The sequence below is a fragment of the Dama dama genome, chromosome 16 (genome assembly GCF_033118175.1).
Source record: "Dama dama isolate Ldn47 chromosome 16, ASM3311817v1, whole genome shotgun sequence".
NCBI lineage: Eukaryota > Metazoa > Chordata > Mammalia > Artiodactyla > Cervidae > Dama > Dama dama.
The window spans coordinates 23,701,297-23,845,475 of NC_083696.1; the positions used below are offsets into that span (position 1 = coordinate 23,701,297).

At 37.4% G+C, this 144,179-nt stretch overlaps 1 pseudogene; it reads left to right on the forward strand.

The window, feature by feature from the left end:
* The first annotated feature begins 95,130 nt into the window (after nt 1-95,130).
* LOC133071418 (large ribosomal subunit protein uL22-like) lies at nt 95,131-95,756 on the forward strand (annotated as a pseudogene).
* The last annotated feature ends 48,423 nt before the right edge of the window (nt 95,757-144,179 follow it).

The window sequence follows — 144,179 nt, forward strand, 5'->3', positions numbered from 1 at the left end:
CCTGAAGGCAAATAGATATCTGCCTCGAAAGACAAGGAAAAAGAGTAGTAGAACCTGTTAAGAAGTTGTAAAAATACAGGTAGCAGATATTGGTAACACACTAAGGTATTTACAGGGAATATCAGACTGGATGTATGTTTGAGATGAGGTCAGTATGATGTTCTGACATGTTTGGTGTATATACGAGAAAAAGAGAAGTGTCAGTGATGACTCTGGATTATAGATGAGAGAACTTCAAGATGTACTCACTCTGGAAGCAAGTACTTGGGAAATCCAAAGTTCACAACAGAGACAGAAAAGAAGACAGCAGAGGAATATGAAGTTTCTGGCTCCTAGGTCCAGAGTATACATCAAACCAACACATCTGTCAGCCAGATAAATATAAAACCATATGCTAAGAGTTCTTTTAACTAACTTCCTATTATCTAGTACAACATGTCCAGTTTTCAACAAGAACTTAGGTCAAACTAAAAGGCGTGGGAAAAAGAAAACAGTCTGAAGAGATAAAGTAATCATCAGAACTAGACCCGGATGGGACACAGATGTTGGAATTACCAGATGAGGAATTTAAAATAACTATGTTTAATATAATAAAGAATGGAAAAGTAGGCAACCAGATGGATAATGTAAGCAGAGAGAAGTGATGAGTCTACTAATGAGACTAGACATTCTGAGAAAATAGCATTAAAAAAACAACACTCAACAACAAAAATAGAGCAATACAAATGGAGAATCCCTTTGATGAGCTCATCAGTAGACTCAGCGCGACTGAAGAAAGACTCAATAAGCTTGAAAATAGATCTGAGCTGAAATTTGAAGATAAAAATAATTTAAAAAACAATACATCTAAACACTGTGAAAAATTTTCTAAGGTATAATTTCAATACCAGAAGCAGAAGTTAAGAATAAAGCAGATGAAATATTTGAAGTAACAATAGACAAGAACTTCCCAAAATAAATGACACATCACAGCACAGACTCCTGAAACTCAGAGGTCACTAAACAAAGAATAAACATGTAACATACATACCTAGGTACATCCTATTCAAAATACACAAAAATATGGAGAGATCAAGTCTTAAAGAAAATCATAGGGGAAAGAAGAAAGCTTTACTTGTTGAGAAAGAAGAAAAATAATTACATCAGACACCATACAAATAAGAAGAGTGTTGGAGTGAAATATTTAAAATCTTAAAAAGTCACCAAACTATAATTTATAGTTTCGACCAAAAAAATTATATTCTCTGAAAGTGAAAGAGAAATAATTTCTGAGACATAGAAAAACTTAGAAATTTCATTCAGCACAACTTCCTTGTAAGAAATGTTAAAAGATTTGGTTCAGAAAAATATAGCTCAGACATAGCTCAGAAACTCAGATCTGCATGAAGAGTTCAGTGAATGAATAAATAAAGATAAGATAGTATCTTTCATATTTCTTATTGATTAACTGACCTAAAACATAGTTGTTTGGTTAAAGTAGCAATGTATTAGGTGGATCCCAGGGATAAGTGAAGAGAAAGGCACAGTGACGTAGATGGCTGGAAAGAGGAAGGAGTTGGTAATACTGTTATCAGATACCACATTCATGTGAAGCATTATAGTGCTATTTGAAGGTTGACTTACATTCTTTGAGCTTCCATGGTGGCTCAGACAGTAAAGAGTCTGCCTGCAATGCAGGAGACTTGAATTAAATCCCTGGATTAGGAAGATCCCCTGGAAAAGGGAATGGATACTCACTTCAGTATTCTCATCTGGAGAATTCCATAGACAGAGGAGCCTGGCAGCTACAGTCCTTGAGGTTGCAAAGAGTCTGACATGACTGATCAACTAACACTTTCATACTTTTTTAACATGTTTTAAAAATGAATATTTTATATACTCGAAGACAAAGTCACTAAAATTTATTTTATAAAATATATAACTGATACACTTGGAAAATTAAATGGAGATATTTAAAATATTTATTAAAATCAGCAAAGGTAGAAAAAAGGGTGAAACAAAGAACAATGCAATGAGTAGAAAACAATTACAAGCATGATGTACATAAATCCAAGCATATCAATAATGATTTTAACTGTGAATGGTCTAAATACACCCTCACAACATAGAAATTGTCCTGAATGAACTTGAAAATCACACACGCACTCACAAATGCACACATACACAGGCCCAACTATAGACTGTTTGCAGAAATCAACTTAAAAATACAGATTCAAGCTGAAATGAACGATATGGACAAAGATAACAATAGTAAAAAATGGATTAGCTATATTAATTAAGATTAAGCAAACTTAAGAACAAGAAAGATTATCAGAGATCAACTCTCAAAAAAAAAAAAAAAAAACATTCAAATCCTCACCTTGTATGAATCTCGTGGGAGAATGCCAAAATGCGTGATGCAAAAGCAGATAGAATTTAAAGGAGAAACTGACAAATCCACTACAAGAGTTGAAAATATAAAGGCCTTCTGTTAGTAACTGACAGATAAATTTGACAGGTTAGTAAGGGTATAGATTACTTGAACAATACTTCACTAACTTCTAATTGACCAAATGCTCTATCCACCAACTGCTGGACACACATTCTTCTCAAGCTCATTTGGACCATTCATCATGGTGGACCATATTTTATCCATAAAACACACCTCAACAAATTTTAAATAATAGAAGTCATTCATATAAAGTATCTTCTCAGAGCACAGTGAAATTAAATTAGAAAGGAAAAACTGAAAGATAACCAGAAATTTTCCAAATAAGTGGAAATTAAAAACTTACTTCTATAATAAAACATGGATCCAAGAAGTCTCCAGATAATTTTTAAATGTTTGTGTGTGAGTGTGTTAGTTGCTCAGTAGTGTCCAATACTTTGCAATTGCATGGACAGTAGTTCACCAGGCTCCTCTGTCCACGGAATTCTCTAGGCAAGAATACTGGAATGGGTTTCCATTCCCTTCTCTAGGGGATCTTCCCAATCCAGGAATAAAACCTGGCTCTCCTGTATTGGAAATGGCAACCCACTCCAGTGTTCTTGCCTGGAGAATCCCAGGGATGGGGTCGCAGAGTCGGGCACGACTGAAGTGACTTAGCAGCAGCAGCAGCTCCCATATTGGAGGCAGATTCTTATCTAGAGCTCAATAAAAATAAATTTTGTGAAAACATGTGGAATGCTGTGAAGGCAGGATTCAGAAAGAAATTACGTTTTAAATGTATATTTTAGGAAGAAGAAAGTTCTGAAATCTTGAGGACAAAGGGCAATCTAAGCATAAAGGAAGCAGAAGAAAATAAATTTGAAAAGTTGGTTAGATATCAATGATTAGAAATAAGAAAACAATAAAGACAAATTGATGAGATTTGTTTCCTTAAAAAGATTATTGAATTTATAAACCTCTAGTGAGATTTTCTCAGTAGTCATGTATGGATATGAGAGTTGGACCATAAAGAAGGCTAAGTGCTGAAGAATTGATGCTTTTGAACTGTGGTGTTGTAGAAGAGGCTTGAGAGTCCCTTGGACTGCAAGGAGATCAAACCTGTCGATCCTAAAGGAAATCAATCCTGAATATTCTTTGGAAGGACTGATGCTGAAGCTGAAGCTCTAGTACTTTGGCCACCTGATGTGAAGAGCTGACTCATTGGAAAAGACCCTGATTCTTGGAAAGATTGAAGGCAGGAGGAGAAGGGGACAACAGAAAATGAGATGGTTGGATGGCATCACTGACTCAATAGATATAAGTCAGAGAAAGCTCTGGGAGATGGTGAAGGACTGGGAAACCTGGCATGCTGCAGTCCATGAGGTCGCAAAAAGTCGGATGCAACTGAGCAACTGAATAACAAGTGAAGCTAAGCAAGAAAAAAATGGGAGAACACCCAAATTACTGATATTAGAAATCAAAAAGATCATCATTACTGAGCACAAGGATATTATAAGAGTATTTGACAATATTTAATAACAGATAAAATTTGAAGGCAAACTGTGTCAATGGTATGCAATACAAAATTTAAAACATATGTATCAATAATTTGATTTTAAACATTCTAATAAATGATTTCATTTATTTTTTACTTTCTATGTAGTTTCTTATACATATCTTTTCCAAAAATATGGAATTATCCAGTAAGTCAGAAAGAGAAAACAAATATCATCTATTAATGCATTTATTTGGAATCTAGAAAAATGGTACTGATGAGACTATTTGCCTGGCAGGAATAGAGGTGCATACATAGAGAATGAACTTGTGGACACAGGGAGGGAAGGAGTGGGAGGACGAACTGAGAAAGTAGCATGGGCATATATACACTATTATGTGTAAAATGAACAGCCACTGGGAAGCTGCCCTATTACAGGAGCTCAGCCTGGTGCTCTGTGATGACCTCGAGGGGTGGAATGGGGATGGGTGGGAGGGAGGTTCAAGAATAATGGGAATATATGCATGCATATGGCTGATTCACGATGCTGTATGGCAGAAACTAATACAACATTATAAAGCAATTATATTTCCATAAAAACTTTCCAATACCTGATCATTTTTTTAATGCTGTCTTCATTATGTGAAAATAATGTATGTCTCTTTTTTCCCCCACATCATCTCCAGGACAAAAAGCCAACATTCCTTGAAAACGTAAGAATTTCTTACGTTCTCACTCTCCCAGCTTTTTTAATTCAGTCCCACTGAGAAAAATTTAGTTGGATCACTCTACTTTAGAATACAATTGAATAGTTTTCAGGTAAAAAGACAAAAGAATCCAGTGTGAAGTGAGAGGATATATGTGCCAAGGCCAGAAAATTTTGGACCTCAACATCTGATGGACGTCATTGGAAGAGAATATGTGTAGCAGCTAGGAAAGGCTGAACTTTGCATCACTAAGGAAGTTAAGCATAACTCCCTGTATTCCATCCTGGAACAGAAAGATGGAATCTTGCTTATCTCACCTTTATTTAAATATACCCTGTGGGCTTGGATGATGTCAGTGACCAAAATGCACACTCAATAGCAGACTCTGCTTCAAGTGTACTGACCTGTGGAAATGTCTCTTTCTTGGGACTCCACAAAGATTATCGATGTTGAACATGTTGACTTTGGGTTAGGGAGGACTCAGTCACGTTGCACATGACTGTCAGCAAAAGCAATGAGCTTTTTTTTTTTTTCTTGCATTTCATGCTGAGGTAAAGGAGGGGATCACAGATGTGTATTTTGTAAATTTGTAAATATTATCAATGTGAATACACATTACTGAGTGATTTATATAGAATTTATATCCCAGAGTAGTTGAAGCAGGCAAGATGGGATATTTGAGGTTGTTCTGATGTTTAGTCTAAGTTGAGGGTCTAGGTATTTAAGCCAGATAGGTTCAGTTTCAAATTCTCTGTAAATTTTTTCTGATTTTAAATAATTTCTGTGAGTTTCAGTTTCCATACTGCCACAAATACATGATAAAGTGTGCAATGTTGGTTCCAAATGTCACATGGAAAAGCATAGAGCACTAAATATAGAGTAAACAAGTTATCTTAAAATAAAAATAACAAAACAGGCTTCCCTGGTGGCTCAGTCTGCAATGCAGGAGACCCGGGTTCAATCCCTGGGTTGGCATACATAGTTATCAAATATCTGAAAGGGAAGAGTTTTTATTGTGTCTTTGCTTTTTCTTTATGCTTTTCAGGCAAACAATGTAGAGGAGAGTTTCCAACCGTTTCAGTGTGGATCACTAATGATTTGGAGGCTCTCATCTAAAGTGTGAACTTCTATCATCACTGTCACAGATGACATGAATTTTAACTTTAAAAGGAAATGGCGTGTAACTTTTCTGATATTTTAAGATTTCTCTGGGGGTGGATATATGTGAAGTGAAATGGAAGAAGAAACTGTGTTAAAGGATGAAGGAAGGAATTGTGAAATCACACTTCAAATTACTGAGATTTCTCATAGAATGTGGAATTCAGCTGTGAATAGAACAGAGTGGCTGGGTTCTAAAGTGGGGAAAAGTTTCTAACTTGGAAAAAGTTGAGTTGGAGTGTAGTTATAACTTCACTAAAAACTTTTTAAAATGAAATTATTCATCAAAAACTTATTTATTATTTATGAACTTTGTGCCAGACACTGTTCCAGATGGGATACTAACATGATCAAACTCCTTGGGGACATGGCATTTCAGATGGTTAAAAAGACCACAGGCCGGTAAACAATTACATAAGTGCTAAGAGTTAATAAGAGAGGAAAGAAAAAAAAAAAAAAAAACCCTGTGCTGCAATAAAGGTTAATATAGAGTTATCTTATAATATTTGCAAAGTTCCCCTATTCAGAAGTGACTTGGAGACTGAGATCAAGAGCAAGATTAGAAAGTGAGAAGAAGTTGGAAGACAAGTAAAGAGCACTGGGAAGGATGTTTTGGGAAGAGGAACAAAAACCAGGAAAGGTGCTGAAGTGGCAGATAGATTGACCTATTCGAGAAAGTTAAGAAGGCTGGCATTGGTTGGGTGGAAAAAGTTGGAAGAAACAGTCATTCAGATTCATCTGATTGGCTCCTTCATGGAGCGAGGGTGGGCGATGGGGGAAGGGAGTAAGCTTCAGATCCAGTGAATAGAGGTAGGGATATTGGCAGCAGTCCTTCCCCTCAAGGTGGTGAACCTCAAAGACAAACTTTTCTATTGCAGGACTGTCTACTCTTCCAGAACTGAGGTCTCCTGTTAATGCTAATCATCTTGTCTTTTTTCTTTCTGTTAGGTTTTGCAAGCTCCACAGGACCAGTATTCTAGAGGAAGGAGAATATGAACTATTGTCTAGAAATGCACTGAACAAAGTGGAAAGACAACCTCATATTATTTTATCTGAGTTTGCATGTTATTTCCATCATCGTTCTGTAACTTTTACCATACTATAGGAACCTGGGCAGAGCCTGCACATGCCACTCTGCATAGCTGGATGTGGTTCCTGAACTTGAGACTGTCAGCAGAGCAAGGAATTATAAGCAGGAAAAATCTACCTATAGGTCCACAGGTAGGAATAGGAGAATTTCTGAACAAGAACACCTATAGTTGTTTATGCCAACATTCCAGTAGGTTTTGGCAGCTGTTTCCACCATTGAATGTAACCCCATTCTTCCTTTTTTCTTTCTTTTCTTCTTATTCTCTTCTATCTCCTGAGAAAATGTCTTCAGATACTCCCTCCTCCTGGAATCTTTCTTTCTTTCTTTCTTTTTTAAATTTAAACTTTCTTTCATTTAAAGGAAATTCTTTAACAAACGAATGGATAGTTTCTGGACACAGAGAATATTTATAATAATATTCAGTCTCATATTCATCTACTAAAATACATAACAAATAAAAGTTTGAGTTTTCCGGTTCGAATTAGAAACAAAACAATGCTACTCTTCTTCACCATTAGTCTCTAATGCTGTTCTGGAATTTTGAGCCGATGCAATAGAACCTGACATAGAAATAAGAACTATTAGAACACTAGTGCCAAAAATAACAGCAATATTTTCAGACTCCAGTTCAGTTCAGTTCAGTTCAGTCGCTCAGTCGTGTCCGACTCTACTTAGCATCTTCCAAACGTAAAACTGCGTTTGTTTAAAGTCTATTGGAAAGGACAAGCAGGTCACATAGATAGGTGATTTTGGAAAAAGCAGAAAATATGAGAAAACAGCAGAGGTATCCATGAATGATGGCTGAAAACTCTGGTTGTCTGACTGAGCCTTCTCCTGGAATCTTTCTGTGTCCACTTCGTTCAGCTGTGACTGATACCTCTTCTAACCTCCTCAGTGATATGTCTGATTTTGGACTTGGTACAGATCACTCACTGGATTTAGAAGGAAAAGTTATTTTTGTGTGAATATATGTTACTCTCAGCTCCTTGAGACCAGAAACTAGCTTCTACCATTGAGTTTTTATCTCCTAAGCTTTATAGATAAGGCTTGATATAAAACATATTTTCTGGTGAAATGAGTTGGGGTTTAAGAAATGTAATGAAAGAAAACTAAAGAAATGTTGGTATCCAACATCCAGTATCCAACACCAATATTCATTGGTATCTACACCAGTGCTAACTAGTTATGCATCCTTGGTCCAATGACTCACTCCAGGAGAAAATGGAATCTGGAGATTATACTGGTATCTCAAGTTCAAGGTCTCATAAACCTACCCTGACCAAAGAAGTACAGTCTTCCCATTAATTTTGAAGTAAACAGTTGACTCTGTCTCATTTCTGATTTGTTCTATCCAGAACCTAGGACAAGGCCCAGCCAGAAGCTAAAACTGCCTACCTGGTTTACCACCAGTCATTCTGGTTCTTACCAGTTCCTTGCACTTGCAAGATGAACCTTGTTTCTCTTCTTTTTCTTATTAACAGTAGGCCAAATAGCTATTTCCGCCCAAAGGATCACCAACCTTACCAAAATGGAACCAGACAACTCCTGTTGATATGTTCTAACCATCATATTAGATTCCTCGGATAACAATGTCAACATTTTGAAGTCTTCCCTGATATCAAGGCTCAGACTTGACCTTCTTATTTCCATCTTAGTGATGTATCAGCATTTATCCTTCATGGGGAATTTCTCATATATGAGCCTATACTAGTTTTGATGATCAAAAGATACTTAATATTGTGGCTCTTCTAAGTTTAGTATAAGAAGCTGGGTCATATAGAAAATCTGGGAAGCGATGAAAATAAGATACAACCTCTAGGTTCAGTAGTTGTGCTTTCAACCCAAAATTTGTTCTGCTAGCTTGCTGCACATCAAAGTCAATCTACTAACACCAGCTCGAAGGTGAAGAAAATTACAGAGTTTATTGCAGGGTGCCAAACAAGGAGAATGACCAGATCATACTTAAAAGTCTTGAACTCCCCAGTGGCTTTTAGGGATGTGTTTTTAAAGACAAAGTGAAGGAGAAGGTTGTGGGGAACCTAATCAGCAAATGTACAATTTCTGATTAGTCAGTGGTGAGATAACCAAGTGAGGTCAAAGGGTCAGTCTTACCAGTCTTCAGGTTCCAGGCAGTCTGGTGGATACATACTCATGATAGCTATTCTCTGTCTTGTTGGGGTCTGGTTTCCACACAACAGCTGAACAATGTGCATTGGACTGTCTTTGCCTTTGAGACAGAACTGGGAGCCTTTGGGACTGATTTATTAAGTTATGGTTATGTCCCTGCCTGGTTGACCTATCTTTGTTTCTGCATTCCTCTATTTTTCTAATCATGAACTTCTGGGGCTTGTGTCAACTCATTGTTGGTCTAGGAGGCCACAGTTATTGCCACAGTCTTTTTCTTAATCATCAGTAAGCAGAGGTTATGGGGATTTTTTCATTAGTAAGGTCTCTACATAAGTCTACTCAGTTTCTATTATTTGAAACAACCAGATGTTATCAAAAAAGATAAAACTATTTTATTAAATGACAGATCTGAGAAAATCCCAACCCTATATAAAATAATAAAACTGTATATAAAAATAATTTAAGAAATATCACAAATTATTTTAAGAAAATTTGCTAGTTTATAAGTTATATATAAAACAACATTATTATGGTGGGGACTCATTAAATTACTCATGGTACCTACAAAATCCAGAGGCCGATTCACCAAATGCCTTGATTTTCTCATTTATAATCTTTTTCTCTATGCCACTTTAATCATTCGCTTTCTTAGGAATATCACAAAGACTTACCATCACCATTATCTAAGTCACCTCAAAAATATCAATTTTAGGCACTCACTTTTTTGAGCTCCATCACTTAGATTTCCTGAATTTCAGCAAACTCCAGAAGATAGTGAAGGACAGGGAAGCCTGGTGTACTGCAGTCCATGGGGTCGCAGAGTCAGATATGACTTAGCAACTGAACAATAACAACAACCTATATTTCTGTTTCACCCTTTATAATATTCCTACTTCAGCAACTTTCAAAAGCACATCGACTTCCAATACATTGAAGTTTCTAGTATTTAACTGTTCATCTCTGCATAGTGGCCTCATTGTCTATTTTGCTATTCATTCTTTTAATACATCCTTAAATCCCATGATCCTCCCAACCTCTATTAAACTTCCTTGGCATAATTTCAAGTTTAATTAAATCCAATTAATTAGACTCTTTAGTCTATACTCAAGTAAGTTTAATATGAAAGGAGAAAAACACACAACTGTGCCGACCAAATCCACAATCTATGACCAAACCTTAAGAAAACTTGGTGCTGTCCAGCAAAAATACTATTATTTCTCTAAACATTATTATTTTTCTTTCCTACTCCCATATACAACTATTTCGTCCTTGCTCAAATCACCAATATCTGCTCTTTTCTCATTTTCTGATTTGTGTACTCTTTACTTATTTCACTGAGAAATTAGTAGCTTTCAAAGAAGAACAATTACTCTTTTCCAACAAACCTAACATTTCCTCTCCGTTTATACATATATATGTTCTCTTCACTAGAGACAATAGATAAAATTGTCTCTACTGCTGAGGCCAACTCCATCACCACAGTGATTCTCTTACATTCTCAAGGAGCTTGCTCTTGTGTTGTCTCCACAATCTCCTGCATTATACAATTTTCAGTTTCCTCAAGATTTCAACTTCACTGCAATAAAATCTTCAGAATATCTTCTATCTTTGAAAAACTTTTTCTTTGACTTCCATATCTCTTTCTTGCCACCACTCTTTTATTCTACTTCTATCTTTAATAAAACTTCTCAAAGATGTTTTCTGTTTTCCTATTTTCACACTGAAAGTGAAAGTCACTCATTTGTGTCCGCCTCTTTGTGACCCCATGGACTATAAAGTCCATGGAATTCTCCAGGCCAGAATACTGGAGTGAGTAGCCTTTCCCTTCTCCAGGGAATCTTCCCAGCCCAGGGGTCGAACCCAGGTCTCTTACATTGCAGGCGGATTCTTTACCAGCTGAGCCACAAAGGAAACCCAAGACTACTGAAGTGGGTTACCTATCTCTTTTCTAGTGGATCTTCATGACCCAGGAATCAAACCAGGGTCTCCTGCATTGCAGGCAGGTTCTTTACCAGCTGAGCTACCAGGGATTATCTGTACTCATTTCCCCCTGGAATTCACTCCAGTAAGTGGTTTGTCTCACCACTTTATGGAAAGCAATCTTAAGATGATGACTCATGTGTTGTCATACACATTGGCCAATTAATAAATGTCCCATTATATAAGATACATGAGCAATGAAAGCATGAAAAGAGTTGATTACATCTTTCTTCCAGACCTATTTTTTGCTCTTGCCTTCTGAAGTAGCAGAGTTTTCTGGGTTTCGTCTTCTTTCGTGCTGCACGTTCATTTTCCTGCATCTGCTATCTGATTGTTGGAAGGTGCCAGGGGTCAGTTCTTTGTCTTCTCTTTGCTGTTGGCATATATCCCTTGGGTGATTTGATCTAATTTCATACCTTTATAAATCAGCAATGCTCTAATGACTACCAAATTTTATCACTAGCTTGACTACTTCTCTGAGCCTTAGGCTCATTTTCCAAGTAACTATTCAACAGCTCCTTTTAGACATTTCATTGGTTTCATCCACATAGACCCTCTACACTACAAATCCCCTCTTCCTAACTCTTGGTTAATGCTATCATTTTCATTTGGATGTCCAGTCTCATACCTCCTTAATCCAACAGCAAGTCTTACTTGCTCCATTTTCAAAATGTATCTCGAATAAATTATTCACCAACTTCACTGTTCTCAATCTACTCCTACAATCCACATTTTCTCTCATTTGGGTTATGAAAATAGCCTCCAAAATGGACTCTTTTTCACATTTTGCCTCACTCTATATTCTAGAAAATGTGACATTTTAGAAATGCAAATAAGACAATTCACTTCCTCCCTTCAAAATCTGGCAGTTTTTTTTTCCATTACAATGAAGAAAATTATTCACAAGTAATTTACTCTAAGTAATTTACTCCAGTTTATTATCTATTTTGCTTCATCTCTTATCCCTCATCCCTCTTCTCACCACTTGTTCTGTACCACCTGCCCTGGTCTTTTTGATATTCTTCAAGTGTCTAAGAATAACCCCACTCTGGTACCTTTGCAACTGCACTACTTTCTTGCATATCTTCCTTTAACTTCACTCACTTCTATCAGGTTTTTTGCTTAAATGTGACCCCTTTAAAAAAAAAACTCATATCTCCTCATCCTCTAATCATCATGACGCATTTGTACAACAAAGTGTACATCACATTAAAATGATGTACATCTATTTGTAATTTGCTAATTTGGGAGTTCATTTTCCTACTAGAACAGGAGCCTCATGAAAGCAGGTACTATAATTTTCATTGTTACCAGCCTTATTCCTGCCCCAGGCTGGATACAGAAATGAAACAAAACGCTTCCCCCAGGGATTCTAGGATTCTTCTTCAATCACTCTGAGGGTTTATGAATGCTTTTGCTATTTCACCACCCCTACTTTCAATGATATCTAGAGTCTGATTGTGTAACCCTTCTTAAGGACACAGTTACTATACTCACTCTCCTAACCCTTCAAGTATCCTTCATACAACTTCTATTTATGGAAGTCGAACGAATCCTTTTGGGATTCCTATTTTCTCTTCTTGTGTGGTGGGACTGTCTCTCATGCCACATGCTCCATTCTTGTCTTATAATAAAATTTTGGCTCTGTATTTCAAGCAAGCTTTCTTTCAAGTCTATATTTCTGTTTGTGAATATCTTTCTCCAAACAAACCAGAAGGCTGTGAGGGTGCTATCAACTGCAAAATTAAAAGACAATTATGATCAGCATTTTCATTGTTTGATATTTTCTACAGTGTACTTCATATCCAGTTAGGAATTTACAGTCATAGAAATCAGAGGATTAGAAAACATTGAGCACATTTTTTTACTACAAAAGAAAAATCAAAGCATATATTGTGTCCATTTATAGTCTCAATAGTCATATAATATAAAAAGATACATATATATATGAATAATAATAACAGATAAATATAAATTACATAATAAAAATTAAACTGTCATAAAATTGAGAGACTGGGACCTCTTAGCAGATACTGAGAAAGATGTATTTAAGCTGAACCTCATAGGGAAGACTTAGTTTAAAATATGAAAAGGTAAGGAGAGGAAACCAAATTATTAAAGAATTTAACATCAGTGAATACATAAATGAATATACTGTGTTCAGTCACTAAGTCACATCTGACTCTGAGACTCCATTGACTGCAGCATGCCAGGATTCCCTGTCCTTCACTATCTCCTGAAGTTTGCTCAAACTCATGTCCATTGTGTCGATGATATCATTCAACCATCTCATCCTTGATCCACCCTTTCTCCTCCTGGCTCAATCTTTCCCAGCATCAGGGTCTTTTTCAATGAATATGCTCTTTGCATCAGGTGGCCAAAGTACTGGAGCTTCAGCTTCAGCTTCAGTCCTTCCAATCAATATTCAGTGTTTATTTTCTTTAGGATTGACTAGTTTGATCTTTTTGCTGTCCAAAGGACTCTCAAGAGTCTTCTACAGCACCACAACTCAAAAGCATCAATTCTTTGACGTCAAGCCTTCTTTATGGTCCAACTTTCACATCCATACATGACTACTGGTAAAACCATAACTCTAAATACATGGACCTTTGTTTGATAAGTGATGTCTCTGCTTTTAAATACACTGTCTAGGTTTGTCATAGCTTACCTTCCAAGGAGCAAGCACCTTTTAATTTCATAGCTACAGGCACATTTCACAGTGATTTTGGAGCCCAAGAAAATAAAATCTGTCACTGTTTCCACTTTTTCCACATCTATTTGCCATGAAGAAATGGAATAAGATGCCATGTTCTTAGTTTTTTGAAGTTTCAAGCCAGTTTTTTTTTTTTTTTTGCTTTCTGACCCTCAACAAAAGACTCTTTAGTTCCTCTTCACTCTCTGCCATTAGAGTGATATTATCTGCATATCTGAGGCTGTTGATATTTCTCCCAGCAATCTTGATTCCAGCTTGTGATTCATCCAGTCTGGTATTTTACATGATGTGTTCTGCATGTAACTTAAATAGAGTGACAATATACAGCCTTGCCATATTCTTTTCTCAATTTTTGAACCAGCCCATTGTTCCATGTCTGGTTCTGACTGTTGCTTCTTGACCTGTATACAGGTTTCTCAGGAGACTGGTAAGGTGGACTGGCATTCCCATCTCCTAAGAATTTTCCGCAGTTTGTTGTAATCCATGTGGTCAAATGAATATACATGTAAAATCATTTATTTATTCTTTTAAAAATAAATATTTAGGATAGTTAGGTAAAATAAACAATGTCTTGCCTAGTTAAATTTAAGTTAAAAAACAGGGATTTTTTTAGTATACATATGTACCATGTATTGCATGAAATATACTTTTAAACATTTAACATTGAAATCAAAGTTAACTGAGCATCCTGTATTTTCATTTGTTACATTTGATAACCCTGATTTTATTGACTATGCCCTGCATATGTTCTAGGTGTTGTGGACATGAATTTGAATCAAAGACAAGCACATGTTCTTGATTTGCCTGTTGTTTGTTAGAAGGTATACATATAACTCTGTTGAAGGTTGAATATGCTGAGGGGAATGGGACCAGTGAAAGAGAAAATTTGTTAAATGTAAGTCATTGGAATGTAACATAATTTTTGTAAGCCTATTTGGTATTTTTTAACATGCCAGAAGTCAAAAAGTAATGAAAATGACCCCATTCTGCCTAATATCTGTAAAATAGCAGTATTGGTTTTAGACGAGAAAAGCAAGGCTTAGAGAGGTTACCCTAAGATTGAACTTATTCCATGACACCACTCTGGCCTTCTTGACCCAGAAAGGCTTAAGTATCAAGGCTCAGTGTTGCCATAAATCTCTATCCTTGAGGTTCTGAAATGTTTTCCTGTACCATCTCTCCTCTCTCAGTTCACCGTGGGCCACAACATGGAAACATCTGTGAGTTCTTTTCCTCCACGTTTCCTCTCCAGTAGCCTTTCCCTGAAGGAGGTCAAGAGCATCTCTGTGGCTGGCACTGGCTGCTCACATACAGACCTAGGATAACATCACTAGGGTAGGATCTCCATTGAGTAAAGTGAAAGTGAAGTCGGTCAGTCGTGTCTGACTCTATTGTGACCCCATGGACTGTAGCCTACCAGACTCCTCAGTCCATGGAATTTTCCAGGCAAGAGTACTGGAGTGGGTTGCCATTTCCTTCTCCACGGGCTCTTCCCAACACAGGGATTGAACCCGGGTCACCCGCATTGCAGGCAAACATTTTACCATCTGAGCCTCTATGGTCTCTTATTTTGTTTGTCTTTGGGTGCAGTTGATTTCAGGCTTCTTCCCTAGGAGTGGCTCCTACGTGAATCTATAGATCAAGATCTCAACTGCAGCTCAAGCTGAGAGAAAGAAGTTAGACTCCCTGACTGTTCTTCAGGAAGAACCATTTATTTGTAAAATGTCAGGATCAAGGCTGAAGCTTCTGTCTCCTGGAGATAAGCTGCATTCCCATCATATACCTCAGGCCACTTTCAGGGACAAGCCATGGTTAGGATGAGGTGGCACCAGTTAAGGTGTCTCTTACCCCCATTTCTGGGGCCTTCTGAAAATTAATCTACTTGCTGTGGATTGAGTCATATCTCCCCAAAATTCATGTGTGGAATCCCTAATCCCGAAAGTGATGATATTTAGAGACAGAGTCTTTGGGCAATAATTAGGGTTAGATGAGGTCATGAGATTGGAGCTCCCATGAAAAGGGATTAGTGTCCTTATAAGAAGAGAAAGAAAGACCTGTTTTCCTGTACCATCTCTTCTCTCTATGTGAGCACACATCAATAAGTGGCTGACTATAAGCCAGAAAGTGAGCTCTCCCCAGAACCTTTCCATGCTGGCTCTTTGATCTTGGACTTCCAGCCTCCAGAATGTGAGAAAATAAAAATTTCTGTTTTGGGGGATGCCTGATAAACTATTACAGTAGCCAGAGCTGAGTAAGACACTACTATAAAGGCATGACATAAGTCCAATCCTGATAGTGAGGAATGTGAGGGAGCAAGATCAGTATATGACTGTGATTTAGGATCCAGAAGCCTATTCAATTGCACTGTACTTGTGTGGGAAGATGGTGATTGCAGCCATGAAATTAAAAGACACTTACTCCTTGGAAAGAAAGTTATGACCAACCTAGACAGCATATTAAAAAGCAGAGACATTACTTTGTCAACAAAGGTCCGTCTAGTCAAAGCTATGGTTTTTCCAGTAGTCATGTATGGATGTGAGAGTTGGACTGTAAAGAAAGCTGAATGCAGAAGAATTGATGCTTTTGAACTGTGGTGTTGGAGAAGACTCTCGCAAGTCCCTTGGACTACAAAGAGATCCAACCAGTCTATCCTAAAGGAGATCAGTCCTGGGTGTTCATTGGGAGGACTGATGCTGAAGCTGAAACGTCAATATTTTGGCCACCTGATGCAAAGAGCTGACTCATTGGAAAAGACCCTGATGTTGGGAAAGAGTGAAGGCAGGAGGAGAAGGGGACGACAGAGGATGAGATGGTTGGATGGCATCACCAACTCAGTGGACATGATTTTGGGTAAACTCTGGGAGTTAGTGATGGACAGGGAAGCCTAGCCTGTTGCAGTTCATGGGGTCACGAAGAGTTGGACACAACTGAGCGACTGAACCAAACTGAACTGTGTGGGAAGAGAGTGTCAAGACAAGGGGTGCAAAGAAACAGGAGGGTTAAAAAGCAAGCACTAAATGAAACTAACTCCAAACCTTTCCCCACGAACCTGGTCCACTTATTACCAAGGTCAGTGTAGGTCTCAAAGAAGCACAACTGAAAGTAACCTCTAAGTCAACCTGTTGATATTTGTATTTTGCAGATAGCACCTGTGGAAGTGTTCATTTGGTCTGGTTGACAATTGAAATCCTCAATAGAAGGAATGAGATCTTTCTGGTTTTGAAATGTCAGCTTCTGACAGATGCTTTAATATGAGTCTGTCCTGGGAAATGGAACCACTCTGAATGCTGACAATTCAGGTGTCAAGTCTCCAAGACTGAGGATGGTGCTCAGAATGTGGCTCTTCCTCCAAGGTGAATGGTGACCTCAGGATACTCTAACTTTCCCCTGATGGCTCCCTGTCTGTTTCATTATCTTTCTTCTTCAAATGGCAATAGGATCCTTAATAAATCTAGAGCCTCTCTTCATCTCAAAAAATTTAATGAAGCCAAATGTAAAATTCTATGTCTTATCTGTTTTTGGTTAACCATTTTTTAAAATATTTTACAAATTTTACCCTTGTCCCCACTTTCTCCTGCAGAAGTCCTATTACATTTAGGGGATTGGGTGGTAAAGACCATCTTCCTTCCTTAACTATCACTTTCTCTCTCAACTGACATTTGTTAGAAGACAACAAAGTAAGTGATTTTTCTCCTTCACCACTGCCATTCATTATCTCACCAATTGTCAAGCAAGCTGACAGGGTGGTTGATAACTCCCCTAGAAGCATAAAAACCAAGAGATGAAATTGAAAAAAAAAAGTGTCTTTTAAGAAACAAACAATAATTTTCTTGCAGAAAAATATCTTACAAATTATCAGCAGACTAGAATCAGAAAATACTAGGGCTGGAGATGAGTTCAGAAGTCATCTAATCTATCTCTTTGATGTCATGATTGGGGAAATTGACAAAACAATTGGAGAGGGAGAAGAGAAGGAGAGTGAGAGGATGATTATGTTGGAGTCTGTAATTGAAGCTATATGCTTCCATGCCACAATTTGTTTAAAATTCTAAAACATTCAATGCAAATAGAAAACTGCATAAAACATGAATAAACACCTCAATAAATTATCACTAATATGCATGTGAAACCACAGCTTCAGATGGAGAAATTAAGCACTGATGACATTTCAGAAGTACTCCCTCTTGCCCCATCTCTATCACTACTAAAACTCTCTGAAGGTAACCAACTTATCATTTATGATATTTACATCCACACTTTAAAATGAATAACTTTACCATTCATGCATCCCTAAATATTGTATTTTGGTTTCTCATTTTCAAGCACTTTGTAATGGTAACATAGAATATGTACACTTTTTTCTGTCTATGCTCATTCAGTATTTGTATTCATCTGTGTTGTGAGGCTAGCTGTGGTTTTTTGGTTTTCATTGCCTAATAAAATTTCATCCTATGAATATTCTGCAGTTTATGGCCTAACTTTTCTGTTGATAGATAATTAAGTTGTTTTGAGATTTTGCCCATAATGAATGATACTTGTGTATTGTTTAGCTATGACTTGATGCACGTGCTAAATCATACCATATGCATATATTTAGGATATTACTGTGAACAGATTTTACTGCAAAACAGACCAATGCCTACAGGGAGCAAATGTCACCTCCTAGTCTGGTCATTAGAGAAATCAAAATAAGGAGAACTTTAAAAGATACGAGAAAGTTATATAAATATTTCAGAAGCTGGAAAAAAATTAAAGTTGTGTGGAGTATCAGGAAATAAGATAAAGAATCTGAATTTTTAAATTTAACTAAAAGACTGGAAAGAAAAGAAGTTATTTCTTCCAAGTGCATCTAAGTAAAATTTTGGGGGCCAGGTTGCCCCTCATAGACAATGGCAATTATTCATAAATTATTTTACTTGCTGAAATATAGTCATATTAACCTTTCATAATACTGTTTAGTTCAATCTCTATAACTAATCAAACTTCATTAATTTCATTTATTATGAAATGTCAGGACATGGTCATATGACCAAGGAAAAAGAAATGTTATAGACACTGAGACAAGCGTTTTATAATTAAAGTTTCAAATTAGTATGAAATATAATTTTCATCTGTTCTTTGTTTGAAACACTTTAAATAGGCAACTATTGAGATTTTGGATCATCTTTACTACCATTATTTTGAACTATTTTTCTGGCAGTTTGACTATTGCCTCTTAATTTATTTGGTCTTGTGGGTTTTCACTTTGTTCCTTTATTTGCAAAATGCTTCTCTGTCTTAATTTTGTCTAACTTACTGTGTTTAAGGTCTCCTTTCCCCAGGCTACATGTTGTAGTTCTTGCTATTGGGCTCTGTCCTTGGTGAGTGATGTTGGTCCAGTGGCTTGAGCAAGCCTTGTGCTGGGAGGGATTTGTGTCCGCATTCTGGTGGGAGGTAAGTTTTTCCCCTCTGATGGCGATGGTCCACGTGTGGTGATGTGTTTTGGGGTGTCTGTGGGCAACCTATGTCTGCTGATGATTTGGTTTGTGCTCTTATCTTGCTTGCTTGCTCGAGGCATCTGGTGCTAGGTGTTGCAGCCAGTTGGCAGGTGCCAGGTCTTGTATTCAGTGGAGGACTTCATGTGAATACTCCCTGAGATCAAGAGTTCTTTGGTAGTCAGTGTCCTGGACTCAGCCCTTCCACCCTAGAGTCTCAGACCTGACTTCTAGCTGGAGAACTAAGATCCCATAACCTGTTTGTTGTGGCAACAAAGGGGATTAAAACAGACAAACAAAAATAAAATAGAAAACAGACAAAAAAAAAAAAGAAAAACAACAACCAAAAAACCAAGAAGCATAAAATGAATCGCATACAAATGGTAAAAGCAAAATAAGGCAAATAGAAACAAAAACAAAGGAACATACATACACAGTCCCCCCCCACACACTCACACACACGAAGGAGACCAAAACAAAGAAAAAAAAAACAAAGTACAAGAGACTGACTCAGCAAAGGAAACAAAAATGATATTAACTGATTAATAACAAAACTAAAACAAAATAAGACCAAAGCAGAGTGTCAACGTAGGAATTAAGGAAAGAAAACAAAACAAACACACAAGCATGGTGAAAAAAAAAAAAAGACTCTAAAAACAAAGTTAAATAGAAGTATATATATATAAATATATATATATAAGATCTATATACTAAGGCAAAACTACAAGTAGAGAACAACAAAAAAATCTGCAGAACTGCAGAAAGTCAAAGTAGAAGTAGAAATATATAAAGGAAATTTAAAAATATATGATTAAAAGTTTCCAAAAGCTTAAATAGAGATAATGATAAAATGAACAATGGAGAAAAAGATGAAGAGAAAAAAATCCAGAACCAACTACAGAATGAATTAAAACATAAGAATAATAAATGTTTTTCTCAGGTCTCAGCTGTCAGTATTCTTAGCTCTGCTATGAGCCACAGCCTACCTCTACCTCCCTAGGAGACCCTTCAGTCCTGGGAAGGGCTGGTCTCTGGACCTGCTGTAGGGACAGCTCAGATTCTAGTCTGGCCCTACCCCTGCATATGCTTGCCTACAAAGCCCACACCTGCCAGAGCCAGAGCATTTTCTTTTGTGGAAACACTCATTGTCCTTTTATATATTCCACAGACAGAGTCTACCTAGTTGATTATGTGGTTTTAACCTGCAGCTTGTACAGCTGATGGAAAGGTTTTTGATCTTCTTTCTTAGTCACTCTGCCCCTGGAACTCAACTGTGGTTTTATTCCCACCTCTGCAAGTGGATTATCCACAGGAGTTAGCTTCTGAGGCTTCCCTGGAGGACTTGGGTCTGCTCCAGTGAGGACCAGGCATGGAGGTGGCACGGCTACTTGGATCATAGGGATCCAGGTGGAGCCAGATGCACAGGGAAGCCAGTGTCCATGGGCACAGGAGATATGGGTCTATTAGGATTCTTTTTAAATAGGCAATTATCTAGGTGAGAAAAAGAGTTAAATGAATTTGGCAGTTCGAGAAATTTGAGCACTCGTGGTTGCTTTGAATCCAGAGGATTAACTGAAGGCATGCTGAAATTGTGGCAGAAAATAAAACTATGCAACAGTGGTTCTTAAACCACTGGCAAGTAACAAGTAAAACAAAGCAGCATTTTGCATTCAGTGGTTAAATTTCTTCCATGGTTTCTGGACAAATTGAGAACGAGCGTCAGTCTGCAAAATCAAAAGAAAATAATTCAGTGCCTCATCAATGTGTATATAACACACACATTCTCTGCAAAAGAAAAGAAAAAAAGGAAAAAAAAGATAACAAGTTGCTACATTGAAGCACAGAAATTGATGGTGTGTCAACCTAGAATACCTGGAGAAGGAAATGGCAACCCATTCCAATATTCTTGCCTGGGAAGTCCCATGGATAGAGGTACCTGGTGAGCTAAAGTCCATGGGGTTGCAAAAGAGTCAGACGTGATTTAGCTACTTAACAACACAACAGCCCAGAATAGTGGAAAGGCTAAGGGCTTTAGAGGCAATATTACCCTATGTTAAAATACCCTGTGACCTGGGCAAGTTACTTAATCTTCACAATTTCTGATTTTCCTTTTCGTTCAATGGATTAAAATGTCTTCCTGGCATGGTAGTCGTGAGTAGTAGGAGTAGGAGTATTAATGGAGTATTACTATATTCCCAGGCCCCTTGCAGAAGCTCAGTCACTACCATTTTCTTTGCATTCATTCAGCATTCGGTTCAGTTCAGTTGCTCACTCGTGTCCAACTCTTTGCAACCCTATGGACTGCAGCACACCAGGCCTCCCTGTCATCACCAGCTCTCAGAGTTTACCCAAACTCATGTCCATTGAGTCGGTGATATCATCCAACTATCTCATCCTCTGTCATCCCCTTCTTCTCCAGTCTTCAATCTTTCCCAGCATCAAGGTTTTTGCAAATGAGTCAACTCTTCAGTGGCCGAAGTCAGGTGGCCAAAGTATTGGAGTCTCAACATCAGTCCTTGCAATGAACACTCAGGACTTATCTCCTTTAGGATGGACTGGTTCGATCTCCTTGAAGTCCAAGGAGACTATTTTTTGGAGCTCCAAAATCACTGCAGATGGTGACTGCAGTCGTGAAATTAAAAGACACTTACTCCTTGGCAGCGAAGTTATGATCAACCTAGACAGCATATTAAAAATCAGAGACATTAACTTGCCAATAAACGTCCATCTAGTCAAGGCTATGGTTTTTCCAGTAGTCATATATGGATGTTAGAGTTGGACTATAAAGAAAGCAAGTAATTACTGAACACCTCACATTTGCTAAACCATAGTCAAAGCTATGGTTTTTCCAGTAGTCATGTATTGATGTGAGAGTTGGACCATAAAGAAGGCTGAACACTGAAGAATTGATGCTTTTGAACTGTGGTGTTAGAGAAGACTCTTCAAAGTCCCTTGGACTTCAAAAAGATCAAACCAGTCAATCCTAAAGTAAATCAACCCTGAATATTCATTGAAAGAACTGATGCTGAAGCTGAAACTCCAATATTTTGGCCACCTGATGCAGAGAGCCAACTCATTAGAAAAGACCCTGATGTTGGGGAAGATTGAGGGCAGGAGGAGAAGGGGGTGATAGAGGATGAGATGGCTGGATGGCATCACAACTCAGTGGATATGAGTTTGAGCAAAATCTGTGAAAGACAGGAAAGCCAGGTGTGCTGCAGTCCATGGAGTCAAAAAGAGTTGGACACCACTTAGCGCCTGAACAACAACAGTAATGTTTGCCAAGGACAGTTCCTGGTGCAGAGGATAAAGTAGCTAGGAAAAGAAAAACAGAGACCTCCTTCAAGGAGCTGACAGTATAGTGCTTGTAAAGGGAAAGGAAAAAGGAAAAAAAAATATCAAATAGCTATGACACATGCCATTTGGATCTCCTATCAAGATATTACCTGCTGTCCTGTTGTTCAGGTGTTAGGATGCAGTTAGTTGCAACATTTGAGCTCAGGACACACCTCCCAGCAGCCCCTAGCTGGTGACTCAGTATGGCCGGTGTTCTTGGGCCTGGCTGTTCCTGTGTGATGTGGGGTTCTTTGCATTCAAGTTCACCATCGATCTGGCCAAGATTTTTCTCGGTCACACCACATACCTATAGCTGTGTAGTCTGAATCTTTTCCTACCCAGCCATCTTTCCTTCTTTCACAAGGGTCAGAGTAGAATGATGGCTGGAAGACTCCCCTACATCTACTCCCCTACTTTTAATTTGTCACAGGTGTTCCCCATCTTCTTCTTCGTCTCAGATCTGCTTTCTGGAGGATGCCACCAACACAGGTGGTGTGTTTGAAATGTGTAGAAAAGCACCCCAGTGGGACCATACAGAGGGAGTTCTGTGCAGTTTGTGAGATATTTTCTGTGCCCCCTGAAAGACTCCTGCCCAACCCATACCTAAGCCACATTTTGCTCTATCTTTGTGGGGAAGAGGTTATTCAATGCTGATACTAAAAATACACAAATAAGTACTCAGTTGAAGAAAAAGTTGTCCCAACCACATTACATTGTTATGTAAGTTTCAAAACCAAGAGAGTGAGATTAATTCACAAATCCTAGCCCCCCTTCTTCTACACCATAATGTCAGGTTGAAAGACGAAAGGAAATTATCACAGCTCTCTTGACATCTGCTGCGTGGAGTGAAATGGAGACTCATAACTGCTGCAGGCTCTGCTGTCATGAAATCGCTTCTTTTTATTTAGAAAATCCCATTGGTGATGAATGCAATTCTGCTTTCCTGGCAGCTGCAGTGGAACTCCGCAAGCAGCTCATGTCATCAGTTAATTCTTTGAAGGCTTTTCCTCTGACTGGCTGAAGGCCAACTGATAAACCAAACACTGATAGGGCTGACTGGTGTGTAGAAGCTGAGTCTCTGGGTTATGCACAAACCAATTAGCCACCTAAAATAATAGTACAATATATTTTAACAAGAGTCTGATGGATTTTGCAGCAATTTACTCTGAAATGTTCTCAAGTTATTTAAATGTCATTGAAGTGAAGCCCATTTTTGCCCTGGCTTTTTTTTTTTTTTTTCCCCGCTTTGGTCACAAAATCTGTATATCAGCCTTTCTCCTTGGGTTTACGGCATGCACCACTCCCTTCATGACTCTGGGAATTCATATTGAATAGTGTTGCTTGTGCTCATTCTTGCACTTGCTTTTCCAGCTATGAATGTGCTTCCCCTGACATCTCCCTTTGTAGCTCAATGGGTACAAATTGATGTTTGTGATGAGAGTCTACACATTCCTTCACTCAAGCAGGATGTATTGAAAAAAAAAAAAAAGTCTGTATTTGAATCTGTGCTAGGGTTATAAAAATGGCACCAATTGCTTCCAGAGAGGGTTTAAGTTTACCTTCCTAGAATGGGAGATACTTAACAAATAATATCAATAATGCAATCTTTTTTTTCTGAAATAGTATACAGATGAAAAAGTATGTCAGCCCCAAGGACAAAGTGACTTTTGCTTGGAGGAATTTGAAAAGGGAAGATCTAGGGGAATATGGGTTGCCTGCTATCTCCACCAACCTTCTTCATGTCTCCTTCCCATGAACATATTCAGCACCTCCCCCAACTTTACAACAAATAGCTGCCATTAAGATAGAAGTTCTGGAGCTGCTCCAACTTGAAACTTGTCAGAATATGCCAGGTGGTCAAGCAAGGTATTGCATGGTGCAAGGACAGCACATGCAATGATTCTGCTGTCTAGTTGCTAGGAGGGCTAGTAGTGCTTAGTTGCTTAGTAGTATCCAACTCTTGGTGACTCTTTGGACTGTATCCCACCAGGCTCTTCTGTCCATGGGATTTTTTTCAGGCAAGAATACTGGAGTGGGTTATAATTTCCTTCTCCATGGGGTCTTCATGACCCAGGGATTAAGCCCATGTCTCCAGCATTAGCAGGCAGATTCTTTACCCCTGAGCCACCAGGGAAGCCCATGTGTACATATATGTATATACTAAGGTTTGAGTCACTGAAACTGTGTATAAGGAAGCAAAAGGTAAATTACAAATCATTACATTTTCACTAAGATTTGAGTAAGATAATGTTGATAATTGAAAGTGTAGTCAGAAAAATAGCTGGTGAAGTGCCATTATTCTGTGCATTATATGCTGAGCAAAGGAGTCCCATCCTATGTGTACTATTTTGGAAAACTCATGTCACATTGCCAAAGTTTCTTTGATCTGTTATGGGAACTAAAATGACCATTGATATAAACTGATGACAATTTGCCATTCACTAAAAATGGCTATTGCCAGAACATACTCTGAAAAGGAATTGAAAGTGTTTATCCTCTTCACTGTCAATTAGCCAAAAGAATTTCCTTTGTTGGCTTGCCAAGATGTATAAAACTCTAAGTATAGAAAGTCAGTTCTTTATGGCTTTATCTTATTTCTATAAACATTCATTCAGTGTCTTTAGCAGAGCTAACAGATGGTAATTAACTAATGACTTAGTGGATAAATTGATGACTGACCCCTGAAAGAAAATGGCTAAACCTTGGGGTCAGGAAGTACCATGAAAGAACAAAATGGAGATATTGGGAACACTTTGTGATTTGGCCAATGGCCAGATACAATTGCTCTCATTCATCTTGGGAATTATACTTTTGCACTGAAAATGTTCTTTGCAATTTTGTTATTTAATAGTAATTTACGTCATTATCCTTAAGCCGTAACAGAGTGAAATTGCAATAAATACAAAGATATAAACTATAATGCAAGTCCTATCCTTGACAAGAAGAAAATGAAAACATGCTATCTCTCAATATTAGTACCTTCTTTGTGACCTCTGAAGCTTTAGTCATTCATTTTACAAAAGATGGAAGGCTGCCAGATTCAGAAACAGCATGTATGAGTCTGGGCACCATTGCAGAAAACTGAGTCAGTAGCTAGTTTCAGTAAGAAAATATTTACTACAGGAAAATGAATAGCTTAAATATTTATTGGGAGAGCTCGAAGGACAGATTTCAGATGAGAAGTTCTCAATCCTGTCTCTGCATGGGAATCAACTGAAAAGATTTTGAAAATATCCATATCCTAAATTCATTCCCTGAGATGATAATGATTGTCTGGGGTACAGGTAGTGGAACTTGACAGCCCCTTTAGGTGATTGTTATCTGTGACTAAGTTGAGACTGCTCCAAGTTGAGTGGTCATTGTGCCAAGAACCATACTACAGAATCAAGCCACTAAGGGAACTGCTGCTGCTTCTACAACCAGGAAACTTCAGGCTCTGTTATCTCACTGCTATCATCATGATGAGTTCCATGCAGTTCTAAACTTCTGACATTACAGCTGGTGCCAGCATGCTCTTCAGCAGCAGAACAGATTTATTGTGCCTTACCTGCAAAAGTAAACGATACTAGAACTCAATTATTGTTAAAACAGTTAACACACACACACACAAATCAGATGACTCCATGATCAAATTTATAGAAGAAAGAGAAAAACTTGCAGAAATGTGGCTTAATTTTCCCCTCTCAGACCTGGAAGGAATGCATTTTATTGACTAAAACAAAGTTATATGCACTATTCTAGCTGCAAAGAAGCCTAGAATATGCAATTTTTGCTCTCCATTCTTTGCAACACCAGAAGAATCAATAGAAAAAGAGTGACATAGAGGTCAAGGACCAATCTATTTTATCCAAACACAGCATATGCAAGAGAATCAATATTTATATTAGACATTTTAATTTAAAAATTATTATTTATTTAGTCCTGCTACCGCTAACTTGCTTCAGTCATGTCTGATTCTTTGGAACCCTATGGACAGTAGCTCACCAGGCCCCACAGACCATGGGATTTCCCTGGCAAGAATACTGGAGTGGGTTGCCATTTCCTTCTCCAATTTACTTATATGAATAATCAATATTAATTTAACACTTGACAAATAGGTTTATTTTAGTACATTAGGAAGTAGAATTGTTCAGAAGTATCTGCTTTCCACTCCAACATTAGTTTGTTGTTGTCACTACCGTCTTCATAACAAGAAAATATGTTAAACAAGCAACTGGATCAACTGGAAAAGAGAGGGCAAACTGATGTGTGAAAACATAGAGATAAGTGAATACAGAGTATCATAGCTTACTAGGACCAGAAGCTGCCACTGGAAATAGGATCTGGTAGGAACAATTAAATGGTAACTGAAAAATTATAGGAGGCTAAATGTGAGCTAAATTGGAAGCTAACAATTCCTGAAAACCTAGTCATAGGGAGCCCCACGCTTACATAAGCTTGGCCAGATCTCATGGTAAAGGTCGTAGAAAAAACTCCTGTGCTTCAGGAAGGGGAAGTAGAAGTAGTTATTTTAAAATGTGACCAGAGCATTTTGTTCTCCATGGCATGAACTTGTTTTTGGTAGAAAATAATTTTGGAGAACTTTGCTTGACACAGCAGAAGGACAACCAGCTGTCTCAAGACCTTTCCTGACTTCCTATCTCACATAACAGAGACAAATATTGCAGCTAAGAAAAACTTCTGAAGGTCACAGCCCAGGAACTCAAGCCCATTAATAAATAGATTTCAACATAAAGATTATGCCATTCTTTTTCTCCTCCCTGATATCTTAACAACATATCAACAGAACTCCAATAACATAATACAACTGAGAGAACTGCAGGACACAGACTCTACTTAAGACAGAAACCTAAAGACAATAAGTAGATAACATTAATAATACTAGAGGAAATAGAAGCCTCTCACATTTATAGCTGTAGCAAACATTAAACACAGCTTAACTCTTATCTAGATAAAAATAAAATGAAAGTGAAAGCAAAAGTCTTAATTGCTCACTCAGTTCAGTCACTCAGTCATGGCCGACTCTTTGTGATCCCATGGAATGCAGCACGCCAGGCTTCCCTGTCCATCACCAACTCCCAGAGCTTGCTCAAACTCATGTCTATTGAGTCAGTGATGCCATCCAACCATCTCATCCTCTCTCGTCTCCTTCTCCTCCTGCCTTTAAAGTTTCTCAACATCAGGGTCTCTTCAAATGAGTCAGTTCTTCACATCAGATGGCAAATTATTGGAGTTTCAGCTTCAGCATCAGTCCTTCCAATAAATATTCAGGACTGATTTCCTTTAGGATGGACTGGTTGGATCTCCTTGCTTTCTAAGGGACTCTCTAGAGTCTTCTCCAACACCACAGCTCAAAAGCATCAATTCTTCGGTGCTCAGCTTTCTTTATAGTCCAACTCTCACATCCATACATGACTACTGTTAAAACCATAGCTTTGACTAGATGGACCTTTTTTGACAAAGTAATGTCTCTGTTTTAATATACTGTCTAGGTTGGTCATAGCTTTTCTTCCAAGGGGCAAGAATCTTTTAATTTCATGGCTGTAGTCACCATCTGCAGTGATTTTGGAAACCCAAAAAATAAAGTCTCACTGTTTCCATTGTTTCCCCATCTATTTGCCATGAAGTGATGGGACTGGATGTCATGATCTTAGTTTTCAGAATGTTGAGTTTTAAGCCAACATTTTCACTCTCCTTTTTCACTTTCATCAAGAGGCCCTTTAGTTCTTCTTCAGTTTCTGCCATAAGGGTGGTGTTATCTGCATATCTGAGGTTATTATTATATTTCTCCTGGCAATCTTGATTCTAGCTTGTGCTTCATCCAGTCCAGCATTTCTCATGATGTACTCTGTATACAAGTTAAATAAGCAGGGTGACCATATACAGCCTTGACATACTCCTTTCCTGATTTGGAACCAGTCTGTTGTTCCATGTCCAGTTCTAACTGTTGCTTCTTGACCTGCATACAGATTTCTCAGCAGGCAGGTCAGGTGGTCTGATATTCCCATCTCTTGAAGCATTTTCCACAGTTTGTTGTGGTCCACACAGTCAATGGCTTTGGCATAGTCAATAGTGCAAAAGTAGATGTTTTTCTGGAACTCTCTTGCTTTTTCAATGATCCAGCGGATGTTGGCAATTTGATCTCTGTTTCCTCTGCCTTTTCTAAATCCAGCTTGAACATATGGAAGTTCATATACTGTTGAAACCTTGCTTGAAGAATTTTGAGCATTACATTACTAGTGTGTGAGATGAGTGCCATTATGTGGTAGTTTGAGCATTCTTTGGCATTGCCTTAATGCCTTTCTTTGGGATTGGAATGAAAACTGACCTCTTGCAGTTCTGTGGCCACTACTGAATAGTATGGCCACTTAATTGCTCAATAGTGTCCAACTTTTTGCCACCACACGACTGTAACTTGCCAGGATTCTCAGTCCATGGAATTTTCCAGGCAAGAATATTGGAGTGGGTTGTCATTCCCCTCTCCAAACTTTACACTAAAGGGCCTGTTTCCCTCAGCCTCTATTACTGGATACATCATTTACAATGCTCAAGAAAAATCACAAGGCATGAGAAAAGGCAAGAACAAAAGGGTGTAAAGATCAATACCAAACTCAAACATGGCAGAGATTTTGGAATTATGAGAACAGAAATACAAAATAGCTGATTAATATGGGCTTCCATGCGGCTCAGACAGTAAAGAATGGAAAAACTCAGCAGTGGCCACAGGACTGGAAAAAACACTAAGCCTTCTTTGTTAGAACTGTTGGGATATATCATGCCAAACAACAAGTTGGGTGGGGAAACAGCCTTACCCATTAACAGAAAGCCTGCCTAAAGACCTCTTGAGCCCACAGTTGCCTCTAGACATGCCCCAAGACAGAGCCTTGCCCACCAGAGGACCAAGACCTGGCTCTACCCACCAGTGGGCAGGCACCAAAGCAGGAAAACTATTGCAAGACTGCAAAGTCAACACACTCAAGGCAGACACTATCCTTGGATCAACTGGTTACTGGCCCTTGAGTGACAAGTAGGAACTGCACTTCTGGGATGCATAAGACATCTATACAGAGGACAACTTCTCCAAGTTGAGAAATATAACTAATCTATTACACACATAAAAATACACATAACAATTGAAATAAAATGAGACAACAGAGAAACACATTGCAGACAAAGAACAAGATAAAACCCTAGAAGAACTAAGTGATGTTTAGATAGGCAATCTACTCAAGGAGCTTAAAAGTTTAGCATAATGCTTATAAAGATGATCAAAGAAATTGGGATGAGAATGATTGCAAAGAGCAAGAAACTAGAAGTTTTAACAAAGAACTAGAAAAGATAAAGAACAACCAAACAGAATTGAAGAATACAATAACAGAAATGTTTTCACTGAAATGACAAATACACTAGAAGTTACCAGTATTAGACTAAATGAGACAAAAGGACAGATAAATGATCTGGAAGACAGAGTAGTGATGCTGCCAAAGATAGAAAGAAAAGGAAAAAAAAGAACGAAAATAAATGAGAACAGTTTAAGAGATGTGTGGAACAACAGGAAGAACACTAATATTTGCATTATAAAGATTCCAAAAGGAGAAGAGAAAGGGGAAAGGACCTGAGAAAATATTTGAAGAGATAATAGATGAAAAATTTCCTTAACCAGGGAAAGGAAACAGTTACCCAAATCCAGAAAGTACAGAGTTCTACATAAGATTAACCCATAGAGGAACACACCAAAGCACACTGTAATTAAAATGATAAAAATTAAAGATAAACAGAATATTAAAAGCAGCAAGTGTTAGTCACTCAGTCATGTCTTTGCGACCCCGTGGACTGTAGCCCATCAGGCTCCTCTGTCCATGAGATTTTCCAGGCAAGAATATGGCAGTGAATTGCCTTTTCCTTCTCCAGGGGATCTTCCCAACCCAGGAATCAGGCCCAGGTCTCCTGCATTGCAAGCAGATTCTTTATTCTCTGAGTTACCGGGGAAGCCCCTAAAAGCAGCAAAGGAAAAGCAACAAATAATATACAAGGAACTCCCATAATGCTGCCAGCTGATTATTCTGCATAAACTCTGTAGACTAGAAGAGAGTGGAACAATAAACTTACAGTGATGAAAGGGAAAAACCTACAACCAAGAATATTCTACACAGTAGGGCTCTTGTTCAGATTTGGTAGAGAAATCAAAGCTTTGCAGATAAGCAAGAGCTAAAAGACTCCACCACCATCAATAACCAGCTTTACAAGAAATTCTAAAGGAACTTCTCTAGAAGAAAAAGAAAAGGCCACAACTAGAAACAAGAAAAGTGCAAAATGAAAAACCTCACTGGTAAAGACAAACATACAACAAAGGTAGGAATCATTCATGAACAAAACACATAGGGAAATTAAAAGACAAATTATAAAAATCATTTGTACCCACAATAAGCACTTAAAGGGTACACAAAATACCTAGATGTAAAATCTAACATCAAAACCAGTAACCATGAAGGGATGAGAGTACAAATGCATGTATCTAAAATGCTTTTGAAGTTTAAGAGATCAGCAACTTAAAACAAGCACATATATCTATAGGATCTTATACAAAAACCTCATGGTAACTGCAAATCAAAAATCTATAATAGATAAACACTCAAAAAAGAAAACAGAATCCAAACTTAACACTAAAGATAGTCAACAAATCACAAGAAAACAAAAGAAGAAAGTGGAAATAACATCTATAAAAATGAATTCAAAACAATTAAAATGGAAAAATGATCATACATACTGATAATTATCTTAAATGTAAACATATTGAATGATCCAACCAAAGGATGCAGATTGGCTGAATGGATACAAAACTAGGTCCATATATTATTTGCTACCTATAAGAGAATCGCTTCAGATATAGAGACACATACACACTGAAAGTGAGGGGATGGAAAAGAGTATTTGACAGACACGGAAATCTAAAGAAAGCCAGAATTACAGAGTTACAATACTTACATCAGATAAAATAGACTTTAAAATAAAGACTGTTACAATAAACAAAGAAGGACACTTTATAATGATCAAAGGATAAATACAAGAAGATAAAATAATTTTAAATATATATGCACCCAACATAGAAGCACCTCAATGTACAAGGCAAATGTTAACAGACATAAAAGGAGAAATTGATAGTAACAAAATAATAATAACACCCTATTTACATCAATGGAAAAAAATCATCCAGAGAGAAGGTCAAGAAGGAAACACAGGCCTTAAATAACACATTCGATCAGATGGGCTTAACTGATATTTATAAAGCATTCCATCTGAAAGCAGCAGAATACACATTCTTTTCAAGTGTACATGGAACATTCACCAGGATAGATTACATTCTGGGCCATAATATAAGTCTTGGTAATTTTGGAAATGCTTTGCAAATGCATGGAAATCATATCTAGCATCTTTCTGACCACAGTTCTATGAGGCTACAAGTCAGCTACAAGGAAAAAAAAACTGCAAAAACACAAATATAAGAAGGCTAAATAATATGCTGATAAGTCACCAGTGGGTCATTGAAGAAATCAAAGAGGAAATTTTAAAAAAATACCTAGAGACAAATGAAAACCACACAGTGATCCAGTCTATGGGACACAGAAAAAGCAGTTCTAAGAACGAAGTTTATAGCAATACAGTCTTACCCCAGAAAACAAGAAAAATCTCAAATAAACAACCTAACCTAATCTTATACTTAAAACAACCAGAGAAAGAACAAGCAAAACATAGATAAACAAAATGTAAACATAACTGATAAACCTTTAGCCGATAAACATAATTGATAAACCTTTAACGAGATTCATACTGGCACATTAAACAGACATAGATAAATGCAACAGGATAGAAAGCCCAGAAATAAACCAATGCACTTGTTATGATTAAGTCTATTGATATAACAAAGGAGGAAGGAATATACAATGGAGAAAAGACAGTCTCTTCAAGAAATGATGCTGGAAAAATTGGGCAGCTGCATGTAAAAGAATGAAATTGGAACATTCTCTAACACTATATAAAGAATAAACTCAAATGGATTAAAGACTTAAATGCAAGTCTGGATACTATAAAAACTCCTAGAGGAAAGGCAAAATGCTCTTTCACATAAATCATAGCAATATTTTTTTTGATCTCTGTCAGAGTAATGGAAAGAAAAACAAAAAATAAACAAATAAAAAAATAAACAAAACTAAACTTAAAATGACCACAGAGGAAACTATAAACAAAACTAGAAGATAACTTATGAACTAGGAAAAAATATTTCCAAACAATGCAACCAACAGGACTTTATTTCTAAAATATACGACAGCTCACTCAGCTTAATATCAAAATACCAACAACCACACCATTAAAAAAAAAAAAGGGCAGAAGACCTAAATAGACATTTCTCTAAAGAAGACATACAGATGACCAAGAAGCGTAAGAAGAGATGCTCAGCATTGCTAATTATTAGAGAAATGCAAATCAAAACTATAATGAAGCATCACCTCATACCAGTCAAAATAGCTGCATTAAAATGTCTACAAATAAGAAATACAGGAGAGAATATGGAAGAAAGGTAACCTTCCTACAGTGTTGGTAGGAATATAAATTGGTACAGTCACTATGAAGAACAGAAAGGAGGGTCCTTATAAACTAAAAATAGAGTTGCCGTATGATCCTGCACTCCCAGTCCTGGGCAATATCCAGAGAAAACTCTAATTCAAAAAGTTACACGTACCCCAAAGTTCATTATACCATTACTTCAGTAGCCATGGTATAGAAACAACGTAAGTGTCCATCAACAGATGAGTGGATAAAGAATATACATAATGGAATATTACTCAATCATAAAAAATAATGAGATAATGACATTTGCAGCAACACAGATGGGCCTGCTGCTGCTGCTAAGTTGCTTCAGTCGTATCTGACTCTGTGCCACCCCATAGATGGCAGCCCACCAGGCTCCTCCATCCCTGGGATTCTCCAGGCAAGAACACTGGAGTGGGTTGCCATTTCCTTCTCCAATGCACGAAAGTGAAAGTGAAGTCGTTCCGTCGACTCCGACTCTTAGCAACCCCATGGACTGCAGCCTACCAGGCTCCTCCATCCATGGGACTCTCCAGGCAAGAGTACTGGAGTGGGGTGCCATTGCCTAGAGACCTAGAGACTATCATATTCAGTGAAGTAAGTCAGAGAGAGAAAGAAAAATATCATATGATATCACTTATATGTGGAATCTAAAATATGACACAAATAAACTTATTTATAAAGCATAAATAGACTCACAAACATAAAAAAAAGCTTATGGTTAATTAAGGGAATAGTACAGAGAGGTGGCCAGCAGAGATAAATTAGGATTTCGGAATTAACATATACATACTATCATATATAAATTAGATAAACAACAAGAACCTACTTACAGCACTGTATCTTATATAGAGCTAGCAGAGGAAATAATGATGAGTAAAGACTGCTGCAGTAATTACAGAAGTAATAATACTATAATAATCACTTCATGGAAAATAGATGGGGAAACAATGGAAACAGTGAGACTTTAGTTTTGGGGGCTCCAAAAAATTTCAGATGGTGACTGAAGCCATGAAATCAAAAGATTCTTTCTCCTTGGAAGGAAACCTATGACCAACCTAGAGAGCATATTAAAAAGCAGAGATGTTACTTTGCCAACAAGGGTCCCTCTAGTCAAAGCTATGGTTTTTCCAGTAATCAGGTATGGATATGAGAGTTGGACTATAAATAAAGCTGAGCATCAAAGAATTGATGCATTTGAGCCGTGGTATTGGAGAAGACTTGAGAGTCCCTTGGACTGCAAGGAGATCCAATAAGTCCATCCTAAAGGAAATTAGTCTTGAATGTTCATTGGAAGGACTGATGCTGAAGCTGAAACTCCAATACTTTGGCCACCTGCTGCGAAGAACCAACCCACTGGAGAAGACCCTGATGTTGGGAAAGATTGAAGGTGGAGGGAGAAGGGGACGAGAGAGGATGAGATGGTTGGATGGCATCACCTACTCAATGGACATGAGTTTGAGTAAGATCCGGGAGTTGGTGATGGACAGGGAAGCCTGGCGTGCTACAGTCCATGGGGTCACAAAGAGTTGGAAACAACTGAGCGACTCAACTGACTGAGGCAGTTCTCGTGAAGATATGCTATGAGTATAACACACATCCCATCCTATTACATAAAGTTTTGTATTGTTTACATGTTAAGTGACAATATTGAAATATATTAGGCAAAATAGAATTGAAAAATCATTTTCATCTCTTTTGTTTTGTTTTTTACTTTTTTACTCTATCTAGTAGAATGCTTAAAATTATCTGGCTTGCATTATATTTTGTTTGAACATCGAGAGTTCAGAATGTACTTTTCTGTGTGCTGAGACAAATAAATTACCTGCACTTTGATATTTTATATTCTAAACAAAGGAAACAGACCAAAACAAAGAAAAATGTATAAGCAAGATATTTTTTAACTGTTATGTTTTATAATTAGAGCAAAATTATGTGATGTGAAGGAAAGGAGATGTTGGTGGTTCTTCGGTAGAAAGATTAAGACAAGAAGACTTCACTGAGATGGTACCTTTTTGAATTGTGATAGGAATGGTGATGATCCATCATGCTCTCCAGCACCCAAATATTGATGAAATCTATGAGTAAAACAGACTCGAAGTTTGCATGTCTCTGCCAAATGGCCTTAGGGAATTCCCCATGACTTCTGAGGTCAGGTTGAAGAGTAGCTGGCAGTGCCATGGGGCAAATAGCTCCCACTTTAGGACCAGCATGAGGCAGGTTTTACATATGACACTCTTGGTATGAAATGCTGTTGGGCCTTCTGATGTTACTATTGCTGAATTACACAGAAAGTTGTTCAAGATGACTTCCTCAGTCCCTTGGTGACCTCAGGTCTCAAACACTCAGTCTCTGCTAGATGAATTATCTAGGGACTGTTTCTCAAAGGAAAAATAGTCATAACTGAATAGGTTTTGCTTAAAAGTTGGAAGGCCTCCCCTGACTTGCATCTTTAGAGTAAGTGTCCTATTGTCTGCTATTATTTTCCTGAAGGTCCCACTTGGACCAATGACAGGGTAGCAAAGCAATGCACCTATGCAGTTTCTTGCTTAGGGAAACACTCAAATCCATCATTTCAGGTCAGAGTATAACACACAAGTTACGCTGCCTGTAAAATCCAAGGAGGCTTCCTTGGCATTAGGAGTGAAGGACCACAAGGACTCTTACCTTTACAAAGGATGTCCTTATAAGCCCTAGATCAGTGATCCCCATCCCCTGGGGCCATGTACTGGTACCCATTCAGGAATCAGGCTGCATAGCAGGAGGTGAGCAGTAGGCAAAGCGGACAAGTGAGCAAAGCTTCATCTGTATTAACAGCCACTCCCCATCACTTGTATTACTGCGTGGGCTCCACCTCTTGTCAGACCAGCGGTGGCATTAGATTTTCATAGGAGTGAGAACCCTACTGTGAACTGTGAACTATGGGTGCAAGGGATCTAGGTTGTGCACTCCTTATGGGAATCTAATGCTTGATGCTCTGAGGAAGAGCTGAACTGGTGATGCTAGTGCTGGGGAGTGGCTGCAAATAAAATTATCATTAGCACAATAAATGTAATGCACTTGAATCATGCAGAAAACATTCCCCATCCCCCTGCCCAAGTTTCAGTCCTTGGAAAAACTGTGTTCCACAAAACCATTCTCTGGTACCAAAAAGATTGGAGACCATGGCCCTAGACCATAGTATTTCAGTTAACTTTACTAACTCTTTTCATGGAATTTGCTTCCTCCCTCTTAGAAACCTAGGACTATTCTACACCCCAGATCCTATTAGTGAAGCATCAACATGATAAACTGGAAAGAAGATGTAGTCAAGGTCACACATGGCTTAACTGTTGACAAATAAGTCATGTGGCTATCGATACATAAGATTATGTGTGAAAATCAAGCTGCTGTCCTAGCTCAGTGAAAGTTCTCTGGTTTTGACGTTTTGGGGCATTTCCGTGGGAAAGAAAATAGTTCTACCAGATTGAGAGATCTATGCCCAGGACCAGAGGCTTTGGAATAAGTAGCTAGAGTAAATGGAGTTGTTTCCTTTCAGAAGCAGTCAGGCTAGGGGTTAGAAGCACAAGTCCTGACTACCTGAGTTCTCTTGCACAGTTTTGTTCAGGCTTACTCCATATATGAAGTTTTTGATGCTTGTATAAATGATCTCTTTACATTAAATTTTATTTTCTAGTATTGTATGGCTAATATAACCAGTTTCCTTGACAATTTTACTTATTAACAATTTTGCTTGTTAATTTAAATAAACTATAGATTATTTTGCATTTTTGACATAGACTAATCATATACAGAATAATAACAATTCTATTTCTTTCTTTTCAATTTATATATAATTTTTCACCATCTTATTGTGCTGACTGAAATCTTCATGACAGGGTTGAATAAAATTGAAGATAGCAGGCATTCTTATCTTGTTTCTGATCTCAGAGAGAAAGTTTTAAACCTCTGATTTTATTATGGTTGCTTGAATTTTTCTGTTTGTAGATCTCCTTTATCAGATTTAGAAAGTTTCCTTCTATTTCTAGTTTGATAAGAGTACCTATCACTAGTACTTAATCACTGCTGCTGCTGCTGCTAAGTCGCTTCATTCATGTCCGACTCTGTGCGACCCCATAGACAGCAGCCCACCAGGCTCCCCCATCCCTGGGATTCTCCAGGCAAGATCACTGGAGTGGGTTGCCATTTCCTTCTCCAACGCATGAAAGTGAAAAGTGAGAGTGAAGTCACTCAGTCATGTCCGACTCTTCGCGACTCCATGGACTGCAGCCCACCAGGCTCCTCCGTCCATGGGATTTCCCAGGCAAGAGTACTGGATTGGGCTGCCATTGCCTTCTCCCACTTATCACTAGTGCATGCCAATTTTTGTTACTTTTTTTCTGTGTATATTGAGATGGTCCCTTATTCTATCAATGTGACGGCCCTCATTAGCACGTACTGCAGTCTTATATTTAAAGCATATGTTTCATAACCTGTAGTTAATTAGGTATATTTTTATCCAGTTTGACAATCTCTGAGTTTTAACTGAAGTATTCCATTTTCACTTAATGGATTATCCTCTTTAGAGCTAATGAAATTAGTGATATTTTCAGGTTAAATCTACCATCTACCTGCCTGTTTTCTATTCTCCATGTTAGAGGAAATTGAAAATTGATTTCAAGTCAAATTAGAAGGTATAAAAACTAGTTACAAGAGAGAAAGTTTAATGAATAAAATAATATCAACACACTTTCTTCAATTTCCTGAAATTTAAGATAGTCATAATAAAGAATATTAAAAATTCTTCTATAAACATTCATCTACCACAGGTTGTCCACCTACCACCATCGTGTGAGGAAGCGCCAAAAATTTAGCTTTCCAAACTTTTTCCAAAGTTTTCCTATCATCACTTCTCCAAGCTACTGTCTCAATTTGATATATGTAAATATGTGTGTATATAAAAACATATTCAGTCTGCATGTGTGTGTGTGCACACATGTGCATGTGCACATGTTCTTTTATGTACTTATCTTCTTGGAAAATACCATATCTTTACTGACAAAAAAGCATTTTATGCTATGAGGTTCCAAACATTACTGGGTATTAGAATCGAAAGAGGATCGCTTAAAAAAAAAAAAAAAAAGACAGCTTCTAGATTCAATTTATTTTAATTTCAGATTCTAGATTTTATTTTAGAATGACTTTGGTTCTTGGTGGTTCTGAGGTTCACTCTACTTTGAAAAATAATGCCTTAAAGGATTCTGAAATAAATTTAAATGTTAATAGTAACAGAAAAGCACACTATGTGTGACTCATGTCACTTAAATCTCAGTCAAAGGTTGTTTTTTGTTTTAACCAGAAGAGCTAGAAACTGATTCCAAAAGAGATATACATTTTCCCAAAATTCACTTTTATACAAATATAGAACTACTATATGCATAGTGTAGGTATGGTTAAAGAGATTTAGATCTAAAAAAAAAGGGAACTCCTTTGGTGCCATTAGAATTTCACCCATAGCTTACATTGTCATAAAGTAGACATCATAAACAGTTCTCAGACTGCTTGTGTGGGAGGCCATGAGGATGATGTTTATTTTCCATGTGGGATAAAGGGCAGCCCCCACTCACCTACCACAGAAAAACAAAACAAAACAAACAAACAAACAGAAATCAAACAAAATCTTGATTTAGAAAAACAGAGCAACCGAGACCTTTCCCAGGATACTCAGGATCTTGTGGCAATCCCGAAGATGTGCTCCCTCCTTTTCTAGTTTCCTTGTATCCTCCTTTTCCTCTATGAAAAAAAGAAAATAATTTGGTTATTGCTGTGGGAAGATTTTCAAGTATTGCTTTTTAAAGAGCAATTAAAAGTGAATTGTGGGCAGTATTTGAAAAGAGTGCTTCATTTCTACAGCTATTGAGATAAAAGTTAAATTAAGCCTACAAAAGTTCTCTCAAAAGCTATTTTGGATGAGTGCTATGCAAATTGCAGTCACAAGGGACCCTGCATAAACTCAACATTGAACTCTATTGTTCAGCAACTGTGTTGAACTCATTTTAAAGCTATTCGTGACATTTCGATAATAACAAATCCGAAAAGAATTTCATGACAAAATGCCAATCAGAACAGGTCAGAAACCAGAGGAACTGTAAAAAAAAAAAAAAAAAAAAGTCAAGTTCACATGGCAAGTTGGCGCTTGCAACAAACTGTTGGCAGGTGCAACAAATAAGGATCAAAAATGTTCTATCCAGCCAAATATACAATGGAAAAAGACAACCTCTTTAACAAGTGGTGCTGGGAAAACTGGTCAACCACTTGTAAAAGAATGAAACTAGAACACTTTCTAACACCATACACAAAAATAAACTCAAAATGGATTAAAGATCTAAATGTAAGACCAGAAACTATAAAACTCCTAGAGGAGAACATAGGCAAAACACTCTCCGACATAAATCACAGCAAGATCCTCTATGACCCACCTCCCAGAATATTGGAAATAAAAGCAAAAATAAACAAATGGGACCTAATGAAACTTAAAAGCTTTTGCACAACAAAGGAAACTATAAGCAAGGTGTTTACTTCATCTTCCAAATTCAGATTGTTATTCAGCTCTCTGCTCCAGGAGGCTACCCCAGTGGGCTCCTCTATCTATGTAGCTCCCATTGGATTTTTCCAGTGGGAAGTTCCAGCAGGAAGTCAGAGCGCGGGCAGACAGAAGTCAGATAGTCACAAGGTAAGGCCAAGCTGGAAGGACTGAGTTCCTTCCCTGGGCATTACTGCTCTTCCTAAGCATGCATCTCAGTTTTTATTGGCCAGACCTCCCAGTCTTGTTACCTCTAAGGTTGGTAATAATACTTATGTTGTGCTATCCCTGTGGCATCTCTACAAACTTCCTGTATATTATCAGTCCTTTAAAAAAAAATTCTCTTCAATTTATCCTAGTTTGGAATCTGACTGTTTTTTATCAAGAGAGATAAATAGTTAAGTATAGACATTAATTACAGGAAATAAAAAGAATGGAAACTGAGTGGAAAATAATTTACAAGCATATAAAGAGAAGAAAAAGATACTTTGAGTCCCCCTTATTTTCCTTTATTATAGTGAAAACTCTACCTTCTTCAAACTCATATTTATAATTAAGTTCAAGTAAGGTTTTTCTGTTTGTTTGTTTGCTTTTTTATGAAAGCCATTTATGCAGACAGCAGCAGTTCATGCTTAGCTGACCAAAAGGACACTGAACAAATGACAGATCTTTTACCTCCTCATTCTCAAGCACTTGACAGTTTTAGGTAACTATTTATCTATTTATTGATTGTTCATCATTCAAAAGATACAGAAATATATTTTTATCCTAAAAGATTCCAGTGATCTCAGATTATTTAAAATAAAACTTAAAAGAGTTCATATATCCTGCAAATCTCATATCCTTTTTTCTACCCCCTATTCTCTAAAAACAATGTTGGCTATTGAATATGTGGTTTTTTATTTTTTACTACTTTTGCACAAATTAAAAGAAACACTTTAAATAAAAAATGATAGTATGGTATGTATTGTTGTTGCTCCGTCACTCAGTTGTGTCTGACTCTTTGTGACCCCAAGGACTGCAGCATGCCAGGCTTCCCTGCCCTTCACTATCTTGCAGAGTTTGCTTAAACTTTAGCCCATTGAGTCAATGATGTCATCCAATCATCTCATCCTCTGTCGCCCCTTTCTCCTCCTGATCTCAATTGTTCCCAGCATCAGGGTCTTTTTAAATTAATTAATTCTTCCTATTAGAGTTTCATCTTCAGCATCTGTCCTTCCAGTGAATATTCAGGACTGAATTCTTCTAGGATTGACTGGTTTGATCTCCTTGCAGTCCAAGGGACTCTCAACTCTTCTCCAACACCACAGCTCAAACGCATTCATACTTCAGCATTCAGCGTTCTTTATGGTTCAACTTTCACATCCATACATGACTAATGGAAAAACCATAGCTTTGAACATACAGACCTTTGTCAGCAAAGCGATGTCTCTGCTTTTTAAGATACTGTCTAGGCTTGTCATAGCTTTTCTTCCAAGAAACAAGTGTCTTTTAATGTCATGGCTGCAATTACCATCCACAGTGATTTTGGAGCCCAATAAAATGAAGTCTGTCACTGTTTCCATTTTTTTCCCCATCTATTTGCTATGAAGTGATGGGACCAGATGTCATGATCTTAGTTTTTTGAATGTTGAATTTTAAGCCAGCTTTTCACTCAAATATATATGGTAAGTATATATTTGTATAAAACTGACTTTTCATTTAATCACTGTATTTCAGAGATTGCTCCTAATCAGTAAATATACAGAGATTTTTACTGTATTCTTTTGAGGAACATATATTAAGTATATAAGAATGTATAGAAGGATACAAGCAGTATAGAAGGATGCCATTTAATTTAGTTGGTACTGACATATTTTATTGGTTTTACATTTTTCCTCAATTCAGCTGTGAAAATTTTCATATATAATTTTTTCATAAAATAGTTTTGCTGAAATTAATTCACATAACACGTGTTCATCTATTTTTAGTATATTTACAGAGTTGTGTGACTATCACTACAACTGATTTTAAAACATTTTTACCATCCACAAAATAAACATAATAACCTAAGCAGTCATTCCTTAGCTTCAAGCCCATAAGATGTAGGTAACCTTAATTTACTTTCTATTTCTATCAATGTGTCTATTCTCTACATTTAAAGTAAGTGGAATCAAATAATATGTAGCTTGCTTTCCTTTTCATTGTTTACTTCACATAATGTTTTCAAGTTTCATCCATATTATAGCATGTATCAGTACCTCCTTTTTATTGCTAAATAATATTTTGATATATGAATATACTGCATTTTAAAAATCCATCCTTTGATGGAATTTTGGGTTGTTTCAACTTTTCTACTATGAATAATAATACTATGAACATATATGTATAAGTTTTCAAATCTTGCATATAAACCTAGGAAAGGAATTGTTAAGTCATATATTAACTCTATATTAACTTTTTGAAGAAGTGCTAAACTGTTTTCCAAAATGATTGTGCTATTTTAGATTCCCATCAAAATTAGTCATTTTCTTTTAAAAATAGCCATCCTATTGGGTATAAAGTGTATTTAATTGTGACTTTGATTTGTATTTTCCTGATGACTAATGCTGTAGAGCATCTTTTCACAGACAATTTGACCATTCGTATATTTTATCTGGGAAAATATTTGTTTAGATTCTTTGCCCATTTTTAATTGGGTCATACATTCTTGTATCACTGAACTATTTATAAACACTAGAAATAAAACACTCATCTGATGTATGATTTTCAAATATATTTTTCCCATTTTCTAGTTTTTTTTCACTTGCTTGATGGTATTCTTTAAACATTAAATTTTTAAGAATTTTGATAAAGATAAGTTAAATTTTTAATAATTTTGTAAAGTCCACTTTATATTTTCTTGCTTGTGTTTCTAGCATTATATTTCAGAATGCTCTGTCTAACCTAAGGTCACAAAGATTTAGACTTATACTTTTCCTGTAAGTTTTATAGTTTTAGGTCTATAATTTGAGTTATTTTGAAAGTTCAAATATAATTTTGTTTCTTCTAAACAGATTCTTTAAAAGAGAGTTGCTCATCCAAAGGTCACGTGGATTTTTTTTTTTTTTTTAAATTAAACCGCAGACCGAGCAGCCGGACCCGGGCGCGGTCACTCCAGGGCCGGGTGATGTGGGGCCGCAAGTTGCCGGAGGAAACTTGCCAGCGAGCCCGAGTAGCGCGCAGACGGGACCGTCGGCAGGCCTCACCTGGAGACCCGCGGCGGCGTCCACTGGATTCACACACGCCCGCCACCACCGCCCAGCCACGTGGATTTTTTTTAAACTTTGAAATACAAATAAACTTCCAATGCAGTTTGCTAATTTATCCTCACAAAAAGTAACCATGAGAGTAAAATGCCTGGCTAAGACCAATAGTAGAAGTGTTCTACTTTAAATTTTCTGTTTTTGTCTTTTTTTTGCCAATGTGAGAAAGTTTACCTCATTTTAATTTGACTCTTGCTAATTACAGATGAGCAAGATATTTCCAACTGCTTCTAAGACATTTAATTTTAGTCTTCTAAAAATTGTCTACTAATTTTTTACCATTCTTTTCTACCAGAAAATTAGTATTTTGTTTCATCTATAGCTTCTTTTTAACATTTTATCAATGTAAGATCTCTGATTGTTAAGACTAAACTATAAGATAAATAAGGAAAAAATAAAACATATTCATCAAAAATTTAAAGTATAAGTACAGAAAGAATTAAGAGAGTTTCATGAGGTTAAAACTAACTAAATAAATAAAAGGATTCAGACTGACATCAGAATTCTCAACAGCAATATGGCATACAAAGAGAAAATACATGGCCATTAAAAATATCCTTGAGAGAAGTATTTCAGGAAGAAGATAAACACATTATTGAAGACATAATGAAATATGAATAATGTAATATAGAATAAGGATACATAAATAACCTAGGGAATAAAATTCCATCCCTTTAAAGTGGACTCTACCTTGGAGTGGCATAGAAAAAGCTATTGAATTTAAAAGGAAAAACTAATTCACAATTATAACCTGATTTTCCTATTTTGGTAAAGTTATTTTATATATTATTAAAAGTAGTAGCATTTATATACATAATAATAGTGATTTCTACACTGATAGGTATTTACAATCAAACAAGCTTTTGTATGACACAGGAATATCTAAGAGATATTAGAGGTTTAGTTCCAGACCACCACAATAGACCAAATATCACAATAAAATGATTCACATAAATTTTTTGGTCTCCTAGGTTATACAAAAGTTTTATTTACACTATAATCTATTAAGTGTGTAATATCATTATGTCTAAAAAGCAATATATGTGCCTTAATTAAAAAACATTTTGCTACAAAAAAATGCTAGCCATCATCTGAGCCTTTGGTGAATTATAATCTCTTTGTTGGTGGAGGATCTTGCCTTGAAAAGGTTTAAAATATTGCAAAAATTATTAAGATGTGGCACATGAACATGAAGTGAGCTAATGCTATTGAAAAAACTGCACTGATAGGCTTGCTCAACACAAAGTTGTCACAAAATTTCAATTTGTAAAAAATGCAATATCCGCAAAACACGATGAAATGAGTTGTAATAAAATGAGGCATGCCTGTATTCTAAAATGACAAAGTCATCCTGAACTCTAAGATACATCTATAGCAATCCAGAATGAAAATTTTGGAATATAGCAATAGAGTAGTTCGGTGGTAACAAGAGAGAGAAAAAAAGTATGGGCATACAAAACTAATCACTTAATTAAGGGTAAAAATATAGATACTAATACACATTTGAGGTCATTAGAAAAATAATAACCCATTGAGAAAGTTAGAAATAATTATGAGAAAAATAAAAATAGAATTACTATTTTTCATAAATGTAGACAAATAAATATAACCAGTATAAAATGGAAAAAAAAAAATCTTAGCAGAATTTATAAAATAAGAAAAAATTTCCAGTTGGGTAATCTATAATAAACACAAAGCAATAAAGACCTTTACTAAATAAAAGTGTAGTCTGACATCAGCAAGATGGTGGAATAGGAAGTCCCAGGCCCTCATTCCCCCATGGAGATAGAAACTTAAAAACAATACCTGGACTCACATTTATTTGTGAGAACTTCAGATAAAAGGTGACAGCTTCCCAGGCAAGCAAGCAAAAGTCAATAAGAGTCACATGGAAATAAGTAAGAAACTTTGCTGCATTTTTCTGCATTAGTCTCTCCTCTACTAAGCCACTGTGGCAAATTGGGAAAACACTCCCAACTCCTGGCTTTTAATTGGGAGGAAAAGAGAAGAGTAGAATGTGCAGCAATGTTTTGGACTTTGGGGACCTATGAAGGGACTGGTTTCTGTATCCCTTGACTGTGTTAAGGGAAGAGAGGTATAATTTGTACACGAGGTTGGGGGCGTTGAGAACAAAGGTTAGTTCCAAGCTTGTTAAAGCACCAGAGGAACTGCAGTACCGCAGGTAGGCACCAGGTGGAGCAAGAGATAATGGGACACTAAAAGGAAAAAAACAAAACAAAACACATTTTTAACTGCAATTTACATGCACTAACCAAGAAAGGATACCTCCTTGGAAAAGGCAAGAGAGGGTCTGGTAATCTCTAGCCATGATTATTCGTGAAGGCATTTCTTTGGATGAATCCAGCCTGTAAGGACAGAGAGAGGTAGTTTTTTGTTTTTTTGTTTTTTAAAGATTCAACAAAAGATCACAAGACATACAAAGAAACAACTTTATATTTTCATGAAACAAATAAAGGACATTAAAGAAATGGAGATCTACTAATTACTTGACAAAGAATTCAAAATATCTGTCTTAAAGATCAGTGAGCTAAAAGAGAACACAGATAAATAAATAAACTCAGGAAAAAGACGCATGAACAAAATGAGAATATCAGTGAGATAGAAACTATGAAAAAGAACTAAACAAAAAAGTATGAACTAAAAAATACAATAACTGAATTGAAAAATTCACTAGGGATTCAAAAGACTTCAAGCAGAAGAAAGAATCAGCAAACTTGAAGACAAATCACTTTAAATAGCCAAATGGAAGAGAAAAAAATGGATTAAAAAGTGAGATAGCCTAAAAAAAAGTGAGATAGCCTAAAGAATTTATGAAATACTATTATGTAGATCAGTTGTGCATTATAGGAGTCCCAAAGGGAGAAGAATGAGAGAAAAGGGCATAGAGCCAGATCGTAGAAATAATGTCCACAATCTCAATAACCTCAGATATACAGATGAAATCACCCTAATGGTAGAAAGTGAAGAGGAACTATGGAGCCTGTTGATGAAAGTGAAAGAGTAAAATGAAAAAGGTGGCTTAAAATTCAACATTCAAAAAACTAAGATCATGGCATCCCATCCCATCACTTCATGGCAAATAGATAGGGAAAAAGTGGAAACAGTGACAGACTTTGTCTTCTTGGGCTCCAAAATCACTGCAGATGGTGACTGTAATTCTCATAAGGACACTAATCCCATTCATAAGGGATCCTGGCTTATCACCTCATCTATTCCTTATTACCTTTCAAAGGCATCATCTCCTAATACCATCATAATGAGAGGTGGGTTTTCAACATATGAATTTGGGGGTGGAGACACACATTTTTGATCCATAACATTTTTACCTTGCTCCCCCAATTTATGTCCATCTCACATGCAAAATACATTCACCAAAACAACTCCCCAAAACCTTAACTCATTCTAGCATCAACCCTAGACTCTAAAATTAAATGTTCCATGGAAATAACACCTAAATCAAGTGTGGGTGAGGCACAAGATACTTGAGGAAAAATTCCATTTCAGTTGTGAACTTGTGTAACCAAACATTATTTTTTTAAATACAATGATAGGATCAGCATAAGATAGACATTCCCTTTCAAAAATGGAGGAATAGGAAAGGAGGAAAGAGTGATGGGTCCCAAGCATATACAAAATGTAGCAAAGCAAACTTTATGAGATTTAAAGCTCAAGGATAATCCTGTGGGCTTTATACTCTATCCTACAGGCCCACTGGAGTGTTAGTCCCATCTTTCAGATACAGAAAGATATGACCTTCTGGACTCACCGAGGTGGCAACCCATCCCTGTAGTCTATGCTGTGGCTTTCTGCCGTGGCTTCTCCCATGCTGTGTCTCTCTGTGGTATCTGTCCATGCCATCACGGACTTCTTCTGGATTAAGAGTGCACTCCCAGGTCCCTGCATGGCTCTCTACTGGGCTTCGATCCATGCCTCTAATATTAAGGGGGAGTCAAATCTGCCCCAAGCCTACACACACACTGATCCTGTGGTAGGTCTGGCAACCTGATGATTTCTGAATTGCCACCAAGTGTCCTTTCCCCCTAGCCTTAAAGAATACTATAGGTTCACAGCTTACTTCTAGGGTTCAGCCCTGTAGAGTCTAGGAAGTCCAATAGTTTCCATTCATTTCATCCCATTTTCCTTAGTTACAATTGGTTAAACTGAGAATTTTCCAAATCTTTTAGTTTTGCTTCCTTTTTGCTTAAAATTTTCATTTTAAAACCATCTCTCGGGGGAGGAGCCAAGATGGCGGAGGAGTAGGACGGGGAGACCACTTTCTCTCCTACAAATTCATCAAAAGAGTAACTGAACGCAAAGCAAACTTCACAAAACAACTTCTGATCGCTAGCTGAGGTCATCAGGCGCCCAGAGAAGCAGCCCATTGTCTTCGAGGGGAGGTAGGACAAAATATAAAGGATAAGGAGTGAGACAAAAGAGCTAAGGACGGAGGTCCGTCCTGGGAAGGGAGTCTTAGGCGGCATTGCTTGGGGTAGGGTCCGGGCCTGAGTGCCCTGAGGACAATCGGAGGGAGCTTCTGTGAGTTGCCAACTTGAACTGTGGGAGACCAAAAGAGAGAGAGTAAGTTGACCGGCCCGAGCGCACTGCCGGCCGTTCGCAGAACAAAGAGACCGAGAAAATCCAGAGAAGAGCTCGCAGGCTGCAGACTGGCCCAGCCCCGCCGGAGGCGGGAGGCAGCAGGGAGGGGAAGGTCGCGGCGAGACACAGGGCGCAGGCACCCGACCGGCGCGGGCGGGGACTGGGGCTGGGGACGCGGAGGGCAGAGGCGCGCGCACCCGACTGGCGCCATAGGAAACTGAAACTGGGTCCGCGGAAGGGAGTGGGCGCGCCACACCTGGGGAGAGTGCGCCCACCAAGCCCCTGGCTGCCTGGACCGCTCTGACGGGGAAGGCACAGAGAGCAGGCGCAGCTTTTCGTTCCGCGCTTTTGTGGAACACCCGAGGGCTGGAACCTCGCGCAGGGCGGGGCGCGCTCCATATAGAACAGCCGGAAGCCTGAGCGGCGCAGACGGAGAAAGCAGCGTCAGCCCCTCCCGGCAGCGCCAGCCCGTCCCCGCGGCGCAAGCCCGTCCCCGCGGAGCGACGGAACTAGCTACCTGAATAAGAGTCCACTTCCGCCCGCCTGTGTCAGGGCGGAAATGAGGCTCTGAAGAGACCGGCAAACAGAAGCCAAATAAACAAAGGGAACCGCTTCAGAAGGGACTGGTGCAACAGATTGAAATCCCTCTAGAAAACACTGACTACACCGGAAGGGGCCTGTAGATATCGAGAAGTGTAAGCTGGAACGAGGAAACTGAGCCGAACCCACACTGACTGCAACAGCTCCAGAGAAACTCCTAGATATAATTTTACTTTTTTCTCTTTTTTTTTCTTTTTTTTTCCTTTTTTTATTTTTTCTTTTTAATTTTTTCTCTTTTATTTTCCTTTAAAATCCCCTATTACCCCCCCATTACTCCTTAACTTTCATTTCCATAGATTTTTACGATTTTTTTAATTAGGGGAAAAAAATTTTTTTTTCTTTCTTTTTTTTTCCTTTCCTTTTTCTCTTCTATTTTCTATTTTTCTTTTTCTCTTATTTCTTTTAAGGTCCTCTAGTACTCCTCTACTACTCCTTAATTTTCATTTTCAATACACTATAACCTTACAAAAAATAAAAGAAGAGAAGCCCTATTTTTAAACCGAAGATTATTCTCTCCCAATCTTGACTCTCTGTTTTCTACCTCAGAACACCTCTATTTCCTCCTTTCCCCTTCTCTTCCCAATCCAATTCTGTGAATCTTTGTAGGTGACTGGGCTATGGAGAACACTCTGGGAACAGACAGCTGCGTAGATTTGACTCTCTCCTTTTGAGTCCCCCTTTTTTTCTCCTCCTGCTCATCTCTATCTCCCTCCTCCCTCTCCTCTTCTTCATGTAACTCTGTGAACCTCTCTGGGTGTCCCTAACGGGGGAGAATCTTTTCGCCATTAACCTAGAAGTTTTCTTATCAGTGCTGTATAGTTGGAGAAGTCCTGAGACTACAGGAAGAATAAAACTGAAATCCAGAGACAGGAGACTTAAGCCCAAAACCTGAGAACACCAGAAAACTCCTGACTACATGGAACTTTAAGTAGTAAGTGACTGTCCAAAAGCCTCCATACCTACACTGAAACCAACCACCACCCAAGAGCCAATAAGTTTTAGAGCAAGACATACCACGCAAATTCTCCAGCAACGCAGGAACATAGCCCTGAACATCAACATACAGGCTGCCCAAGGTCACACCTAACACATAGACCCATCTAAAAACTCATTACTGGGCACTCCATTGCTCTCCAAAGAGAAGAAATCAAGTTCCACGCACCAGAACACTGACGCAAGCTTCCCTAACCAGGAAACCTTGACAAGCCAATCGTCTAACCCCACCCACTGGGTAAATCCTCCACAGTAAAAAGGAACTGCAGACCTCCAGAACACAGAAAGCCCACTCCAGACACAGCAATCTAAACAAGATGAAAAGGCAAAGAAATACCCAACAGGTAAAGGAACATGAAAAATGCCCACCAAGTCAAACAAAAGAGGAGGAGATAGGGAATCTACCTGAAAAAGAATTTAGAATAATGATAATAAAAATGATCCAAAATCTTGAAAACAAAATGGAGTTACAGATAAATAGCCTGGAAACAAAGATTGAAAAGATTCAAGAAATGTTTAATAAAGACCTAGAAGAAATTAAAAAAAGTGAATTAAAAGTGAATAATGCAATGAAGAGATCAAAAACACTTTGGAGGGAACCAAGAGTAGAATAACAGAGGCAGAAGATAGGATAAGTGAGGTAGAAGATAAAATGGTGGAAATAAATGAAGCAGAGAGGAAAAAAGAAAAAAGGATCAAAAGAAATGAGGACAACCTCAGGGACCTCTGGGACAATGTGAAATGCCCCAACATTTGAATCATAGGAGTTCCAGAAGAAGAAGACAAAAAGAAAGGCCATGAGAAAATACTCGAGGAGATAATAGCTGAAAACTTCCCTAAAATGGGGAAGGAAATAGCCATCCAAGTCCAAGAAACCCAGAGAGTCCCAAACAGGATAAACCCAAGGCGAAACACCCCAAGACACATATTAATCAAATTAACAAAGATCAAACACAAAGAACAAATATTAAAAGCAGCAAGGGAAAAACAACAAATAACACACAAAGGGATTCCCATAAGGATAACAGCTGATCTATCAATAGAAACCCTCCAGGCCAGAAGGGAATGGCAGGACGTACTGAAAGTAATGAAAGAGAATAACCTACAACCTAGATTACTGTATCCAGCAAGGATCTCATTCAGATATGAAGGAGAATTCAAAAGCTTTACAGATAAGCAAAAGCTGAGAGAATTCAGCACCACCAAACCAGCTCTTCAACAAATGCTAAAGGATCTTCTCTAGACAGGAAATGCAGAAAGGTTGTATAAACGTGAACCCAAAACAACAAAGTAAATGGCAACGGGACCACACCTATCAATAATTACCCTAAATGTAAATGGGTTGAATGCCCCAACCAAAAGACAAAGATTGGCTGAATGGATACAAAAACAAGACCCCTATATATGCTGTCTACAAGAGACCCACCTCAAAACAAGAGACACATACAGACTAAAAGTGAAGGGCTGGAAAAAAATATTTCATGCAAATGGAGACCAAAAGAAAGCAGGAGTCGCAATACTCATATCAGATAAAATAGACTTTCAAATAAAGGATTTGAAAAGAGACAAAGAAGGACACTACATAATGATCAAAGGATCAATCCAAGAAGAAGATATAACAATTATAAATATATATGCACCCAACATAGGAGCACCGCAATATGTATGGCAAACACTAATGAGTATGAAAGAGGAAATTAATAGTAATACAATAATAGTGGGAGACTTTAATACCCCACTCACAACTATGGATAGATCAACTAAACAGAAAATTAACAAGGAAACACAAACCTTAAATGACACAATGGACCAGCTAGACCTAATTGATATCTATAGGACATTTCACCCCAAAACAATCAACTTCACCTTTTTCTCAAGTGCACATGGAACCTTCTCCAGAATAGATCACATCCTGGGCCATAAATCTGGTCTTGGAAAATTCAAAAAAATTGAAATCATTCCAGTCATCTTTTCTGACCATAGTGCAGTAAGATTAGATCTCAATTACAGGAAAAAAATTGTTAAAAATTCAAACATATGGAGGCTAAATAACACGCTTCTGAATAACCAACAAATCATAGAAGAAATCAAAAAAGAAATCAAAATATGTATAGAAATGAATGAAAATGAAAACACAACAACCCAAAACCTATGGGACACTGTAAAAGCAGTGCCAAGGGGAAGGTTCATAGCATTACAGGCTTACATCAAGAAACAAGAAAAAAACCAAATAAATAACCTAACTCTACACCTAAAGCAATTAGAGAAGGAAGAAATGAAGAACCCTAGGGTTAGCAGAAGGAAAGAAATCTTAAAAATCAGGGCAGAAATAAATGCAAAAGAAACTAAAGAGACCATAGCAAAAATCAACAAAGCTAAAAGCTGGTTTTTTGAAAGAATAAACAAAATTGACAAACCATTAGCAAGACTCATTAAGAAACAAAGAGAGAAGAACCAAATTAACAAAATTAGAAATGAAAATGGAGAGATCACAACAGACAACACTGAAATACAAAGGATCATAAGAGACTAATACCAGCAGCTCTATGCCAATAAAATGGACAACTTGGATGAAATGGACAAATTCTTAGAAAAGTATAACTTTCCAAAACTGAATCAGGAAGAAATAGAAGATCTTAACAGACCCATCACAAGTAAGGAAATCAAAACTGTAATCAAAAATCTTCCAGCAAACAAAAGCCCAGGACCAGATGGCTTCACAGCTGAATTCTACCAAAAATTTAGAGAAGAGCTAACACCTATCTTACTCAAACTCTTCCAGAAAATTGCAGATGAAGGTAAGCTTCCAAACTCATTCTATGAGGCCCCCATCACCCTAATTCCAAAACCAGACAAAGATGCCACAAAAAAAGAAAACTACAGGCCAATATCACTGATGAACATAGATGCAAAAATCCTTAACAAAATTCTAGCAAACAGACTCCAACAACATATTAAAAAAATCATACACCATGACCAAGTGGGCTTTATCCCAGGAATGCAAGGATTCTTTAATATCCGCAAATCAATCAATGTAATACACCATATTAACAAATTGAAAGATAAAAACCATATGATTATCTCAATAGATGCAGAGAAAGCCTTTGACAAAATTCAACACTCATTTATGATTAAAACTCTCCAAAAAGCAGGAATAGAAGGAACATACCTCAACATAATAAAAGCTATATATGACAAACCCACAGCAAGCATCACCCTCAATGGTGAAAAATAGAAAGCATTTCCCCTGAAATCAGGAACAAGACAAGGGTGCCCACTCTCACCACTACTATTCAACATAGTGTTGGAAGTTTTGGCCACAGCAATCAGAGCAGAAAAAGAAGTAAAAGGAATCCACATAGGAAAAGAAGAAGTGAAACTCTCACTGTTTGCAGATGACATGATCCTCTACATAGAAAACCCTAAAGACTCTACCAGAAAATTACTAGAGCTAATCAATGAATATAGTAAAGTTGCAGGATATAAAATTAACACACAGAAATCCCTTGCATTCCTATATACTAACAATGAAAAAACAGAAAGAGAAATTAAGGAAACAATACCATTCACCATTGCAACAAAAAGAATAAAATACTTAGGAGTATATCTACCTAAAGAAACAAAAGACCTATACATAGAAAACTATAAAACACTGATGAAAGAAATCAAAGAGGACACAAACAGATGGAGAAACATACCGTGTTCATGGATTGGAAGAATCAATATTGTCAAAATGGCTATTCTACCCAAAGCAATCTATAGATTCAGTGCAATCCCTATCAAGCTACCAACGGTATTTTTCACAGAACTAGACCAAAGAATTTCACAATTTGTATGGAAATACAAAAAACCTCGAATAGCCAAAGTAATCTTGAGAAAGAAGAATGGAACTGGAGGAATCAACCTGCCTGACTTCAGACTCTACTACAAAGCCACAGTCATCAAGACAGTATGGTACTGGCACAAAGACAGAAATATAGATCAATGGAACAGAATAGAAAGCCCAGAGATAAATCCACCAACCTATGGACACCTTATCTTTGACAAAGGAGGCAAGGATATACAATGGAAAAAAGACAACCTCTTTAACAAGTGGTGCTGGGAAAACTGGTCAACCACTTGTAAAAGAATGAAACTAGAACACTTTCTAACACCATACACAAAAATAAACTCAAAATGGATTAAAGATCTAAATGTAAGACCAGAAACTATAAAACTCCTAGAGGAGAACATAGGCAAAACACTCTCCGACATAAATCACAGCAAGATCCTCTATGACCCACCTCCCAGAATATTGGAAATAAAAGCAAAACTAAACAAATGGGACCTAATGAAACTTAAAAGCTTTTGCACTACAAAGGAAACTATAAGTAAGGTGGAAAGACAGCCCTCAGATTGGGAGAAAATAATAGCAAGTGAAGAAACAGACAAAGGATTAATCTCAAAAATATACAAGCAACTCCTGCAGCTCAATTCCAGAAAAATAAATGACCCAATCAAAAAATGGGCCAAAGAACTAAACAGACATTTCTCCAAAGAAGACATACAGATGGCTAACAAACACATGAAAAGATGCTCAACATCACTCATTATTAGAGAAATGCAAATCAAAACCACAATGAGGTACCATTACACGCCAGTCAGGATGGCTGCTATCCAAAAGTCTACAAGCAATAAATGCTGGAGAGGGTGTGGAGAAAAGGGAACCCTCTTACACTGTTGGTGGGAATGCAAACTAGTACAGCCGCTATGGAGAACAGTGTGGAGATTTCTTAAAAAACTGGAAATAGAACTGCCATATGACCCAGCAATCCCACTCCTGGGCATACACACTGAGGAAACCAGATCTGAAAGAGACACGTGCACCCCAATGTTCATCGCAGCACTGTTTATAATAGCTAGGACATGGAAGCAACCTAGATGCCCATCAGCAGATGAATGGATAAAGAAGCTGTGGTACATATACACCATGGAATATTACTCAGCCATTAAAAAGAATTCATTTGAACCAGTTCTAATGAGATGGATGAAACTGGAGCCCCTTATACAGAGTGAAGTAAGCCAGAAAGATAAAGAACATTACAGCATACTAACACATATATATGGAATTTAGAAAGATGGTAACGATAACCCTATATGCAAAACAGAAAAAGAGACACAGAAATACAAAACAGACTTTTGAACTCTGTGGGAGAATGTGAGGGTGGGATATTTCAAAAGAACAGCATGTATACTATCTATAGTGAAACAGATCACCAGCCCAGGTGGGATGCATGAGACAAGTGCTCAGGCCTGGTGCACTGGGAAGACCCAGAGGAATGGGGTGGAGAGGGAGGTGGGAGGGGGGATCGGGATGGGGAATACGTGTAAATCTATGGCTGATTCATATCAATGTATGACAAAACCCACTGAAATGTTGTGAAGTAATTAGCCTCCAACTAATAAGAAAAAAGAAAAAAAAAAAAAAAAGAAAGCAAAGTAAAAGGAACTCCTAAAGACATAATAAAAGGGAGCCCCTGAGCTGACACCTGATTGCTATAGCATGTCTCAGGAACAATCAATCCAAACTGGAGTACTGATTAATAAAGGAAGTAATAAATGCAAAAAAAAAAAAAAAAAAATCTCTCTTCTCTTTTATTTTACTATAAGGAGGCAAGCTATACCTTCAACAAACTGCTTGGAAATTTCCTTAGCTAAATATTCATTTTGTTGCTCATAAGTTCTACTTTTCACAAAACACTAAAATATAATTAGACCAAGTTTTGCCATTTTGTGACAAGGGTCACCTTTTCTCCATTCTCCAGTAACATATTTTTATTTCCATCTGAGACCTCATCATGATAACTTTCACTACCATATTTTTTACCCACATGATTACTTATTTATTCACTAAGAAGACTGAAGACTTCTCTACAGCTATTCATTTTTCCAGCTTCCCTGTTTGTTGTTGCTCAGTTTTGTTTGATTCTTTGTGACACCATGGGCTGCAGCATGCCAGCCTTCCCTGTCCTTCACCATCTCCTGGAGCTTGCTCATGTCCATTGAATTGATGATGCCATCCAACAATCTCATCCTCTGTTGTTCCCTTCTCCTCCTGCCTTCAATCTTTCCCAGCATCAGGGTCTTTTCCAATGAGTTGGCTTTTTGCATCAGGTGACCAAAATATTGGAGCTTCAGCTTCAGCATCAGTTCTTCCAATGAATATTCAAGATTGACGTCCTTTCTGGTTGACTGGTTTGATCTCCTTGCAGGCCAAGGGACTCTCAAGAGTCTTCAACACCACCATTCAAAAGCATCAATTCTTTGGCACTCAGCTTTCTTTATAGTCCAATTCTCACATCCATACATAACCACTGGAAAAACCATAACCTTGACTACACGGACCTTTGTTGACAAAGCAATGTCTCTGCTTTTTAATATGCTGTCTAGGTTGGTCATAACTTTCCTTCCAAGGAGTAAGCATTTTTTAATTTCATGGCTGCAGTCACCATCTACAGTGATTTTGGAGCCCAAAAACATAAAGTCAGCCACTGTTTCCCCATCTATTTGCCATGAAGTGATGGGACCAGATGCCATGATGCTAGTTTTCTGAATGTTGGGCTTTAAGCCAACTTTTTCACTCTCTTCTTTCACTTTCATCAAGAGACTCTTTAGTTCTTCTTCACTTTCTGCCATAAAGGTAGTGTCATCTGCATATCTGAGGCTACTGATATTTCTCCCAGCAATCTTGATCCCAGCTTGTGCTTCCTCCAGCCCAGCATTTCTCATGATGTACTCTGCATATAAGTTAAATAAGTGGGATGACAATATACAGCCTTGACATACTCCTTTTCCTATTTGGAACCAGTCTGCTGTTCCATGTCCAGGTATAACTGTTGCTTCCTTACCTGCATACAGGTTTCTCAAGAAGCAGGTCAGGTGGTCTGCTATTCTCATCTCTTTCTGAATTTTCCATAGTTTATTGTGATCCACAAAGTCAAAGGCTTTGGCAGTCAATAAAGCAGAAATAAATGTTTTTCTGGAACTCTCTTGCTTTTTCAATGATCCAACAGATGTTGGCAATTTGATCTCTAGTTCCTCTGCCTTTTCTAAAACCAGCCTGAACATCTGGAAGTTCATGGTTCATGTATTGCTGAAGCCAGACTTGGAAACTTTTGAGCATTACGTTACTAGTGTGTGAGATGAGTGCAATTGTGTGGTAGTTTGAGCATTCTTTGGTATTGCCTTTCTTTGGGATTGGAATGAAAAAACTGACCTTTTCCAGTCCTGTGGCCACTGCTATGTTTTCTGAATTTGCTGATGTATTAAGTGCAGCACTTTCATAGCATCATCTTTCAGGATTTGAAATAGCTCAACTGGAATGCCATCACCTCCACTAGCTTTGTTCATAGTGATGCTTCCTAAGGCCCACTAGATTTCACATTCCAGGATGTCTGGCTCTAGGTGAGTGATCACACCATCGTGATTATCTGGGTCATAAAGATCTTTTTTGTACAGTTCTTCTGTGTATTCTTGCCACCTCTTCTTAATATCTTCTATTTCTGTTAGGTCCCTAACATTTCTGTACTTTATTGAGCCCATTTTCACATTAAATATTCCCTTGATATCTCTAAATTTCTTTAAGAGATCTCTAGTCTTTCCCATTCTATTGTTTTCCTCTATTTCTTTGCATTGATCACTGAGGAAGGATTTCTTATCTCTCCTTGCTATTCTTTGGAACTCTGCATTCAAACCCTAACCATTATCCTGTCCCAAACCTACATTCACATATTTGGGTATTTGTTACAGAAGCATCCCTATTTCTCAGAACCAATTTCTGCATTAATGTGTTCAGGCTGCTATTTTAGCAATACCATTAACTGGATGGCTTATAAAAAACAGAAATTTATTATTTAGATTCCTGGAGACAGCATCCTTTCTCAAAGCCTTTCAAAAATTTGAAAAGGAGGAAAGATTTCCAAGCTCATTTAGGAGACCAGCATTATTTCAACACAAAAGCCAGACAAAGACACAACAGGAAGAAATGAACACATCACTAAAGAAAAAAAATCATCAACAAACAGTAGTAAATCAAATTCAAAAGCACATCAAAAGAATTATACATAATAATCAATTGAAATTTATTCTTGAAAATGAAAAGGTCGTTCAACATAAGAAAATTAGTCAATAAACTTTGTCATATCAACAGAATAAAGAACAAAAAACACATGATTATCTCTTGATGCATAAAAGATACTTGATAACATCCTTGTATGATAAAAACACTTAATAAGCTAAGAAAAGAAGGCAACTACTTTAACAAAATAAAGATTATACATGAAAAAATATTACAGCTGACATCGTACTTTATGATAATAGGCTGAAAAATCCTTTTCTCCAACATCAGAAAAAAGGCCAGGATGTCAGCTCTTACCACTTCTCCCCTACATGCCACTGAAAGTTCAGGCAATCAGTTAGAAAAAAGTGATATCCAAACTAACAAGAAATAATCAGTTTATCTCTGTTTACATATGACATTATTTTTTTATGTATGAAACCCAAAGATACACACACACACAAACTGTTAGAACTAATAAATTAATTCAGCAAATTTGCAGGATACAAAGTCATTATGCCCCATTATTTCCCCCAAATCAGTTACATTTCTATACATTAACAATCCAAAAGTAGAATTAAAAAAGCAATTCCATTTACAATATTATCTAAAGAATAAAATACTTAGGAAAAAACCTAACCAAGGAAGTGAAAGAATTGTACTTTGAAAACTATAAATCATTGCTGAAAGAACCTGAAGAAGACACTGATGAGTCTTTTTGTAGGAAAAGAATGGAGATGCAGATGTAGAGAATGGAGGTGTGGACACAGCGGGGGAAGGAGAGAGTAGGACGAATGGAGAAAGTAGCACTGACAGATATAATCTGTCATGTGTAAAATAGATAGCTAGTGGGAAGCCAAAGAAAGGCAATGCCAAAGAATGTTCCAACTACTGCACAGTTGCACTCATCACACATACTAGCAAAGTAATCCTCAAAATTCTCCAAGCCAGGCTTCAACAGTACCTGAACTCTGAACTTCCAGGTGTTCAAGCTGGATTTAGAAAAGACAGAGGAAACAGAGATCAAATTGCCAACATCCCCTGGATCATCAAAAAAAGAAAGAGAGTTCCAGAAAAACATCTACTTTTGCTTTATTGACTATGCCAAAACCTTTGACTGTGTGGACCACAACAAACTGTGGAAAATTCTGAAAGAGATGGGAATAGCAGACCAGTTGACCTGCCTCCTGACAAATCTGTATGAGAGAGAAAATGTGCTATATACATATGATGGAATATTTTTCAGCCCTAAAAATGAAGGAATTCCTGTCACATTTTGCCACATGGGTGAATTTGAGGACATTATGTTAAGTGAAATGAACAAGTCATATTGCATACTTTCATGTATATAATATATCTAAAATAGCCAAATTTATAGAAACACAAAATAAAGTGATGGTTGCCAGGAGTTTTGGAGGAAAATATAAGGGGAGTTGTTGTCAGTGGGCATAGAGTATAAGATGAAAAACATGTGTTAGAAATTTGTTATATAACAGTGTAAATATACTTAGAACCACTGAACTGTGCCTTAAAGATAGTTAAGATTATAAATTTTATCTTATGTGTTTTTCACTACAATTTGAAAAATGAGTCACAAACCTGAAAAAAAAGGAGTATTCACTAATTCTGCTCCATTGTTAGCTGAAAGGAAAACACTTGACATTTGAGATATTTTTTTTTTTCTTTTTTGGAAGAGATGTGGTATTCAAAATTCAAAAACAAAAACACAAACGTCCTTTGTGGAATTATATAAAAGGTGTGTTCTCTTATGTTTTATATGGTAGAAGTGAAGAGGGTGAATATGTTTTCAGTTTTAATGTTCTGTTGTTAGAAGAATATAAGAAATCAAACCTTATCATCAGTACTTAAAGGTCATCTTATTTGACTTCTAAAGCAATTGAAAAATATCTACAAAATTTTGATAACTATGCAATTTCTATTGAAATCACTTCATTGTAGCTAATTTCTTTTAGAACTAGTCTAATATTTAAAGTTTTTAAAATGTTTGATATTCAATATCTACCTATATTTCTATCCATCGGTTGTAAGTCTTCATAATTACATAATGAAAGTTTAATCTCCATGTTATGACAATATTTCAAATGTGTAAAGGTAGACTATACATCCTCTCTGCCCCAAACCAACACTTATTTAGCCTGAGGAATACACTGACTCATCGACTGGCATTCCCTGGCATCACTGACTCAATGGTCATGTGTTTGAGCAAGCTCCGGGAGTTGGTGATGGACAGGGAGACCTGGTGTGCTGCAGTCCCTGGGGTCGCAAAGAGTCAGACACAACTGAGTGACTGAACTGAACTGATACACTGAGGCTCCTTATTTATATAATGTCCACATATTTTGTCTTATCAGCTGAGTCCTCTTTTTGTAACTGTCCAGTTTGTAAAATTAAGAATGCTATTAATCATAAAGAAGACTGTTACCTTAACTTTCCCTTGGTCTGTAGGACTTCAGCAGGCTGTCCCTCCATTTCAGTTCTAGGGTCACCATAATCAAAGGGCCAGTGCCATAGGTTTCCATGAGTCAGACTTTCTGATTACAATTTTGGCTTCATTGTTCATTGTAGCTCCCAGCCCATCTCATCTTTGGGGACTAAGTGTGGGTCCCTGTTTCCCAGGAATTCCATTAGCCTCACTGAGTTTTGGGAAATCCAGTTTGATAGCAACAGTTCCCAATGTGATTTTCTACAGATATGAGCCACCATAAAGCTTTTCAAGGATGGTGGACTCCCCTCTCAAGTCATGGTAAAGGTTTCTCTGGATTCTGGAGATACAAATTTTAACCTGTACAAGAGTTCATTAACAATGCAGATTCCTAACTTGAGTCTTAAAGATAGCAAATCAGAATTGGGGGGGTGGGGCACTCTGGAATCTCCCTGAGTGATTCTAATACACATCCATTGTGACCTGCCTCCCATTTTTTGTCTCATTTCAATATAACGGCAAGCATGGACCCATGGATAAGTGATTCCCTAGAATGCTGATGGTCATTGACATCTTCCAGAACCCCTTCCCTATTGCAAATTGCTACTTATCTCCTTTTGAGGTAACCACAGTCTAGAAATATGTCTGCTGCTTTTGTAAAATATAATTTTACTATAAAAACATTTTTAAAATCTTTTTTTAATTTTTTTTGCTTTTTTTATCTTCTTTATTTTAATTTTTTTAAAAATTTATTTCCATGGATTTACATGTGTTCCCCATCCCAATACCCCCTCCCACCTCCCTCTCCCATTTTTAAAATCCTAAGTAAACTTTTTTCCAGTAGTTGTTTTATTTATCATTATACGCATGGATATAACCTTGTGGGACTAGCCTGTACAAACTATATTGCCAAGATTGATCCATATGGTTTGATATACTTGTTTTGACTATTACATAATGTTCTATTGTGTGAGTACACCACAGTTAATTTACCTTTTCTTCAGTGATAGACATTTTGATTGTTTCCAAGATCTTTCTAATAAAAACAGGAATCTATTAAACTTTTAAATACATGATTTCTGTTGAACATTTATAGAGTTTTCTTGGATATGTTCCTGGAAATGGAACTTTCTAGTCATAGTGAGATATGCAAATATTCAACTTTATAACATAATTTTAAATTGTTTCCTAAAGTCATTATACCAGCTTACATTTCTACCTATAATGAATAAGAGATTCTTCATTCATATCATCTACAAATCTTTGTATTTGAAAGATTAAGTAATGGTAATTTAATAGGTACAAAATATTATTTCTTTAGAATTTCATTTACATACCTCATTAAAGTGGTTAAAGATATCTTTTACATATTTACTAACCATGTATGTGTTCTCCTTTATGGAATGCCATTCTTACCATTGGAGGATTTTTGTCCTGTAACTATTTATATCTTACTCTTTATTACTTTATTGTATTACATTTGTATTTGTCACATGACAAATTACCACAAACTCAGTGGCTTAAAGCATCAGAAACTTATTGCCTCACAGTTTCTATAAGTCCAAAGAGTAGTAGGGTGTGGTTGGATTCTTTGCCCAGGGTCTTACAGTTGAAATCCAGGTGTCAACCTTCTCAGAGACAGAGTTCTCTCTTTCAACCTCACTTGTTGGCAGAATTCACTTCTTTCTGCCTGTGTGATGGATATTCCCATTATCGTGTTATTTGTTGGCCAGAGAACACTCAGCCAGAGGCTGCTCACAGATCCTTCTTATTACACTCATGGACAGCTCACAGAGTGGGTGTACACTTTTGTCCAGGACAGCTGGTGTGCATGACTATTTCCCTATATTCTACAACTAGCTGGAAACTGAATGAGCTCACCAGGTCAGGTGAGGTTCACCTGGATAATCTCCTCAAAATTAGGGAGACTGGGGACCTTAGTCACATCAAAACAGTTCCTTCATAGCAGCACATAGGTTAGTGTTTGGCTAAATGAAGAAGTGTGTCTACTAAGGACTGGGAATTCTAGGGTCATTATAGATTTCTGGCCACTTCAACATCATAGATACCATCTAACAGTTTTAAAGTCAAATTATTGTTTTTCTTAAAGTTTATTATTTTTTTCAATGAATTCCTTTTTTATTATTAATCTTCATTCTTTAATCACAATTTTACTAGTTTTTTATTTATTTATTTTCCCTTAATGTCCTTTTTTTGTACCAAGTTTCCATCCAGGATGCTATGTTACCATGTTTAGTCACCATGTTTCCTTGGGCTCTTCCTAGGCATGACAGTTTCTCAGACTTTCCTTTTTTTTTTTTTTTGGATGATTTTGACAGTTTTGAGGATTACTGGTTACATATTTTGTAGCATGTTCCTCAATTTGAGTTTGTCCCACATTTTCCTGTGGTGAGGCTGGGGTTACAGATTTTGAGGAGGAAGATCCTAGAAGTTGAGAACCATTCTCAACACATTCTCTCAAGGGTATATGCTCTCAATATGACTTATTACAGAGTATGTTGACTTTAATCATTTGGCTAAATTAGTGTTGGCCAAGTTTTTCCGCTTTAGTCCCAAGGTACTGTGTATCACCATTTTTATGCACTGTAGGATTTAGGCTGTTATATTAAGATAATTATAATCTATCTATAATTATATATAGTTATTTGAGTCAAATCAGCCTATAATGTTCTTTTCATGTACTGTACTTATATTTTGCTCCATGATTGTACTGTTCTTACAAAATAAATTGACAAGTCATTCTTTTCTATTCTATGTAAAAGCCTGTATAAACTAGGATTATCTATCAGGTGAGAACTTGGTAGAACTCTCTTAGAAAACCATATGGCAATAGTATTTGTCTTGGTCAAAAGTTTTGACCTTTGTTTAAGTTTCTTTTTTAGTCTCAATATCCTTCATGGAATCTAATTTTACCTGTTAGATTAGGTTACATATAAAAAGAATTGTCCATTTCTTCAAAGTTTTTAAATGTTGCACTAAGTTACTAATATCATTATCACAGAATATTATTAATGACTGCTCTATCTGTGGACATGTGTTTTTTCATTCATAATAATATTTGTGTCTTCTCTTTACTTCTTTATCAATCTTACCAGAATTTTTGCTCTTTGATACAGGATGATTGGAAAAATTATCTTTTAAACCAGGAGAGTGAAAGGATAACCATAAGATAATTAAAATTATAGAAAATATGACAATATAACAAGATGTTTTTTATATTATAAACTAAAAGACTTAGTTTTAAAAACTCTTTAAAATAGCATATTTCCTTTAAAAATATATGAATACTAAAGCAAATTTAAAAGCAAATGTGCCTGCTGGTAATGAATATCCAAACATCAAAAATTATGAGTGGTTATTCTTGTATTATTTATATATTGTCATTTCTTAGTTGTAATATTCCCTGTTCAATGTCATTTACATTGTTCAGAATAACATATTTTTAAATATATGGTCTTTATTATGTAAAATTTTAAACTTAAAATCCATAGAAGTCTCCTTCAAAGTTCAGTTCAATTCAGTTCAATTGCTCAGGAGTGTCTGACTCTTTGTGACCCCATGGACTGCAGCACGCCAGGCTTCCCTGTCCATCACCAACTCCCGGGGCTTACTCAACCTCATGTCCATCGAGTAGGTGTTGCCATCCAACCATCTCATCGTCTGTCATCTCCTTCTTCTGCCTTCTATCTTTCCCAGTATCAGGGTCTTATCCAACGAGTCAGTTCTTCACATCAGGTGGCCAAATTATTGGAGTTTCAGCTTTAGCAATCAGTCCTTCCAATGAATATTCAGGACTGATTTCCTTTAGAATGGACTGGTTGAATCTCCTTGTTGTCCAAGGGACTCTCGAGTCTTCTCTAATGCCACAGTTCAAAAGCATCAGTTCTTCAGTGCTCAGCTTTTTTTATAGTCTAACTCTCACATCCATACATGACTACTGGAAAAAAAACATAGCTTTGACTAGATGGACCTTTGTTGGCAAAGTAATGTCTCTGCTTTTTAAAATGCTGTCTAGGTTGCTCATAGCTTTTCTTCCAGCGTGTCTTTTAATTTCATGGCCCTAGTCACTATCTGCAGTGATTTTGGAGGCCCCAAAATATAGTCTCTCACTGTTTCCATTGTTTCCCCATCTATCTGCCATGAAGTGATGGGGCCAGATGCCATGATCTTAGTTTTCTGAATGTTGAGTTTGTAGCCAACTTTTTCACTCTCCTCTTTCACTTTCATCAAGAGGCTCTTTAGTTCTTCTTCACTTTCTGCCATAAGTGTTATATATAACCTTCAAAGTTGTACTTTATGATTAAATTTAGCACTTCCTTTGTGGAATTTAGCACTTCCTTTGTGGAAAATGTTTTTTCATTGTGAAATAACTCAATGGAGCTAAAGCACCTTGACAGGGAAGAACTTGATGGAAACTACTTCTGCTTTTAATTTTCTTGGACTGAAATTGTAAATATTTTAGGCAAATTGTTTTCACAGGAGCTACTTTTTCACTATAATTTAAAATGCATGTCATTGACAAATATTTTAAAAAGGCAAAACTTGTCAAATAGTCAGTCTGTTTTTCTAGTATTTTGGAATATTTTGCCAAATTTAGATTCTGAAACATTGTTAGTCATCCTATTTTCATTCAGCATTTTCTTAGATATTCTTCTGCTTTCAAGACTTTTCATTTATTTGACATAAAACACAAAACTAAATTTAGAAGGGTCATGAAAATCAACATTATTGTTGATAACATGGATTACTTTACACAGTTGTTCTTCAAAGTTTCAAGCATCTAAAATAGGATTTGTGATAGACAAAGAGATTTAAAACACATTCCATTATTCTATTTAAAATTAGGTAGATTTTCCACAAAATTTTGTAGTTCAGTTACTTAGCTGTGTATATTTAAAATATTTGCAAATTTAGGAAACTATATTTAACTTATATGCAGAGTACATCATGCGAAATGCTGGGCTGGTTGAAGCATAAGCTGAAATCAAGATTACCAGGAGAATTATCAATAATTTCAGATACGCAGATGACACCACCCTTATGGCAGAAGGTGAAGAAGAACTAAAGAGCCTCTTGATGAAAGTGAAAGAGGAGAGTGAAAAAGTTGGCTTAAAACTCAACATTGAGAAAATCATGGCTTAGTTTTGCCTTCACTTCATAGCAAATAGATGGAGAAGCAATGGAAACAGCGAGAGACTATTTTTGGGGGGCTCCAAAATCACTGCAACTGGTGACTGCAGCCATGAAATTAAAAGACTCTTGCTCCTTGGAAGAAAAGCTATGACCAACCTAGACAGCATATTAAAAAGCAGAGACATTACTTTGCCAACAAAAGTCTGTCTAGTCAAAGCTGTGATTTTTCCTGTAGTCATGTATGGATGTGAGAGTTAGACTATAGAGAAAGCTGAACGCCGAAGAATTGATGCTTTTGAACGGTGGTGTTGGAGAAGACTTGAGAGTCCCTTGGACTGCAAGGAGATCCCACCAACCCATCCTCAAGGAAATCAGTCTTGAATATTCATTCTAAAGACTGATGCTGAAGCTGAAACTCTGATACCTGATGTGAAGAACTGACTCATTTGAAAAGACCCGGATGCGGGAAATGAATGATTGAAGGTGGAAGGAGAAGGGGATGACAGAGGATGAGATGGTTGGATGGCATCACCGACACGATGGACATGAGTTTGAGTAAACTCTGGGAGTTGGTGATAGACAAGGAAGCCTGGTGTGCTGCAGTCCGTGGGGTCACAAACAGTCAGACTCGACTGAATGACTGAACTGAACTGAACTGAACTGATTTTTATTCCAATTGGCAGAACAATGCAGTTTATTTGGATAAAACTATGAATTATGTGTGCCCTCCAATTACTTTTTAATATTTTTTGCTCACAGGTTTTTTTTTAACTTATGAAAAAAAGTTTTTTTGTTATCATGAACTTTGGCACCACTAAAAATTTTATTATAATTACAAATACAAATACTTGTATTTTTCTGGCTGAACATTTAAGTTGAAATCCTGGTAACATTCACATATCAGGTACTTCACTTCCAAGAGACTAAAATTTCAAAGACCTACATTAATTATCTGAATGAAATGAAAATATCAAATCAGTATGGGAATTAAATAATTTTCTGTTTCAAGTCAAATCACTGATGGAAATCCGATATCATTTACTTCTTTTCTATGCTTGTCTGCTAACTGAAGCCCAATAATGAAAAATCAAATAGCAATCAAGCTAAGAAGGAAGAAAAAATAATTTTATTTGAGCTAAACTGAGGATTATAACTCAGGAGATAGACCTCTAGAAGCCCTGAGAACTGTTCTATGGGTCAAGAGCTAGAGATGCCACATAATACGTTCTTGAGGACTTTCCAGGTGCCTCAGTGGTAAAGAACCCACCTGCCAATGCAGGAGATGTGGGTTTGATCCCTGGGTTGGGACGATCCCCTGGAAGAGGAAATGGCCAACCACTCCTGTATTCTTGCCTGGAAAATTCCAGGGACAGCAGAGTTGGGCCTGCTGCAGTCCATGGGGTCTCAATGAGTAGGACACAACTGAGCACACAGTCATGCATTCTTGAGACCAAGAATTATGTATCATAGCTAATATATAAAGATCATCCAAGATGTTTTGGTCAGGTTTGCAAGTACAGAGTGAGTTTTCATGTCATTGTGATCCCAAGTAGGGATGAAAAAGAAAATATTAACCTTAAAACTACAATTCTGGAGTCTGAGGAAAGGGACTATTCTTTGTAAAAGTTAATTATAGTCTCCTGCTTTGAAGTCTGGTTAATGTACAATGAAGATGCACATTGCACATCGGGAAAGGCCTGTCACAAGTGGAGATGTGTTAAGACACTGTTACTTGTTTTTATAATTCGAACTTAGTTTGATCATCCTGCCATAAAGAAATTTATAACTATTCCTCAATAACTATTGCCTCAATTTTTATATATGACACAAAAATGTGAAGTTCAAAGTGGAGTTATTTGATCTAAGTGAATTTTTTTTTTCACAGCCTGTGATGAAAACACATTTTTCTCAAGATGTGTTCAGTTTTTACTTTTAGGCATAGTCTTCTTATGATAACTGCTTACCTGATTCCCCATGTCACTTCTCATTTCCATGTGATCACTACAGTCCCCATTGTAGATGATCAATGTTAACAAACATTGATCTTGAGAAATACAATTTCTGTTTATAACTTTAATTAAATATGAACTTTTAAACTTTGTAGTTCATTGCTGCAAAATAATTGCAAACAAAACAGTTAACTGTAAAACTAAAGTGTTACTAAACAATACAATAAATAATTGCAGATTTGCATGTATTAAAAATGAAAAATGTTGTAACCAGAATGTTCAGACTATATACATGCCACAGAAGGATTGGTCGTACATATTTGTCATACCTATTTCAAGTATAAAACAAGCTGTAATTTCCCACGTTGAATCATTGACCCCATTGACAGGTAGCCTTGTGGCCATAGCACAACTAGCTGTTGTTCAGTTGCTAAATCATGTTTGATTCTTTTGCAACCCTATGGACTGTACCCACCAAGCTCCTCTGTTCATGGAATTCCCAGGCAAGAAATGCTGGAGTGGGTTGCCATTTCCTTCTCCAAGGGATCTTCCTGACCCAGGAATCAAACCCAAGTTTCCTGCTTGGCAGGCAGGCTCTTTACCACTGAGCCACCAGAGAAGGCTGTACCATGGCTAGCTGGTATACCAAATGCATGGCAGGAGCATAGTGCCAAGTATCTCTTCCATGATCAGAAGATGTTAGCTGACCCTATTGCTTGTGTCAGGCACACTTCAATTTATCAGAAAACACTGCGTGTTGTTTCTCTGAAGGAGGAATTAGTCATGCATATCTGGAAAGATAGTCAAAGAGAAGCAAGTTATCACAGATCATATTTCAGATTTAAACACATGTTAAAATGAGAATTCTGTTAAGTTGCACACACTGCTAGGTGAGACCATGGAAGAAGGTAGAAAAGCAAAGTAATGGTTTGCCAAATTTATGCTAAATTAACAGAGTTCAACTATTTATAACTATATTTAATTAACAATTAATAATCTGAGACACAAGCTAAATGGAAGGTGACCCCAGAGAGCTGAGGGGAACTAGGTCTATCTTAGATAAGTCAGGTATACAATAATCCATGTTTTGTACATATTTTCAAAGAAGTAACTTTTTACTTTGATGATTCTGTTCAATCATTTTGTTTCCATGCTTTTTATCTCCTTCTTTATACTTTCTTAGGGATTGTTTATTAAGGGTCTAAATATCACTGAAAACCCTGCCCTACAGTCTTCATAAACTTTAATCAATCCAGCTAGTTTTGATAAATTCAATTTGGTTATCACAAGTGCCTGGAGTGACCAATCACACTAGTGACTATTTCTAACTTTGAGGGAAAAAAAATGATGAGAAGCTGGCAATGATTTAACTAGTTATTGAGCAGAGTGAATGAGCATTTAAGATACATTATACATAAAAACTTATTTAAGATGTCTTATATTGTAAAACAAAGGCATCAATTACACCTCCTTGGCACACATAGGAAGCACATATGCAATTCAGATAGAATTATGTGACTAGTGTCAGCTCACAATTATTAAAGAAGTACAGAAATGCAGATACATTCTGGAAAATATCAGAGGCTGGAAAAAATTTATAAAGCTCTTAGTTGTCATGGAAACAGATAAAATATTATATCAGCAATTGGAAAAATCAGAAATTGGGCATTTGTATGACCATTACATTTTTTAATATTTTTTTCAAGGGATAGAGAAATTTTTCTAATCAGGTAGTTCATCTGATACCAGAGCCTTATTTAGCAGATGGTTTTGGAAGAAGGTATTAGCCAAGATTGTAGGTTACCCAGAAAGAGTAAGCAAGTATAAAGACAGAGACTGGCTTGTGGGTTATGCGCCAGGCTTCCCAGGTGGTGTTAGTAGTAAAGAATCCACCTGCCAATGCAGGAGACAAGAGACACAGCTTTGATCTCTAGGTCAAGAAGATCCCCTGGAGGAGGGCATGGTAACCCACTCCCACACCCATTCTTTCCTGGAGAATCCCACAGACAGAGGAACCTGGCAGAGTCACAAATAGTCAGACATGCTAGAAGCAACTTAACATGCACACATGAACAAAGCACGTGCCATCCATCCTTGTCTACTATGCTCCTATAAAAATGACAGAAACACTGAGAGGCTCATGACAAAGTTGCTTTGAGATTCCCATTTTCATGAATTGCTTACAACTTGCTTACATGTATCATGGGTGTTGTCGCGCCCTCCCTTGCCCTTTTCTCTCACAAACTGTAACTTTGCTAGTCTACCAATCAGGAAGCTTTAGCTTCCTTTTTTCCTATCAGGATCTTCTTCAGTACACTGTGAGTGACGAACCCCTGCTGATGATCTGCTCCAAAAATATGTTAAGAAAAGCATAAAGAGGAAGGGTTGAAGTTTGAAGTTCTAGTGGAGGCATTTGTTTTCTCCAACCACCACAAATCCCCTTAAAATTTGGGTCTTAGGTAGGATCCCTTCTGTATATTCCTTGGTCAGGTGATCATCCTCCCCATGGACACAGTCTCTATGCTGCCTGGGAGTCAGCTTCACTTCTTGGTTCCACTCTCTGTCTTCATATCAAGCAGCTCCCATGGTTCTTCCAGGTGAGTGGTGGTATCCGCCTCCATCCTGACCCAGAGTCTCCAGCAGAAGAAAAGACTACAGTCACTGTGAGATGTTGCAAAGAAGTCTCCAAGTTCAGGTTGATATCTCAAAACTGATTGTCAAGTATGTGAAAGAAAAAAAAAATGCTGAAACTTATGACAAGAGACAAGGCTCATTATCTGATGTTTTGATCTGAGAGGACATTTCCTATGGGGACTGTTTAACTCCTAGAGGGCTTCCTCTATGACTCAGTGGGTAAAGAATCTGCCTGCAATGCAGGAGACACAGGAGATGTGAATTCAATCCCTGGGTCAGGAAGATTCCCTGGAGGAGGAAATGGAAACCCACTCCAGTATTCTTGCCTGAAAAATCCCATGGACAGAGGAGCCTGGAGGGCTACAGTCAAAAGGATTGCAAAGAATTGGACATGACTGAGCAGCTAAATATGAGCACACTTAGGAAAGGCATCTGTGTTGTCAGAGTACATAGAATTCTTCTGAAAATTGACTGAGTTATATTAACCATGTTTTGGCATAATAGTTTTTGAAAAACTACACTTTTCTTAGGATGACTATTTTGGGGGTATACGGTGCTATTTTCACACAATCACACCAAATGACTACTCTACATAAACCAATATTTTGATATAATTTCAGGTGAGGATTTACTTACTATAAGGATACTACAGCTTACTATAGCTTACTAGAAGTAGTTCTCTAGTTTTCTAGTTTTCTAGCTGGAACACTCTGTGTTAAACCAAGTTGAGTTTCTGCTATGTTCAGATGAACACAAGGTGATTTGCTCTGCTTATGTAAGCTGAGAGAGTGATGAAGAGGCAGAGTCTTCTAGGACCTTTAGTCTGTATGCAAAGTGTAGAATTGACAGAAGTTTTCACGCACTGAAAACATTTTCCTTTGCTATAACTTTAGTTCAATCTGAGTGTAAGACAATCACAAACTGCATGAAAAAGGAAAATTATTAAGAAAGGGTGCAGGAAGGAAAATATGCCCTCTAAAGGATGTCTCCCCACACACCATTCACCAGCCATTCTCTGGTCTTCTTGCTGTAGTGAGCTTAAGAAACCTTCATTACATTCCAACACTCTGACTAAAAGGACTTCATGTTCGTGTTTACTCTTCCCCATTGTTTATTGAATTCATGAGCTTCTTTCATTGTTCAACCAATATGTGTTTGAATCTCTGTGGAAATGGTTTAGGATTCTTCACTAATTTTTCCTGTTAAAATTAGTGGAACTCTTTTCTCATTGAATGGCTTTCACTTAGCAGCAGGATTTCCAGGAAGAGACAATTGAAGTACAAATGTATTTGACTACAATTAACAACAAGAAAACACAGTTGGATTACAGCCTGTCAGATTAGTGGTTGACCCGAGGAGATTGGTGAGGTTTGGCACTTTCACAGCCTGGAAGGTGAGTTATCCCGATGTTGTTAGGGGGTCTGTGTCCTGTGAACCTTAACCAGCCTCACAAGTGGTTTAGCATTCTTAGTTAGGACTTTCTTTCCTTGACTGAGTATTTCTGTTTCTCAAATGATCCTGGAACCAGTTCTTTTTGTCTTCTGCTGGTGCCCTCCCAAATGAGTTCATGAAACTCTTATATTTCATCATGATTAATTTGTTTGTAAATTTTTTCATTAACAGTCACAACTCAAACGAAGCACATATTGAGGAAGAAACAGTGTTTTATCTTTCATCTTTGTCCTGGCAGCTAGGAACAATGAAGCTTCCTTTTGTGCTGTGACATGGATCCTTGTAGCCCTACCTACCATTCTCAGATGGAGCTTCCACTGATCACAAGGTGGTGAGGACCACAACCCAGAATGTGGACATTCTTGGGCACTGTCCTTGCTCTCAGTGGGAAAACGGCTTTTATAGGGTCTTTGTAACTTCCTGTGTGCTGTGTGTTAGCTGCTCAGTAGTGTCCAACTCTTTGCCCTCCTTGGACTGTGGCCCCCCAGTCTCCTCTGTTAATTGAATTTTCCAGGCAAGAACACTGGAGTGGGTTACCATTTCCTACTCCAGGAGATCTTGCTGAGCCAGGGATCAAACCCAGGCCTCCTGCACTGCAGGCCAGACTCTTTACCATCTAGGTCACCTGGGATAGAATTAAGTGTGACAAGCCTTCTGAATCTGACCCAATGCTGCATCAGCTCTCTAGTTTCTCCCAAAAAATTGTTGTTCTATGACCACTAAGCTCCTGTCATTAACAAAATCTCCTATGTTCCCAACACTTTCTCCCAGGGTTCACCTCCTGGCCTTCATGGGTCCTGACTATCCTCCAGGACATACTTCTCCTGCAGTTTTTTTCAGAAGAGGCAGACCTGATTCTCCCCCAATTTCCCTACTTCTGGAACAGGAAATGAAGTTGAGGTTTACTTTTCCTCCATGATTCTCCTGCACCATAAAACAATGCTGTTTTTCAGGTTCAGGCCATTCCCCTTTGCTGCCTACTGCCTTAACATGTGGCTTTCCTGTTGTCCTCATAGACACTCCCTTCCACATCATGTCATTTGAGCATCAATATTGATGACATCCAGCATGTGGCCTGTCTTTCCTGGACCTCCTTGTTGTCAATGACAGTTGCTTCCATGTGGCCTCATTTGCCCACACCCATGGTCCACACTACCTTGCTAAAGGCCTATGCAGCCAGGAAGCCAGTGTAACTGGGGCACAGGGGCCTATTCTGAGTCAGGCACAGCAGGGTCAGTACAGTCATCACTAAACAGAACTCTGTGCAACACAGGCAGAACACATGAGTCAGCTTCAGGGAAGCCCTTCCCTTCCCAGCACTGGCAATTTGCTGCTAGTATCAGAAATCCTTCCCACGATCAACAAATGATTTAGTCAGAGACTGGAGGGGACACATCCCCAGGATGGCTAGCTGGGAGATAGTGACCAGACCCCTGATGTTTCTTTCTTGGGGACATTTCTTCAACCCCAGACTCTAGGAGCAGCTGAAGAAATGATGAGCTAACACCTCCACAGTGGAAAAGATTTCTCCCATCCTTCTTACTAATAGCCTCTGAGAGGGCTGATGCATCCAGAACCCCTCATTAAAATCAAACCCCCACGGATGTATTGTACTCGCAAGTCATTTCTGCAGGCTTTGACTATCTATGGAGTTTTGAAAAGTACACCTCAGTAATTAAAAAAGTTAACTTGGTAGCTAATAAAAAATAAAAATATAGTAGTGTCTGACAGGGGCTTGACAATCTGTATTATGAGTAGGCTGCATGATTCATCACTCATTATAAGTTACACCTCAGAACAAATTTTCTACTATAATCAGAGACTCTAAAATGAACTGCAGGCAGAGAATGTGCTTAGAACTACATTTTAAAGCATGTCTCTCTCTTTTCAAAGTTCCTATTCCCACACATAATGTTTACTGGAAACAAAAGCATATTCAGGTAGAAATGTGTTTTTTTTTTTTAAACAAACAAAAAATTGCTAGTAATGGCTGGAAATAGATGGAAAACCTTTTTCTTCTCCCTGTAAGAGTTAGATGAAAGTAATTTAAACTCCCATTAGAGTGTCCAGATATTTATGCCTCTTCATCCCCTAGAAGGAGTACATCAAGGCTGTATATTGTCACACTGCTTCTTTAACTTAAATGCAGTGTACCTCATGTGAAATGCTAGACTGGATGAAGCACAAGCTGGAATCAGAATTCCCAGGAGAAATATCAATAACCTCAGATATACAGATGACACCACACTTATGGCAGAAAGTGAAGAGGAACTAAAAAGCCTCTTGATGAAAGTTAAAGAGGAGAGTGAAAAGGTTGGCTTAAAGCTCAACATTCAGAAAATGAAGATCATGGCATCTGGTTCTATCACTTCATGGAAAATAGATGGGGAAATGATGGAAACAGTGAGAGACTTCATTTTTGGGGGCTCCAAAATCACTGCAGATGGTGAATGCAGCCATGAAATTAAAAGACTCTTGCTCCTTAGAAGAAAAACTATGACCAACCTAGACAGCATATTAAAAAGCAGAGACATTACTTTGCCAGCAAAGGTCCATCTAGTCAAAGCTATGGTTTTTCCAGTAATCAGGTGTGGATGTGAGAGCTGGACTATAAAGAAAACTGAGGGCTGAAGAATTGATGCTTTTGAACTGTGGTGTTGGAGAAGACTTTTGCGAGTCCCTTGGACTGCAAGGAGACCCAACCAGTCCATTCTAAAGGAAAAAAGCCCTGAATGTTTATTGGAAGGATTGATGCTGAAGCTGAAACTCTAATAATTTGGCCACCTGATGTGAAGAACTGACTCATTTGAAAAGACCCTGATGCTGGGAAAGATAGAAGGCAGGAGGAGAAGGGGATGACAGAGGATGAGATGGTTGGATGGCATCACCGACTCAACGGACATGAGTTTGAATAAGCTCCAGTAGTTGGTGATTAACAGGGAAGCCTGGTGTGCTGCAGTCCATGGGGGTCACAAAGAGTCAGACATGACTAAGCAACTGAACTGAACTGATCCCCTAGAAATCTTTATTTTCTCTATAGGATGGTTATGAATCTTCCTTAATAAACAATGGTTGAAAATGTAGACCAGATAATTGTGTGTAGCTTCAAAAGGAATCCAGTGTGGAAAAGAGTAGAGATCAATGACCAATCCCAGTTTTGTTTTCAGAAATGAATCACTGCACAGAAGAGGGTTCACTGCTCTGTTCTGTTCCTGGCTTGGCTGCTTCATGTTGGTAAGCAAGTTGCATAATCTGTTCATCCCTATTTCATGGGGTGTTATAAGGATAACAGACTATGCCTAAGCTGTGTGAAACACAGCTTCAAGTACACAGTGTAAAGGCTTTCTGAAGTGTCTCTCTGGCTCCGCTGAAGTACAATCTCCAGAACTACATTGTTAGTATGTTTCTGGTTAGGGTGCTCTGTGAAGGCTACTCCCTGGTGGGAACTGGAGGATAGAGGGAAGTAGTGCCGTTATGTGTCCTGCACCCATGTCCTAGTCATTCAACCAAACATTAAAGTCAATGTTGCTGTGAGGGGCTTCCTTGGCAGCTCAGAAGTTGAAGAATCCACCTGCAATGTGGGAGACCTGGGTTCGATCCCAGGTTGAGGAAGATCCCGTAGAGAAGGAAATGGCTACTCACTTCAGGTATTCTTGGAGAATTCTATGAACAGAGAAGGCTGGCAGGCTGCAGTCCATGGAGTTGCAAAGAGTCAAAACAACTGAGCAACTACCTGGTGGTTGTGAAAGGACTTTGCAAATGTGATTAAAAGCCCTAATTACTTTACTGTAAATTAATTCAAAATGAGATTACCCTAGGTGGTTCTGACTTAATCAATTAAAAGATCTTTGAAAGAGAGTTTTGGCTTCCCTGATGTAGAAACAAATGAACAAAGCTACGAACAGAGCTAGTGGAGGTGATGGAATTCCAGTTGAGCTATTTCAAATCCTGAAAGATGGTGCTGTGAAAGTGCTGCACTCAATATGCCAGCAAATTTGGAAAACTTAGCAGTGACCACAGGACTGGAAAAGGTCAGTTTTCATTCCAATCCCAAAGAAAGGCAAAGCCAAAGAATTCTCAAACTACCACACAATTGCACCCATCTCACACACTAGTAAAGTAATGCTCAAAATTCTCCAAGTCAGGCTTCAGCAATATGTGAACTGTGAACTTCCAGATGTTCAAGCTGGTTTTAGAAAAGGCAGAGGAACTAGAGATCAAATTGCCAACATCTGCTGGATCATCAAAAAAGCAACAGAGTTCCAGAAAAACATCTATTTCTGCTTTATTGACTATGCCAAAGCCTTTGACTGTGTGGATCACAATAAACTGGAAAATTCTGAAAGAGATGGGATATCAGACTACCTGATTTGCCTCTTGAGAAACCTGTATGCATGTAAGGAAGCAACAGTTAGAACTGGACATGGAAAAACAGACCGGTTCCAAATAGGAAAAGGAGTATGTCAAGGCTGTATATTGTCACCCTGCTTATTTAACTTATATGCCGGGTACATTATCAGAAACGCTAGGCTGGATGAAGCACAAGCTGGAATCAAGATTGCCGGGAGAAATATTAATAACCTCAGATATGCAGATGACACAACCCTTATGGCAGAAAGTGAAGAAGAACCTAAGAGCCTCTTGATGAAAGTGAAATAGGAGAGTGACAAAGTTGGCTTAAAGCTCAACATTCAAAAAACTAAGATCATGGCATCCGGTCCCATCACGTCATGGCAAATAGATGGGGAAACAGTGGAAACAGTGGCTGACTTTATTTTTCTGGGCTCCAAAATCACTGCACATGGTGATTGCAGTCATGAAATTAAAAGACACTTAATTCTTGGAAGGAAAGTTATGACCAACCTAGACAGCACATTTAAAAGCAGAGACACTACTTTGCCAACAAAGGTCCATCTAATCAAGGCTATGGTTTTTCCAGTGGCCATGTATGGATGTGAGAGTTGGACTATAAAGAAAGCTGAGGGCTGAAGAATTGATGTGTTTGCACTGTGGTGTTGGAGAAGACTCTTGAGAGTTCTTTGGACTGCAAGGAGATCCAATCAGTTCATTGGAAGGACTGATGTTGAAGCGGAAACTCCAGTACTTTGGCCACCTGATGGGAAGAGCTGACTCATTTGAAAACACCCTGATGCTGGGAAAGATTGAGGACAGGAGGAGAAGGGGATGACAGAGGATGAGATGGTTGGATGGCATCACCGACTCGATGGACATGGGTTTGGGTGGACTCCGGGAGTTGGTGATGGACCGAGAGGCCTGGCGTGCTGCGGTTCATGGGGTCGCAAAGAGTCAGACATGACTGAGCGACTGAACTGAACTGAACTGATGTAGAAATTCAATACTATAGCTGGGTCTGCAATCCTTCCTCCTCCTCTGAACTTCCTTTCTGATTTCTGACTGGGCAACATTAGCTCAAATCTGTAGGGTCCAGACTGGCAGTGACCTTCCTCTCCTGCTTTCTGCTCTTTGACTTAGGATTGCACAGGCCATTTCCTGGGAATAAGTTCCCTTCTGTAATAAATTCCTTTACTTTTTATCATATATCTGTACATGTATATGTGAATATGTTACCTGTTCCACTTCTCTGGATGAACCATTTGATACACATGATACATGGCAAATTGCACCCAATAAGTGATATATATATATGTGTATATATATATATATATATATATATTTTCTGCTGACCTATAGCTACCTCTTCTCCTTTAGCTCTTATGTTTCTTATATCCAGATGTCCTAATGCAAGTGCAGACAGCCTATGGGAGTATGAATTTATAGTCAGTTCTATGAAATGGGTTCTCTTGACCCAAATTTCCCAGAGCCCCACAGCATCATGTGTAAGTCATACAGTCTCATCATTCTAGAAACTCAAATAACATTTCAGGATCTGTGCCTTATTAATTGTGTGGATTTGGCAAGTTCTTAATTTTTGTGTACTGGAGATAATAAAATCTACATGATAGTGTTGTCATGAGCATGGAATGAAACAGTACATGTAAAACGTCAACAAGACGTGTAACACAAAGTTCTTGGAACAGTAATTATTGTTGGCACTGCTGCTACTTCTGGTTCCCTCAATTCCCTGGTGGAGGTAGAAGTCACCCTTTGCTTGGTAAATGTTTGATTGTTTATTTCTCTTTCTGTGGACTAGACAAAGGGATGAAATTTCATCTTCAGCATCTGTGTGTGTGCATTATATAACAAACGACAGGGCCAAGTTTACTGTTTTAAAATGTAGGTTTTTATCCAGGTATAATAAAGCTAACATATCATGAAACAACTGATGCTAAAGAGATGGTTGATTAGTCACAGTTCCCAAGAGGAGGGTCCATGTTACACTCCAGAAAGCTGCAGGGAAAGCACTGGGGTGGATGAGAAAGAGAGGGTGGAGGTAACATGGGCCAGAACCTTCACTGTGGATTCTTCAGGAAGCAACGTGTGAGGCAGGATGAGTAGACCTAGGATAAGCTAGTTTGAATAATTTCAGCAGGCCCTGGGGCATAGGGGTGACGGTGATTAGGGCAGGTGATAGTGGTCTGAGTTTTAGACCCACATAAAGAAGGTGGGTGGGGTGGGCTCTGGACTGGTTTGTTTTCAAATGAAAGGTATGCTTTCTGGGAAGTCCCTTACTGTGGCATGCACGCTCAGTCGTGTCTGACTCTTTGCCACCCCATGGACTGTAGCCTGCCAAGTTTCTCTGTCCATGAAATTTTTCAGGTAAGAATACTGGAGTGAGTTGTCATGATTACTCCAGGGGATCTTTCCAACCCTGGAAAGATTACTCCACATGGGATCAAACCCATGTCTCCTGCATCTCTGGCATTGGCAGGCGTATTCTTTACCACTCTACCACCTGGACACTCCCTCCAGAGTCAGCAAGGCCTCAATTTTCAAAGAATCAAAAATACAGGAAATAAAAAGGCATAATAAATTCTTGTATCAATGAGAAGGAAATAGAAACATAATTAATAATAAAACCCCAAGGCCAAAACACACATAAAGTTAAACCACATTCGGGAAGGCCATTACAGTCATCACTGCCAAGTAAACCAAGGTCAAGTTCATGGATTCATTGCAGTACAAGCATTGATGGATTTGACCTATTTCATCTGGGCAGTGTCAGCTGTGCACACTTGTCTTGGTGACAGCGGATTTATCATCTACAGTTGTTCAGACTCTCTGAAACCTAATCTGGGAAGAGCTAAACTTCACTTCTCTGGAGATAAAAGAATGAACATGAATTTGGGACATAAATTCCGGGAGGACAGAGAACAGATTTAGTAATCACCTTTCCCTCTATAAATGTAGCCATTTTCCACTAGGTTGCCCCTAAATGGAGGAACCACTGAGGGTGTTGTTTTCTGGCACAAGATTCTGGATTCCTCTGCTTGTAGTTCATGGCATCCTTCCTGTTTGCTCCCTAATAAATTCTGTCCAACACTGGAGAGAGTTGGAGTAATATACTTCAGTGTTATCAGCATTATCTAAAAGCCACATTTCTACTTTTGAACAAATCCTTTTGTCTTGTTCTAAGGTTGAAGATACAAAAGATCAGTAGTTTAACAATTAAAAAAAATATTCTTTCTTGGAGATATAAACATCATTTGCAATGAAAAACTGATATGTCAGGGTTGAATGTAAGCACTGAAGAGGTTTAGGCAAAATGTCAAGAACACTCCTGGGGTTTTTCTTTCTGGCATACTTCACTCTGTATAATGGGCTCCAGTCTCATCCACCTCACTAGAACTGATTCAAATGAGTTTTTTTAATGGCTGAGTATACTCCATTGTGTATATGTACCATAACTGTCTTATCCATTCATCTGCTGATGGGCATCTAGGTTGCTTCCATGTCCTGGCTATTATAAATAGTGCTGCGATGAACACTGGGGTACACGTGTCTCTTTCAGACCTGGTTTCCTCGGTGTGTATGCCCAGGAGTGGGATTGCTGGGTCATATGGCAGTTTTATTTCCAGTTTTTTAAGGAATTGCCACACTGTTCTCCATAGTGGCTGTATTAGTTTGCATTCCCACCAACAGTGTAAGAGGGTTCCCTTTTCTCCACACCCTCTCCAGCGTTTATTGCTTGTAGACTTTTTTTTCCATTTATTTTTATTTATTGGAGGCTAATTACTTTACAATATTGTAGTGGTTTTTGCCATACATTGACATGAATCAGCCATGGACTTACATGTGTTCCCCATCCTGATCCCCCCTCCCACCTCCCTCTCCATCCCATCTCTCTGGGTCTTCCCAGTGCACCAGCCCTGAGCACCCATCTCATGCATCCAATCTGGCTGGTGATATGTTTCACACTTGATAATATACTTGTTTCAATGCTGTTGTCTCTGAACATCCCACCCTCGCCTTCTCCCACAGAGTCTAAAAGTCTGTTCTGTACATCTGTGTCTCTTTTTCTGTTTTGCATATAGGGTTATCGTTACCATCTTTTTAAATTACATATATATGCATTAGTATACTGTATTGGTCTTTATCTTTCTGGCTTACTTCACTCTGTATAATGGGCTCCAGTTTCATCCATCTCATTAGAACTGATTCAAATGAATTCTTTTTAATGGTTGAGTAATATTGCATGGTGTATATGTACGATAGCTTCCTTATCCATTCATCTGCTGATGGGCATCTAGGTTGCTTCCACTTCCTGGCTATTATAAACAGTGCTGCGATGAACACTGGGGTGCACGTGTCTCTTTCAGATCTGGTTTCCTCAGTGTGTATGCCCAGAAGTGGGATTGCTGGGTCATATGGCAGTTCTATTTCCAGTTTTTTAAGGAATCTCCACACTGTTCTCCATAGTGGCTGTACTAGTTTGCATTCCCACCAACAGTGTAAGAGGGTTCCCTTTTCTCCACACCCTCCCCAGCATTTATTGCTTGTAGACTTTTGGATAGTAGCCATTCTGACTGGTGTGTAATGGTACCTCATTGAGGTTTTGATTTGCATTTCTCTGATAATGAGTGATGTTGAGCATCTTTTCATGTGTTTGTTAGCCATCTGTATGTCTTCTTTGGAGAAATGTCTATTTAGATCTTTGGCCCATTTTTTGATTGGGTCATTTATTTTTCTGGAATTGAGCTTCAGGAGTTGCTTGTATATTTTTGAGATTAATTCTTTGTCCGTTTCTTCATTTGCTATTATTTTCTCCCATTCTGAAGGCTGTCTTTTCACCTTGCTTATAGTTTCCTTTGTTGTGCAAAAGCTTTTAAGTTTAATTAGGTCCCATTTGTGTATTTTTGCTTTTATTTCCAATATTCTGGGAGGTGGGTCATAGAGGATCCTGCTGTGATTCATGTCAGAGAGTGTTTTGCCTATGTTCTCCTCTAGGAGTTTTATATATGGAATTTAGAAAGATGGTAACGATAACCCTATATGCAAGACAGGAAAAGAGACACAGATGTATAGAACAGACTTTTGGACTCTGTGGGAGAAGGAGAGGGTGGGATGATCTGAGAGAACAGTATCAAAACATGTATATTATCAAGTGTGAAACAGATCGCCAGTCCAGGTTGGATGCATGAGATGGGTGCTCAGAGCTGGTGCACTGGGATGACCCAGAGGGGTGGGATGGGGAGGCAGGTGGGGGGGTTCGGGATGGGGAACACATGTAAATCCATGTCTGATTCATGTCAATGTATGGCAAAAACCACTACAATATTGTAAAGTAATTAGCCTCTAACTAATAAAAATAATTGGGGGGGAGGGGGGAAAGAACACTCATGTGTATATATTTGAAAAAAAAAGTGAAAACAATTTTAAAAGATACATGTGCCTCAAGTTTCCTACAGCATTATTTATAATTATCAAGACATGATTATGTAACTTGTGTCCATCAGTAAATGAACAGATACAAATGTGGTGTGTATGTATATATATATATACATATATATATATAATGCAATAATACTCAGCCATAAAAAAGAATGGGATTTCCCAGGTGGTTCAGTTCAAAGAACCCACCTGCCAATGCAGGAGACACAGGAGATACAGGTTGGATCCCTAGGTTGGGAAGATCCCCTGGAGAAGGAAATGGCAATTTGCTCCAGTATTCTTGCCTGGAAAATCCCATGGACACAGAAACCTGGTGGGGTATAGTCCATGGGGTCAGAAAGGAGTCTGACATGACTTAGCAACTGAGCAAGCATGCATGCATAAAAAAAGAATGCAATTTTGCCATTTGCAGCACATATATGAACTTGGAGGGCATTATGTTAAGTGAAATAAGTCATAAAAAAGCAAATACGATATGATATCACTTACATATGGTTTCCAAAAAATACAACAAACTAGTGAATGTAACAAAAAAGAAGCACACAAATGTAGAGAACAAACTTGTGTTTACCAGTGTGGAGAAGGATGGGGCAGGGACAATACGGAGTGGAGGAATGGGAGGTAAAAACTGTTAAGTGTAAAATAAACTAAAAGGATGTATGGTACAATGCATGGAATATAGCCAATATTTTATAATAACTATAAAAGGAATATAACCTTTAAAAATTGTGAATCACTATATTGTACACCTGTAACATAATATTCTATAGCAACTATAACTGGTGTTGAAGAAATAAGTGAAATGGTGAAAAGCTTAGCTAATGTTAATGGTATTTTGTTAATAGATTTTGAGTCTTTTCTCAAATATCAAATTACATTAGTAAAGTATGATATCTAAATGGTTTTGTTCACAAATCAGTAAGTCAAATATTTTAACATTCTGGGAATCTTTTCCTTCCATACTATGAGATATATATATATATATAAAATATATATAATTATAACCCCACATGGCAATATATATATATATATATTCCTTCTTTCTTTCTTCTTACTCAAACTTGTGTGGCTGATATGATAGTGTGAAGAGTTTGACACTTAATTAACATTTTAAAATTTGCTGATGGAAGGGTATAATTTTACCATAAATTGTTTCCCTCATCCTAGTGCCTCTCCCATTGTGGAGACTTATGCACTAATGTGATACTCCTCAACTGAAATATTGCAATGTAGTTCAATTTGGTCAAGAGTTCACAAACTCTGCATTTCCCTTCACCCAACCCCTACCCTGATTTCCCAGAAACAAACCATCTTAGGTGTTTTCTCTGGTATTTCCTTTGTTGTTTCATCATTTCATGTGTTTGAGTTGTAGTGTTTTGGCTGTTTTTTTTTTTTTTTTTAATTTATATTGGAGTATAGTTGATTAATAATGTTGTGTTAGTTTCAGATATACAGCAAAGTGATTCAGTTATACATATACACATACTATCTGCTGATTTCCTGATATTAAAACTAAGTTTTTTGCTTTCTTACACTGTTCATTCCTTTACACCTCAAAACCCACACTCTTCCTTTGACCCAACCCTTTTCATTTCTTGAGAATGAGAGCTCTGCATTGGATGAGCGGGCTTCCAATTGGGGAGAGCAGGGGAAGAATTCTTTTTTCTTTTTGCTACACTGTACAGCATTAGGGGCTTCCTCAGTGGCTCAGCAGTAAAGAATCTGCCTGCGATGCAGGAGACACGGAAACACTTGTTTGATCCCTGGGTCAGGAAGATCATCTGCCAAAGGGCACAGCAACCCACTCCAGTATTTTGTGCCTGGGAAATCCCAAGGACAGAGGAGCCTGGAAGGCTATAGTCCATGGGGTCACAAAGAATCAGACACAACTTAGCGATTAAACAACAACAGCATGTGGAATCTTAGTTCCCTGATCAGGGATTGAACCCATGCCCTCTGCATTGGGAGGATGGAGTCTTATCCACTGGGAAATCCTGGGAAGAATTCTTCATACTCTCATCACTGTCCTTCACCCCACATGGCAATTTACTCCTATCTATTCCTTGATGAAATCTAAAGTAACCACAAGATAGTGCATGTCTTTCTTAGATAATAAAATGCATTCTTGTTATTCCTTATAACCAAACAAAATTCACAATTAAAACATTCAGTTCTGTACAGAATTCCTACCTCTTAAACTCTCTGTCCCAGGACAGCACGCCTGTAGTGGAAAAGGAAGCAGATCTGATCCTTCCTTGTTCTTTCTCAAGGGTTAGACCCCCTACACTAGGATGGAATTTGACTCCCATGAGGATTAAAGGATTAAAGGATTACTTAATCAGTTGGGGTGGGGGAGGATTGATGTGTAAGAGGAGGGAACTGAGAGGCAGGCCTTGCTGACAAACAGCAAAATGGTGTGGCTGCTTTGTAGGGATGCCATGGCTCTCTGTCTTTCTATCTCTGTTGCTCTATATCCCTGCCTCTCTCTCTCCTCTAAGGTAACGCTTCCCTAACTCTGTCCTTGGCAATACTCTTCCCCTTGGCAGAGCTTCTAGTCTATTCTAATAAAATCATCTTCCTCTTGGATTGGTCCCACTTGAAACCCCCGTTACACTGGCTTCTGCCTGAGAAGACCACATCGAGTCCAAGGGAAACATACACTCATTAAGGGGAAAAAAAAAAAAGTTAAACTTGGAAATTAGTTTTTTGTTTTTTTTTTAAAGAAGTCTGGCATGCTGCAGTACATGGCGTCCCAGAGTCAGACACATCTGGTGACGGAACTGACTGAACGAGGTCGGTAGCATATTTTCTTTAATGTCACATTGGGAGCACAGTCCTAACTGAGAATTACTTAATCTCTTAGGAGGATGTGCCCTGATTGATTTAGTTAGTTATTTTCTAAAGGTGCCAGATTTACTGAATTTACATGTAGATCTGTAGATTTTTATACAATAGAGATGATTTCTAAATGGTAGCCAGAACAGTTCGAGCTTATTGCCCTGTCAATCATTAACAAGTGTTTTGACCAACAGCCTTACCCACACATTCGTATATCATGTTAGCCGTATAGATCAGCTGTTTAAAAGTTCTTTGAATCAGCTATATCATCTTAGCGATTCCCTCAGGAATTAAATCATTGCCATTTGGTCACTAATGTATTTGTATAAGCCCAGCAATTTGACGGTATCTAGGTAAGACTAAGGAGGTCAATCATAGCTTATGCCTGAACTCTTTGCACCCCTTCCTCTCTCTTCTCACATGAAGGGTCCAATTCCTGTTCTCAAAAAACATCTCCACAAAATTGTTTCTTCAATACCTTTTATATCTAAGTGTTGAGATTCTAAGTTATCATCACTTCATATATACTTTTTTGTTGTTGGGTAAATATACAGGACTTAGAGTACAAAGATTTTATAAATGCTATTAAGCTATATATGATTATGTTGAACTATTGTCTTTTTGAGTGGTTGAGAAGACCTACATCATTCAGATTCTCAAAAGTTTATCTACATGATCATTTTTTCTTATAACAATAATTATAACCTAATCATCTTTGTTAATATTCTGAAATTTTACATCGAGTGCTTTGTAGGAAGCATTTTTAAACTCCTTGCTCTACATTTTCCAGTGGTGTTAGGGGAAGCACTCTGACTGAAACCGCCCACCCTGGCCAGGCAACATAGTAACTATTTGCATGAGTTGTTTTATGACAGGAGGTCCTGGTAAGGAACATAGAACTAATAAGCCACCACCAACCAGAAGAGTTCAGAAAAGGTCAAGAGGAGACACCACATGTCCGGCCACCTCCCAGAATCCTTCTCTCTGGCATCCTTCTTGGCTGAATAAGGCATGCACCACCAGGAAGGACTCTAAAAAAATGACTGGCTAAAGACAACCCATAAACTAATCCCATCACCATAAAACCCAAGACTTCAAGCCATGTGGCAGAGCAATTCTCCTGGGTTCCCTTACCCCCCTGCTCTTTACCCGGGTGCCCTTTCCCAATAAAATCTCTTGTTTTGTCAGCACATGTGTATCCTCAGACAATTCATTTCCCAGTGTTAGACAAGAGCCCAGTTTCGGGCCCTGGAAGGGGCCCCCCTTCCCGTAACAGTGGTATTTTTAAATATGAAAAAATCAGAAACATACATGTTTCCATTAAAAACAAAAAATTTCTTCAACTTTTGTCTTTTATTTGCTATTTTTTTTTCTTTATAAAATATAGATTGTTTGCTTAGAGGTTTTAGAAAGATTACTTATTATTATTACTTTTCTCACGTTCTCTATACCTGTTTCTTTTAGTCTACACTTCTGATAAATTTCCTTAACTTTGGCTGGCAATCATTCAGTTAGAATTTTTTAAACTCCTGGGTAGTTAAAAATTAATTTTTATTCCCTCAATGTGTACTTTCATAGACACATGTTCTTGCTTCATGAATGCAATCTGTTCTTATTCCTTTGAAGATATCCATTACAGTTAAAATATATCACTTTGTTCCGTTCTGTGCACAAACATTTTTCTGAGTTTCCTCTGCGCTGTTACCTTGTATGGCCTGTCTTTGTGCTGGGTCATTCCTCCAAATGTCTAGTGATCTAATATTATTCTCTTGTGCTTAAATGTAGGTGTGGAAAACCTGGGGCCTCCACTGCCAAACCATCTTGGGTTTCATCGCTTGAGTCAACTTTATTCCAGGCTCTTCTTGACAAGCATGAACTCTAGTTTTCTGTCAGTTAAATTGTCCCTATGATTTCTAACTTCCAAACATTTTTCAGATATAGTCACCTCCCCCATTATGATTTCTCCTCTTACTTTACCTAAACAGATTATAAGTTAAGGAGCTGTACTTGGGGCTCCAATCTGCCAAGTTTAAGCAGAAACATCATCCATTCATTCTTCTCTCTCCACAGTGATTGTCCTACTACTGTAAAATTTAAATTCCTCATATTTTAATCCAAAATAACAGCAGTTCCAAAAGAAGTTAATTCCAGAATTACAGTGGTAACTTTTAAAAATACCTTAAGTAATAAAGTCTTATGACTCTTGGCCCTATTGTGTCAGTGTTATAATTAAATGATTAAATATAGATTTCCAAAGCGAGCACTAAATATAGATTTCAATTCTTAGCTGTGAAATATAGATTTCAATTCTTAGCTGTTATCATTGTTTTCACAGTCCACCTGATTGATTTGGGAACCACTTTTATCAGCAGATTGTCAATCATACTATTGAATTATAATTCTTTTCTCAGACCTAGTTCAGTATGCTTTAAAAAGGAATCAGTCTTTCTGGTGTGCCCTGCAACATCCCTCTGCGATCTCACTGCCCTAAACGCCCTACATCGCATTGTACTACATGCTAAAATGTGGAACGATGAAGTTTCTTTGGTTTCTGATATATTGTCTTACTTTTTCATATCTTTTGTTTTTTTAAGTCCCTAAGTTATCCAAAGAGTGACAAACTGGGTTTCCTTTATATACCTGCAGGCAGTATTTAAAATTATCCTTGAATTTCTACTCCATCTGCTAGTCAGCTGTGCCTGCTTCCTTCTTCTTTGGGCTTCAGAGTGTTCTCCCAACTCCTCCTCAAAAGCTGCTCCCTGTTCCCACCCCCGTCTTCGTTACCTCTTCAGTTCTTCCTATACACAACTTACACCCCATGCAGGAGCAATGATTGTGACTGAGGGCTCTCCATTTTCTTTCTTTCTTTCTTTTTACATATTTTATTTTGCACTGGAGTATAACTGATTAACAGTGTTGTGATAGTTTCAGATGGACGGTAAAGGGATTCAGCCATACATATATGTGTATCCGTTCTCCCCCAAACTCTCCTCGCATCCAGGCTGCCACATAACATTGAACAGAATTCCCTGTGCTATACAGTAGGGCCTTGTTGGTTATCCATTTTAAATAGAGAAGTATGTACCTTTTCATTCCAAATTCCATAACGATCACTCCCCCTATTCTTTCCCCGTAGTAGCCATAAGTTCATTCTCTAAGTGTGAGTCTGTTTCTGTTTTGTAGATACAGAAGTTTATGTGCATCATTTCTTTTTTAGATTCTACATATATCTCCTTCTCTGTCTTATTTCATTCAGCATGACAGTCTCTAGGTCCATCTACGTTGCTGCAGACGGCATTGTTTCCTTTTTTTTTTTTAACGACGGAGTAATATTCTATTACTTTTTCATACATCCCTCTGTGTTTGGGAATGCATTATTTGTATCACTAATAGCCCCTGCATGCATGGAAAAGCATCGATGATAGTTATTCAAAACTTATTAATTCAATGATTTCAGATGTAAATCTCTTATTGTCAGTGATTCTAACAAGACTCTTAACATATTGCTTGCTAATCCTTTATCTTTTTCAATATCAAAATCATTGTAGAAACTCAAGTGGTACAAAAGTTGAGCATCCTTCAGCACAAGTTGACTGGTGACCAGAAAGAAACACTATGATTATATTCATTCTCTCATATTGAGATGTGCATAGAATGTCCACCTGTACACTTCACCTGCTGAAATAAGATGAGCTAAGACACACACAGAGGAAATGACTCTCTCAGCACAGTGTAAAGTAAAGAAGTAAATAATATAGTATTTTTAAATAAAATATATGCTTGTTGAAATCAAAATAGATAAGACTATGGGAACAGTATTATGGCATAGGAAGAAATTCTGCTTCTGGTCAGACCAAAGCGGAGTCACATTTATGGGACTCACCTGCTAAACAAAGAAATCTTATAGCATATTCTCCTGCTGCTGGGATTCTCTTTCTCTCTCTCTCCACACATATATAATTTCTCTTTTTTCATTAAAAAATAGATGGCATGTCCTTTTAGTTTTTTGCTAAAAAAGGGGAAGATCTTGATCCTTCAAATACATAAGCTCACTCAGCTATTAATGAAATGATTTATCATAGTTTAATAGTAGCATTTTAAAAATGAGCCAGCCAAAAAATTAGGAGGAAATGTAATTAGTTTTATCCATTTTATTTTTAATGCACATTTTAGAAAATTGCATAACTGACCTGAGTGTTAATTATGTCTCTGGTAAGAAAGCAAATGCAGTGTTCTTATTTTTGAGTAAGAACACAGTCTCTTCATTGTGAGCAGATACAATTGAAATTAGTTGGGGTCAGGATTTAGTACAGAGTCCTACCTACCTGTCAGGCTTCCTGTGACCAAGGTCCTCACTGGCCGTGGGAGGATGTAAGCTGTGTATCTCAGCTGCTAACGTTCAGGTGACATTCCTGACAGCCTCTACTTAACGGTGCCCCCAGTGGTCAGATGCTAATGAGGTCTGTTGAGAAAGTGGAAAGCATGGTTCAGAGCTGATCAGGGAGGCACAGGTTGCTCTAGGTTAAAGGTGAAGAGTACACATTTAAGAAGCAGAAGAGAAACTCTGGTCAGAATTGGCTTTCCCAGAAGCCAGCAGCCCACAGTGATCCTTGATAAACTCCCTCTGGACCATCAGGGCATGGTGTTGGCCCCTTGCTCCAACTTCTTTACACACTGTCAGCCCTTGATTCTTCTCCTTTGGACCACAAACTCCTGGTTACCTGAGTATACTCACTGTGATCCGAGCAGTGAATTACTTGCACACAGCAGTAGCTCAGTAAGCCCATCTAAAGTCAAAGGGCTGCCCTAGAGGGCTTTCACACTGGGCTCAATCTGCCCCATTATAATCACGACATGTTGATAAAAGTAATCTCAGTGTCAGGATCCTCTATTTCTGATGTCAGGAAGCAGGTGGGAGGCATCAGGGAATGGAAGGCACCCTGCTCTAAGCCCACAGGATGAAGCAGGGCCAGATCAGAAAAGCAGCATACCATCTGGACCTGACAAAACCTCACTCCCGGGAGGGCCCTGGCTGCCTGCCCCTTCAGCTTCACCACAGGTCCCTGCTATTTTTATGACGCTGTCATGAAAACATCAGAGTCATCTCAAAAGATCAAATAATAGTACCGTATGTAACACAGGCATGCCCTGTGGAGTCACACTAATTCAAAGGTGGTTTTCACAGATGGTTCCAGAACACTCGATGCAAAACTCCTGAACCCAGATACAACAATCGGATATTACTTTGTCTAATCCACTGCCACATTTAAAGCTGGACAAGGAATGCATTAACATTTGAATCAATCTCAATAGAGCAGAATAGAATAACCATGAAAACCCCTGCTTAATCTTTTTGTTTGTTTTTTTCATCAATAAATGACAGCTTTCATTATCCTGGGAAGTGGCAATGGAATTTATCACTGATCCACTATTTCCATGCATTGCAAGTATAAACTTGTACATAAAGACCTGAGAAAAATGCAAACCCATAAATAAATTTAGGAATAGATAGTCAAGGCATTTACAGGCTGTTTAAAATGTGCTTCTATGAGATTTTTACTAAAGAACAGCTGCTGTTGTAAGTTGACTTGCTTTATACTTTCTATGTAATTTAAAAATTTCCTTTATAATTAAAAAAAAATCCTTTTTAATCTTAAAGAAATCTACAGATGAAAAATCTAAGTCCCAGAAAGTGAAAAGAAAGTTATTGGCCAAATTTGCTCCATCAAAATTCAACCAGCAGCTCTTATATTTTGCCTGGTGGTGGTGGTTTAGTGGCTAAGTCATGTCTGACTCTTGCAACCCCATGGACTGTAACCTGCCAGGCTTCTCTGTCCATTGGATTCTCCACGCAAGAATACTGGAGTGGGTTGCCATTTCCTTCTCTGGGGATCTTCCCAACCCAGGAATTGAACCTGGGTCTCCTGCATTGCAGGAGGATTCTTTACCAACTGAGCTAGGGAAGCTGTATTTGGCCTAGGACCTGGTGTAAGGTTTCCCAGATGGTGCTAGTGGTGAATAATCTGCCTATCAATGCAAGTGATAGGGGTTCGATCCCTGGGTCAGGAAGATCCACTGGAGGAGGGCGTGGAAACCCACTCCAGTATTCTTGCCTGGAGAATCCCACAGACAGGGGAGCCTGGGTGACTATAGCCCATAAGATGGCAAGGATTTGGACATGGCTGTAGGGACTTAGCACACATGTACTGCTATGCTAGTAGACACAGAACTACTCCTCTGAAGTTTGAATTATATCCTTTCAATCAACTTATCAAGAGTTTTTTTTTTTAATTTTTAATCTTTCTTTTTTAAATTTATTTTTGATATTATACAAACAATTATTTTAAAGTCAAGTGTTTGAGATGAAATGCTTGTTCTCACCTCTGCCCCTCTCTGCTCTTCACAGGTTTGGGGACAGGCAGATCCAGTGGATCCACATTCAGGATGGCACCTCACCTGGGTGATGAGGTTGGTGCTCATCTTTGTCTGGAAGCTTTTCTCCTAGAGCCCTTGATTTCTTTTTCAAGTGGCTGCTTGGGCTTCCTCAGAGTGGTCATAGTGATCCAAAAGCATGTTTCAGGAGACAGAAATTTGGAGCTATCTGTATATTAAATCCTCAGCCTGGAAACTGTCTTTTCTGCTTTATTCTATTGATCAAAGCAGGTACAGAGATTGCCTAGATTTATGGTGACAAAATTTAAACCTTGCCTTTTCAAGGGAGAAACAGCAAAAAAATTTGCAGATATCTTTGATGAAGGAAGTGGAAGTGAAGGGAAGTGAAAGTCAGTCAGTCATGTCCAACTCTTTATAACCCCACAAACTATACAGTCCATGGAATTCTCTAGGACAGAATACTGGAGTGGGTAGCCTTTCCCTTCTCCAGGGGATCTTCCTAACCCAGGGATCGAACCCAGGTCTCCCACATTGCAGGCAGATTCTTTACCAGCTGAGCCACAAAGGAAACCCAAGAATACTGGAGTGGGTAGCCTATCCCTTCTCCAGCGAATCTTCCTGACCCAGGGAACCAACCAGGGTCTCCTGCATTGCAGGCAGATTCTTTACCAACTGAGCTATCAGGGAAGCCTTTGTCTTTGATGCATGTACTGTAATGTTACTGGCAAACTTTCAGATTCCAGTTCAGACAAAGCCCCAGCGACATGATATCTTTAGAAGTAAATCCTTTCACACCCATATTTCATTTAAATGTGTTTGAGTCTCACATTAATCCAGGGAAGCAAACATTACTTGTTATTTCTAGTTAAGAAAGGACAAAACAGGCTCAGAATGATTAAGCAATATATATATATTCACTTACTGGATTTCATCTACTTTGCCTTCTCACAAGGACAGTGGTTAGTTCTCTCAAGTAGGCAGTCTATTTAAAGCATTTCTTATGCTTTAGGAAATAAACAATGAAAAGAGTTGTCCTTTTCATAAACTTAGCAACACACAAAAGGGAAATAAAAACTGGCTGTTGTTCAGTAGCTAAGTTGTGTCTGACTCTTTGCGACCCCATAGACTGCAGCACACCAGGTTTTCCTGTCCTTCACCATCTCCCAGAGTTTGCTCAAATTCATGTCCAATGAGTTGGTGATGCTATCCAACTATCTCATCCTCTGTCACCCCCTTCTGTCCTCAACCTTTCCCACCATCATGGTCTTTTCCAATAGGTCAGCTGTTCACATCACGTGGCCAAAGGATTGGAGCTTCAGCTTCAGCATCAGTCCTTCTGATGAATATTCAGGGTTTATTTCCTTTAGGATTGACTGGTTTGATCTCCTTGCAGTCCAAGGGACTCTCCAGAGTCTTCTCCAGCACCATAGTTTGAAAGCATCAATTCTTTGGCATTCAGCCTGCTTTATGATCCAACTCTCACATCTGTACATGACTACTGGAAAAACTATAGCTTTGACTATATGGACATTTGTTGGCAAAGTGATAGCTCTGCTTTTTAATATGCTGTATAGGTTTGTCACAGCTTTCCTGGACCAAAAATCTTTTAATTTCATGGCTGCATTAAAAATGGCTGAGGTCCCAAGAACACCTGAGCCAGAAGTACTTTTCTGTGGGTGGTAGATGGATCTGTGTCAGGAAATGTGAGCTCTCTGTTCATAGCCACTAAAAGCTACAGTAACCCCGCTTTCAGACTTGGGAAAGAAGATATGTGAATGAAACTGTTTCTTAGAAAGACTTTCACCTTATCCTCTTTGTTTATAGCCTCATCTAAGTCCCTATCACAAATACATCATTCCAGGGTACTAATATGTAAATGTGGCTGCCTACAGAATTTCTGTGGGGTGTTTGTTATTTCCTATCCATCTGCTTACAGCTACCCAAATTAGTTCAGTGTTACCTTTTGTCCTAATTTTTTTTTACTTATTTACAATTGAAAATCACAGAACAACTCTTTACTATTTTAGTGAGGTTTCTGGAGAGACTGAAAGTTAATGCATGTATTAATCTTGCCATTTCTAACTAGACATCTATTCTCTGTTAATACCTATAGTGTTCTACATAGTTCAGAATTAATTTGCTTCTTGATCCTGAAGTGCTGGAAATACTCCTGAGAGTCCTTCCCCTAGAACAGGATCATACAGGGCAGTTTATGATGGCAGAGAATGACAGGTTACTTCTCATCCTAGCATTAGATTAGAGGCTTATTAACTGCAGTGGGATGAAGCAAATGACTTTGAACTGATATCCACCAGGTACATGAGAGCAGGGAACCGTATCAATTCAGTGAAAGATCATATACTGTATGGTGATGTATCCAGCCCTTTTCTTCCAAATCAAATCACTAGGCCATGAGTATTATACAAAGTGAATAGGAACCTGGAAGATCCTTCTTTGTAGTACTGACCAGCCTGAGGGAAGAGACTCTAAAACTAAGGGCCCCGCCAAACTTATCCATACTCTAAACTCTGAAAAGAAAGTCACAATTTGATGGCTAGCTGCCCATCACTGTACAATCATGGAAGTCTCTCATTTGAAAGTCAGGCTAAAACAAACCAACAAAGGTAAAATCAACTTGAAGGAAACAGACTATTCACAAAACAAAAAAGAAGCTTCAAAAATCTATAGTTAATATTCTTTAAAAAGAAAGATATTGCAAACAAAAAGCAAAGCAAAAACTATATACTATGAAAGTACAAAGTCTCAGGCAATATAATGTCATTGAACAGCTAAACAAAATTACTGGAAACTAGAATATAACAGAGCAATATCTTCATATTATAAGGAAATAATTCCATGCCCATTCAATATATTAATTAAGTGTAAAGGTAGAACTACAAAATGTTTGCTATCATCTGAATGTTCATATCCTCTCAAAATTAATATTTTAAATACTATCGTCCTATGCCCCGGGAGGTATGGCCTTTAGGAGGTTATTAGGTCATGAAGGTGGGGTCTCCCTGAAATGGATTTCTGCTCTTATAAAAGAGACCGCAGAGGGTTACCTTACCTCTTTATGTGAGGACATGGTGAGAAAATGGCCATCTATAAACCAGAAAGTGGGTTCTCACTAGACACTGAATATGCTGGCACCTTTATCTTGGACTTTGCAACCTCCAGAACAGTTAGAAATAAATTTCTGTTATTGACAACTGGCCCAATCTATGATATTCTGTTTATAGCATCCCAAACAGATTTGGTCAATGCTTAAATTATTTACCCTCCCATGCACTATCTTTTCTTACAAATTATTGAAAAATGGATTTCTCTAAAACAATAGTGCTCCGGGCTGGTGCACTGGGATGACCCAGAGGGATGGGATGGGGAAGGAGGTGGGGGGTGGTTCAGGATGAGGAACACATGTACATCCGTGGCGGATTCATGTCACTGTATGGCAAAATCAACACAATATTGTAAAGTAATTAGCCTCCAATTAAAATAAATAAATTTATATTAAAAAGTAAATAATAAATAAATAAAAGTTCACCACAAAAAAATAGAGCAAATTGACATTAATATTTATTGAGTACTTAGTATGCATTTTCCTAACCAATATATATCTATTACATATCTTTTATATAATTAATCTTTCTATAACAATCCAGCTTATGTGCACAATGATCAATCTAATTACGTCTGAAGATAGCAAGGCCCAGAGAAGGGCTTTGTAAAAGGCCCTTGTAAAAGATAGTAAAAGATAGTACAGTCAAGGTATCTCTCTTCTCTTTCCTCTCTTGAAATTATTTAGAATAAAAGAAGGACAGGCATTAAAAACCAAATCAGTTGTATGTTCAAAGAAAAGAAAAAGTCACAAACAACCTATCGTGAACCATACTTACCAAGACCCATGACATCTAGACTGAGACAAGAGAATCCTAAGAATGCATGCACCCTTGGAGCTCAAGCAGGACACACAGATTTCCCTCAGTGTGTTTCAGAGTACTTAAAACCATAGTCATAATTATTATTGTTTCAGGTTTACTATTTTCAAAACTAAAATCTTGAGTTTCCCTCAAAAGCAGTTTCTCTGCTTCTGAAACTGTAAGCTGGAAATCTGGGAGTCATTTTGCCTGTTGGTTATGGAGATCTAAAAGCATCTAAGGCTTTGTCTGCGTCTCTTCTCAGCCCCAATACCATAGCTGAATGCTCTAAAAATTTGATTTACATTTTTACCTGCCACTCATGCCAGCAGTGGACGTTCTATAGAGAAAGGAATGTATAGTACTTAATTCTTGAACCAGTTATTCTACAGCAGCCATTTCATTTAATTACTGTCATAAATGTTCCATAGCATTTCTCCATGATCTTGCTTACTTTTTAAGCAAATTTATCGAGACATTATTTATGTACCATGAAACTTACTCATTTTAAATGTATAATTCAATAATTCTTCATAAATTTTCAGAATTGTGGTACCATAATCCAATTTTAGAATATTTACGCTATTCCACAAAAAAATTTATATCCATTAACAATTACTCTACATTCTTACCTCTAGGCCCAGATATTTATTATGCTAAATTCTGTATCTGTTTATTTTTCTCTTTCATAAATGTTTTATAAATGGAATCATACAATTTGTGATGTTTTATGTCTGGCTTTTTTATCTTAGCATAATGATTTTGAAAGTCTTTCATGGTTTAACTTATATGAGTATTTTATTTTCTTTTATTGCCAAATATTAGTATTCCAGCATATAGATATACTGCATTTGTTAATCCATTTAACAGTTCCTTTTTCCAGTTAATGACAATTATTAATACTGCCTCCATGATCAGACCTCCATATGCAGGTCATTTTGTAAGCTTACCCTTTCATTCCTCTTGTGAAGAGTCCTAGACATGGACTTAGTTTGTATGGTTAATTCATACTTAATTTTTTAAGAAAATGCCAAAGTATTTTCCATTTTACCTTCACACTAGCAATGTGCATAGAATTCCATTTTTATTATTTTACATTTGTCAACATTTGGTCTAATTTGTCTTCTGATTACAATCATGCTAGAGGTTGTGAGTTATGCTTCATAGTGGTTTAATGCACTTTCCCCTAATGACTAATGAACATCTTTTCTTGTGCTTTTTGCATTTTGTACATATTATTTACATAAATGTCTTTTCTGTTAATTGTTCCTTTTATTACTATTATTGTGTTATAAGATTTCTTTATATATTCTGGCTTTTCCGGTAAGCGGCCTGAGCTGACCCTTAAAAATGGTGCGCTATTCACTCGACCCAGAAAACCCCACAAAATCATGCAAATCAAGAGGTTCAAATCTTCGTGTTCACTTTAAGAACACTCGTGAGACTGCCCAGGCCATAAAGGGTATGCATATCTGAAAAGCCACCAAGTATCTGAAGGATGTCACTTTAAAGAAGCAATGTGTGCCATTCCGTCGTTACAATGGTGGAGTTGGTAGGTGTGCACAGGCCAAACAGTGGGGTTGGACGCAGGGTCGGTGGCCCAAAAAGAGTGCTGAATTTTTACTACACATGCTCAAAAATGCAGAGAGTAATGCTGAACTTAAGGGCTTAGATGTAGATTCTCTGGTCTTTGAGCACATCCAAGTGAACAAAGCCCCCAAGATGCGGCGCAGGACTTACAGAGCTCACGGTGGGATCAACCCCTACATGAGCTCTCCCTGCCACATTGAGATGATCCTTACTGAAAAAGAACAGATTGTTCCTAAACCAGAAGAGGAGGTTGCACAGAAGAAAAAGATATCCCAGAAGAAACTGAAGAAACAAAAACTTATGGCCCGGGAATAAATGCCGCAGAAAATAAATGCAAATAAAAGTAAAAAAAAAAAAAAAAAGATTTCTTTATATATTCTGGATGCATGCATGCATGCTAAGGCGCTTCAGTCAAGTCCAACTCTGTGCGACCCCATGGACAGCAGCTCACCAGGCCCCTCTGTCCATGGGATTCTCTAGGCAAGACTACTGCAGTGGGTTGCCATTTCCTTCTCCAAATATATTCTAGATACAAGTTCTTTAACAGATATATGACTCATAAATGTTCCAGTCTGTGCATTATCTTTTCATTTTGTTAGTGATGTCTTTGAAGCAGAAAATACTAATTTTGAAGAAATTTAATTAATATATTTTTAAATAAATTGTGCTTTTGGTGGTCTCATTTTGTGATCAAAAAATATTTCTTTTGTTTAAATAAGGAATATTTCTTAACCCAAGATCACTAAGACTTACAGTTGAATTTTCTTCCAATAATTTTATAGTTTTAGCTCTTACATTTAGATTTTGATCCATTTTTAGTTAGTTTTTATACATGGTATGAGGAGGAGTCTAATTTTACTCTTTCTTATGTGAATTTATAGTTGTCCAAACACTGTTTGCTGAAAGTCCTCATTAAATGGTCTTGGCAACTTTGTAAAAACTCATTTGGTTATAGAGGTATGGGCTTATTTCTGAACTTTTATTTTTACTCCCATTGTTCTCTATGCCCATCCTTATGCCAATACCAGGCTTCCCAAGTGGTGATGGTAAAGAACCCGCCTGCCAATGTAGGAGATGCAGGTTTGTTCCCTGGGTTGGGAAGATCCCATGGAGGAGTGTACAACAACCTTTTCCAATATTCTTGCCTGGAGAATCCCATGGACAGAAGAGTCTGGAAGGCTACAGTTCATAGGGTCCCAAAGAGTTGGACATGACTGAAGAGACAGCGTGCACACAGGCATGTCAATACCATACTTTTTTGATTACTGTAACTTTTGTAGTAACTTATGAAATTGAGAAGTGTGAGCTTCTTTGCTCTTTTGCAGGATTGTTTTAGCTAGGCTTGATCATTTGTATTTCCATTAATTAATATTTGCTGATTATGTACCAACAACTGTACATGATTTTGTTATTTTTGTCTTGAGACATATGATTTCCAGTCAAAATATTTTTTTGAAATTTCCTTTTATTCACTCACTTTTAAATTAAATTGATCCATATATTTGTAATACAGCTGGATTCATTTGTCACAGTCTGATTTCAAGATCTTGGTATCCCAAGATATACTGCTTGATTTTTAAATTAGCATGTATTAAAATTCCCTTTCTTAGTAAGTATAACCCCTTTGTAGTCAATCAATCTCTTTTCCTCCAAGCAGTGTCAATATATAATGTTTTCATACCATAATTTTTCCTTTTCCCAAATATTATATGAATAGTACAATACATAGCCTTTTGTGGCAGGTTTGTTTAACTTAGCAAAATGCAGTTAAGGTTTATCCACATTGTTGTGTGAATCAATACCTGAATCTGTTTCTTTTTTTTCAATCACAGAAACCCCAGTTTGTTTCTTCATCAACTGTTGAAAGACATTTTGTTTTCTTTTCCTCAATTTTTTTTTAGCAATTACAAATAAAGCTGCTATAAAAATTCAAGTACAGAATTTTGTTCTAATTAAAGTTTTATTTTGCTTAGGTAAACATGTAGGATTTCATTTGCTGAAATATATGGTAAATATATATTTGATTTTCAAAAGCAAAAAACCTTCCAAATTGTCTTCCAAAGTGGCTGTATCATATTATACTTCCAAAAGCAATGAATGAGAGGTAATGCTCATCTGCATTCATGCCATCATTTAGCATCATAGGTTTCTATTTTATTTTAGCCTTTCTAATAAGTGTGTAGTAATATGTAAACTCCATAGGAGCAGCATCTTTTGTTGATAATTACTATCATCTCCCCATGATATTGGTGACTGTATCTTGGGCTTCCCTGATAAAAATTGATAGGTTAAAACAGATTTCTACATATTTTAATTGATGTTTTTATTTTATCTGGTTTCTATTCCATCTCACATTTTTCAAATTCTCAAAATGTTGCTGCTAATTTTGAAAATATTTTTCACATTGTTATTATGAGTCTATTCCTTGTCTTATATAATTCCTGCTTTTTCTGAGATTCAGTCAAAAAGAAGGTAACTCATTTGCTCAATCTACCATCTTGTTGCTTTTCAATTAGTTTTTTTTTTTTTTTTCATTCTATTTCCAATGTCAATTATGTTTTATTTGGTAGCTTCATCTTCTTACCACTCTTTCCTAACTGAATGAAATCCACTAAATTAAAAGCATTAACACAATGATTAACTTATGTGTATATTCTCATCAAGATAGGGCTTCCCTCATGGCTCAGGATGGTAGAGTCCTTCTGCAATGCAGGAGACTGGGATCCATCCCTGGGTCAGGAAGATCCCCTGGAGAAGGGAATGGCAACCCACTCCAGTATTCTTCAGTATTCTTGCCTAGATGATTCCATGGACAGAGGAGCCTGGTGGGCTACAGTCCATGGGGTTGCAGAGAGTAGGACATGACTGGGCAACTAACACACACACTACTCATCAAAATATTCCTTCAAAACTTTAAATTAGAAAATGTGAAGTGTCTTTAGGGTGAAACCAGCTTATCTGTGTTTTTTTAATGCCAGCTAAAGAAGAAGTTTTGGTTCCTGGGGGAACATGCAGATTCCATTGTGGCACTCCTCAATCCTTTTTTTTTTTTTTTTTTTTTTGGCTAAAATCTGTGGAAATTATCTCCAGATTGTGGCATACAACTTTTAGTTTTCTTCCTGTGAGTATAACTGTGAAAGGCTATTTAAATGTGCTTATATAGATCTATAGTGTGCTTCTATAGTATCCTGGGATGGATTCCTTTGACAAAGTTGACATACCAACATCTTAATCCATAAATCCTCACACTTAGAGAGAAAAGCCAGAAAAGCACAGCACATTTAACATAAAATCAGTGTTTTTATTTCATAGTCTCTCTGATAGAACTGACAGTAGAAGATGGTACTCACAAAGGGCCTGGGGAATTCATGTTTTAAGCAGCCACAAGGCAAAACACCTCATGGCAAATGCAATTATACATCCTCCATGACAATGGCTAAAGCTTACAAGAATGGGAAACGACAAATATAAGTCAACTTAATCTTCTATTACTGAAATTTTTATGACATCAGTTAAAAGCCAAATTGATTTATTTGATTTCATGGTCTGCTGCCCATTCTCTGGCATAATTCTTTGTTATACAACTGAGACATTGCAGGCAGAGAAACAAAAGATTTTTGAAAAAATCCCAGAGTGTATAAACCATGGAATAATTAAGAATTGACTATATTCTTTAGAAATGCCCAATTTGACTTAAAGGCTAAAGTGTGTGTGTGTGTGAATGTGAGCACTCACACTCAGTTGTGCCTGCCTCTTTGCAAACTCATGGACTGTATCCCATTAGACTACTCTGTCCATGGAATTTTCCAGACAAGAATATTGGAGTGGGTTGGCATTTCCTTCTCCAGGGGATCTTCCTGACCCAGGGATCAAACCCAAGTCTCTTGCTGTCTCCTGTATTGAAAAATGGACTCTTTACCACTTTGCAACCTGGGAAGCACTCCCTGTCACCTCCACCCCCACCCCCAGCAAAAATAAAGTGAACAGAAGATAGATGATTTTTTAAATAGTCTAAATTTTTTCTTGTTTCCCAGGAAGACAAAGCTGTACATATCTGACTCAGTTGTTTAGTAACACTCCTTTATTTCTCTTAACTCCAGTAGCCATTTGATTAGAACAAAAGAAACCTATTTCTTTTATTAAGATATAATTCATATGATATAAACTTTACCCATTTAATGTATATATTTCAGCGGTTTTAGTATATACACTATGTATCTATCACCACTAATTTCAGAACATTTCATAGCCTCCAGAAGATCCTCACACTTTTCATTATCTGGCAGCTAATCTGCTTTCTATTTCTGTGGATATGATTATTCTGGACATTTCATATACATGGAATTACACAATATGTAATTTTTTTTGTCTTGGTTCTTTTACATAGCATAATTTTTTGCAGATTCACTTATGTTATACCTAAGGTTCTGCATGTAATAATACTTAACTCACTTTAATGGAAGAATAGTATTTCTTTATACAAATGATTTTGTTTATCCACTCATCAGTTGATGGACATTTGGATGGTCTCTACTTTTGGACTATTTTAATAATATTGCTATAATCATTCACATAAAAAATTTTTTGTGAATGTATGTTTTCAGTTTTCTCAGGCATATAATTAGGAATAGGATTTTTGGATCATATTGTAATTCTATGTTTAATTTTTTGAGGAATTGCCACGCTGATTTCAACAGTGACTGCACTGTTTTATAATTTAATCATCAATGTATAAGGATCTCATTTGTATCAACATCTTCACCAATACTTATTATTTTCTCTTTTTACATAATATTAACTATCCTAGTGGATGTGAAGTGATACCTCATTGTGGTTTTGACTTACATTTCCCTAATAGCTAATGATTTTGAGCATCTTTTCATGTGATTATTTTTACTTATTTACATATCTTCTTGGGAGAAAAATCTATTCAAATCCTTGTCCATATTTTAGGTGAGTCATTTATTCTGTTGAGCTGTAATAGTTCTTTGTATATTCTGAAACTTCATCAGAAATAAGATTCACCAATATTGCTGCCTTTCTCTAGGTTGTATTTTCAAATATATTTTTAAAATTGGCTATATTTTTCGAGAATCATGATTTAAATGTAAATGTTTTTCTTCTTTTATGATTTTGGTTACTTTTTGGCTTTCCGTAAAATAATCAAGTTCTGATAAGAATTTTTAAAATTTTTGTTTTATAGCATGAAAGGAACATTTTTATTAAAATGTGGCATTTATTTTCTCTTTCTGAGTATAACAACTGCCTTCTTAAATGGCTTCTTTTTATCTACTATGACCACACTCTATGACGCTCTTCCAAAGTCACCAGTTCCCATGGCCTTAGTTCATCTCTAAAAATGTCACCTTGTGAGACATAGTCGCCCTTCTTATCAACACCTCTATCTCCAGATTCTTCTCATTATTCATTTTTAGTGCTTTTCCCTGGGAATGCCCTGGACCTTGGATACCACTTTTAGTGGCCTTTTACCATGGATTCCCATACTAGCTCTACCAATATCACTTCTTGTCACCTTCATTCTGGAAGTTCTCTCAAGTCCAGGAATAATATATCCAGTATGATATACAACAGCCTTTTTATACTGTTCATGTGGTTCTCAAGGCAAGAACACTGACTGAACTGAACTGATGAGAGCAACAAACACATGATTTCATTACCTTATGCAAGTATTTTTAACTATTCAGTTCAGTTCAGTTCACTCAGTCGTGTCCAACTCTTTGCAATCCCGTGGACTGCAGCACACCAGTCTTCCCTGTCCATCACCAACTCCCGGAGCTTACTCAAACTCATGTCCATAGAGTCGGTGATGCCATCCAACTATCTCATCCTCTGTCATCCCCTTCGGCTCCTGTCTTCAGTCTTTCCCAGCATCAGGGTCTTTTCCAATGAGTCAGCATTTGCATCAGCTGACCAAAGTATTGAAGTTTCAGCTTTAACATCAGTCCTTCCAATGAATATTCAGGACTGATTTCCTTTAGGATTGACTGGTTGGATCTCCTTGCTGGTCAAGGGACACTCAAGGGTCTTCTCCAATACCACAGTTCAAAAGCATCAACTCTTCAGTGCTCAGCTTTCTTTATAGTTCAACTCTCACATCCATATATGACCACTGGAAAAACCATAGTTTTGACTAGATGGACCTTTTTTGGCAAAGTAATGTCTCTGCTTTTCAATATGCTGTCTAGGTTGGTCATAGCTTTTCTTCCAAGGAACAAGCGTCTTTTAATTTCATGGCTGCAGTCACCATCTGCAGAGATTTTGGAGCCCCCAAAATAAAGTTTTACCTGTTAACTCTTTATAAAGACAGATTAATGGAAATATTGTGTTATATTTTCTGCAAAGAGGAAGCTCAGTGTCCTCTGTGACATAGCAAATGATTTCAATGTTGACGTAACGACAGATTGCTGCAAAAATACATAGTCAAATAGTCCCTGTGTGATTTGCCCAGATTTCCCCAATGATAACAATCTTACATAACACTAGTATAATATCAGATTACTTTACAATATTGTAGTGGTTTTTGTCATACCTCCAACTAATAAAAATAAATGGGAAAAAAAGAAAAGAAAACTGACATTGGTACAGTCCACAGACCTCATGCAGACTTCACCAATGTGTGTTTGTGTGTGTGTATATTTATATAACTACTACCATAATCAAGATACAGAACTACTTTATAATAACACACAAAAAATTACCATGTGTTTTCCCTAACTGGCATCATTAACCTGTTCTCCACCTCTAAATTTTTATAATTAAGAAAATATTATGTAAATAGAATTTCACATATGTAATCTTTATAATCTTACTTTTGCCTTGTCTTTTAGCACAATCCCCTTGAGATTCATCTGATTTGTTGACTGTATCAGTATTTGTTCATTTTTACTGAGAAGTATTATTCTTTTTTTTTTTAATGTGATTTATTTATTTATATTTTTTTTTTGCTTTTTTTTTTCAGTGGGTTTTGTCATACATTGATATGAATCAGTCATAGAGTTACGCGTATTCCCCATCCCGATCCCCCCTCCCACCTCCCTCTCCACCCGATTCCTCTGGGTCTTCCCAGTGCACCAGACCCGAGCACTTGTCTCATGCATCCCACCTGGGCTGGTGATCTGCTTCACCATAGATAATATACATGCTGTTCTTTCGAAACATCCCATGATATTATGTACCAGAATTTTTCATTCACTGTCTAAAGGACATTATTTTCTTTTTTGTTTATTGTGCATAAAGTTGCTCTGAACATTTGTATAAATTTCCTTTGTGGACCCAAATTTTCCTTTTTTTTTTTTTTGAGAAAAATGCCCAGAAGTTTGATTCCTGTATCATGTGGTAATTCTATGTTTAGTTTTTTTTTTTTTTAAAAAACTATCAAAATGTTTTCAAGAATGGTATATTATGAATGGCCCTGTTGGCATCTTGCCAACATTTAGCAGTGTCACTCTTTTTTTACTTTACCCATTTTCATAGACATATATTGATTTGGGATATCTTGTTCTTCATTTTCTAGGAATTAATATCATTAACTCTCTTTGCACATGTTTATTTGACATCCATTTATTCTCTTTGGCTAAAATCTGATCATGTCTTCTGTCAATTTTATATATTTTTTCTGTTGTGTTTTGAGGATTTTTTTGGTATATTCTACATATAAGTACTTTTTCAGATGTGTTTTAAAATTATAGACATTAAGCTGCTTCAGTAGTTTTGTCATTTACCTAGATAAGAATACTTTGCCACACATGAATGTTAATTCTATAGCTATTTCTGTAAGAATGTAGCTGATAAAGTCTCTCATCTTCTATAATTTCGAATACTGCTCTAACAGAATATCAATATGGAGTTAGTTATTTTACAAGAAGAACTCTTACAACAAGCTCACAGTCTTTCCCCCTCTTCCTTTCACAATTTAGTATCTTGAGCCATTAATGATTTTTTTTTAATCCAGAAATATATCTATTAAAATTCCTTAGTTTACTTTCCAGATATTTGTTGCACAGGCAGACACTGCTGTATTTAGAATTTTCTATTTCAGTTCACTAAAAACTATAAAACCAAACTGTATCATGCACCAAACTGATTTCCTTTCATTTGCTTACTTTGGATTTTTTATTTTTCTCCTCTTCTCCTATTTCCTTAAATTTAAACCTTAGATTATTGGTTTTAGATGAATTCTTTTCAATGTAAGAATTTATGTATATTTTCCTTTGATCATTGTTGTAGCTTTTAAAATAAAAAAAAATTCTGTATTCATTTTGCTTTCTCAAACTGTTCCAGCTTTAACCATAGGGAGTTCTTTCAGTTGACTCTTAGGTCATGCTAGCATTCTTCCATTAATATGGATTTCTCTTTTTTAAGCACTTCCTTACTTTCTGACACAAGATTCTCTAAGCTCATCTTGTATATTTTTTGCCCTAATTCTAGAACCTGCCATTTTCCCAAAGATCCCTGGTTTCTATTACTGGAAAATGGTATTATTAATAGAAAACAAGATCTGAACTCTAGATGTGTTCATTCACTGGGATATTATTGTCTTCAGGCTACCTCAGCTGACAAAGCAAGTATGTATATGTGTGTATATTAGCCTGTGTATTTATACACATCTATGAATATTTCTGGAGAAGGAAATGGCAACCCACTCCAGTATTCTTGCCTAGAGAATCTCATGGACAGAGGAGCTTGGTGGGATGCTGTCCATAGGTTCGCACAGAGTCAGACATGACTGAAGTGACTTAGCATGCATGCATGAATATTTCTATATCTGAACCTTTATATTAACTAAACACAAGATCTACAAATTTCCGACTCTGCTACCACATGGATTATTCTAGCTTCTTCTCCTTGCTCCTCTATGAGCTCCAGTTCAGCAGCAGCTCTTACTATCACTCAGGCACTTACATAATTGTTCCATTCCAGTATAATTGTATAGCATCAGCAAAATTGGGAACAAATACCTGTGTAGAAAATAATTATATCAACAGAGCTCAGTGCTTATATACAGTTACCTTGGCTTTAGCTTCATAGACTCCTTATTTCCAAAGCTGCTTAATTCAAAATCTTTTACTCCCACTCCTTCAATGAGGTTGATTCATATGTTTGCAATACATTTTTATTTTTTGATCACAGTCTGAATTCCCTACTGAGATTCCCAAATTCTCTAATGAAATCTAAATTTCCACAGAGTAAGGTTCATTCTTTGTTCTATAAAGTTCTATGGGTTTTTAACAATTGCATGATGCCAGGTGGCCACCATTACTGTACCATACAAAATAGTTTCACCACCCTAAAAAGTCCCTTATATTTCACCTATTCAATCCTCCTTCCCCTCTTATGAATCCATGGCAACTAATGATTTTTCCCCTGTCTTTTTCAAAACATACATACTTGGAATTACATAGTATGTAGTCTTTTCACACTGGCTTCTTTCATTTGATATTTTAACATTTTAAATTGTGATAATTGTAAAAATAAGAATAGAAAACCATATGTTTTAGTGTAAGACAGGCCTTTCCTTGCATAAATAATAATTGTATTCCCAAATGCATTCATATCTCTGCTCTTTAAAATTGGGATTTGATTTCAGTTTCAGTTGTTGGATGCTGTACATAAGCAGTACCTATTAATTTAACAGACCAGGACATGCTTCAAATGCTAATATTTAAATGTAAATAGTTTTTAAAAGTTTACTGGGAATATTAGATTGTCTGTTCTTTTCTTCAACTCTCCTTCTTAGTAACCTCAGGATACTCAAACTAGCATTCATGCGTCTTTGCCTTTTGCCAAATAATCTCAGTAAGTCAAAGGTAAAATTACTGAGAATATGTAAAGGTTTATTAAGGTACAGAGTTTAGGAAACATGGAACAAAGAGCAGATTTTGCCCTTGCTACTAGGTCAACATATTGGTAAAAGTTGCTGGGGAGCCCCTCCCCACTTTGCTCTCTCAACAAACACACAGCCATCTGAATATTGGCATGGCCTCTTGAGCGAAATCTTATACTAATCTCACTGTTTCTACATTTCCTCATTTACAATCTCCTCTGAACATCACAGCCAGTACAATTCTACTAAAATGTAACTTGACTCCCCTTGTTCCAAGTCCTCTGATGGCCTCCTCAATCTTCTCATCATTGCTGGCAAAGTTTCACCTGGAATAGACACCACTTGTCCAACTCAGTGTCCCAATACTAAGTCCCTCTTTCGTCACAATAGAGCGACCTTGATCTTGCTATTGGTGGTTCATGCCAAACTCCTTTCTGACTCCAGGCAATTGCCAGTACTGCATCCTCTGTGCCAGGGTTCTTCCTGAGATCTCCTTGACGTCTGTGCATGCTTCAGGGCTCAGTCAGATGTGATGCCTCAGAGAGACTTTCCCAAATCTTCAAACACAGAGGTAATGGTTTTTTAACGTTTTCTGTATATTGCATTATTTTTCCAAGTCGATTCTATTACCCTCTTCCATATCAGAATGTATGCTCCTTGAGGGAAATGAGCTTTTCTGTTTTGTTTCAGCTGTGTCCCAACATGTAGAAGATAATGTTTTCAACAGATATTTGTTGAATGCATGAATAAGTGAATGACTAATATCATACAGCTAATATTAGAATGGTTTCTTGTCAGCAGCCATTGTTTGTGCCCCCAACTGGGTGTTTTCCCATGACGTCCGGGAAAGCAAAGTGCTTATTCCATATAATCCTCAAACCAATCATATTTTTGGCCCTAGAATTAGTCGCTTTCCTGTAAAACTGCAGTGAGAATGTCCATTCTATTGCCTAGGAGCCTAAACTTTCCATGATAAAACAAAACCTTTGTTTACTATACAGATCCTATTTTCACTGTGAAATTTAGGAAGCCAGGACATCTGTAGAGAGAAACTGGTCACTTGAAAATTTGCATTTTAGCATTTACTATCGACACCCAGGGAATATTTAATGGCCAAATAGATGATGGTATCAACAAGAGAAAAACTCATAAACATTCAAAATGACTTTGTTTTTAGTGTGTATCCAACAGAACCACAGTATCTGCTTTACATTAAGTCCAAAAATATTATCTAAGAGTATATTTGAGTTGAGATTCTGGTTTTTCAGGGAAAACATTGTCTTCAATTTTATTTTTTTGCAATGGGATGGGGGAAAGGAAAACTGTTTTAATTGCACAGACATGCTGTAGAGCTCTGAAGAAAATAAATGATAAAATACCAAAGGTACAAAAGTTTATAAAACTTTTGTCCATAAACCATATACTAATAGAAGCCAGTTGGCATACTAATAGAGATAAGGACACAGGTGCTCTGACAAGATAGGTATTTGCCCCAAAATTCTGCACACAGTATTATCAAAGGATTTTCATAAAAAGAAAGAGAATTGCCTGGGCAGTCAAAGACTCTGACTCATTTTATTAACAATACGTCCAGAAGAGTGAAACATCCCTGCAGCCAATGAAATCACAAATGTAATTTTTGAAGACTGGAAGTCCTGTGGAAAGAAGGCATTGTTGAGGATAAAATTTATGCCTGCCTCAAGCAATCACTATGCTTTCTAGTCATTCATAATCCAACTGGAAAACCATGGTAATGTTGGAAAGTCCACAGTTCTATTTTAATATGCAAGTGTAAACATAGGAAATATGTTTTTGCTTTTATTAATAAGTGTAAAATTCTAAGTTTATCCAATATAAAAAACATATCTTCCATTTGCTGAGCTTCTACTACAAGCATCTGACAAGTGCTTCCATTTTTTCCTATCAATCACTTAACCCTCACAGCCGTGCCAAGATGTTTAGTTGCTGTGTCTGACTCTTTTGAGACCCCATGGATTGCAGCCTGCCCAGCTCCTTTGTCCATGGAATTTGCCAATCAAGATACTGGAATGGGTTGTTAATTCCTTATCCAGGGTACCTTCCTGACCCAGAGATTAAGCCAGTGTCTTCTGTCTTGGCAGGCAGATTCTTTACTACTGAGCCACCAGGGAAATCTTACCATGCCATGATACAGGTATTATTATATCCATTTTACCAAAGACACTTAAAGAAACAACCAAATAACTGCTCCCACAGGCACATGGCTCAATCTTGTCTGATATCCCACAACTGATCAATACATAATATGGATTCAAGTTTAGACCAGTTGGACTCCAACACATTCGACCCAAACTTACTATAGCCAACACTTTGATTCTCCTTTATAGAGCTAAGGATACACTAAGATTGGATAAGAATTAGATTGCTTAACAATTTAATGCATTTTACTATTATTTACTTTATTTTATTATTTTAATTAATTTATTTAATTTATTTTACTTTACAATATTGTATTGGTTTTGCCATACATTGATTTGAATCCGCCATGGGTGTACATGTGTTTCCCATGCTGAAGCCCTCTCCCTCCTCCCTCCCCATCCCATCCCTCTGGGTCATCCCAGTGCACCAGCTCTGCGCACCGTGTCTCATGCATTGAACCTGGACTGGCAATCCATTTCACTTATGATAATTTGCATGTTTCAATGTCATTCTCCCATATCATCCTGCCCTTGCCCTCTCCCTCAGAGTCCAAAAGACTGTTCAATACATCTGTGTCATTTTTGCTGTCTCACATACAGGGTTATCGTTACCCTCTTTCTAAATTCCATATATATGCGTTAGTATACTGTATTGGTGTTTTTCTTTCTGGTTTACTTCACCCTGTATAATAGGCTCCAGTTTCATCCAACTCATTAGAACTGATTCAAATGTATTCTTTTTAATGGCTGAGTAATAGTCCATATTATTTACTTTGAATTACTTGCTCTATTTAAACTCATGCACACACACATGCATGTATGATTGGCATTACATATTCCACAGGCTGGGAAGTTCAGACTAGTCCATCATTAATTTGTTACATAATGGTGGTGAAATACTGTGTTTTGCATTAAAGATAAAAGACAAAAACAAAATACAATCAAACTGTAAGAAACATAATGAAAATAATTATTTTTCTATATTCTTTCTTAAAGAAATGTACATACAAATTACAAGAGCAGGATTTCCCTTGTGGTCCAGTGGTTGAGAATCCATCTGCCAGTGAGGAGGACATGGGTTTGATCTTTGGTCTGGGAGGATTCTACATGCTGCAGGGCAACTGAGCCAGCCTATGCAGTGACAACTATTGAAGTTTGCATGCTCTTAGAGCTCATGAGCCACAACTACTGAGCCTACATGCTCTAGAACCTATACTCTGCAATAAGAGAAGCTTGTGAGGAGTTTGTGCACCACAACTAGAAAAAGCCTCCAAGCAGCAAGCAAGATCCAGTACAGCGATAAATAATAAGAGCAGAAAAATATTGGTAGATAAAATATGATATGTATAGATTTCTTTTAATTTACATCTATTAATCATTTGACTATAATTTTACCCCTAAAATATGGTAATTGGTGTTACATTTTAATGGCATTTTTCTCTTATTAACTATTGATCATATGTAATTTTATTTGCAATCTTTTTGAGAAAACTCCATACTGTTTATCATATTGGCTGCACCATTATACAATATTACCAACAGTATACAAGGGTTCCAATTTCTCAACATTCTAATCAACAGTTGTTATGGTCTGTTATCTTTATAGTGGTCAATAGATATGCAATGATATTCCATTGTGGTTTTGATCTACATTTCCCTGATGAATAGTGATGTTGACCATTTTTTCATATGCTTGCTGGCCATTTGTGTATCTTCAAAGAAATGTCTGTTCATGTCCTTTGCCCATTTTAAAATTGTGCTATTTGTTGTTGCTGCAGCTCTTCTTTATGTACTCTGAAAATGAACTCCTTATTAGATACATGATTTTCAAGTATTTTTTCTGTTCCATAGGTTCTCCCCTACACCTTTTTTAACTCTGTTGGTTCTTTTATTATGCTAAAGTCTTAAAGTTTGGTATCTCTCATTCATCTATTTTTGGTATCGTTGCCTGTGTTTTTGGTATCTTATAAAATAAATCATTGTCACATCCACTGTCATAAAGTTTTTCCTCTATGTTTTCTCCTAGCAGTTTTATAGTTTCAGATCCTCTGTTTAGGTCTTTAATCCATTTAAGTCAATTTTTGTGTACAGTAAGAGTCCAACTTCATTCCTTTGCAAGTGGATATCCAGTTTTTCCAAAAGTTTATTTTTAACTAGTCAAAAAATCTTAAAAATATGTATGAAAGGAACCAAGGCTATGATGCATAGGAAGTAGAATACATCATAGCCTTAGTTCCTGTCAGTCAAAAGGTTGAGAACTGGAAGGAAACATGGAAATTTATGAGCTCAGAGCAGTGTCGTCAGTCAAAAGGCTGAGAAATGGAAGGAAACATGGAAATTTATGAGCTCAGAGAAGAGTGAGGATGACTTGGGATCCTAGAATTGGGATAAAGGAATTATAAAGAAATTAAGTACTCTGAGCAAGAAGAGAATTCCACCAAAGAATGCAGAGCCTGTTAAGAGAAGGCAACAGATGGGTACTTCAATAAACACTCATTTTTCCCCTTTTTGCTTCATATATACCACAACCATAGAAAAGTAATTCCTTTTGCAATAATCATCTTGTCCACAAAAGTGTCAATTTTGGAAAATCAAGGTCTATGTCTAAATTAGTTATTAGTTTATTCCTATGACAACGCAAGAACTGGCACATAGTTTATACTCAAAATGTACTTGTTGAATAATGAATTGAGTGACTCCAATTCCAGAACAATTATGGACTAGATAATCTGAAGACCTCTTTCTATAGGACACCTCACAATGCTGTATAAAACATAGAATAAAAATCCCCAAACATGGTGAAGAGCAAAGAAAGGTTCTCTCTACACTCTGGAAGGGGGAGAGAAGAGTAATCATGTGAAATATGCCTAGGGTTTTTTCCATAACAATACACATAGAGCTTTTTGCCTAATAAAAACCTAATCTCTATGACAAAAGACAAACAGAGGATTACCCCCATCTAAGGGAAAGCTATGTACCTGGCTCCAGACTCAACCAACTACCCTGTTTCACCTGGGAAACAGATTAAGAAATATTTGTGATGGTCACAGATCAGAGAAACATGTCCACTAAAATGATAAAACTTAATCAGAAGATTTATAGGGACGAGAAAAGGTAACAAGAGAGATATTGGCAAAGACAGTGAAGGAATTAGAAGGGCCAAACACCTACAGCTACAAGTGCCAATTACAATTGAACTCCAAGTTAGAATAACATAGAACTTCACACTATAGGGCTATTTACCTCAGTTCATATTCATAATATATGATGTCCAGGTATCAATTGAAAAAGATAAGGCATAGTAGGAGACAAGTAAAAAAAAGTTTAAAGAGAAAAAGCAAGTAACAGAGAGATTCATATACAATAAATGTGTTTAATTATTAGACAAGGAATTTGACATAGCTATGGCTAATAAGCTAATGACCAATGAAAAAACTAGACAACATGCAGGAAAAGATGGATAACACAAACAGAGAGAAGATATTTTAAAAATTAAAAGGAAATGCTACAAATAAAAATCACTGTAATAAAAACAAAGAATGCTTTTGATGGACTCATCAGCTTACTGGATGCAAAAAAAAAAAAAAAAAAAAAAAAAATCAGTGGTCTTGAAGATAGCTCAATAGGGAATCCCCAAACTGAAATGAAGAAAAGGGAAAAAAACATTTTTTAAAAAGAAAATTTCAAAGTTCCAAGAATTGTTCGGCAATTTAAAAAGACATAAAAAATATACATAAATTCAGTGCCAGAATGAGAAGAAAGGGATAACAGATCAGGAAAAACACTTGAAATAATAACTGCAGTGAGTTTTTTAAAAAGTAATGACAAACATCAAAATATTGCTAAAGAAAAAAAAAACCCAAAATGTAGCTCAAGATAAAAACACACTCAGAAAACAATCAGAATAAATATAAAAAAAAAAATATACACCTGCACATGTCGTATTCAGTCTCCAGAAAGCAAAAGACAAAGAAAATCTTGAAAGAAACCTAGCACATAACCAAGAGAGGGACACGGTATATGTTTCAGCAGACTTCCCGTCAGAAGCCACACAAGCAAGGAGAGAATGAGTGTCAGGATAAAAATCAACAATTTAGGCTGCTGTATCTAGAGAAATCATCTTTCAAAAATGAGGGGAAAATAAATGCTTTTTCAGATAAAAAAGAGCTCAGGAATTCATTGTCAGTAGACAATGGAGAAGGCAAGGGCAGGCAACCCACTCCAGTATTCTTGTCTGGAAAATCCCATGGGTGGAGGAGCCTGGTAGGCTGCAGTCCATAGAGTCGCTGAGTCAGACACGACTGAGCAAATTCACTTTCACTTTTCACTTTCATGCATTGGAGAAGGAAATGGCAACCCACTCCAGTGTTCTTGCCTGGAGAATCCCAGGGACCAGGGAGCCTGATGGGTTGCCATCTATGGGGTCACACGATTGAAATGACTTAGCAGAAGCAGCATCAGACAGCAGATGCAAGATGTCTTAATAGAAGTTCTTCAAAAAAAAAGAAAAATTATTATTTTTTTTACTTTTTGGCCATTGTGAGATCTTTGTTCCCTGACCAGGAATTAAATCTGCACGCCCTGCAGTGGAAGTGCAGTGTTAACTACTGGTCCACCAGGGAAGTCCTGAAAAGTTATATTATTGAGTAATTCTGATATATATATACAAAGAAAGGAAAATCAGCAGAAAAATAATAAGACAAAATAAATATTAAAAATGTTTTACTTTTATAGATCTAGTAGAAAATTGCTTGTTTAAAGTAATAATAGTATCAGTGTACAGCCTATCTCAGAAACATTGTAGGTTTGGCTCTAGACCACTCTAATAAAGCAAATATTACAAAAAATGAATCATACTTTTTTTTGGTTTCTCAGTGCATATAAAAGTTATGTTTACATTATACAGTACTATATTAAATGTGCAACAGCATCATGTCTAAAAAACAATGTATATACTTTAATTAAAAATACCTTATTGCTAAAAAATGCTAGCCATAACCTGAACCTTCAGCAAATTATAACATTTTTGCAATAGTAACATCAAAGATCACTGATCATAGCTCACCATAACAAATATAATAATAATAAATTAGTTTGAATTATTTTGAGAATTCCCCAAACCTGACTCAGAAACATGAAGTGAGAAAATGCTGTTGGAAAAATGACACTGATAGACTTGCTTGACAGAGTCATCACAAACCTTTGCTTTGTTAAAAAAAAAAAAATGCATTATCTATGGAGCACAAGAAAGCAAAGCACAATAAAACAAGGTATGCTTGTATTTGGATGACTAATAGCAATGGCATAAAGGGTTGAGAGGAAACAATTGTGAAAACTGTTACAAGGTACCTGGACTGTATTGTTAATTTAAGGTGAACTTATATTAGTTAAGCGTGTACATTACAGCTCTAGGGAAACCATTAACATTTTTAAAGAAATACAATTGATATGATACAAGAGAAGATAAAATGGAATAATATAAAATAGAAAATAATATAAAATAGAAAAGGCAGAAAAAGAGAAGAAAATAAAGAACAAACACAAGGTATAGAAAACAGTGACAAAAATTATAGAAACTAATCCAATCATATTATTATACCAATAAAAATAAATTGTATTGTGTGTGTAAAAAAATAAAGCTGCTGTCTATAAGAAGCTTGCTTTATACATAATAACTCAAGTAGGTTAAAAATGAATTAGCTATATATCATTGTTGTTGTTCAGTTACCAAGTCATGTCCAACTCTTTGCAACCCCATAAACTGTAATATGCTATACAATACCAGATAAAGAAGACTTTGGGACAAGAAAAGTTATCAGAGATAGAGATAAATATTACACAAGGATAGATTTTCCAAAGACAGATATCAAGTCTAAGCATGTATAGTATAACAGCAGAGCATCAAAATATATAAGGCGAAAACTTAACAGGCATCATTTCATTTAATTTTTACAACTTCAAAAGTTAAATACTATTATCTTAGATTAAATTCCCCTCAGAGAAAAGCTTTGGGTGTGAATAGTGAATAGTTTGTTTGAAAGGTGATCAGGAGAAGAATTGTGAGTGGGACAAGGAAAAGAGCAGAAGGGTGCAATAATGAGCTTATTATTGTTATGGACAATAAAGGCTCAAATCTTTAAGGACCCTTTGAAAGACTGTTTGAAGCACACCTCAAAATTGCACCACAGGATCAGGAGATGGCCAGACATCTACGTGCTTACATCCACCACGATTGTCTGAAGGTGTTCCTTGCATTTCCAGTCTTCCTAGAGAGAAGGAAAGGCCAAAGAATTCCTTGAGCAATGCAGGAAGGTGGGTATGTGAAATGTGTATAGGGAACATTTGGGGGAGGCCAAGGAAGTCCAGGGGAATTGGGCTTTCCTCGTAGTTCAGTTAGTAAAGAACCTGCCTGCAATGCAGGAGACCAGGGTTCAATTCCTAGGTTGGAAAGATACCCTGGAGAAGGAGATGGAAACCCACTCCAGTATGCTTGCCTGAAGAATCCCATGGACAGAGAAGCCTGGCAGGCTACAGTCCATGGGGTCATAAGAGTCTGACATGACTGAGCAACTAAACCACCACCACCACCAAGGAATTATAGGCATGGACCCAGAGAATCTGATACAGTCATTGCTATTGCTTTTTTATAAACTAATAAAATCCACAAACACATAAAGTTAGTAAGTGGAAGAACCAATATTTGAAGCCAGGCAGTCTGGCTCCAGAGCCTGTGTTCTATTTTGAAATAAGGATGTAGTCAGAACTTCATCAGGGCCTCTAACACAATTGACATACCTCATTTTGAAATAGTTATACGAAATTAAGAACATACTAATGACATCATTTTGAAACATTAGATATCATTCTAAAATGATGAATTTTAATCTTTAAAGTTTAATTCACTCTTAAATATTGTCTGCAGGATTTTGATAGGTGAAGCCTTATATAATATTGTTTTTTCAACTCAAACATATCCTTTTTGCCCAAGGAGGCAATCCAAATCTTTACTCAATATTCATTCACTCCTCTACCTTATTTATTTATTTTTTAATGTTCAGAAACTTCCTCTGTTCACTTACCCTCACATGATCATCTTTCTACTCCAGTAAATACATATCCATAGTGTTTCCAATGGCTACACTCCCTGGTGGCACTAGTGGTAAAGAACCCACCTGCCAATGTAGGAGACGTAAGAGACTCAGGTTTGATTTCTGGTTCGGGAAGATCCCCTGGAGGAGGGCATGGCCATCCACTCCAGTATTCTTGCTTGGGGAACCCCATGAACGGGGGAGCCTGGTGGGCTATAGTCCATAGGGTCACTAAGAGTTGGACATGACTGCAGTGACTTAGCACACGCAGGAACAGAATCCACTTAGATAGTTTTCAAGTTTCTAGTTACATAATTCTTCTACGTGTTTGAAACAAACATTACAGGAAAGAATTTCTATGAAGAGAAAGGTCATAAAAACGGATGTGACATTTACTTCACTTCCTATTATGCTGTTCTGCAGGCATTTTTACAAGTTGTTTCTGCAGCTTGAATGAGAGCTTCACAAAATGTTGATCCACAATCTCAAGTGTCTGGAGGCTCTGTCATCTGTTCTTCTCCCTGTATACCCTGCAAGAAACTTGCATAAATGAAACAGTGTCTGTCTACTGAAGAGTTAGGAAATCCAACTTTATTATATGGTAGACATAACTTGAAATTCCAGATTTAAAGGCAATGTTTTAAAGCTTAAATTAATAAAAACAATCCCCTTAGTGGGGTTCCCTTACCAAGCATAGAAAAATAAGTCCCTTTTTCTAAAATATATCATGGTCTGATTCATTATTTTTTGGATGGGATGAAAAAAGGGAAAAGTAAAGGGAATATATAACTTCAGTGCAAGAAAAATTATCTCATACTGACTGAGGGGCTGGTATTGCACTCAGAAAGAACTGAAAGGCTCAGCAGTGTTTAGGAGATAATATCCTTAGGTATCCCTTATGATTTCCATTGACATTGTGGTACAGCACAAGACATACATATATTGAGGGCATGCATCAAAATAATGTGGAGATTAAAATATGATGAGCTATGGTCTCACTGGGGACCCTGGAATGTCCTGAGTCCTGCTCCCAATCAAGAACACTACTGGACCCTGTCCTTTTTCCACACCATTTCCCATACTAAAGAACACTGTACAAGGGATAATAACGGTAAAGGGAAGTCAAATTAGGATCCACTATCTAGAATGTGAGCCCAACTCTAGTTTGGAGCTCTAGTAACCTGGTCTGAGGAGCAGACATTTTTCTCTAAGTCTGTGCAGCCTAAGTAGTGTCATCAACCATGAGTCTCAGACCTCTCAATCATTAAAGAAGAAATGGGTGAATTCAATGGGCTTCTGTCATCAACATGTACATTAAACTTAGAGAAAAAAAGAACTTCTTGGCCCTCCAGCCTTGGCCTTAGTTGACAAGCCACTGCAAGGGAATCAGGCCCTGTCTAGTCTCCTGAGAGTCATGCTCCAAGGATGTTGACCCATGTCAGTGTTCCACTTGAAGTGAGAAGAAGAAGAAGGGAGCAACAATGACTGAAATGCTCAATTATTTTTAATCCCTTGGCAGAAGTGAGGAAGAGATTAGGGGAAAGGCAGAGAGAATTCCAACTGTCCCTGGAGGCAATGCCTAGAAAGGCATGCATTGCATTTTACAGTATTGTTTTTCTTTCTTTTTTAATGATTTGCTTTCCTGAATTCAGATTGGCATTGTGAGATAGGAACATTTTTCTGACTATATAAAGAAAATGACTGGCACTCTTGAGGCTTAACAATCACTTTTAAAGATGACAACTTAAGAATTCAAAGGACACTCTATACACAACAGACTTAACAGACATACACAAAACATTCCATACAATAGCAGAATACACATTCTTCTCAAGGGCACATAGAATATTTTCTAGGATAGACTGTTCATTAGGCCACAAAAAAGTCTTAGCAAATTTAAGGTGATTGAATTCATACCAAGTATTTTTTTCTGATCAAATGGTGTAAACTAGAAATGAATAGTAAAAGGAAAACTGGAAAATTCATAAATACTTGGATATTAAATAACATTCTCTTGAATAATTAGTGAACCAAAAAGGAAATTAAAGAAAAAAAAAAAAAGTATCTTAAGACAAAAAAGGAAACATTTGCACAGCAAAGGAAACCATCAAGAAACCAAAAAGGCAGCTAACTGAATGGGAGAAACTATTTCCAAATTATATATGCAGTATAAGAGGTCAATATCCAACATATATTAACAGCTCATACAACTCAGCACAAAAAAAAAAAAAAAGAGTAAAAAGTGAGCAGAAGAACTTTAATAGACATTTTTCTAAAGGGGAAAGGCAGTTGGACAACAGGCAGATGAAAAGATGTTCAACATCACTAATCATCAAAGAAAGGCAAATAAAAATCACAATGACATCTCACACCTGTCAGAATGTCAGTGTGAGAATGATGGTGAGAATGTAGAGAAAATGGAAGCCTTGTACACTGTGGGTGGGAATGTAAATTGGTGCAGTCACTGAGGAAAACAGCAGAGTTTCCACAAAAAACTAAAAATAGCACTACCATATCACCCAGAATTTCTAGTCCTGGATATATATTCAATAAAAAGAAAACACTAATTTGAAAATATACATGCACCCCAATGTTCATAGCAGCATTATTACCAAGATATGAAAACCACCTGAGTGACCATCAACCAAAAAATAGATAAATATGATGTGATACACACATACACACACACACACACACACACACACACATGCACAATGGAATACTGCTCAGACATAAAAAATAAAATCAGCATATGGTATTATGCTAAGTGAAATAAGTCAGACAGAAAAATGCTATATAATATCACTTAATGAAGAATCTAAAAAAAAATTAAAACAAACTAGCAAAATATAACAAAAAGGAAGCAAAATCACATATATAGAAAACAAACTACTGGCAGCCAATGGGGAGAGGAAAAGGAGGTGTGATATAGGGGTTCGGTTCAGTTCAGTTCAGTCGCTCAGTCGTGTCCAACTCTTTGCGACCCCGTGAGTCCCAGCACGCCAGGACTCCCTGTCCATCACAAACTCCTGGAGTTTACACAAACTCATGCCCATCGAGTCGGTGATGCCATCCAGCCATCTCATCCTCTGTCTTCCCCCTTCTCCTTCTGCCCTCAATCCCTCCCAGCATCAGGGTCTTTTCCAATGAGTCAACACTTCACATGAGGTGGCCAAAGTATTGGAGTTTCAGCTTCAGCATCAGTCCTTCCAGTGAACACCCAGGACTGATCTCTTTCAGGATGGACTGGTTGGATCTCCTTGCAGTCCAAGGGACTCTCAAGAGTTTTCTCCAACACCACAGTTCAAAAGCATCAATTTTTCGGCACTCAGCTTTCTTCACAGTCCAACTCTCACATCCATACATGACCACTGGAAAAACCATAGCCTTAACCAGACGGACCTTTGTTGGCAAAGTAACATCTCTGCTTTTTAATATGCTGTCTAGGTTGGTCATAACTTTCCTTCCAAGGAGTAAGTGTCTTTTAATTTCATGGCTGCAGTCACCATCTGCAGTGATTTTGGAGCCCAGAAAAATAAAGTCTGACACTGTTTCCACTGTCTCCCCATCTATTTCCCATGAGGTGATGGGACCAGATGCCATGATCTTAGTTTTCTGAATGTTGAGCTTTAAGCCAACTTTTTCACTCTCCTCTTTCACTTTCATCAAGAGGCTTTTTAATTCCTCTTCACTTTCTGTCATAAGGGTGGTGTCATCTGCGTATCTGAGGTTATTGATATTTCTTCCAGCAATCTTGATTCCAGCTTGTGCTTCCTCCAGCCCAGCATTTCTCATGATGTACTCTGCATGTAAGTTTAATAAGCAGGCTGACCATATACAGCCTTGACATACTCCTTTTCCTATTTGGAACCAGTCTGTTATTCCATGTCCAGTTCTAACTGTTGCTTCCTGACCTGCATACAGATTTCTCAAGAGGCAGGTCAGGTGGTCTGGTATTCCCATCTCTTTCAGAATTTTCCACAGTTTATTGTGATCCACACAGTCAAAGGCTTTGGTGTAGTCAATAAAGCAGAAATGGATGTTTTTCTGGAACTCTCTTGCTTTTTCGATGATCCAGTGCATATTGTCAATTTGATCTCTGGTTCCTCTACCTTTTCTAAAACAAGCTTGAACATCTGAAAGTTCTCCATTCACGTATTGCTGAAGCCTGGCTTGGAGAATTTTGAGCATTTCTTTACTAGTGTGTGAGATGAGTGCAATTGTGCGGTAGTTATAAGGGTAGAGGAAAGCAAAAAGTCATCATGGGATTATATGAAATAATGTATGTGAAACTTTTGACAAATATAAAGCTCTGTAAAACTTAAAGAAACTTTCATTCAAAACACAAACTTGAAAAACAAATCACACAAAGAAAGAAACAAAACATACCAGAGCTTATGAAATACAGCAAAATCAGTTCTAAGGTAAAGTTGATTGCTATAAACACATATATCAAGGGATTTCCCTTGTTGTCCAGTGGTTATGAATCTGCCTTCCAGTGCAGGAGATGCAGATTTGATCCCTAGTCAGGGAACTAAGATTTCATATGCCTCAGAGCAACTAAGGCAGTAAGAGGCAACTAATGAGCGTTTGCACTATGACTAGATAGCCCATGCAATACAATGAAAGATCCTGCATGCTGCAATTAAAGACTCAATCAGTTCAGGTCAGTCACTCCACTGTGTCTGACTCTTTGTGACCACATGGACTGCAGCACGTCAGGCTTCCCTGTCCATCACCAACTCCCAGAGCTTGCTCAAACTCATGTCCATCGAGTCAATGATGCTATCCAACCATCTCATCCTTTATTGTCCCCTTCTCCTCCTGCCTTCAATCTTTCCCAGCATCAGGGTCTTTTCCAATGAGTCATTTCTTCATATCAGGTGGCAAAAGTATTGGAGTTTCAGCTTCAGCATCAGTTCTTCCAATGAATATTCAGGACTGATTTCCTTTAGGATGGACTGGTTCGAACTCCATGCAGTCCAAGGGACTCTCAAGAGTCTTCTCCAACACCACAGTTCAAAAGCATCAGTTCTTACATGCTCAGTTTTCTTTATAGTCCAACTCTCACATCCATACATGACTACTGGAAAAACCATAGCTTTGACTAGTTGGACATTTCTTGGCAAAATAATGTCTCTGCTTTTTTGTATGCTGTCTAGGTTGGTCATAGCTTTTCTTCCAAGGAGCAAGCATCTTTTACTGTCATGGCTGCAGTCACCATCTTCAGTATTTTGGAGCCCCCAAAATAAAGTTTCTCAGTGCTTCCACTGTTTCCCAATCTATTTACCATGAAGTGATGGGACTGGATGCCATGATCTTAGTTTTCTGAATGTTGAGTTTTAAGCCAAAGTTTTCACTCTCCTCTTTCACTTTCATCAATAGGCTCTTTATTTCTTATTCACTCTCTGCCATACGGGTGATGTCATTTGCATATCTGAGGTTATTGATAATTCTCCTGGCAATCTTGATTCTAGCTTGTGCCTCATCCAGCCTGGCATTTTGCATGATGTACTCTGATATAAGTTAAATAAACAGGGTGACAATATACGACCTTGACATACTCCTTTTCTGATTTGGAACCGGTCGTTGTTCCATGTCCAGTTCTAACTGTTGCTTCTTGAGCTGCGTACAGATTTCTCAAGAGGCAAGTCAGCTGGTCTGATATTCCCATCTCTTTAAGAATTTTCCACGGTTTGTTGTGAGAGACACAGTCAAAGGCTCTGGCAAGTCAATAGTGCAAAAGTAGATGTTTTTCTGGAACTCTCTTGTTTTTTCAATGACCAACGGATGTTGGAAATTTGATTTCTGGTTCCTCTGCCTTTTCTGAGAAATAACTCCTGAAAGAATGAAGGGATGGAGTTATAGCAAAAACAACACCCAGCTGTGGATGGGACTGGTGATAGAAGCATGGTCCAATGTTGTAAGAGAAATATTGCATAGGAACCTGGAAAGTTAGACCCATGAATCAAGGCAAATTGGAAATGATCAAACAGGAGATGACAAGAGTGAGCACCAACATTCTAGGAATCAGCAAACTAAGATGGACTGGAATGGGTGAATTTAACTCAGATGACCATTATATCTACTACTGTGGGCAGGAATTCCTTAGAAGAAATCGAGTAGCCATCACAGTCAACAAAAGAGTCTGAAATGCAGTACTTGGATGCAATCTCAAAAACGACAGAATGGTCTCTGTTTGTTTGCAAGACAAACCACTTAATATCATGGTAATCCAAGCCTATGCCCCGACCAGTAATGCTGAAGAAGCTGACATTGAACAATTTTATGAACACCTACAAGACCTTTTAGATGTAACGCTCAAAAAAGATGTCCTTTTCATTATAGGGGACTGGAATGCAAAAGTAGGAAGTCAAGAAACACCTGGAGTAACAGGCAAATTTGGCCTTGGAGTACAGAATGAAGCAGGGCAAAGGTTAATAGAGTTTTGCCAAGAGAATGCACAGGTCATAGAAAACACCCTCTTCCAACAACGCAAGAGAAGACTACACATGGACATCATCAGATGGTCAACATTGAAATCAGATTGACTATATTCTTTGCAGCCAAAGATGTAGAAGCTCTATACAGTCAGCAAAAACAAGACCAGGAGCGGACTGTCTCAGATAATGAACCTCTTACTGCAAAATTCAGACTTAAATTGAAGAAAGTGAGGAAAACCACTAGACCATTCAGGTATGACCTAAGTCAAATCCCTTATGACTATACAGTGGAAGTGAGAGACAGATTTGAGGGACTAGATCTGATAGACAGAGAGCCAGATGAACTATGGATGGAAGTTTGTGCCACTGTACAGGAGACAGAAATCAAAACCATCCCCAAGAAAAAGAATTGCAAAAAGGAAAAACGGTTGTCTGAGGAGGCCTTACAAATAGCTGTGAAAAGAAGCGAAAAGGAAAGATATGTCCATTTTAATGCAGAGTTCCAAAGAATAGCAAAGAGAGATAAGAAAGCCTTCCTTAGTGATCAATGCAAAGAAATAGAGGAAAACAATACAATGGAAAGACTAGATTTCACTTCAAGAAAATTAGAGCTACCAAGGGAATATTTCATGCAAAGATGGGCTTTATAAAGGACAGAAATGATCTAGACCTAAAAGAAGCAGAAGATATTAAGAAGAAGTGGTAAGAATACACAGAAGAACTGTATAAAAAAGATCTTCACGACCCAGATAATCACCATGGTGAGATCACTCACACTCACCTAGAGCCAGACATCCTGAAATGTGAAGAAAAGTGGGCCTTAGGAAGCATCACTACGAACAAAGTTAGTGGAGGTGATGGAATTCCAGGTGAGCTATTTCAAATCCTAAAAGATGATGCTGTGAAAGTGCTGAACTCAATATGTCAGCAAATTTGGAAAGCTCAGCAGTAGCCACAGGACTGGAAAATGTCAGTTTTCAGTCCAATCTCAAAGTAAGGCAATACCAAAGAATGCTCAAACTATTGTACAATTGCACTCATCTCACACACTAGTAAAGTGATGCTCAAAATTCTCCAAGCCAGCCTCAGCAATACATGAACCATGAACTTCCAGATGTTCAAGCTGGCTTTAGAAAAGACAGAGGAACCAGAGGTCAAATTGTCAACATCCACTGGATCATTGAAAAAGCAAGAGAGTTCCAGAAAAACATCTATTTCTGTTTTATTGACTATGCCAAAGCCTCTGGCTGTGTAGATCACAATAAACTGTGGAAAATTCTGAAAGAGATGGGCATATCAGACCATCCGACCTGCCGCTTGAGAAACCCATATGCAAGTCAGGAAGCAACAGTTAGAACTGGACATGAAACAACAGACTGGTTCCAAATAGGAAAAGGAGTACGTCAAGGCTGTATTTAACTTGTATCACCCTGCTTATTTAACTTATCTGCAGAAAACTTCATGAGAAACACTGGGTTGGGGGAAGCACAAACTGGAGTCAAGATTGCCAGGAGAATTATCAATAACCTCAGATATACAGATGACACCACCCTTATAGCAGAAAGTGAAGAAAAAATAAAGAGCCTTTTGATGAAAGTGAAAGAGGAGAGTGAAAAAGTTGGCTTAAAGCTCAACATTCAGAAACTAAGATCATGGCATTGGTCACATAACTCATGGCAAATAGATGGGGAAAGAGTGGAAACAGTGGCTGACTTTATTTTTTGGGGCTCCAAAATCACTGCAGATGGTGATTGCAGCCATGAAATTCGCAGATCCTTACTGCTTGGAAGGAAAGTTATGACCAACTTAGACAGCATATTAAAAAGCAGAGACTTTACTTTGTCAACAAAGGTCTGTCTAGTCAAGGCTATGGTTTTTCCAGAAGTCATGTATGGATGTGAGAGTTGGAGTATAAAGAAAGCTGGGGAAAAAAAAAGAAAGAAAGCTGAGTGCCAAAGAATTGATGATCTTGAACTGTGGTGTTGGAGAACACTCTTGAGAGTCTTGGAGATCCAACCAGTCCATCCCAAAGATCATTCCTGGGTGTTCATTGGAAGGACTGATGATGAAGCTGAAACTCCAATATTTGGCTATCTGATGTGAAGAGCTGACTATTTAGAAATGACCCTGATGTTGGGAAAGATTGAGGGCAGGAGGAGAAGGGGAAGACAGGAAGAAATGGTTGGATGGCAACCGACTCAATGGACATAGGTTTGGATAGACTCTGGCAGTTGATGATGGACAGGGAGGCCTGGCGTGCTGCGGTTCATGGGGTCAGAAAGAGCTGCACATGACTGATCAACTGAACTGAACTGAACTGCCTTTTCTAAATCCATGCTGAACATCTGCAAGTTCACATTTCACGTACTGTTGAAGCCTGGCTTGGAGAATTTTGACCATTACTTTACTAGTGTGTGAGATGAGTTCAATTGTGCATAGTTTGAACATTCTTTGGCATTGCCTTTCTTTGGGGTTGGAATGAAAACTGACCTTTTGCAGTCCTGTGGCCACTGCTGAGTTTTCCAGATTTGCTGGCATATTGAGTGCAGCACTTTCACAGCAGAATCTTTTAGGATTTGAAATGGCAACTAACTGACTAAATAAATAAATATTTAAATTTAGATAAATAAGTAAATAAGAGGGAAATTTTAAGAATATATATTGATAAAATAGAAAGATTTTTAATATACAACTAACTTTACACCTAAAAGAACTAGAAAAAAAAACTTAGCCCAAATTTAGCAGAAATAGGAAAATGATAATGATTAGACCAGAAATACATAACATAAAAAATGAAATATAGAAAGATGAAAAGTAGGTCATTCCATACTACCATAACAAGAAAAATCCTGGTTGTTACGAACGACAAAATTACCACTTATATTGTTCCATCCTCTGAAACAAGTCGCTGTTCAATAGGTGGGGAAACTGGTTACCTTCAAGGCTTAGCAGAAGATTTATTGCAAATTGAGAGAGAAAGTAACAAACCTCTGCTCCTGGGAGAGAGGTAGAAAGCCATCCTAGGCCCCCAGCAATTTGATTACTGCTTACCCACAAAAGAATAAGATTACTGTCAAAGCTCACCACCTTTGTCCCCCAAAGATGGAGAACGAGCTGAATGCATTCCAAACCAGCGTTATGGCAGTTCACCACAGGTGCAGTTGTGGAGAGAGATTCTCTCTCAGGATCAAGTATGTAGGGAAGTCCTAGGCTAAAATTAGCAAACTTGCCCCACCCCAAAGCCAAGCTAACACTAGGTGATTGGGTACCTTAGTAACAACATATCTAACTTAGTTTAAGTTGTGACCAAATTGATTCAATTCTCCTCCCTCTAACACTGTAGGACAATTAAATATAAGAAAAATAACTCTTTAGTTAAGTCTCATTTTAGTGACTTTTGATATCTTCTTTCTTTGTTGAAACAAATATCATTTCCCACCACTCCCTTTAGGTTCCATTTGGATAATGTCTAGACATCTCAGGGAATTGCATCCCAGGCAGGTCCTTCACTGGCCCCCTGGCCTGGGAAACACTGTTCTCAACATAAAATGCACCTGGCACTGTTGTATACATCTCCATTATTAATACATGTGTTTTTAACATTCTTTACATACACCATAGACTGGCGATCAAATTCATTCCCTTAAACAATAAAAAAAATTAAGGGGGCTTAGCTAAAATTTAAATCTTTTTTTATTGAAAGACATTGCTGAGTATAAAAAAAGCCATGGACTGACCTAAAGTATTTCCAAAAACAGATGTCTAGTAAAGGATTTATACCCAGAATGCATAAATAATTAACTCAAATTTAATAATACAAAAACAAACAATCCAACTATGAATGGTACAAAAGATCTGAATACACACTTCATAAGAGTTATGGATGTCAAAAAATAACAAGATAGATACTAAAATTAAAAAAAAAAATAAGATAAAGTACTTTTGAGAATAACAATCCTGACTACCAAGTTCTGCACATTGACAGAGTAGGCAGGGCAACTGTAACCCTCATTTATTGCCAGTGTGAATGTAAAATGATACTGCCACTTTGGAAAACAGTTTGCCAATTTCTTATAAGCACATACCATATGACCTAAGTTTTTAAAATACTTTTCTAAGTATTTTCCCAAGAGAAATGAAATCTGAGTTTACTTAAAATCTATATGCAAGTTTTTATAGTGGCTGTCTTTATCTTACTAAAAGCCGGAAGTGTTGGAAATATCTTTTAACTGAAGAATAAACTGCTGTAAATTCATTCTAAGTAATGCTGTGCTGTGTCATGCTCTGCTTAGTCACTCAGGCATGTCCCGGTGGACTGTAGCCCACCAGGCTCCTCTGTCCATGGGGATTCACCAGGCAAGAATACTGGAATGGGTTGCCATGCCTTCCTCCAGGGCATCTTCCCAATCCAGGGATTGAACGCAGGCCTCCCACATTGCAGGCAGATTCTTTACCAGCTGAGCTACCGGGGAAGCCCTTCAAGTAACGCTACCCAGAATTAAAGAGAACAAACTACTGATACACACATCGTAGATGAACCTCAAATTAATTATACCAAGGCTACATCCTATAGGATTTCATTTATATAGCATTCAAAAAAGGCAAAACTGTAGAAGAGATTTCAGAGCAGCTGTTGGCAGGGAATGGATGCAGGAGAAGAAGTTGATTAAATGAGCAGAAGAAAAGTTTGCCTATTTGAATTCACCTGTCTATAACCCCTTTGCTTTCAACAAAATAAGATTTATTGTATTAAGCAACCACATAGAGCTATATTTCCCTGGCTCATGAAAGTAAGAACAAATTTCAATTTGAATACATCCACACCTTAGTAATGTTTTGTACAAATGGCCTTACTTGAATTAGGAAGGAAGCCTCAAATGTGTATTTGTTTTTTGCTAAATGTCTATGAATATCTGTGTAGAAGAAGAAGTAGGAGTGAAAGGAAAGGAGATAAGTGAGAAAATGAGAAATCCCATCCTTCTTCATTTCATCTGCCAGATTAAGTTTAAAAAAAAATACATCTTTATTCCTCATTTGTAACTGTTTTTGTTAGGCCAAATCACAGAATCTCTTTTAAATTATTTTTAAAGTAAAAAAAGTAAATCTTTTTTATTTATACTTTATGGAAGTATTAAAATATTATACTAGAAATGTAAAGATAATCATCTTATTTTAGTATATCCCATGATCCCATTTTGTAGCTTATCAGAGTTAGAACTTGCAGTCAAGGAGGCATTACTAAACACATTTTCATATCCTTATCTCACCTCCCAATATACTCAGAAAGTATTCCTTCTCTCTCCTCAAAAAATGCTCACAGAAGGAAACTTCGAGACTTAAAATCGTGCATCCTAGATAATCCAAGGATGAGTTAGCATCCCAGCAATTTCCAGGAATACATAGCAGTCTACTGAGGGGTCAACTCAAGTTCCTTCTTACTAATGACTTGGATCATGGAAAGAAACAAAGTCCCCATGAAAGATGTTGGTGTTTGTTTACTTCAAGTATCCTTTTTTAATTAAACTTTTTTATTTTTAATAAGCATAAATTTGTATGGATTTGAAAAAAATTATTACAAAGAAGTCCTGTGTATTGCTAGCCAGTTTATACGAATTAGTTCAATTCAGTCTCTCAGTCATGTCCGACTCGTTGCGACCCCATGGATTGCAGCACGCCAGGCTTTCCTGTCCATCACCAGCTCCCAGAGCCTACTCATAGTCATGTCCGTCACATTGGTGATGCCATCCAACCATCTCAACCTCTGTCATCCCTTTCTCCACCCACCTTCAATCTTTCCCAGCATCATGGTCTTTTCTAATGAGTCGTTTCTTCGTATCAGGTGGCCAAAGTATTGGAGTTTCAGCTTTAGCATCAGTCCTTCCAATGAATATTCAGGACTGACTTCCTTTAGGATGGACTGGTTGGATCTCCTTGCAGTCCAAGGGACTATCGAAAGTCTTCTCCAACACCACAGTTCAAAAGCATCAATTCTTACGTGCTCAGTTTTCTTTATAGTCCAACTCTCACATCCATACATGACTACTGGAAAAACCATAGCTTTGACTAGTTGGACATTTGTTGGCAAAATAATGTCTCTGCTTTTTAATATGCTGTCTAAGATGGTCACAGCTTTTCTTCTAAGGGTCAAGAATCTTTTAATTTCATGACTATAGTCACCATCTACAGTGATTTTGGAGCCCCCAAAAATAAAGTCTCTCGTTGTTTCCATTGTTTCCCCATCTATTTGCCATGATGTGATGGGACCATATGCCATGATCTTAGTTTTCTGAATGTTGAGTTTTAAGCCAATGTTTCATTTTCCTTTTTCAGTTTCATCAAGAGATTCTTTAGTTCTTCTTCATTTTCTGCCGCAAGGATGGTGTTATCTGCATATCTGACGTTATTGATATTTCTCCCAGCAATCTTGTTTCCAGCTTGTGCTTCATCCAGCTCAGCGTTCCACATGATGTACTCTGTATATAAGTTAAATAAGCAGGGTGAAAATATACAGCCTTGACGTACTCCTTTCCCGAATTGGAAGCAGTCTGATGTTCCATGTCCAGTTCTAACTGTTGATTCTTGAGCTGCATACAGATTTCTCAGGAGGCTGGTCAGCTGGTCTGATATTCCTATCTCTTTAGGAATTTTCCACAGTTTGTTGTGATCCACACAGTCAAAGGCTTTGGCATAGTCAATAGTGCAAAAGTATATGTTTTTCTGGAACTCTCTTGTTTTTCCGATGATCCAATGAATGTTGGCAGTTTGATTTCTGGTTCCTCTACTTTTTCTAAATCCATCTTGAACATCTGGGAGTTCATGGTTCATGTACTGTTGAAGCCTGGCTTGGAGAATTTTGAGCATTACTTTACTAGTGTGTGAGATGAGTTGAATTATGCAGTAGTTTCAACATTCTTTGGCGTTGCCTTTCTTTGGGATTGGAATGAAAACTGACTTTTTCCAGTCTTGTGGCCACTGCTGAATTTTCCAGATTTGCTGGTATATTGAGTGCAGCACTTTCACAGCATCGTCTTTCAGGATTTGAAATAGCTCAACTAGAATTCCTTCACCTGCACTAGCTTTGTTTGTAGTGATGCTTCCTAAGGCCCACTTGACTTCACATTCCAGAATGTCTGACTCTAGCTGAGTGATCACACCTTTGTGGTTATCTGGGTCATGAGATCTTTTGTGTATAGTTCTGTGTATTCTTGCCACCTCTCCTTAATATCTTCTGCTTCTATTATGTCCATACCATTTCTGTCCTTTATTATGCTCACCTTTGCATGAAAATTTCCCTTGGTATCTCTAATTTTCTTGAAGAGATCTCTAGTCTTTCCCATACTATTGTTTACACAAATAATATCTTGCAAAATTATAGCACAGTATTACAATCAAGATATTAACACTATAGTCAAGTTACAAAATATTTGCATCACCAGAAGGATCTAGTATGCTATCCTTTTGTAGCAGTGCCTGCGTGCTAAGTTGCTTCAGTCATGTCTGACTTATTTCGACCCTATGGACTGTTACCTGCCAGGCTCCTCAGTCCATGGGATTCTCCAGGCAAGAATACTAGAGTGGGTTGCCATGCCCTTCCTCAGGGGATCTTCCCGATCCAAGAATCAAACCCCAGCCTTCTGCACTGTAGGCAGATTCTTTATAGACTAAGCGACAAGGGAAGCCGCTGCTGCTGCTAAATTGCTTTAGTCGTGTCCTACTTAGCAACCCCATGTACTGCAGCCTACCAGGTTCCTCCGTCCATGGGATTTTCCAAGCAAGAGTGCTGAAGTGGGTTGCCATTGCCTTCTCCGAGAAGGGAAACAACACCTGAGCTTATGTCTCCAGCAGTGGCAGGTGGGTTCTTTACAACTGGCACCACCCAGGAAGCCCAAATCCTTTTTTAGCCAACCACAACCAAATCCGTGACCCTGGCAACCACTAATCTGTGCTAAACTTCTAAATATTGTCCTTTAAAATTTTTTATATTAGTAGACTCATACATTATATAATCTTATTGAAATGGCTTTTTTACTCACCGTATTTCCTGAAGATTCACCCAAATTGCTGCATTTATTGATAATTAATTAATTTTGAATTCTGAATAGTGTTCCATTGTATACATCTATGACACCTTGTTTAACCATTCACCCATTGAATGACATTTGACCTGTTTCCAGTTTCTGAGCATTACGAATAAAACTACTATAAATATTTGTGTACAGATTTTTGTGTGAGTGTAGGTCTGTTTTTCTAAGATAATGCCCAAGAGCACAATTGCAAAGTTATATGGTAATAACATGTTTAATTTTACAAGAAAATGTCAAGCTATTATCTGGAGTAGCTGTATGTATCCCCACCAGCAACATGAGTAACCCAGTTTCTTTGCATCTTTGCCAGAAACTGTCATTTTTATTACTTTTATTTTAGCCATTCTTATAGATGTATGGTGATATCTCACTGTAATTTGTTTGCATTTCCCTGATGGCTAATAATATTGAACATCTTGTTATATGCTATTTGCCATCTGTGTATCCTCTTTGGAGGAGGTACTCCTACTTCATTCTTCATTAAAAAAAAAAAAAAAATTAGCTACTCAAGAACCTGTACTTTTCTTTATAAATTCTAGAGTAAGAGTATCCATGTCAGTAAAAGTCATTGCTGGGATTTCAATAGGTTTGCATTAAAAGTTAGGTCAATTTGGAAAGAACTGACATGACATCTTTACTATACTGAGTCCCCAATCCATTAACAGAGCATGTTTCTCCATTTATTTAGATGCTTGATTTATTTCACTAGTATTTTCTCATAATCAACATATGGGTGTGTTTTGTTATATGTGTCCCTAAGTAGTTCTTTAATTTCGAGGTAATTGTAAACAATGTTGTGTTTTCAATCTCAGTTCTCATATGTTTATTGTTACTTTATAGTGTCAGCAAAAATTCAATTAACTATCAAGTTAAGAATTGAAAAAGGAATTTTATTTGAGCCAACCTGAGGGTTACAACCCAGGAAGCAGATTCTCAAAAAGCTTCTGGAATTGTTTCAGTTGTTAGAAGCCAAAGGCACAGTCCTTTACATTTTTGATACAAAGGATCACACATCAAAATGACATACTGATATTTTACATAAAGTTCAAGGTTACATAGTCCAAGTAAGCATGTACGAAGAGATCAGCTGGTCACCATGACCCCCTAAAGAGTTGGAAATGAACACTATATTTTAAAGAAGTTACTCTGCTAGTGTCAGAAGAAAGAAAAAGATTGATATTTACAGTCAAGTAGGCACTCCCACCTTTGAGGAGGTCTGATTAATGTGTAGTGAAGATGCATACTGCACATTAGGGAGAAAGGGAGGAGGTCTGAACATATACACAGAGAACTTTATGTTTAGTTTTACACGTCTGGCCTTAAAATATAAATGTTCTTTCATCAATAGAATTCAAATGATTTTAGTGTGTTGATCTTGTACCCAGTGAGAGTGCTTGTATTCACTTATTAATTCTAACAGGTTTTGTTTTCCTTTGTAGATTCCTTGGGATAATCACAACAGTGTGATCACTCACCTAGAGCCAGACATCCTGGAATGTGAAGTCAAGTGGGCCTTAGAAAGCATCACTACGAACAAAGCTAGTGGAGGAGATGGAATTCCAGTTGAGCTATTTCAAATCCTGAAAGATGATGCTGTTGAAAGTGCTGCACTCAATATGCCAGCAAATCTGGAAAACTTAGCAGTTGCCACAGGACTGGAAAAGGTCAGTTTTCATTCCAATCCCAAAGAAAGGCAACACCAAAGAATGCTCAAGCTATGCACAATTGCACTCATCTCACACACTAGTAAAGTAATGTTCAAAATTCTCCAAGCCTGGCTTCAGCAATACATGAACCATGAACTTCCAGATGTTCTAGCTAGTTTTAGGAAAGGCAGAGGAACCAGAGATCAAATTGCCAACATCTGTTGGATCATCAAAAAATCAAGAGAGTTCCGGAAAAACATCTATTTCTGCTTTATTGACTATGCCAAAGCCTTTGACTGTGTAGATCACAATAAACTGTGGAAAATTCTGAAGGAGATGGGAATACCAGACCACCTGACCTGCCTCTTGAGAAACCTATGTGCAAGTCAGGAAGCAACAGTTAGAAATGGACATGGAACAACAGACTGGTTCCAAATAGGAAAAGGAGTACGTCAAGGTTGTATATTGTCACCCTGCTTATTTAGCTTATATGCAGAGTACATCATGAGAAACACTGGGTTGGAAGAAGCACAAGCTGGAATCAAGATTGCCAGGAGAAATATCAATAACCTCAGATATGCAGATGACACCACCCTTATGGCAGAGAGTGAAGAGAAACTAAAAAGCCTCTTGATGAAAGTGAAAGAGGAGAGTGAAAAAGTTGGCTTAAAGCTCAACTTTCAGAAAATTAAGATCATGATATCTGGACCCATCATTTCATGGGAAATAGATGGGGAGACAGTGGAAACAGTGTCAGACTTCATTTTTTTGGGCTCCAAAATCACTTCAGATGGTGATTGCAGCCATGAAATTAAAAGATGCCTACTCCTTGGAAGGAAAGTTATGACCAACCTAGATAGCATATTTAAAAGCAGAGACATTACTTTACCAATAAAGGTCCGTCTGGTCAAGGCTATGGTTTTTCAGTGGTCATGTATGGAAGTGAGAGTTGGACTGTGAAGAAAGCTGAGTGCCGAAAAATTGATGCTTTTGGACTGTGGTGTTGGAGAAGACTCTTGAGAGTCCCTTGGACTGCAAGGAGATCCAACCAGTCCATCCTAAAGGAGATCAGTCCTGGGTGTTCATTGGAAGGACTGATGCTGAAGCTGAAACTCCAGTACTTTGGCCACCTCATGCGAAGAGTTGACTCATTGGAAAAGACCCTGATGCTGGGAGGGATTGGGGGCAGGAGGAGAAGGGGATGACAGAGGATGAGATGGCTGGATGGCATCACCGACTCGATGGAAATGAGTTTGAGTAACCTCTGGGAGTTGCTGATGGACAGAGATGCCTGGCGTGCTGGTATTCATGGAGTCGCAAAGAGTCGGACACGACTGAGCGACTGAACTGAAGTGAACTGAACATAATTCAAAACATGCTGTTGAAGGGACTAACAGCTTTTGCAACAGATGCAGAAAGAAATTTTATCTGCTCATCTCTTATCTGAGTAGAGCAGATCCTCCAGAGAATTCAGCTGCCATTAAGCCCCACCTCCACTATGAAGGAATCTCTAGACAGGAAAGTGACTGATCTTTACCACTGTGACTTTCCATGACAATTGCATAAGTGAGCTCTATCAGAACCTTCCGTACTTCCTACAGAGCCCCTAAACCCCTTTCCAACAGCTTTAACCCTTACATGTTCATAAAGTCACTTCTTTTGTGTGCTTTCATACATGTAAATAAACTTTATTATTTCTCCTATTAATCAGTCCATTGACAGATGCAAGAATCAATTATGTGTTGGTACACAACAATCCCACAACTCTCTTGGCTTAAAGCTACACATTGTTGTCACTGCTTATAGGGTTCTGGGCAGCAGGTCAGAGCCTCCACCTTCCACTTGACTCACTGGAGTTAGCAGTGTGTTTGGTAAGTTGGGAAGATGGATGGTACTCCTGAAATTGCCTGTACTTTCTTATGTGTCTGGAGGTCATTTGTCTAAGCTGAAGTTCTCAATCATCTTTCTCTTTTCTCACCTTTAGCAAGCTATCCCAGGCTTGTTCTAATGAGTTCTAAGAAAGAGATCCTAAATGTTTAAGGCCTCTTGAATTATATGCTCAGAACTGACATTCCATCAATTATATCACATTTTATGGGCCAAAGAAAGCTCAAAGCCAGCCCAGATTTAAGAATGTGAGAAATACATTCCACTTCTTGATGGCAGAATTACATATTCAGATTGAAAAGGGCATGGATATAGGAAAGGAATTGGAGCTATCTATGTAATCTTTTTATACTAATATTTATAGCCTGAAGAGTGCATCAGGGATTGACAAGTGTTTCTTTAAAGATGCAGAAATCGTAAATATTTTGGACTTGTGAGTTACATACATTTTCTGTTGTCATTGCTTCTACTTCTCTGCTTTGTTCTTTGAATATTTTAATAATAATTATTAATAAATTTAATATTATTTTAATAATTAATTTTTAATAATTGTAATTATTTTTATAAGTTGTGTCTTTTGTAAATATTTTCTCCAAATTGGTAGATTAGCTTCTCATTCTACTGACAATAAAGTGTCTCTTTGCAATGTGGGAGATCAGGTTTGATTCCTGGGTTGGGAAGATCCCCTGGAGAAGGAAATGGCAACCCACTCCAGTACTCTTGCCTGGAAAATCCCATGGACAGAGGAGCCTGATAGGCTACAGTCCATGGGGTCACAAAGAGTTGGACCCCACTGAGCGACTTCACTTTCTACTGACTCTGTCTTTCACAGAGCAGAAGTTTTAATTTTACTGAAGTCCAATTTATTAGTTTTTTTGTTTTTCCATGGATCTTGCCTTTGACCTTTATCTAAAAAGTTGGCACCATATCCAAGGTCATCTAGATTTTCTTCTAGATTATCTTCTAGGAAATTTGTAGTTTTGCACTTTGCATGTAGCTTTATAATCTATTTTGAGTTAAATTTTGTGAAGGGTGTGATATTTTTGTCTATATTTTTCTTTTTCTTTTACAGTTGTTCCAGTAGCATTTATTGAAAGGATTGTTTTTACTCCATTGTATTGCTTTGTACCCCATTGACAAATATCAGTTACTATATTTACGTCTAATTCTGCACTCTCTTTCCTGTTCCATTGATCTAGCTTTTAAATTATTTATCAAACACCACGTTGTTTTAGCTATTGTAGCTTTATAGTAAGTCTTGAAATTGAGTGGTGGCAGCCTTCCAACTTCGTTTTTCTCTTTCAATATTATGTTGCCTATTTTGGATCTTTTGTATCTCCATGTAAACTTCAGAATCAATTTGTTGATATCTATTTTGTCACATACATAATTTGCAAATATTTTTCTTCCATTTCTAGTTGCTTTCTCATTGTGCTGATGATGTTGCTATGCAGAAGCTTTTAAGTTTGATGTCATGCCACTTGTTTCATTTTGCTTTTTTTTGCAAAATAATTTTGCCATCAAATACAAAGAATCATTGCCAAGACATGTCAAGGGGTTACCACCTGTTTTCTTCTAGAGGTTTTATGATTTAGGTTAGGTCTTACATTCAAGTCTTTAATCCATTTTGGGTTGATTTTTATGCATGTGTAAGATAGTAGTCCAATTTCATTCCTTTTCATGTGACTGTCCAGTTTTTCCAACACTATTGTAGTGGTTTTTCCCCTATTGTATATTCTTGATTTCTTTGTCATAAATTAATTGATCATATATACATGACTTTAGACTTTCTGTTCTGTTCCATTGATCTGTGTATCTGTTTTTATGCCAATAACATTCTGTTTTAATTACTATAGCTTTGTATTATAGTTTGAATCCAGGGAGCATAATACCTCCAACTTTTTTTTTTCTTTTTAATTTTGTTTTGTTTTTTAGGTTCTTTTGTAATACCACACAAATTTTAGAACTGTATGTTTGTTCTATTTCTGTGAAAAATGCCATTGGAATTTTGATAGGGGTTTCATAACTCTATAGAAGAAGGAAATGGCAACCCACTCCACTACTCTTGCCTGGAAAATTCTGTGGACAGAGGAGCCTTGTAGGTTATAGTCTATGGAGTTGCAAAGAGTCGGACACTTTGATAGCTTGGCACAGAATGAACATTTTAGTAATGCTAGTTCTTTCAGTCCATGAACACAGAGTATGTTTCCATTTGTTTTTTGTGCTTCTTCAACTTATTTTATCAGTCTTATATATTTCATTATACATATATTACTCCTCCTTGGTTAAATTTATTCATAAGCACTTTATTCTTTTGAATGGAATTATAAATTAGATTTCTTAAATTTATTTTTAATTGGAAGATAATTGCTTTACAATGGTGTGTTGTCTTCTGCCGTACAACAAGATTCAGCTATAAGTGCACACGTATTCCCTCCCTGTTGAGCCTCCCTCCCCTGTCCCCATCGCAGTCCTCTAGGTCACCACAAAGCACTGGGTTGAAGTCCCTATAGAGCTGTTTCCCACTAACTATTTATGTTACTCAGGGTAGTGTGTATATGTCAATGCTACTGTCTCAATTCACCCCACCCTCTCATTCCCCCACTATGTCCACAAGTCTGTTCTCTACATCTGTGTCTCTATTCCTGCCCTGCAGATGGATTCATCAATACTATTTTCATAGATTATATATATGCATTAATATAAGATGTTTGAGTTTGTTTCTGACTTCCTTCACTCTGTATAACAGGCTCTAGGTTCATCCACTTCACTATTATTAACTCAGATCTGAGTAATACCCCCTTGTATGTACCACAACTTCTTTATCCATTCATCTGTCAATGGACATCTGGATTGCTTCTACGTCCTGGTTACTGTAAATAATGCTGCTATGAATGTTGGGGTACATGTGTCTTTTTGGATTATGGCTTTCTCTGGATATATGCCCAGGAGTGAGATTGCTGGATCATACAGTAGCTCTATTTTTGGTTTTTAAAGAAATCTCCATGCTATTCTCCATAGTGGCTATACCAATTTACATTTCCACAACACTGTAAGAGGGTTCCTATTTCTCTCCATCCTCTTCAGTAATTATTGTTTGTAGATTTGTTGATAATGGCCATTTTGACTGGTGTGATAGTTTGATTTGCATTTTTAAAATATTGAACAATGTTGAGCATTTTTTCATAGATTTGTTGGCCATCTGTTTGACCTCTTGCATTCCTATATCAGTTCAGTTCAGTCGCACAGTCGTGTCTGACTCTTTCGGACTCATGTCCGACTCATGTCCATCGAGTCGGTGATGCAATCCAGCCATCTCATCCTCTGTCGTCCCCTTCTCCTCCTGCCCCCAATCCCTCCCAGCATCAGGGTCTTTTCCAATGAGTCAACTCTTTGCATGAGGTGGCCAAAGTATTGGAGTTTCAGCTTCAGCATCAGTCCTTCCAATGAACACACAGGACTGATCTCTTTCAGGATGGACTGGTTGGATCTCCTTGCAGTCCAAGGGACTCGCAAGAGTCTTCTCCAACACCACAGTTCAAAAGCATCAATTTTTTGACGTTCAGCTTTCTTCACAGTCCAACTCTCACTTCCATACATGACCACTGGAAAAACCATAGCCTTGACCAGATGGACCTTTGTTGGCAAAGTAATGTCTCTGCTTTTTAATATGCTGTCTAGGTTGGTCATAACTTTCCTTCCAAGGAGTAAGCATCTTTTAATTTCATGGCTGCAATCACCATCTGAAGTGATTTTGGAGCCCCAAAGAATAAAGTCTGACACTGTTTCCACTGTCTCCCCATCTATTTCCCATGAGGTGATGGGACCAGATGGCATGATCTTAGTTTTCTGAATGTTGAGCTTTAAGCCAACTTTTTCACTCTCCTCTTTCACTTTCATCAAGAGGCTTTTTAGTTCCTCTTCACTCTCTGCCATAAGGGTGGTGTCATCTGCATATCTGAAGTTATTGATATTTCTCCCAGCAATCTTGATTCCAGCTTGTGCTTCTTCCAACCCAGTGTTTCTCATGATGCTAAGTTAAATAAGCAGTTTGACAATATAGAGCCTTGACATACTCCTTTTCCTATCTGGAACCAGTCTGTTGTTCCATGTCCAGTTCTAACTGTTGCTTCCTGACCTGCATATAGGTTTCTCAAGAGGCAGGTCAGGTGGTCTGGTACTCCCATCTCATTCAGAATTTTCCACAGTTTATTGTGATCCACACAGTTGAAGGCTTTGGCGTAGTCAATAAAGCAGAAATAGATGTTTTTCTGGAACTCTCTTGCTTTTTCAATGATCCAGCAGATATTGACAATTTGATCTCTGGTTATACTAACAACTAATTAGGGAAATAATGCCATTCACTATTGCAACAAACAAATAAACTGCCTAGGAATAAACCTATTTAAGGAGACAAAAGACCTATATGCAGAAAACTATAAGACACGTATGAAAGAAATTAAAGACACAAACAGATGGAGCGATATACCATATTCTTGGTTTGGAAGAATCAACATTGTCAAACTAACTATACTACCCAAAGCAACCTTTGGATTCAATGCCATCCCCATCATATTACCAATGACATTTTTCACAGAACTAGAACAAAAACTTTTACAATTTTCATGGAAACACAAGAGACCCTGAATAGCCAAACAAATCTTGAGAAATAAAGATGGAGCTGGAGGAATCAACCTTCCTCACTTCAGACTATACTGCAAAGCTACAGTAATCAAGATACTATGATATGGCACAAATATAGAAATATAGACCAATGGAACAAGACAGAAAGTCCAGAGATAGACCTGCATACCTATGGGCATTTTATGTTTGACAAAGGAGGCAAGAATATATAATGGAGAAAAGACAGCTTCTTCAATATGTGATGCTGAGAAAACTGGACAAACTAAATGTAAAATAATAAAAATTATAATGCTTCCTAACATTATTAACAAAAATAAACTCAAAATGGATTAAAGTCCCAAATATAAGGCCACACACCATAAAACTCTTAGAGGAAAACAGGTAGAATACTCTTTGACATAAATTGCAGGAAGATCCTCTTTGACCCACTTTCTAGTGCAATGGAAATGAAAACAAAAGAGAACAAATGGGACCTAATTAACCTTAAAAGCTTTTGTACAGTAAATGCAGCCACAAGTAAGATGAAAAGGCAACCCTCAGAATGGGAGAAAATAATTACAAATGAAGCAAGTGGCAAAGGATTAATCTCCAAAATATACAAGAAGCTCATGTAGCTCAATATCAGAGAAACAAACAACTCAACCAAAAAAATTGTGCAAAAGACTTAAATAGACATTTCTCCAAAGAAGATATACAAATAGCCAATAAATTATACTTTTAAAAGTTTATCTTTCTGATAGTTCTGACAGCTCATTATTAGTATACTTGCTAATTACTCTTCAAAGACTTCCATGCTATGTTGAATAGGAATGGTGAGAATGGGCACTCTGATTTTAGAGGACAAGCTTTCAGATTTTCACCACTGAGTATGATGATAGCCCATATTATCATTGATTTTCACAAAAAGCCTTTATAATATTGAGGTATATTTCCTCTAAATCCACTTTGCTGAGGGTTTTTAACAGAAAGATATCTTGAATTTTGTCATAATTTTTTTTGCAACTATTGGGATGATCCAGTGATTTTTATCCTTCATTTTGTTAATGTAATGTATCACACTGAGTAATTTGCAGATATTGAGTCATCCTTCCATTCCTGGATTAAATCCCACTTGGTCATGATGTATGATCCTTTTAATGTAATGTTTAATTTAGTTTGCTAATATTTTGTTGAAGAATTTTTTTGTATCTATGTTCATCAGAGATTTTGGCCTCTGATTTTCTTTTCTTATAGCTGACTCATTTGAAAAGATCCAGATGCTGGGAAAGATTTGAGGGCAGGAGGAGAAGGTGACGATGGAGGATGAGATGGTTGGATGACATCACCAACTCAATGGACATGAGTTTGGGTAGGGTCCGGGAGTTGGTGATGGACAAGGAGGCCTGGCATGCTGCAGTTCATTGGGTTGCAAAGAGTAGGACACGACTGAGAGACTGAACTGAATTGAACTGAACTAATGGCAATCTTGCCTGATTTTGGTGTCAGGGTAACGCTGACCTCATAAAATGATTTTGGAAGTGTTTCCTTATATTTTTTTGGAAAAGGGTGAGAAATATTGATATTAATTATATTTTAAGTGTTTGGTGTAGATACACTTTAAGATATATTTTATTTTCTTTCTAGCAAAATTTTTTTCTCCAGAAAAAAAATCAGAAATATTAATTTATCATTTTGCCATGTTTATCTGCATGCATACATTTGCACATCTACACACACCTTTACCAAGTTTCTACCCTCAATCTTATGTCTTTACGTCTTCTTGACTGAGTGAAAGTCAAATATAGTTCTCATAAATTAGTATATATGACAAGGAGATTGTAATTCCACTATAATCAGTGGAAAGTGTAAAGAGAAGGCACATCTGAAAGAGAGATATTGAGCTTTATCTTTGAATTTCAAGTGATTCTAAGACATCTAGCACTATTTAATAAACATATACATATCTAAATCCAGAATATAGGTCTGTCTAAGAAGTTACAAATTTAGAGATAAAATAATAAGTAGTTATGAAAATTTAGAGAAAAAGCAAACATTCAGGCATAAAAATATCCTAAATCTCAGAAATGTTTATCAGTCACCTATAGCAAATTAAGGGTTAACAGTAAGGCATTAGAAATTTATTAGAAGTATTTTAACAAAAAGAATCTAGTAAGAAGACTTATATCTCAGCTAATGATCATTTTTTAGTATACTACAGATTGTAATCATTACAATAAGAGCAGAACACAAATAACAGGATAAATATTTGATAGGAAGGTATGACACTGTTAATATTTACAGACAGTAAAATATTCAGTGAGAAAATCCTTGGAGAAGCAACTGAAAAAGAACTAGTTACTGAGATGGTTAGAGATAAGATAACTTCTATACATTCCCTACTTTTCTATTACTGTTATAACTGTAGAAAACAAATTTGAAAATTTATCATGTGGCAACAGTTAGAACAATGAACTGGTTCAAAACTGGGAAAGGGACTCTGTATATTGTTATCCTGTTTTTTAACTTACATGCAGAGTACATCACACAGAATGCCAGGCTTGATGAGTCACAAGCTAAAATCAAGTTTGCCAGGAGAAATATCAACAATCTCAGATATGCAGATGTTACCATTCTAATGGTAAAAAGTGGAGAGGAACTAAAGACCCTCTTGATGAGAGTGAAAGAAGAGAATGAAAAGCTGGCTTAAAACTCAACATGAAAAAACTAAGGTCATGGCATTCAAGTCCCATCATCACTTCATGCAATAGATGGGGAAAAAGTGGAAGCAGTGACAGATTTTATTTTCTTGGCTCTAAAATCACTGTGGATGGTGACTGTAACCATGAAAATACTTGCTCCTTGGAAGAAAAACTGTGATAAACCTAGAAAGCATATTAAAAAGCAAAAACATCAGTTTGCTGACAAAAATCTGTATAGTCAAAGTTATGATTTTTCCAGTAGTCACATATGGATATGAGAGTTGGACCATAAAGAAGGCTGAGTGCAGAAGAATCGATGCCTTTGAATTGTCATGCAGGAGAAGATTCTTGAGAGTCAACTGGACCACAAGGAGATCAAACGAGTCAGGCTTAAAGGAAATCAACCCTGAATATTCATTTGAAGGACAGATGCTGAAGCTGAAGTTTCAATACTTTGGCCACTTGATGTGAAGAGCTGACTCATTGGAAATGACCTTGATTCTGGGAAAGATTAAATGCAAAAGGAGAAGAGAATGACAGAAGATGAAATGGTTAGATAGCATCACTGACTCAGTGGACATGAAACTGAGCAAACTCAGGGAGATAGTGAAGGACAGGGAAGCTTGGCATGCTGCAGGCCATGGGGTTGCAAAGAGTCAGACACGACTTAGCAACTGAACAACAACTACTACTAGAGTATCTTTTATAGATACTCTACCCTATCATCCATCTATAAATACAAGAAAAGACCACTGATGAAGCAGAGAAGAGAAATAAACACTCTCACAATTATGTGTCAAGACATTTATTTCACTCAAAGCAATTAATAGAACTATTGAAGAATTTCAATTCTTCAAGTATAAAACAATTGAACAACACACTCAGACAAAGGACCTAATTGACCTAATTTTTACTGCAGGAAACTAGAGCAAGAAAAGAAAAAGAAATTTAAAGCATATAAAAGGAAGGAAGTACATGCAAACCTTGAGGATGTTGCAGGTTTGGTTCTAGGCCACTGCAATAAAGCAAATATCAAAATAAAGCGTGTCACACATATTTATTTGATTTCTCAGTACATATAAAAGTTATGTTTATATTATACAATCTCTATTAAGTTTGCAAAAGCATTAAGTTCAAAAAAACTGAATCTAAACCTGAATCTAAATATGCTTATTTTATTAATAAAAAAATGCTAACCATCATCTAAGCCTTCAGAGAATTGTAATCTCTATCTATAAATATAAGAAGTTACATACAGACACAGTGAACAAATGTTGTTGGAAAAATTGCACCAATAGATTGACTTAATACAAGGTTGACACAAACCTTCAATTTGTAAAAATTACAATATTTGCAAAGTAAATTAAAGCAAAGCATCATTAAACAGAGCAAACTTATAATAAAGATAAAAGTAAAAATCAATGAAATTGAAAATAAGAACAATAGAGTAAGCTAATAAAACAAAAAACCAGTTCTCTGAAAAAATCCAAAAAATCAGCAAACATCTAACAAGACTGACAAAGAAGATACGAATGACTGATAGCAGAAATGAAACATGGGATATTAGTACCATTAGACCTCCAAAGGATGCTAGAATACTACCCAAAACTCAACACACATTCTTTGACAACCACAATGAAATGGGTCAACTTCTCAAAAAGTACAGACTATTGTAACACACAAAATACAAAAAAGATTACTGCTAAATCTATAAGACAATTAAATTAATAATTTAAAACCTCTCCCAAAAAAGATATTCTGCCCAAGTGGTTTCATTGATTATTCTACTAAGAATAAAGAAGAATTAATATGATTTTTTACACAATGCATTCCAGAAAACAAGAGAAGTGTGAACTCTTGCCAACTCATTTTACAATATCAGTATCACCATCGAACCAATAAAGGACAAGAAAAGTAAAATAGAAAAGTGATAAATATCTCTCAAGAATTTGGACACAGAAACCCTCAACAAGTTGCTGAATATAGCAATTTGTGTATTGTGTGTGTATATACATACATAAATATATATGCACATATATAATATATATAATATATTATTATAATATATATTATATATATATATATATATACATACATACATTTATATACAAGTGATACTTGTTCCAGCTCTGGAAGTTGTTCATCCTCAAAGTTCAAAGTTGTTCAAAGTTGTTCAACCTCAAAGTTGTTCAAAAAACAAATCAATGTATCTGCCAGATCAAAAAAAAGACAAAGTAATCCAACAGACTATAGAAGAACCATTATAAGATCATATCACCTGACACAGAAAAATTTTGACAAAATGCAATATTTATTCATGATAAAAGCTCTCATCAGCTTAGCAAAGGTAGGATGATCTCAAAATGATTCTGAGCATCTACAAAAATTCATACAGTAACATCATTCATAAGGTAAAAGACTGAAGCTTATCCCTAGGATCAGAAACAAAGAAATAATCTTCATTCCCACCTGTTTTATTAAATGTAGTACTAGAAATTATAAGAAGCACAATAAGGAAAGGAAGGAAGTAAAAGGAAAAGAAGAAACTAAACTTCCTCTCTTTGCACGTGACATGTTTGTCTCTGTACAAAATCCCAGTTCAGTTCGGTTCAGTCGCTCAGTTGTGTCCGACTCTTTGCGACCCCATGAATCGCAGGAAACAAGGCCTCCCTGTCCATCACCAACTCCCAGAGTTTACTCAAACTCATGCCCATCGAGTCGGTGATGCCATCCAGCCGTCTCATCCTCTGTCGTCCCCTTCTCCTCCTGCCCCCAATCCCTCCCAGCATCAGGGTCTTTTCCAATGAGTCAACTCTTCGCATGAGGTGGCCAAAGTATTGGAGTTTCAGCTTCAGCATCAGTCCTTCCAATGAACACCCAGGACTGATCTTTAGGATGGACTGGTTGGATCTCCTTGCAGTCTAAGGGACTCTCAAGAGTCTTCTCCAACATCACAGTTCAAAGCATCAATTTTTCAGTGCTCAGCTTTCTTCACAGTCCAACTCTCACATCCATACATGACCACTGGAAAAACCATAGCCTTGACTAGATGGACCTTTGTTGGCAAAGTATGTCTCTGCTTTTCAATATGCTATCTAGGTTGGTCATAACTTTCCTTCCAAGGAGTAAGTGTCTTTTAATTTCATGGCTGCAATCACCACCTGCAATTGTGTTATTACCCATTTAAAAAAAAAAAAAAGTGTTGATTTCTTAATTCCCAGTTTCTCAGCATGTGATTTTCTTTTTTTTTTTTTTTTTCCTGGCATTTTCATTTTTTTAAAAAATTTATTTATTTATTTACTTTTTCAGTGGGTTTTGTCATACATTGACACGAACCAGCAATAGATTTACATGTATTCCCCATCCCAATCCCCCCTCCCACCCCCTTCTCCACCCGACTCCTCTGGGTCTTCCCAGTGCACCAGGCTCGAGCACTTGTCTCATGCATCCCACCTGGGCTGGTGACCTGTTTCACCATAGATAATATACATGCTGTTCTTTCAAAACATCCCACCCTCATCTTCTCCCACAGAGTTCAAAAGTCTGTTCTGTACTTCTGTGTCTCTTTTTCTGTTTTGCATATAGGGTTGTCGTTACCATCTTTCTAAATTCCATATATATGTGTTAGTATGCTGTAATGTTCTTTATCTTTCTGGCTTACTTCACTCTGTATAATGGGCTCCAGTTTCATCCATCTCATTAGAACTGGTTCAAATGAATTCTTTTTAACGGCTGAGTAATATTCCATGGTGTATATGTACCACAGCTTCTTTATCCATTCATCTGCTGATGGGCATCTAGGTTGCTTCCATGTCCTGGCTATTATAAACAGTGCTGAGATGAACATTGGGGTGCACGTGTCTCTTTCAGATCTGGTTTCCTCAGTGTGTATGCCCAGAAGTGGGATTGCTGGGTCATATGGCAGTTCTATTTCCAGTTTTTTAAGAAATCTCCACACTGTTCTCCATAGCGGCTGTACTAGTTTGCATTCCCACCAACAGTGTATCAGCATGTGATTTTCATTTAGAAACAAAGTTGTTACATACATAATTATTTAGGATATGGTTGTATTGGCATAGAGTGGGCCCCAAATCCAATATAAAAAACTAGAGTTCTTATAAAAAGATGATCATGGGGAGACAAAGACATACAGGAGAAAGTAATATGGCAATCAAACAGAGGCAAGCCAAAGAACACCAAAAGTTACAGACAAAGTACCAGAAGCTAGGAAGACACAAAGAAGTATTCCCTTATGTGTTTCAGAGAGAGCCTGGCCCTGA